Source organism: Lagopus muta, chromosome Z (assembly GCF_023343835.1).
Source record: "Lagopus muta isolate bLagMut1 chromosome Z, bLagMut1 primary, whole genome shotgun sequence".
Classification (NCBI taxonomy): Eukaryota; Metazoa; Chordata; class Aves; order Galliformes; family Phasianidae; genus Lagopus; species Lagopus muta.
Window position 1 is genome coordinate 72,294,793 of NC_064472.1, and position 144,179 is coordinate 72,438,971.

General features: G+C 38.8%; 1 protein-coding gene across 2 annotated transcripts; it reads left to right on the plus strand.

Moving 5' to 3' along the window:
• The first annotated feature begins 418 nt into the window (after positions 1-418).
• DTWD2 (DTW domain containing 2) lies at positions 419-64,556 on the plus strand. 2 transcript variants are annotated; one of them, XM_048931832.1, is made up of 6 exons: positions 419-600; positions 16,122-16,212; positions 20,694-20,788; positions 38,964-39,153; positions 59,800-59,928; positions 63,319-64,556. In XM_048931832.1, the coding sequence occupies exons 1-6, from the start codon at positions 461-463 to the stop codon at positions 63,487-63,489; spliced, it is 816 nt and encodes a 271-aa protein (XP_048787789.1). In that variant the 5' UTR covers positions 419-460; the 3' UTR covers positions 63,490-64,556. The 2 variants fall into 2 exon arrangements, with proteins under 2 accessions (XP_048787789.1, XP_048787790.1); XM_048931833.1 differs by lacking the exon at positions 419-600 and adding an exon at positions 14,524-14,632.
• The last annotated feature ends 79,623 nt before the right edge of the window (positions 64,557-144,179 follow it).

The window sequence follows — 144,179 nt, forward strand, 5'->3', positions numbered from 1 at the left end:
GACCCTGGGCAAACTCATCAGCACTTGTCCTCCTGCCCACTACAACGGTGTTACTTTCCAACAATCAGCCTAAATAAATTCTCTGCCCATGCACCTCGTGACGAAGTTGTCTTAAAGGTAAATGGATAATGATCCCACCTCCAGCGTGACTGTCACTGGTAGCAAGGACCTGTTTTCCATCCCAGTTCTAGAAGCCCTGCTTCCAGTCACGCTGCAGGTGTAGGCAGGGAGCGACCAAACAACACCCGGAGCCTGCCATGGCCGGACCGCCGCCGCACCGGGAAAAACCGAGCAGCAGCAGCGCCCCCTGCCGGCCGCGTCGCGCCGCATCCCGATGGAGGACCGTGAGGCGGGGCGTCGTCGTCCCCGCGCCCTGATTGGCTGAGAGACGCTCGCGTTTCTCTCTGCTCGGCGGCGCCGCCTGGCGGGAAAAGGTGGCACCACTTCCCACCGCGCGGGCATGGAGCGGGAGAGCGGCGGCGGCGCCGGCCCGTGCGAGGGGGAGGAGGGCGAGGAGCGCGAGGAGCGCGAGGGCTGCGCGGGGCTGTGGGAGCTGCCGGTGGAGCGCAGCGAGAGGCGGCCGGAATGCAGCCGCTGCAGGTGAGCGGGGAGGCTGGCCGCTGCTCCAGGGTTGGAGCGGAGAGCTGCACGGGGCGTTGCGTTGCGTTGCGTTGCGTTGCGTTGCGTTGCGTTGCGTTGCGTTGCGTTGCGTTGCGTTGCGTTGCCACGCCCGCCCCGCCGGCTGAGCCCCGGGCGTGTGCCGCTGTGCGCCCTGCTTCCGCCTGAGCCGGCCTGGAGCTGCTGCTTACATGGAACCGTGAAATAAGTCAACTCACCGTCCTTGGGACACTGAGCCACGAGGAGTAGCGCTGTGCGGTGCCGCTGCTGTGCGTTTTGTCTTCGTGTTTCGTAATTTCGCTGCGATAGCAGGCAGCGCTGTGCAGTTGGTGTCCTTTTGCAGCGCGGTTTTCGTTCTGGATAAAATGAATGAACTCCAGTCTTTGTGGAGTTGGGTATTTGCAGATTGTTAATGTGGGTGGAGAACTTCTGAGGAATGTTGTCAGGAAAAGCTTTGAGACGAGTGATTGAGAGTCCTTCGTGATCTCTGGTCTTGGACTGTGGGCAAGCAAAAATCTTTGCTGCAAACACTGCCAGATGTATGCAGGACTAATTCACTGCATGTTATCCTAATTTTACCCAAAGGTGCTTTGATTAATGATTAATAACAGAATCACAGAATGGCCTGGGTTGCAAAGGAGCACAATGCTCATCCAGTTCCAACCCCTGATGTGTGCAGGTCGCCAACCAGCAGCCCAGGCTGCCCAGAGCCACATCCAGCCTGGCCTTGAATGCCTGCAGGGATTGGACATTCCTTAAGCAACACTATGAGCTGTGAAACAGTGTTTGTATGCCGAGTAAAAATGAGAAGAACCTTAATCCAATGGCCCTCTTCACCTATATCTAAAATATTATATGTGCTTCATCGGGGTACTGTTTATGTATGCATTCATTTGTGAAGATTGATAGATGAGTAATGACATTATGGAACAGTCCTCCTTCATACATTAGGAAAAAAATAATGTTCTTATGTAACTATTCCATGTATATTAACAATCCAATTAAGTTATGTACATACTGAGTGAGAAGAAGTAATGTGTTCTGTCTTCCACACAAGTAAATGATGCAGCTGCTTTATAGCACGTTGGGAAGGTAGTTAAGTGTAAACATGAACTTAATGTCTAATTGCTGATATCAGAGAAAGCAAAATAAGCATGTATTAATTCTTTCAGCAATGCCTTGTGCATGGAAATTGCTTCATTGCTTTCATTTCTTTGATGTTCTTCAGATAGGAGCTCCAGGCATTTATTTTCACTGCTCTGAGTTTACTGCAATTTTTCACTCCCTGAAAGCATTGATTTCTTATCACTGTTTGAATAAACTGCTTAGGTAACTAAACTTGTGTATTTTCCCATGGTTCATAACTTGTAGGAAGTGCCTGCAGTGTAAAGTGTTTCTGAAGCCATACCATGCATTTCCTGTTAAATTTGTATTGAAAAAGAAACAAATAAGGAAGTACACGATAGGTGGCAGTCCTGAATAGATTTCATTATTCCAGGCTCTTGAGTGGTATATTGAAGGCATCTGTTGTAAGTAACTATTAAAAACTCCTAAATCAGAGCAGTACACCACAGTTTCCACACCATGCATGGTGCTTATAGATACTGTGCCCTGCTCCCTTCTCTTTGGGTCCTTTGGTTAATGCTGCCTGTGAGGACCAAGGCCTCTGAACATAAGGCTTCACCCCATCCTCCCTGATTGGGAGATCCTGCGATCAGTAATAATACAATAAATATTTTAAATAAAACTATAGTGATTTTATTAAAAGTATTTATCATAGTTATACATTTGCAATTAATAACACTTTTTAAAATTGGGATGAAGGAAAACCCTCTAGAAATAACCTTGTTAAGACATGAAATGGACTTTCTAGATCACAGTCTCAGGGAAAGGTTATATTTTGATGATATTGGGCTTCACATGGCAGTATCTCAAGACTGCAGCATTAGCATCTACAGCAGGTTTGCAGATGGCACCAAGATAGGTGGTGCAGTTGATACAGCAGAAGGAAGGGATGCCATCCAGAGGGACTTTGTTAAATTGAAAAAGTGGGATAGTGTGTAACTAATCAGGTCCAGCATAGCAAAGTGCAAGGTTCTGTCCTTGGGCCAGATACAGATTGGGAGAACTTTGTGAGCAAAACCTAGCAGAGAAGGACGTGGGGGTCCTGGTGGATGAAAGACTGAATGTGAGCCAGCAGTGTGTGCCTGCAGCTCGGAAAGCAAATGGTATCCTGGTAAAGAGGGGTGGCCAGCAGGGACAGGGTTATGGTCAGTCCAAATCTGGGCACACAGTTACCTAAAATGATGAACTGATTCCACCTTTGTAAGCTAGTTTCAGCACAGCTAAGTGTGATGGAGTGGTTACAGAATTACAGCCTTGTTACCTGTACGTTGTATTTCTTAACAAATGAGAAGCATTGGCAAAGTTTTCCCATCTCATTACTGTGAATATAAAATAATTTTTCATTCCTGTAGTTGTTACAGAAATAAACCGTCTCAGACTTGTGTGTAATTTGATACAGAAAAGCAGAAATGTAAGAAAGATAGGGATGTGAATCATAGAATAGAATCATAGAGTGGCATGAATGGAAGTTTCAGTATATTTTTACTCTGAATTTTGTATTTACTGTATCTCTAGAAATTCCTCATGCTACTGTTTCTTTGGCCTGTATTAGCAGTAATGACTGCTGCCAGTGCTGTTGATGAAATAAAAATGTTACTGACTTTAATGCTACTTCTTTCTGCTTGGCTGAGTTTCAGAGGCACTTGTTCATTTGCTGTAATATTCTAAACAGACTAATGAGTAGTGACCTTTTTAGGCCACTTCCTTTGTGCGTGACCAACTCAGTTAACATCCATTTTGATCTGCTGGCATTTAAAAAAAAAACACAAAAAAAACCCAAGTGTCAGGCTGGCCATGTCCTTTTGACTATGGATGACTAAGGGCTAGGAAGAGCACAACCAGAGACAAGACCTGCAGCAGAGAATAATCTTGTTAATTAAAGCAACTCCAGTGCCTTTGATTTCCCGATTTCTCTGTAATTACATCAACTGTGACTTTGCCTTCAGGGTGGTGGTTTATTGAAAGAGAAGTCAAAGATGTTTTAACAGTGATCAAACTTCTTCAATTTAATCATCAGGAATCTAAAACCATAAGTGGTTCCTTTACAAGAATTGTTATTGATTTTAGTAAATATAACACAAAGCAGAAATAACCTTTTATGTATATATATATATAGATATACATATATATATTTTTCCTTTTTATATGGTAATGCCTATGTAAGTAGATGAGAGCTGAAGGCTGTTATCTGTGTACTCGAAGACTTGGTTTAGGCACAGCCAAGTCTGTAATTTTACTTGATTGTTATGGAGGAGAATTTGCCATAGGTGAATTTCACTGGAGATATGAAACATCTCTTGAAATAGAAAAGGTATTTACTTTTGCAGAAAGCAAGCTCTGGCAAATCCCAGAGCTGCTTATAGCATTCGATTGCTGCTGACGTTTGTCCTTTTGGTCCTTTGACTGGTGTCAATTGAGATTCTTCTGTTCCATCGTCTTCTCCCTTCCCTCCCTGGACTAATCAACTTTCATTTCTGCAAAACTGAGCTCTCCTGTCACTTCAGATGCATAGCTTAAACCTTACTTTATTCTTGAGTTTCTTGAACCTTGCTGTATTCTTGAGTTGATAGGCCTACAATCTCTTTTTTCTTTTTTTTTTTTTTAATTTTTATTTTCCTCTCTCTTTCCTAAGAATGAATTATCAGGATAATCTCACTCGTTCCATCTGTAGGGTTTTTTTTTTGGCCTGCCTTTCACTTCTGCACTTCTCCTTCAGTTTAAGGAAGGTGATGTTGCTCTCTTTTCTCCTTTCAGTGACTGTAATTCTGTATTTAATTCCATCATCTGTCCTCTCCTTGCAGTGCACTGGTTTGTCACTTCCTAATTTTTAAAGTGAAATAATGTCTGCATTATATTCAGTTTTCCCTTGCCCATTTTATAGCTTTAGCTTGGATCACACGTTTGCATGACTCTGCTGACATGTTTTTTCTCATATTCTGTGATGTTTTTTTGCTTGGAACAGATCATCCTTCCTGGATGTCAGCCTGGTACTTGGTTGTGTTGTTACTGCAAGTATAACTTACCTTTGGCTTTGACTTCTTTTTCCTCTGTCTTTCTTTATATCATTTGTGAAATATACCAATTATGTCCATAATTTCTGTCACGTTTATTTTTAAGTTATTTTACCCAGTTTCTAAAGCTATTAACTGTCACAACTGTCTGTAACAGGTTTTGATTCACTTGTCTTTTTGTGAGCATCCAGAAATAGATGAAGTCCTGTGTTTTGTGGCTTTTCTGAGTCATCAGTAGTAGACTGATTTATATGATTTATATGATATGATTTACACTCTAAAGTTGAATGTTACTTTTTTTAAAAAAAAAAAAAGCATAGGAGGAAAATTAGATATTTATTTCAGATGGTAGCCTTTCTAGCAGTGCTTTGAATGCATGCTAAAATGGCAGCTACTAAGGTTGGATTCTTTTCCTGACCTAGTAAATTTTTGATCAAAGATATTTCAGAAGAAATCTCAGAACTTCGAAGTTTTATTTAGGTATCTAAAAAAAAAAGTTTTTAAGCCTTCAGTAGGGGGGCACTACTGAAGGAGTGGTAGAAGACTGATGCTATGATGATGCCCACTGTTACAGTGGTTACCAGCTTGACATAACATTTATGGACATTAAAGTTTAAAATACTGTAAAGCTTAACATTGAACTATATTTGTCAATGAATGCTTAGTACGCAAGCTTTTTTTCTTCTTTTTTTTTTTCAGACATGGGAAAACTTATTGCCTTCTTAGTTGCTTTTAAATAAAGTCGGTAAACATGCTGATGTAAAAATTTCATTGAAGAAAGAAATACTAGAATAGAAAAACTGATACGGTTAACATTTATACTGAAAAGTAGTTAGGCTCAGTATAACTGCAGACAGGGAGCTCTGAAACATTTTTTATTTGGTTGACCATCAGAGAAACTTGTTTTTTTGTCTTTGAGTACTTCTTGCTTGGGTGACAGGGAAAACTGTTAGTAACTGCTTTCAGATCTTAGAGATTGGATGGGTAATGAGAGTTAGCCTCAATAGCAGGAGAATAGTAGCAAAAGTGAGACATCTAGCAGCAGAGGCATCTGGTGGAAGCTGCAGTGTTTGATGCTGTAGATATTTGCAAGTAGATATTCTCTGGATAATGGGTATCTGTAGCTTCGCAGACTGAGTTCCAGTGCTTCTTCTAAGAATGGCTGGATTGACATACTAGAGGATGGGATGCCATCTGCAGCCTGGGCAGGCTTGAGAGGTGGACCTCAAGAAGCTGAGCAGGGCCAAGTGCAAGGTCCTGCACCTGGATGGGGGCACAGATACAGGTTGGGTGGAGAATAGCTTGAGCGTAGCTCTGATGAGAAGGATTTGTGAGTGTCAGTTGATGAAAGACTCAGCATGAGCCGGCAATGTGCACTTGTGGACAAGAAGGCCAAGAACCATATCCTGGGTTGCATCAAGAGAAGAGTGACCAGGAGGTTGAGGGAGGTGATTCAGCCCTTCAGCTCTGCTCTTGTGAGATCCCACCTGCAATACTGAGTCCAGCTGTAGGGCCCCAACACACAAAGGACATGGAGCTGGGAACTGGTCAGACAAGGGCCATGAAGATGGTTCCTCCTCTACAAGAACAGACTGAAGGAACTGGGTCTCTTCAGCCTGGAGAAGAGAAGACTCCAAGGAGATCTTGTAGCATCCTGCCAGTACCTGCAGGGGCTTACAGGAAAGCTGAGGAGGGGCTTTTTATAAGGACATGTAGTGACAGGATGAATGGAAATGGTTTTAAATAGGAAGAAGGTAGATTTAGATTAGATATTTAGGAAAAAATTCTTTCCTGTGAAGGTGGTGAGATACTGGAACAAGTTGTCCTGTGAGGCTGTGGATGCCCCTTCCTTGGAAGCAGGGAAGGCTTTAAGGCCAGGCTGGATAGGGCTGTGAGCAACCTGCAGGAAGTGTCCCTGCCTACAGCAGGGAGTTGGAACTAGGTGATCTTAAAGGTCACTTCCAACCCAAACCATTCTATCGTTATGTCCATAACTCCTAGGAAATTGTAAATCAGGAATGGCACTTTATGAACAAGAGTGCTCAAAATGGGTAGGTTGGTATTTCTTGTGACATTGCTTGTGTGGTGCAGCAGTGGTGGTCCTCTTCAGTTTTGTAATGTGTGAAATTTTGTTTTCTTGGTACTTAAGTACACTTAGGTATTTTGAGAATAGTCCCATGAAGTTTTTCCTCAGTGTTTAATAGAACTTGATTTAGAAGCTTGATGAATGGGAGTTTTCGTTAGGTGGAGGTTTTAGCCTGTAAAATCATTACAGTTGGCTGGTGTTTTGCTATTTCTAATGTAAATGCATGTTAATTGTATTCAGTAATAGGGAATTTCTTCATTAAAATGCCAAAGAGATGAGCAATGTAATCCAGATGTGCCGTTTCTTTTGGGACTTGCATATAACTTCTTTTGAACTTTGAGTCTGAGTGTATGAAGTTGATTTGAAAACATTAATATGTGAAGAATAAGCAGCCAACGCAGCATGGGTAGATATCTATGTAGGCCAGTCTGAAAGTAATGCCTTGTGTTTATATCCATGGAAACTGCAACAGCAACAAAGAGTGCAGTAATATTGTTTGACAGAGCAGCTACAAAACAATATTTTTCAGCGCAATTAGAGTCACCACCGTTAGCTGGGGATTCTTGTTGGCAAAATTTCACAGAAGATTGATGGGAAAGTTCAACCTCTACTGCCACACCACCACCTCCCCTGTTAGGTTAGTTATTCTTGCCTGAAGATTGTGCATCACTTGGTCTGGGTATATTTATTTGCATCTAAGTATAAATAAATATAGATATTATTATTGTAACTATCATTCTTTTTCCCTACGCCTTTTCTTTATCTTAGTAAATAGTTTTTATCTCAACCTAAGTAATACTTTGTCTTTTCTCTAATTATCTCCCATCTCAGCTGTGTGTTGTTTAGCTACCTGCTGGGTTAAACCACAATAAGGAACCGCTCTGCAACAAAGAGCAGGACGCCTAGATGGTCAGCAGCTTGACTGAGAGCCAGCAGTGTTTCAACAGGATGTAGACATGAACTTCATCATGAAATTAACTCACAGTGATGGTGGTGTAGTGCTGGAGCGGTCTGTTTGGTATAATATAGCCATAAAGCTTCAGTCCGTGGAAGTGCTTGGTTCAGCTTGCTTAGGGCGTTAGGAATTACTCCTGCTTTGGGTGGGAAGCCAGAGCAGATGACGTTCAGAAGGTCCCTGCAGTCTGAGTTACTTGGAGTCTGTTTATAGCTTTGCACAGTTGTGCTCTGTGTGAGCTCACACCTGCGGCCTCTCAGAACGGGCATTGCTAATTTTCTCAGCATAAAATCGTACTGTTACAGTGCAAATTGTTCCTGTCAGTGTTTCCATGAAGTACCTGGCTGGTGTCTTCTTGTTAGCTTTTCTGAGCACACTCGCTAAACCAACTATGTTAATTATACAAGCTGTGTTTCCAAATTGTGGAAGAAAGGTTAGTTTTTGTGTTGGACTTCTAGCTGTTTTAATCAGAATGGAATATTATTGGATATGCTTTGATTCTATAATCAAGTACTTCAAAGCAAATGTTTAATTGGCTGTGTACCTTAAAAGCAGCATCTCAAGTATCCCTGAAAGCTTAAGAGTAACTTAATGATGTCTAATAGAAATAAAATGCCAAGTATTCAGCAAAAAAACCCAACATCGTATTGATGAAATCTAATAACTGTTCACTTTTTAGTAACAGGTGTATTATCTTAAAATACATTATTTGTTGCATGACACCGGGAAACTGGCTTTTTAAAATAACGTTTATGAAGGAGATTGTGGATTCAAAACTGAAGTGAAAGTTCACCAGAGCTGCCTGCTATTTACAAAAGGGACACTAGAGTGTAGCATTGCATTTGTAGTGCTCCTGCAGCTCTGAGCCGTCGGTAGGCGCTGAGCAGGACGTTCATCTGCCCCACACTGCCTTTTTCATGTCATATTAGGACACTGAGTTGTTCTCAAGCTCTCTGACAACAAAGCTCATTTTTTCTACCATCTATAACTGAAGTGAATAGTTATGCCGAAATTGAAGATTTTGTTTAGTATTTAACCATCTCCTAGAACTGGTTATAAAGCTGTTAACCGTATGTTTTTTTTCAAGCTCATGTTCACTTACAGGTGGATTGCAGAGAATGGTGGGTTTTCTTTCTAATATGAATATTTACTATTTAAAGACGTAGTTTTGCTTGTTAGAAGGCATCCACTTTTCTTTTTGTGCTATCTGTAGGTCGGCACAGGCTTTCTGTTATGTGTTCATTTGTTTTACTTAAATAGATTATAATTTGATTTCATTGCTTTTCTAGTTATTTGTGAGAGGAAAAATGCTTACATTCATAGTTCTGTGTGAGTAGAAGAATCAGGTGATGAGATACGGCATTGTGGAGTGGGCTGGGAAATATAAATACTTAGCTCTTCTTTTAATTGATGTCCAAATGATGTGTGTGTTCTGAGTCTGCTTTCACTTTAGGTCAGTGGCAGAATTCACCCCTGAGGTTACTTGGTGTGAGAGTGACCATGTAACTCTGCTTTTACGTCTGCTTTGTTTCAAGCCAGGATTCAGGCATAGTTTGCTGTCTACAAACAGAGTAAATAAATGCCAAAAGGGTCTGTCCTTACTGTCTGTCCCTAAAATATTGTATTAAATAAGGTGGTGTTACATAGGTGGACCTGAATTTCAAATATGGAAATAGCTGTCACATATGTGGTTAAATTACTGTAAAAGTCAGTTGTATTAATCACATGGTCTGATGCTTTTGGAACAAGAGAATGTTGTAGAACTACCCTAGGAAAACTGACTGTGGAAGAAAGCTGAAAATCTTCATGAAAGACTTGGAAAAACCAGAAACATTTGCTAGAAGTGTTTACTCTTGCATAGATTCCTGCAAGGTTTCACATAATGAGAAGTTGCAATAATCTCTTTTTAGTCAAAAAAGCAACCACAACATAACAATAGGTGAAGCTTTTCAGTAATTTAGCTTCACATAGCATAGCAGGTTTAAAGAGCTTCAGCTTTGCAGTGCTGGAGGCAGCTGAAATCTTGCATAGAATTACAGAATTCTTTGTGTTGGGACTCTAAAGGTCATCCAGTCCAACTCCTCTGCACTGAGCAGGGACACCCACAGCTCAGTCATGGTGCTCAGAGGCTGGTCCAGCCTAATCATGAGTGTCTCCAGGGATGGAGCATCTGCCACCTCTCTGGGCAATCTGTTCCACTGGTTCACTGCCCTTATAAAAAAACTATTTTCTTATATCCTTTCTTCTCAGGTTGCACTGAAAGTAGTGCATCCTATTTATTTCCATGGAAACTACAACAGATGCAAAGAGTACAATAACAGTGTTTGATGGAGCAAATTGTCAGCTACAAAATGCTATTTTTCCACACAGTCACCACCGTTAGTTTTGCATTTTCTCCTGTTAGGAACAAGAGCCTCTCTTGTAAACATCTGCACCAGCAGAGGTGACCCACTGGTGCCGTCACCACTGCTGAAACACTCCACCAACTGCCTTACTGTGCTCACGTCCACTGTTTGTTCTCTATAAATGCTCAGCAAGCGTTAATGAATGGCAGTGGGTGCCTTTTTTTGCACACTGAGGAATTCGCACACCTTTGCTTCATAGGCACATCCATGTCAGATGCAACCTTGTCAGACTGCCCCTGTGCTGCCATCTGTTGCATGGCAAAAAATGGGATATTGTCAGTGAGGCTCAACCTCTATTGCCATACCACTAATGTTATGTTGGCCTCTGATGTGTTGGGTCAACGTAATAAAATAGAAGACATTACTTTCAGATAAGCCCTTGTATATAGTCAGAAATCAATATACCTTGGGTTGATCCAACCAAAGACCCGCATTAGAATCAGTGCCACCAAAAAAAAGAAAGTGCCTGCATCTGAAAACTCTGGATGGTGCGTTAAACTATTTCCAAAATGGGAACGCAAAAAGCTTATTAAAAAAAGAAGAAAAAAAGATTTTCAAGTGGAGGTTCTTAAAATTGTCATCTCAAACCTTCCTTTAATTTCTCTGCTCTGATTTTTTAATTGAAGATGCACAGACTCTGAACTTTGTACATGCAGGATTTTGCAGTCTCCAGCTGTGTGGTATTAACCACTCTTCCTAGAGATGTGTATGTGAAAAAGGAGGGAAGCACTGAGCATTTATTTCACTGAAACTGAAGCTGTTGTCTTTTCTACTTAGCTGCAACGGCATTATATACTAGGCAGTTCTGCTTTAACCTGGCCATCCGTTACCTTAATTTCTTCACTAGAACTGAACATAAAAAAACGATCTGAAAGACATGTACTGCAGCAGGTCAAGAAGCCACTAAGCTATAAAACAGTACAGAGAAGTAAAGCTGGTTGTAACACAAAGTACCTGCTGTTTGATTTCCTTGCCTAAGGACACCAAGCTGAAAAATCTGGCTTGAGTGGCACTGCTACTGCCAGACTCGACTGGCATATGATCTGACTTCTTTTTACTTTTATAATATGCACAGGGTAAAATCTCTGTCCATGAAGCTCTTTGATAAGTGTTTTTATTGATCAGACTTTTTCATGTACCAGCGTGGCATTGCATTTGTACAGTGTTATCACAGGGAAGAAACCCTGGCATTTAAAAACTGTACTTCTTCCTACTTTTTTAGTGAAGAGTTGACCCTGATATTGCAGTAGGGCCCCTGGCAGTAGAAAGCAACACCAGGGCTAGATGCCATTTACCTGCACTCGACTGAGCTATGGGAACAAACATATTTATGTCCCTCTTCTCTTGGACCAGATGTGCTTGTCTCTGCTTTTGGGAGTTTAACTTTCCCATTTTCAGCCTCCAAAAATGGAATGTGAACTCTCCTACCCACGTTTGGTATCTTTTTGTTTCTAGCTGTTGTTCACAGAGCTCACTAGAGGCGTCTCTGCTTCTCCCATCCTGTAAATGCTTTTGCTTTCATTAGTTCACATAATCACCTAGGAATGTGAGATACGATCACTGTCCTCAGTCTTTGTTGCATTATGCTTCTCAAACACTGTAAGCTGTAGAAACCTGCTGCCCTCTCACCTGTGTCTCAGTTACCACCCTTTTCACTTGGGTGAAGCCCAGTGTGTGGCAGAAGCATGGTTGCTTGGCCCCTCAGCAATTGAGTGGAAATCAAAAGTTAGCCAGTTGGAAGATATGCTTTCTGTTTCTCTTGTATCTTCCTCTTGTTTCTGTTCACAGTGTATTTCATAGCCTCACTCCAATCAGCAGCGTTTATGTCTGTGTTGTAATTTTGGTGGAGCCAGTGGATGGGAAAGCAGCCTAAAAGAGGTGCCAGATGGCAGATGTTTTGGTTTCAGTCTGTGCAAACTCCCACCGTCCTGGCTGGGAAAGGAGAGGAGGACTGGCAGACCTGTAGCTGTTGTGAATTTGTCCTTGCATTCTTGGCACAGATGAAGATTAGTCCCAAGAGAACCACTGCACTCACTGCTGGAAGCATGAGGATACATCCATGGATGCACACTCTGTGCTGCTTGTCTGTGTGTGATGTATGCTAAGACAGCTCTCTCCCTCATGTTTTTCTATTGCAGTAAATTCTTCCTTAGTATTTCTTCTTATGAATTCAGGAATGATGTTCCACAGGCAGAACGTTGAAAAATAAAAACAAAGTACTGTAATCCTCCAGATAAGAAACCTCACAGCCACTCCACTCACAGCAACCATCTTAGTGGTAATTGAAGGGTTTCTTTCTGCTTACCTTCCTTGAAGTACCAAATTGTGTTAAAACTGAATTGTGGAAAGCCTAAATCAAAGGTATTTTTCAGTACTGCCTTCACAAATTGTCAACTACAGATACAAGTCAACAGCATGCACAATTACCTTGACTTTTAACATGTGACCACTTAATCAATCAAGTGTAATGAACAATATTACAGCTGAAGACAAGCTATATTTGCTACTCCTCAGGTAAGCCTTGAAGAAGACTTTGAAGACCGTGTTGAAAGCCACTGAAACATGGAGATGAGGCACACATTTGATGACGCTGATTTGTGGGCAGTGGTGGTTAATGATTGCACTAGATGTTCTTAGAAGTCTTTCCCAACCATAATGATGCTATGATTCTGTGATATTCACTTCTAGACTACCACTGCCCAGAAACTGGTCATCACAATGCACAGCCCGTTGTCTTGTTCCAGTTTTTGCTGGGAAAACAGACCACATTATTTTGAAGCAGAACATCATAATTTAGATGTAAAGAATGAAAGGAAAGCAGTGAGAGCACAGCGCATGATTTTTTGTTGTATATGAAGACAGAGAATAATTTTTGAGTCCTGCCAGTATGTCTGGTTGCTTTGTCATGAGTTTTTAAACGAGAAATGCTGAAAAACAGGTAGAAAGATGTTGGACAGCTTTGAGCTATAGTGAAATTGCTTACAGGTGAATATTACCATAAAAATTGTTCTCCTTCGAATTACTCTTCCTACCCCTGGGCTTTTCCATAATATTCTCAATACTGCTGTTTTGCCTGGAGTCCGGTGCAGATTGCTTTCATTTCCAGAAATGGATGAAAACTTATAGTTGTCATTAACTGAGTCTCCTGGTGCTCTGCCCCTGCTCTTCTGTAACATCAGTACCATACACTGCACACGACAGAGCACATGCTTTCAACAGAAAAAAAAGCACAAAAAGCCTTTTCAGCCTGGGTGGCCTTTCTGAGAGTGAAGGCAGCTTTTTTGGTAGTGGGACGGGACTTCTCCTGTTCAGAACTGTTTCCTAAATGATTACTGGTATAAACTCATAACATACATCTCGTGTAGGGATAAAGTGCGTGTTGTATTTTTTATTTTTTTTGTCTCAGCATGATAACCATTACATGCCAAGGTGAGAGTACAGAAATAAGTCTTTGTGCTCCTAGGATGGGGTTGTAAAAGTACCCAACCCATTCAACATAATTGGGCGCCTAATTGAGTACTTAAAAGTAATGTATATACACATGTATGCCATTAAGTTATATTGGAAAGTATTCTGTTTGTAATTGTGTGTGCTCTGCTCCCTACAAATCAAAGTATAGTTGGTTCTGTGATGATTTAGATCCTTTTTTACAACATTAATAATGCTAAAAAACAACCCATGAAGAACATGAGCCAGCCACGGAAAATACAAAGAACATACACCAGAAAAAGGGAAACTTGGAGACTTGAAAACAAGTAAATTATATCTGTCCAACTTTGTAATAGTAAATGCCCTGAGGTCAGAAACCATCAGAAACTGTTTCTGCCTGCTAATAAAAGCTAGGGAACAATGCAGCTCTTTGTATCAGAGTTGCCAGTTGACTATTTTGGTACCTTTATGTAGTAGATTTTCACATCCTAATCTCTCCTCAAAAGAAAATACAGTCGTGGGGAGAATTCTTTTGCTAATGAAACCAGGCATGGGGTGGTTTCGTTTCAGTAATGAGGAGAAGCTAAGGGATCTCACTTTGTGGGAAACGAGTGAATATGTTGATCAAAAGAGGATGAGCTTTTATTTAGCGCCCTGGGTGCAGGCATCAAAAAGCCCGTGGGAGTGTCTGCTGCCTCCAGGTTGTTAAGAAACTGTTTGCAGATGTGTTTGTTTAAATTATCTACATGAGAAGATTAAAATTTGGAAGAAAGGCGCTGTCACAGTATTGGAGATGCTCTGATCTCGTCAGATCTGGAAGCTGGGTTGGTTTCTTGTGGCTCAGAGTGAAGGCCATTGCTAGACCTGAATGCTGAAGTTGGTGAGCTCTTCATTTTTGTTTCAAAGCCTTTAGTAATTAACTGATACCCCAGAATGTTCCACATATATGGAGGCGTGTCAAGAGGAAAATGCCAGCTCTAGAAATGGGAAGGAAAGAAAGAAGGCAAGTTTTTGGAGCATTATATTGGTAGAGCATATGGGAATAATTCCATTTTGTCTTTTTTTTTTTTTTGGTTCATGAGCTTTTTAATATAAATATTTTAAAATAATTTCTTTGATCAGTAGCAATTTCTTCCCCTCCTCCGTCATGCTCAGTTCAGATTTTGGCTATTGTTAGGTAACTTTTAACTGGTTCCCCTTGGCAAGGGAAAGTAATCTTTCTATGGCAGTAGTTAGGGCTAGAAAGAGGCAGGGATCTTAAATTAACGCAGCCTGCAAGCTGTTAAAGGCCAATTTATCCACTGTTATTGCCTTTTTTACTGCGTTGCCATTTACAGGTAAGAGCTAATGTTTTATTTTAAGATGGTCTGAGTAAAGAACAGTTATGCTGGCTTAGATCACTTAGCTTGCTTAGTGGAGTGCTCTTGTGGGCAAGCATTGCGGTGTTGGTGGGGCTGGCCACGAGCTTGGCCTGGACCTGAGGATTAACTTCAACACAGCACATCTGCTGCAGTGGCTTCTTACGTTGTCTCGTGTGTGATCAACACAAAAACTGCTAACGACAAAAATCAGGAGGAGGCTGCAGGTCGAGGTGTGCTTGGAGTTGCTTGGATTCAGCTGAAAATCCCAACTTCATTTTCTTCATCTTGGAGGGTTTGTTTTGCAGGCAAAGTGAATTGTGAGTAATGGTAATCAGATCAGCTCTAAGGAAGTCCGTTGTTTTTCCAGTAATTGCTCTGTGTATGCTGTAACAACTTCAGTGATTCTGTGCAGCTTTAAGCTTAATTCTTCGCTTCTGTTTATTCCTGACTATTCAACATATTAGTTTAATGCCAAATATATGTAGGCTAATTTATTTGAATACGATTCTCCCATTAAAAATTCTAACGATGCATGCAATGCACCAAAAAACATCAAATAGTTGTGCTAGTTTTTCACACTTCAATTAGACTTCAACTTGAAATGCATGGTGCTGTTTGTTTTCATACTTCTTGTCTGCTGTGCGTTTCAGAACGAATGAAATGATAAAAACTTGATATACAGCGTATTTGGGGTTTGTTGTGAGTATACCTTAAAATATTATGAATATTATACTATGAATAGTCCTTCAACTGTATTAATTATATACTCTGTTACAGCATTCTGTCTAACTTGAAACAGTAACTTGGTGTAAAATGCAGTAACAAGTTCATATAATTGGGGTATGGTTGCTCCTCCTGAAGGTGATGAAAGGGTTATGAAAGTGCTTTAATGCTAACCATACCACAGAAGATGTCTGAACAACGTTTTCAAAATTCAGTTTGAATGAAAACCTTCTTTTCTTTCTGTTTTAAAAGCAGCAGAGATCTCAGAATTTTTTATCATGTTTCAACGTACTGTTTCATGAGGGGGGAGTCCTTAGTGGCCCTTTTGGGGCAGGGTAAGGGTTGGTGCAATATATTTATGCCACTGCTGATTAATTTTATTGTTTTCCCCTCTGTTCTGTCGTGTAGCCGCCCTCAGAAGGTGTGTTTGTGTCCATTCCTGCCGATACATCCACTGAAAATCTCCACCTGCTTGTATATAATTCAGCATCCTGCAGAGGTGAGTAAAGATGCAAGAGTTCAGCTACCATCTTAGTGCAGCAAATGGTCTACAAGAGGAAGCAATCATGTTTTTAACACAGTAATTTTTCCTTTAAAATCAGAGAGCTGAGGTACCAGTTCATCCCAATTACGGTGACTTCTGAAAACATGCTTGACTTCTGTGGTCTTCATATACACAAGACATCTTTCTTCATTTGGATAATCCCATTAAATTTGGAGGTCTGCTTGGTGTGGCACAAACTGTTTCAGGAGGGAATCTTGATACAACACAGAATTATTCTCTTACAAATATGAATTAAGCAATGCATCTTGGTAGTGACTCGAAGTATTTAGATAATGGAAATCTATAGTTTAGTTTCAAAATAGTCTGTTTCTGTGATTTTTTTGTTTTTGTTTTTGTTTTGTTTTGTTTTGTTTTGTTTCACTTACTGAAGTGAAGTACGTGAAAGAGCTACTGAAGGAACAGCTTTCTTTGCAGTTTCCTGGTAAAGGTACTTTTGCTTTTCAGAGACTCTGAGTAGCTTTAAAGTGTGTCCTGGACTGGACTTTATATACAGTGCATCCTTTTATGATTTTGCCCATTTCATGCCTTCAGGGGTTTAATGGGCTCTTGATTTTTGATTTAGCTATTAGAGGCGTTTATACTGATGTTTTATTTTCTGCTAATAATGCAGTATTGTGCTGGATCACAAGTTTTGGAAAAAAAGAAGTAGCAAAATGTACCAGAGAGCCATGAACTGATATTTGATTTGTGTTGAACGTATTGTGCTGAAAAGTACTAGAACAAGTTTACACGGTCTTTCTAGATCCCCTGATCATCCTTCTGACATGCGATCTGCATTTTTCTTTAGTTAGGTTTAATTAGCAGCTTTCTGTTACAATAGAGTGCAACTGTTGCACAGGTATACGTTCATGGAAACAAGTGGTTAGAGCAGTGCTATCCAAATAATGAAGACATCAGAGCAGAAAAGATTAACTATCTGGCTGTAGAAGGGAACTTGGCTTGTAGGAGGCAAATCCAAACAAACGCTGAAAAAGCTAAGAAAATGGCTTGTGATGACTTTAGTTGATCACGAGTGATTCTTTTGATATGAGAATGGCAGAGGCATACTTGCTGAAGGGTAGGTTCCCTGTGCTGTAGCTGCTTCTAATCAAAACTCAGTCAGACTTCGAGGCAGATAAACCTTTTGAATGTAGTAACAGCATCTGATCCTTCAGGCTGCCATGCCATTATAGAAGTACGTTTCAGAAGTATCATTAAACTAACCAAACAGAGAATGTATTTCTCCTGCTGTGCATCAGTGATGACTTTCATCCTCCACCTGTTTTGTTATTTATTGGGTTTTGCAGTTTCCAGTGCAGTAAGTAGACCACCAACTGTGGAGTGATTATTGCATTGTGACTTATATCTGGGTAAGAGGGTAAAGCATGAAAGTGAGAGGATTCCTGCTCCTCCACTGTCCTTCAATCCAGAAGGCATGCTGTTGGATACATTCACACAAATGTTAGGTGCTGTGAAAGAGAGTAGTCTCCTAATGCGTGGCAGCAAGGATTCCCTAAGATCCCAGGTTATGAATCTTACCATCCAGCATTCATCTTTGCATAATAGATCCATAGATTAATTCAAATTTGATTTGTGAAGATAATTCAGCGTTGCATGTCTAGGTGCACATGTTTTTGGAATAGTGTTAGTGCACTACTGTTAATAATGAGAGTAATTTAAAAATAGATACAAACCAGGGATCCTAACCCTCTCAGCAGGAATAGTGGAGCAGTGAAGAGCATATTTGCCTAGTATGATTTCTGCTATTTTCTTCTTTCCACATACATGTGAATATAATAAATACAAATAGGTAAACTGCTTTTCTCATCTTTTTTCTCTCCCATGCCTTCATTTGCAGTCCTGATGGTCAGTGGCATGGTCAGGTGTGTACAAACTGCTGTGCAGCTTTTTCTTACCTCTGCCTTATTGTCCATGGAGTGATCCGCAGTGGAGCAGAGGCCACTGTATACTTTTTGGAGATTGGGTGGTGGTTATAACAGGGCCCTTAGACTACTGCTTAGGTTGTTCTGTTTCTCTGCCTTCTTTCTTTCCAGAATTGTAAGAATTTTCATTTTTCTGCACCTGTGAGAAAATGTGTATTTAGTGAGCTTGTATATGGATCTAATAACATTCTTTATTGAATGGTAAGAATAAAATACAATTTGCTAATTGTTTTACAAGTTCAGGAGAAAATGAAGTAAGGTGTATTTACTGCTTGAAATAAATGTTTTTATTAGTTAAAAATTTCATGGTAGAACGACCCTGCAGTGTTACCAAAAAATTTCATGAATTCCCTTAAAAGGAAAAAAAGCAATCTAAAAGCAACTTCTTCAAACCTACTTGTATAGATATACTTCAGTTGTTAAATAATGATTAGGCAAAGAATTATGCATTAAATTTATGATGCTGAGAAGAACAAAGGAGACTATAACTATTCTCTTTCAAAGCAGAAAATAGAAAATAGCTGATATGCTAACAGGCTGTATATGAAATAGCTAAATACAGGCATTTTTGTGATGTGAATTCTAAACAAATGGAACGTATTTTAGAGGTAGTTTTGTTTAGCTGTTCTTAAGCTCCTTTTCTCTAACAATTCTTTCCAGTTTTGACTTCTGTATTATATCTTCTTGTAAACATAGATTGGTTTTTAGATTGGAAATCTGCAACTTTTTCCCTGTTGGCAAGAGAGTGCATTTATTTGGTGAAAGGTAATTCTGAAACAATTCAACATTGAAGAGAATGATTGAATGGCTTTCCCATGACTGATAAGCTTTTAAAATTTTTGCTTTTTAGAGATAAAGAATTAATTTTCTTCCAGTTCTTTCTTGCTGCTCTTAACGTTTGTATGGATCAGGGTGTTTGTGATCTTGTGCTGCCAATGGTGACTTATTCAGCTTTGTCAAGATAGTAATCGATGGTAGTTTGAAGGATATTTCTCCCTCACTTTTCTTGCACTTCATTCACCAGATACTTTGATCTTCATCTGTCCCTAGGACACATCATACTGCTGCAACAGTGCAAAGTGGTGGTGCTTATAGTAAGACAGCTTACTCCTGTAACTCTGTGGTGGTTTATTTATACTTCACAGAATCAGTAGGTATGGAGCAGAAGAAGCAAAATTAGTGAAGGTTTTAGGCAACAGTGATGTAAAGATTCACAGAACTAATTTGAGAGCATTTTGATGATGTAAGGGCTATAGGTGGTTGCACGTTGGTACTTGTGGAGAGTAAGAGCCACAGAAATCATGAGCTGAACTAGTCAGGGCTATTACTTGTTTGCACATACTGAACTGTTGACATATGACTCATATATATAAAAATGGATCAACTCCCCAGCTTTTTATTAATTAATTGCATGGCTTAGGGACTGAACTTTGGATTTTCAGTGTCTGAATTGTAAGACATTGAAATTGAGAATACATTAAGTGTTTTGGGTTTTTGTAATCCTAATGTAGTCTCTAGTGTCTAGACTTCTGCTAGGTTCAGCTAATGTACGTCTTTGTTTCTCTTGTTACAAAAAATAAACTGAAACTTATTTTCATCTTTCAGTTTTCAGTGTTGCTTCCATTAAATTCAAGATAAACCTTTGTTCCCTCTTCGTTGTCAGGAAACACAAATTGACACATTCTCTCTACTCTTAACATTTACTGAAGATGTCCTAAAAATTCTAGCTCAATCTGCAATGCTTCTTGTCTAGATAACAATGAGTTACATTGTGTATGAAAACAAATTTCTCTGTTTAGTATGTAGATGGTTTGGTCCACCTGTCAGTTCTTCCCTCTTCCCTCCGTCTTGTGAAGCAGGCATTCCTTAGTCCAGCACAGCTCTCTTGCATGCTATTTGAGATCTGAAGAGCCTCTGCTCCCCTCCCAGCCATGGCAATCTTCTCCTTATCTGCAACAAAGATGTAAGCAGATGCCTGCTCTGCACAGCCCGAATGGCAGGAGGTAGAGCATTCACAGCAGCTTCAGTGTTGTGCTACTTATGCTATTGTGAGCTGGTAACAGAGTGGAGATATTTATGTTTTACACCATTTTGACTCACCTTTTGCTCATCTTTTTTTGCGTTTGTCTGTGAAAATGAAGCCCTCCCCTTGTTTTCCAGTGCAGAGAAATTAATGCTCCAACCTGTTACTTTGATGTTAATGCTGTTTTTGCCTACATTTTGTTATTATTCCACGTATGGTTGGTTTTTTTTTTTTTGTACTGATAACCTAGCCCAAACTCTTGCTAATGGTCATAGTTTAGGACAAAATTAAATTCCTTGCTCTTGGTAAAAGCAATATGTATGAAACTGATTTTGTGTGTGTGTGTGTGTGTTAATTTATTGTTGGTAGTTCTCTGTGTGTAGTCAAAGATCTTAAAAGTAGATGGCAATATTAACAGTTCACAGAAGCCCTCCTTGATTTTACTCAAAAGTGACTTTTCTTTTTTGCAGGAAAGTCGGGTTTTAAGGACAGTGCCTTTGCTAACAGCTTGTCTCCCTCCAGACAAATGTAAAATTTTGGTTGGTCGGCGTTTTAGTGAAGACAGGTGAGCAGGACTGCTTATGCATTTTTCTGGGTTGCTTTAAATTATGAAGGTATTTCTTCCAGTATCTTTATTAATAGCAAGCAGTGTTCTTAATTTTTGTTTCTAGTCTATACATTCACTTTTGGTGACTTTGATTCCCAGTAAAATAAGCCAGTAAAATTTGGTGTGATGGCCTGAAACATTTAATATATCTTCCTCTACTTTGTAGCTTTTACTGTATCAGTATTTGTCAAGATTCTGTAGTGCAACACTTTCTCTCTCATAATGGGCTACTTTCCTTCCTTTTTCAGTTTTCTCTTTATGTGTACCATGTCACCAGTATTTCAAGTAGTAAGATGGCTCCTTCTTTCCTTGCTCTTTCAGTAAACTACAGTGCACTGAGTTTGTCAGCTCACTTCCTTCAGCTATGGTGCTCCTGGTTCAAGCCTTCACTCTGCTACTCTTAGAAAGCTTTTTGCAATTAATTTCTGACCTGTTACTTGTGTTTCTTTCCATATTTGTTTTGTTTGACAAACCACTTGATGTCATTCAAATACAAGTAACATTTTGTACTAATGTGTGTGACACTGTACTTAAGAAGGCAGCCCAGAGGTGAAAAAGCTTCTTAGAGAATGTATTTTCTTCAAATGCTTTTCCTTTTCTCTTATAATTAATTGCATGAAATCATAGCTCTCAGATCTTTTTTTTTTTTTCTTTTTTCTTTTTAGTACTCTGAGATTTTGGACAATATTGGTCTCCTAGGTAATGTCTTTCATCTTCATTAGATGGAGCTAAATCTTAGAAACCAGTTCTTGGAACAAATGCTAATGACATTTTACTGCGTACATTTTAATAAATGCAAACAAAAATCATGAATACTGATGAAGGAAATTAATTCTAAAATTGAGTTTAATCTTTGGAGAAAACTTCTTGTAGAGTTCACTGAACAAAAACATCAGAAGGTGATTCAGAATGCTGCTTCCATGCCTTTGTGCTGCCCGTATAGTAAGTAAAGTACGTTAGAAATATATTACTTTTCTATTAGTCTTCTATGATAATAACAATAATAATTATCTAAGAAGTTCCAGGCCACAGGGAGATTGTTCTCTCTTCCCATTAAACCTGAAAATGAAGCAGCTTCTCATACTGTTGTGTGCAGAGTGGAACACCATCAGTGCAGTCTTGTTTCTAGTGAATATACTTAGAATTTTTTTTTAGAAGTGATGATTACAGTTTTAAAGCTTCTTCAGGCTTGAATATTGAGATTTCCCTGACATAAAGGATCCTATTTAGGTCAGAATCACTTGTGAACATCTCAAGCACCAGATAGTTTAAATAGATTCAGAATTATATTGTTCCTATGAGAAGGATGCTTTCTGCCACAAGACATTATAAAGATGGTGATTGAAATAAGTTTTCTTGAGATTAATTTGCATTTCGCAGATTTAATCTACAGTACTTCAAGGCTGTAAACCATTAGGAAGAATCTGCAGCATGCCTGCTTTGTGAGTGTGAGACTGCAGAAATTTTGAATGCTCATTCATTGAGTTCTTAGAATCACAGAATTGATTATGTCGGATTAAAGATACCCAGTCCAGCTCCCCAGCAATGAGCAGCCACAGCTCCATCAGGTGCTCAGAACCCAGTCCAACCTGACCGTCTCCAAGGACGGGGCATCCACTTCTTCCTTAAATCCAATCTAAATCTCCTCTCTTGTAGTTTGAAACCATTTCCCCTAGTTCTATCGTGGCAGATGCTGCTAAAGAATCAGTCTTGTTCTTTCTTATAACCTTCCCTTTAGATACTGAAAGGCCACTATAACATCTCCCTGGAGCCTTCTCTTCTCCCTGTTGAACAGCCCCAGTTCTCAGCCTGTCCTCATAGAATTTTATTCTCTTCATCCTGGGAAGCATATTCCATTTTTACAACATGCCATTTCTACAGTTCTTTTGTTTTTCTTAGCTCTCTATTCAACTTTTCATTGTTTTATTCTATATTCCTTACTTTTAAGCAGCACTAGTTGCTGGAATATCTGGCAAAAATGTTGTATCAATGTAGTTTTGTACTTGTTAGCATCCTGTCAGGCTTCCCTGCTGTGGTGTGTTCTAGGAGTAGGCATCTGCAGATATAGGTAGAAACTTCTCAGTGTTTACAGTGAATGAGGAGGGCTGTACTGATTCCTTTGCTAACAGGACTCTTAAAAAGTCAAAATATGAGCTGCACTGCTGCTGTCTATGGCATATTAAGCTAAACAGTTTTTTTTCTTTCTTTTTTTTTTCCCTTTACATAACACCCATGCTTTGTAAGTAACTTGTTAGTTGCTATATAAGCTCCTTAATCACCCTTGCCCGACATGGATGTACACTTTGTTATTTTGAGCGAGGAAAAAAAATCATCAATGTATGCCTACTGATTAAAGCCTTCCATTTGCTTCTTCTGAAGTTCTGCTTTGACGCTTACATTGTCTGCAGCTTCCACCAGAAATGTGTAGGTTGGAAGGGAATAGAAACAATTAAGTCTGAGTGCACTGGTCTTGCATGTAAACAGAGCCTACAGATAGAGGAATAATAAGAAGTACACGCTGATGTAGAAGTAGTCTTCCTCTCTTTCAAAAGGTCAAGCATATTCCATGGAAACTGAAGTTTTCGCTATGACATGGCCAAGTAACATTCAGTGAAACACAAAAAGTTGATAGGGTTAGTCAGACCTGCCAAAACAGCATGGAGAACTCTGCTTAATTTCTACATTGCCAGTAATTTCAGTTATGATTATTCATTTCTGTTACAAGACTTCAGATTCATATTATTATTGCTGCAAAACACATGCATATGTGAATCAGTTATAATGTGGACAAAATGCATTTTACTAATACATTTGACAAGGGACTGTTCTAACTCCCTGTACCTTAGGTTTTCAAATCTCATTGAATCTGTGAATTGAAAGCGTGGAAATTAATTTATATTAATATCTCAATGTCTTATTCTGTGTTTATAAAATAAATGGATTTTTAACAGTTTGTAGTAATTGTAATGTAACTTAATCACTCGTATTGGGAATGTTAGGAAGATGTTGATATGACTTTTTAACTGTTGTATCCATTTTACTTTGCATATTTCCTGCTTAGAAGGACTGCTTATCTCATAGTTGTAAGCTGCTCTTTGCTTCCCATCTTTTTTTCACAGAACAGTGTATTTTCTTACTGACTTGACACGTGTCATTCGTGTAGTTCTTCTTTTGTCTCGTTGGTATTCAAATTTACACCACATATCCATAACCATAGAATCACAGAAAACCACAGTATGGCTTAGGTTGGAAGAGACCTCAAAGCTCATCTAGTTCCAATCCCACTGCTGTTGGTATGGTTGTCAGCCACTAGATCAGACTGCCCAAGGGCCCCATCCAGCCTGGCCTTGAACACCTGTAGGTCCAACAGCTGTTCTGAGTGACCTGTTTCAGTGCCTCACCACCCTTTGAATAAAGAATTTCTGCATAACGTCTAACCTAAATCTCCTCTCTTTTAGTTTAAAGCCATTGTCCCTTGTCCTGACATGATTGGACTACGTAAAAAATTGATCTTCCTCCTGCTCCCTTCATCTACAGGAAGGGTGCAATGAGGCCTTTTTTTTTCCAAGCTAAAGAAGCCCAGCTTCCTCAATCTTTCTTGATTGCAGAGCTGCTCCATCCCTCTGATCATCTGCATGGCCCTCCTCAGGGCCCACTCCAACATCTCCATGTCTTCATTACGTCTTGTGTCCCACTCCCAACAGTTTATGTGTTTCTGTGCTGAGGGCATTATAGTTATGTAACTACACTGTGGTTTCCAACTGTGGTGTATTTCCCATGCTGCATTCTTTGGTGTAGAGGCACTTCAGTTGGGCTATTGGCCACGTTACCTCCTTGGAGGAGCCCTCCCACGTGCAAACTTCCATGCAAACTGTGCAACCTTCTCCTCTGCCTTTCTTGGCAGGTTCATGTTAGAAATAAAAGATGTTTGTAGTTTTTTATTTGTGTTTCAATTCTGTAAGTTTTCTAGCAGCACAAATCCAGCACAAATCCCATTCTACTATCATTGCATCTGATTCTCTTACAAAACTCCTACTATTTTCACTAGCTACTACCTATCCAAATCCTTCATATTTGACCCTACCATTTATAGACAATTACTTACTTGGTGGTATCTCAAATTCTTCAGTACTTCATAGGTTCAATTTCTGGTTTATAGTGCTTCATCAAAGACTATTTTTATTGTGTTTATATATCTGTTTTAATATTTCTCCTTACTGAAGTTATATATAATCTTTCAAACTTAATATTCTTTCAGATTTCTGCATGCTTCAAAATTCCTCTGAGTACTGCTAAGCAGTTTCTTCCTTTCTGCTATTACTCAGTCCTCAGATGGTTTCCAGTTTATCAGTGTTCAAGATGGCGATGATCAGTTTGATCAGTCTCAAAGTTAGTTTTCAGTTCTCCATTTGTACAACTGACTTCTTAGACCATGATAGAATTTATTTTCTTTGCTCATCTTATTTTCTCCGTCTTCAGTTCCGCTAGTTCCAGTTCACAATTGGAATTTTCATTTAAATCAGCCCTGTGCATTTTGCAACCAACATTGTCACCACTCTTGTTTTATTTCTCAAAACAGGCTGATGTTTCTCCATTTATTTTACAGTTTTTTTCCTCAGTAATGATATACTGTAATAGTGTGGCTTTTATTCATGATTTTTTTTGGCTTTCCTCTGTTCTACAGAAGTTACTTGTTTTGCCCCTCCCTTTTTTTCTAGCTACGATCTTTCATGTAGTAGCACTGTAGCATCTGATTTTTTTTTTTTTTTTGCACTAGAATTATCTTCTCTTTTACCCTTTCTTCACATATTTATTTTCATTTTAGTATATCTTCTTTGTTTTTAATATTTTTGCACTATTTACTTTCCATTCCTGTGTTACCACATTGGCTTCAAAATTCTGTTCTCTGCTTTGGTTTTCTGTGTTGATTTCACAGGTGATTGTCTCTTTTCTCTGCATCTGATTTTCTCTGATTATCTATAGTCGTGTCTTACCCAAATATGGAAACCTTGCAAATCTCTTTTGAAATAGAGAGGTCATAATTTTCTGACATGTTCTGGTGACTGCTAAGCTTGAGATTAAAATTCTTGTCTTGACTTTCATGTGTTGCAACTATTATAGCATGCTTTTCTTTGACCTTGGCAAGTATAAGTATTTTCCCATGAAGGCCTATTGAAAATCCTACAGACCAACTGTTTTCTTAGCTTATTGAACTACTTTGTCTTGATTGTTTGACAAGTCAGGATGCTATCTCCTGTTGTCAGACTGAAAACAAGCTTGTTGCTTTTACAGCTTTTCTTTGTCCGATGTCCTGTCATCTCATTCACTCTTGAGATTTGTCCTTGCACCTCTTTTTACCCAAAGACGTCAGTTTCCTTTTGATTATCTTTCAGATTTTGCCATAAATCTATTTAGACTTGTTTTAATTTTCCTGGAAACAATTGCAGAGGTAATTATCTTGGGCTTCATCCGTCTTAAAAAATCTATTTGCCATAAATTTTATGATGTGCATATAAAATCGTATCAAGCTCCTGATAAAGTATTTGATGTTTCTGATCTCTATTATTATCATAGGTTTCTTACTTCTTTCTTTAATCCATTTTGCATCAGGTTTATTAATCCTTCAATAGGGGATTAGCTCACTTCAGTTTTGTTTTTACAGTTTCTCTGAGGTCTAGTCTCAAAAGGTAAGAGTTTTCATTGCTTGACTACTGCAAATTATTCCTTAAGAGTTTATATCTGCAGCTTGTGAATGCAGTTGTACTGTGTATGCATTTGCTATGCTAATTTACAAGGCAGATTTTTTCCATATATCTTGTTTGAGGTTTTCTAAGCATGTTAGCGTGTGATTGCATATGCAACAATGGGCATGAATCAGATCTGATCATGGTCATAGTATCATGGAACACTAAATGTCTATCCTTCTCTTTCTCCCTCCATTTCACTAGCTGAAATGTTTTTGTACATTATATCTCCTTAAGAGGTGTTCAAAAGATGCTGCTTGGAAATTTTTTTGCTGGATTTTTAACAGCCTATAAGGAAGGGCATAGGCTGTTTGTCCAATGTCCCAACGGTCTGACTTGGGAATGACAAGCAGTAACTTTAAGTGGACGTAAACATCTTTAGGTGAAGCCCATTTCTTCTATTTGCTCTGAGAGGACTCTGGAAAAGAAAGATGATCAGACTCCAAGTGGATTGGTAAGGTTGCATGATAGCAATGATTAAGGAGGTAAAATAGATCTGTGCTGATGCACTTGAAGGAAAGACCAAATCCTAAAGTCTCCTTTCTGAAATATGTTCAGTAATAAGTTAGCTTTACAAGATGTAAATTTCATGCCCTGCCCATACAGAGAAAACGTATATGTAAACTGCCATGTTACTAGTGCTTTTGGATTTTATTTAATACTTTGTCACACTTTGGGAGGAGTGATTTTGACCTGTTCTTTTTGTTTGTTTACTCAAGTGCTAGTCTTCTTCTCTCCCTGCAAATAGTCATTTTTCTGTAGTTTGCAAATTCTGTGTACTGTGATAAAATTATATACTGCAATGAATGATCAATAACAGGAAAGCCAATTCAGATCTCTGCCTCCACCACCTTGTTGTTTATGAGATGGAGCAATTGCATGGTTATTTACAATGCTCTCAGAAATCAAGCTGCAGGTATGTTCTGTACTGTGTAGGGGCTTGCTCTGCTGCAGTGCAGTAATTGGGGTAGAAATGAATTGGGCCTCTTACACAGTATTGAAGTGATAAGACACAACTTATTTCTGTCAATTTTATAAAGCTGCTTCTGTTAATTACATGCTGTAGATATGGTACTTTTTCATGCTTGTTGACAAATAGTAATGCTCTTGCAGAATCAAACAGAAGCTAATGAAGGCTTACCACTTATCAAATAATTTAAAGCAATTTGTAAGGCATTCAAGTAGACTTTCTTATTAGGCTTTTTTCATGTGCTTCAGTGCATCTGTTTACTAAACTAGATTTTCAGCTTCTTTTCTTTATCTGAATCGTCAGGTAGGCACAGCTACAGACTTCAATTTATTGCCTGTTTACTTCTGAAACTGTACTTGACCATATCAAATTTCGGATTCCTCAGTCTAGTTTGGGTAACATTTTTTCTAGCTATTTTGCCTTGAATGCTGCAAGCCCTCAGCTTGGCGGTGTGTACACAGCTGTTCCACTCTGCTGCTCCTTCCCCTTCGCCCTCTTGCCCTGCTCTACCACAAGCCCTCCATGGGCTGCAGCACATGAACACAATGACCAGTGCCCATGTCTCTCCAGCTTTATGATATGATAATGACGTAATGGTCCTTGTTAACCTTCACAGAATCATAGAATCATAGAATCATAGAATCACCAAGGTTGGAAAAGACCTAAGAGATCATCCAGTCCAACCGTTCACCTATTCCCAATAGCTCCCACTAAACCATGTCCCTCAACACAACATCCAGCCTTTCCTTGAACACCCCCAGGCTCGGTGATTCCACCACCTCCCTGGGCAGTCCATTCCAGACAGAATGATTCCTCTGGGCCTATCCCAAAAAAACTTTGTGAATTTGGGATGACATTTGAACTGAACTTTTTTTTTTTCATAAGGAATAAAATCAGAATTTATCTAGCACTAGTAGTATTTCATTGGTTTCATTTGGAAAATCATTTGTCACGAACTCTTCATATGAATAATAAAGTAAACTGCGTTAACCCAGGTTACAAATGAGAAAGAGGTGCATTACTTCCCTCATGCAAAACTTGGAATCTTTTTTTGTGGGTGCCATTTGTTTAAAGGGATGTGGCATTCCTAAGTGTATTAATTGTGGCTGCCATTTAAAATATGTGCTTTTCTTCCTGGGCTTCAGTTCCAAATTTGATTGGATATTTTTGCTGTATTGAGAAGCTGTGCTGTGAATAGTGTGTACAGTTTTCTGCTTTGTTTTCTGGTCGTACTTTGGGCTAGAGTTAAGGTATGATATGACCCTTTCCTATTGTTCCAGAACTGTAGGTTGAGAATTGTTCTCTGGTGCCTTCTGTTTCAGTTTCACCCTGCTTCTCACCAAAACAAGTGCTTTGAAGAAGTACTGGCTTTTAAAGCATATATGCTTAACATGCTAAAATATAGCTAACAAGCAATGCAGGTATTACAGAAAAATACTTAACAAACATTTTACCTTTTAGCCTTTTGGAAGGGGGTTGGGTGAGAAACCTTGTTACGGAAATTAGAGTATTTAGAAATGCTCACGGGTGGCTGGATTGTGTTATACCAAAGGCATCTTGAAACTGTAAAACACTTGGAAAAGTCTGCTAGCATTACTGCAGTTTGTTTGGCTGCCTTTCTGACCTATTCCCACATACTGCTTGAGAGAGGATTAGACTTTGGTCTGTGTGTGTTATGCAGAAGGGAATGATTTGGTTTATGGTTACAGCATCTAGTAATATCAGGTACTGCTCTGTGAGATACAAGGTAGATTCCTCCGTGGTTAATTGATAATACTCTTTTTTTTTTTTTTTTTTTTGGTAGGAAAACCATATATTAGCTCACTTTTAAACTTGAAGCTACATAAATCATAGAATGTTTTGGTAAGTTTTAGGTTGTGTTGTGAACCATAGAGAGAAAGAGGATACTGCATGCAGGCTAAAAGAAAGAAGGTCTCCATCAGTAGAATACAGAAACCTGTTTTTTTGTGTGTGTGTTGGGGTGGTTTGTGTGGTTTTGCTATGAAATGATTTCATTTACAAAATTGCTCTGTATTTGAGCAGTAGTGAGGTTCACGACTGAAAAGCTTGCCAAGATGATGGCTCTGATTTCCATTCCTTGACAGGACAATACCTTTGGGTGCCATTCCATTCATTGTCAAAAATAATCCACCAGTGTTACCACACAGGACAGGAGAGGTGACAATTAGATAGAATGTTCTCATAGGGTACGTGTTGTGGGTACTGTTAGGTTTGAGGGATTGAGTCCAAATTATTCAGCTCTCTCTTGATGCATAGAGCTTTACGTCAGTTAAAGCTATGCTTTGTACAAAAACTCATCAGTCTTTTTAGTCTGGTGAAGGGAGGAAGGAAATAATTTCTTCTGATTAGGTTCCTATCCTCTGTGTTGGTATGATTTTCTTTTCAGTGTTTAAATGGATATTCTTCAAGTAGCTGAATAAGTATCAAGAATATTTATAAGTAATAAATAAGATTTTTATGTGGATGTGTCGATTTTCTGTTCTTATGGTGTTTGTAGTGTAAATTAGTAGTAAATACCATGATGGTGCATTTTAATTAAAAATGAAAGCAAAACTCATGTTTTAGTAATTATCTTCATATCTTCCATACTGTTTCTGCATAACAGGACAAGAATTGAAAACATTTCAGAAATAAGGGAAATGGTAAATAAAAAAAGTATCTTTTTAAGGTGGTAGAGGTATATAACACTAGTTAGAAAATCACTTTGCTGATTTGATTAACAAGATGAACATATCCAGATTACAATAGCAACTAAATACCACTTACCCTTAAAAAAAAAAAAAAAAAAAAAAAAAAAGTGGTGTATCTTTTATGGAAACGTCAGATTTTTATTTTTCTCTTGTTCTTCAGTATTGATCCTGAGGAACAGTTTCTTAGTGTACAGGCTATGGAGGCTTGCCTTCATTTTTATTCATTTAACTACCTTATGTGCATTACGTTGATCAGTATTCCTTCAGACTTCTAAGTGCAGGAGTATGGAAATGACTAAAGTCCCTTGTTTGTGACCAAATTATGAGAAAAAACAGGGGTTTCTATTATCTTAATGGTTTTCAACTGACATTACATTAGCATGTATTCTATAATATGACTACTAATGCAACTAATGGCTGTGTTGGATTTTTGTTTGTTTCATTTGTAATGCTTGCTGTTGGCATTGGCAATGTTTAATAAATCCCCTTGAACTGCAACTACTTACAGACATTAGAATTTAAAAAAAAATGCATATAGAAGTATAATAAAAATGTTTATGATAGTAAGACTAGATTGCAATGAGATAAAAGTGTTTAATTTACACATCTCAAGACCATGCATCCCAGAAATAGTGAAACATGACTTATCTTAAGTATGGCCATAAGAACATAAAATCTCCTATGACAGTTGGGTACACTTCAGATACAGATCAGAGATGTGAATGTTTTTGCTCAGCAGAGATTTTTGTCAGAGTAAATGGGTTTACTTGGGCCTGCAGTGCCTGTTGCATACTAAAACTAAGGCTGAATGGTGATTTCCATGGGAAGCATGTACTGCAAGTATTTCTCTTACAATTTTAAGACCGTAGTTTTACCTTAAAGCCTTTTTTTTTTCCTAGTATCACAACATCTTCTTGAACTTTACATTAGCAGATTAACACGGAAAGACAAAGAAAACTTAAGACAATTTGATATATTTTTAGAAAGTGATGATCTTGAGATTGGTTTAATTTTTAATTATTATAAAAATATGTTGACTGGAATGAATTGGAACGCCGTAACTTTAAATAATAAAAAAGTTACTTTACTCATGAATTTCAGTGTGTTCAAAACTCCACAAACTGCTGATGAAATCTCAAAAGCTAGTGATACAGAAATACAAAAAGCACGGTGCCAGCAGTGAATGTATGGAGTATCATCATGCATACACACAAGGTGCTTTTCCAGCATGGTTTCATTGCTTAAAACCACTAAGTTTAAGAACAAATTAAAGGAAAGACCAACTTTGGCACTGGATATTTATTACATTCAGCTGTAAATTTGGAGAAGTAGGGCTGGGAAGATGCTGAGGATGCTGCTGTTACACACTTGTGGAAGTGAAATATAGGTATATAGGTATGTTATCAGTACAGTTGAATACTGGAGCATCTGCAGAAATCTCTGGGTCTGTTTTCTTTCAGCATGTGAACTTAGCTTCATTACAATTAGAAAGCCTTTGAGATATTTTTTTCTCTTGAATTTGGGCCTTTATTTCTGCAGTGACACTTTTTCTGTCCTCTGTAGACATGGAGAAAAGATTATTTTCTTCCTCTTGTGCTTTTGGGGAGTATTAACTAGGTAATACTTTAGCCTCTTCTCTAAAGTTTACAACCTCTGCTTATGTAGTTTATCTGTGAAGGCGTTGATCCTTCTTGCTCTTCTTGTTCACAGACCTTTACCAGCTTTTGCCATGTGATTTTTTGCACAGAAAGGACACATTGTTTTACCTGCAGTGGAGTACTTTGTGATATGGCCTATATTCCTGAGGCAGAGCTGATTTATTTACTGATGCCTACTGCACTACCCACAAGATTCCATTGAAAAGGACAACTATGGAATTCATTTTTTGAAGTTTACTCATTGCTGATTTTATTCACTGTTTTTTTCTTTCTGATTTGCAGACCAATGTGCTTTTTTTTCCCTCTGCTTTTAATTAACTTTTTTGCTTTTTTACCTAAATTTGATGTTACCTGTTTAGACGTATGCTATATTTTGTAACCATTCTTATCTGGTGTTCTCTGTCTCTTAATTCATGTTTGTGCTTCATATAGATTTGACCTTTGTGAAGTGTAGGAGTGTTCTTATTGTGTTTCTTTTTCGTCCTTTGCTACTTGAATAGTAACTCTTGAGCATCTTTATTTCATCCTGCCTTCAGGCTTCATGTTAGTCTCTTTCACCGGCTCTGTGAATATCTTTGCTTCTATTTGATTTTGTTTTGTTTTCATTTTGTTGCTCTTTTTTTTTGAAAAACGTGTTGGAGAGTGTCTAGTAGATTTAGCAATGTAGAAGTGATTGGGAAAGAAATTCCAAGTTGTCTGAAGGTTTTCATGATGCTTTGTATGCCCTCACTTTATTCTTCTAATTTAAGAAACGAGTTCTCATTTTCATTCAGTTAGGAGTTACTACCTTCTTTTACAGACTCTTTAAAAATGCTAGGGAGGAGCAACAGTTCAAGAATTTTCTTTCATATGTAGCAACATTTCTTTTCTTTTTCCCCCTGATTGATAGGGTTTTAAATTCTTTAAAAAATCAGCCTCTGATCTGTAGGAAAAGAAATACTTCTTGTTTAGAAATTAAGCTTTCTAGCCTTTTCTTCAGATTCGGTAGCTTCAAAGAGACTGCCATCAGCCTGTTAGCTCTTCTGATTGAAGTGGAAGATAAAATTTAAGTCCCCATTAATTCTCTGAAGTTAGTTATGCCTCACATTAAGAAAGGTTTCATCAAAATTGCTACTGAAATATCAGTTTGTGGTAGCAGTGGTAGTGAGAAGACGGTTGGACTAGATGACCTTACAGGTTGTTTCCAACCTGTGATTCTATGATTCTATGATCTAGGATGAAAGGTTTTGTATATGTTTTAGCTTTGTCTGCCACGCTAGCCAGCAGCTCCATTGCACTCTGCCCTTTTTTCCTCTGCCAGTCTAACCTCCTGGGCTAATTGTGGAGCACTCCACCATGCCCAACCTTATCGTTGTCTCTGAGATGTCTGCTGGTAGTAGGCTATCATCACGTTCAAGTCTTGGCAATGTTGATGTCCTGAACAAGGCTGGGAAGTGATAATTGCAGGAGTAAATTTTTGAATTGCTCTGGAAATAATAAGCTACCAGGCTTCTTAAAGAAGGCTTCACCGTCAAGCATGTGGTCCCTTTACCTTCCTTGTAACTGCACAAACATTCCCATTCTTCATCTACACTGCCAAAGGTACGTGACTTCATGGCAGACATGAAAGTCATTGTAAGAGCTCTTAAGTTCTGTATATCAAAAGATATCAACAAAAGCAAGAAGACCCAGTTTCTGGCTGTAAGCAGCTGCTGTGTGATATTCTTCCTTCAAAAACTCAGCTATTTCATTAAGAGCTTGGGCTAGTTTACCTGGGGTCTCTGCTCATGGTTTTCCTGACTTTCTCCATGCTCCCATCTGTGTTTCCTTTGGGTTTCATTCCCCCACGTTTGCAATTCTGGTTGAACTACAAAATTGTGTTCATGAATTTAAATAAAATAATTTAGAATTAAATGCAAAAAAACAAAATTCAACCAATGAAACAAAAACAAGCAAAAACAAAACAAAAAGCCTACCCCAAAGTAAAGAGTACAACAGAAAAAGTAGCTATGGACCTGGCTTTAGTGAGTCTTACCCAACTCCTCCTAGCTTTTGCCAGTTTCAAACACTTGGAATCAGGCACATGTCTCCCTAAGAATTTGCAGAAGTATATTACCATTTGTAGCTTAGCACTGACCTACTTCTTTTGTGGCTCTGAGGAGACTTTCAAAGCTGGCAGATATCCTTTAACATCTCTAGAGATCCTTCAGTATTTTCAGAATCATCATGAATATAAACATCAACATTTAATGAAGTTATTTCTTATGTTTTTAATAAGCCATAGCATTTGTCTCACAATGGAATAAATGAATAGTATTCAAAATGAAATCAGTATGAAATCAGTATTTTAAAGTAGGACTGTGTGCAGGTTTTTTTTTTCCAGAAATAAGGCTGAAGATTACATCTAATTCCTAGGCTTTTTCTTCACGTCTTTGTAAATTTAAGCATGCAAGACAAAACTTGTGTAGAAAAAAAAAGTTGTGCCTTGACTGTGGATAAGGTTTTCAAAAGAGCTCATTAAGCAAAAGCTCTATTTCAGCGTTGCAGTGAAATTGCTAATTTTTTGCAATTATTTCCTGTAAGCTTCCTTTGAAAACATTTGACACTAGTAGAGAAAATCCTTTCCTACCACAACATATAGCAGCACTTCATAAATACTGTGTAATTAAATAGAGTGTATTACAGTGTTTACCAAAGCAAACTCATTAGAAGCAAATTATTGTTCGGGTGCTGTGGAAAGAGATATTCTTGATATGTGTGAGAGCTGCTCTGAAAGTAATGCCTCTTCTTTTATTATGCTGGGGAAATGTCAAAGGCAGATCTTGGTGGTACAGCAGTAGAGGTTGAACCTTCCCACTTGTATTCCGTTACATTTTGTTGCTGTGTGACAAATGGCAGCAGGTACTGTTTGTGTGAACTATAACCTGGAAAAGGTTGCATGTATTTCTGAGAAACTGTTAACATGAAAGCTAAATAGCTCTAAATAGTTCTCTGTATGTGCTGATTGTCATTCAAGGACAAAATCAGTTGATAGTTAAAGTCAGTGATAGCTCTTTGAAGATACCAGTGCATCAAAAAGCTGCTTTTTTCCTGTGAATTGCATTGCAAAGACTCAGACTTCAGATGTAATGTTTGCATTTCCTCTTGTGTAGTTTTCTTAAAGGGGCTTTTCACTGGGTGTTCCTTTTTCCTTCTAGGAATCATAGAGTCATAGAATCCTTAAGAGTTGGAAGTGACCTTTAAACGTTATCTAATCTGACCCCCCTGCAGCGAACAAGGACACCTACAGCTAGATCAAGTTGCCCAAAGCCCAGTCCAGCCTGACCTTGAATATCTCCAGGGACTGGGTATCCACCACACCTCTAGGCAGCCTGTTCTGGTGCCTCACCACCCTCACTGTAGAATAATTTTTCCTTATATCCAACCTAAATCACCCCTTTTGAAGTTTGAAACCATTTCCCCTTGTCCTGTCACCACAGGCCCTGCTAAAGAGTCTGTCCCATTCTTTCTTACAGCTCCCCTTTAGATACTGACAGGCTGCTCCTGGGTCTCCTCACAGCCTTCTCTTCTTCATGCTACACAGCCCCAGCTCTCTTACTCTGTCCTCGTAGGAGAGGTGTTCTATCCCTCATTTTTGTGGCCCTCCTCTGGATGCTCTCCAACAGATCCATGTCTCTCCTGTACTGAGGACTCCACATCTGGACACAGTGCTCCAGGTGAGATCTCACCAGAGCAGAGCAGAGGAGCACAATCGCCTCCCTTATCCTGCTGTCCACACTTCTTTAGATGCAGCCCAAAATATGGTTGCCTTTCATGGCTCTGAGGGCTTTCTCATGTCCAGCTTCCCATCCACCAGTATGCTCAAGTCCGTTTCAGCAGAGCTGCGCTTAGTTCTTTCATCACCTGGGCTGTATTCGTAATGGAGGTGCAAGACCTTGCAATTGGCTTTGTTGAACCTCGTGAGGTTCTCCTGGGCCCACTGCTCAGCCTCTCTAGGTCTGTCTGGATGGCATCCTGTCCCTTGGGCATGTTGACTGCACCCCACAGTTTGGGGTGTCATCTACAAACTTGCTGAGGGTGCACACAACCCCACTGTGGATGACAGCAATGAAGATACTGAATAGTATCAGTCACAGCACTGATCCCTGGGGACATTACCCATCACTGATCTCCATCCAGACATTGAGCCATTGACCACCACTCTCTGGATTCAATTCTGCAGCAGGTTCTTTGTCCTTTGAACAGTCTACTATCAAATCCAAATCTTTGCAATTAGGACAGATGGATGTTGTTGGGTGCTATATCAGAGGCCTTGCTGAAGTCCAGGTAGATGACATCAGTGGCACTTCCCTTATCCATTGATGCAGTTACACTATCATAGAAGGATGGTTAAATTGGATTTACCCTTGGTGAAGCCACACTGGTTCTCCTGTAACAACTCACTGTCTTCCATGTGCCTTAGCATTGCTTCCAGGCAAATCTGTGAATTCCATGATGTTTCCTGGCATAGAAGTGAGACTGACAGGTCAGTAGTTCCCAGCGTCATTCTTTCACTTAAAAGTAAGTGTGATGGTACCTTTTTTCCAGTCACCAGGGACTTCACCTGATTGCCGTAACTTTTCAAATATTGAAGGTGTCTTGGTGACAGCATCAGGCAGTTCCATCAGGACTCTGGGGTGCATCTCATCAGTAGCTGTAGACTTGTGGATGTTCAGGTTCCTCGGGTTGTTGCAAACCTGATCATCTTGGATTTCTATGTGTTTTAGCATCCTGAAATGCTTTACTTACTCGGCGTTCATTTCTTTACTGCATTTTCATACTTTTAATGATGTAAGTTTCTTACAACATTTCTTATATTAGTACTAAACTATATGTCCACATGGCTTTTAAACAGTTTGTTGGGGAAAATAAGAAATTCTTCAAGTAAAGTCAAAGTATGTAACAAGTGTGCCCTATGTGAAAGAAGAAGTTGTTAAGTTTAACCATGCACTGAGTTAAATTTTGTGCATTTGTACACAGTGTCTTCTTTTTAGCACTTGCTTAAAAGGAAAACCTGACTTCCAATGCTGCGGAATGATTATGGTTTTGCATTAGTATTAAGAGAAAATTTGCATTTTCTCCTGCCTTCAAGGCTAAACACCCATTTCAAAGACTTTTTTATTTTAACTACCTACGAGTTTTTAATTATTGGAAAGCTCTCCCAACCCTCAATTAAAGTACTTAGCACTTCTGAGGGTTTGGGCTCTCAGAACAAACATCTGAAATTAGTGCACAATTTTGTAGATTTAAGCCTGGAGTACAGTGTAGCCTGTAGTGAGATACCCCTTGGCTCTGATTTTGTGTAGCATGAGTTTTCCTTAAACTAAAGTGATAATGGAAGTTAGGTTAAAAAAAAAAATGATGGGCAGGTAAATTTCCGTGTCGTTCTGTTTGGCACAGACTTATCTTACATATTTCCTGCTTCCATTTACACTTCTTATACTGTTTGCTTTGTAAGTAAATATTGCTACTCTTTTTATAGTAAATATTCTCTTCAGTAATTAACTATGTATTGTTAAATCAACCTCGATTGTTTGCTTGGGAACTGAGAATGGTCAAATATTGGTATAATGGCTCTGAACACATTGGTACCCTGAATTCATTTCCTCTTTCATTTCTGGTCTTAAGCTCAGGATCTCAATGTGCTAGACAGTGCAATTGCATTGAAACCTCATACTGATAAAAACCTGTTTTCACGTATGTCCCCAGAGATTGATAATAGGTTGCACAGGTTCTGAAGTGCACCGGCTATATAGCAACTCAAAAATCATTATTAAGCATTGCTAGCATTTTCTCAGATTGTCCTTTATCATCTAATCTTTCTTGCTAGCTGTTTTTTAAGATGTCCGATGTGATACTTTAATAATAATGCTTCTCATAGATTTTATAAACTAACTTATAGTAGTGGCTTGCCAAAACTTCAGGAATTTCTGTGTATATTAACACTTAATAGAGAATAGCTTGGGATTCCTGATTCTATTGCTATGTTTACAGGAAGGAAAAAGACAGTGTATATATTTTGGGACGGTAGCAAAAGAAATAGTAATAAATAAAATTGAAATGGTGAAATTCTCAAAAATTTCCTGTAGGCATAAATCAGGATTGCTGTTATTCCATATATATACAAGATTGAAAATGAGGAAACTGCAATAATTCTGTATTTAGCTCTTGAACAAATTTTGCACGAATACATATATTAAATTCTAGTAAACAGTTCATAACATCTTGGGTTCAAATATACTATGGAGGAAATTCTCAGACTTGAAGTATTGGAAAATGTTCCTGACAAATTATTTCATTAATGTTTTCTGTGATTTTTTTTTTTTTTTTTTTTTTTGGTGGCTTTTTTTTCCTTCCTCCTAAAGAGCTGAAGGGAGGGGTCAATACTTAGAATGGTTTGGGTTGGGAGGGACCTTTAAGATCACCTAGTTCCAATCCCCGCTGTAGGCAGGGACACCTCCCTGTAGACCAGGTTGCTGACAGCTCCATCCAGGGAGGGAACATCCACAGCTCCTCTGGGCAACCTGTTCCAGTATCTTACCATCCTCACAGTAAAGAATTTCTTCCTAATATCTAGTCTAAATCAACTTTCTTGCAGTTTAAAGCAACTTCCCCTCATCCTGTCACTACATGCCCTTATAAGAAGTCCCTCCCCAGCTTTCCTCTAGGCCCCCTTCAGGTACTGGAAGGCTGCTAGAGGGTCTCCTTGGAGCCTTCACTTCTCCAGGCTGAAGAGCCCCAGCTCCTCACAGGGACTCCAGCCCTCTGATCATCTCCATGGCCCTCGTCTGGGCCTGCTCCAAACAGCTTTGTGTCCTCGTGCTGCATGCTCCAGAACTGGGCACAGTACTCCAGCACTTTTTCTTGAAGTGCTGGAAAGAGAGATTAGTAACTAAGTGCAGGACCTTTTGTAAAAACTCAAATGAACTTTGGAGGAGACTAATTGGATTAAGTGATATAGAATACATGGAAGTACATATCTGCCATGGACACTTGTAGTAATTATTGTGTTCTTCTGTGTGTGCGTTGAAGGTATCCTGAGCTAGCTGCTGTATGCAGAAATCCCAGTACTCTCATTTTGTATCCTGGAGCTGAAGCTACCAATTTGGAAGAAGTCACTGTGATGTCTTCTAGCCCACCAGTTATGATCATCATTGATGGAACTTGGAGCCAGGCTAAAGATATATTTTACAAAAATTCTCTCTTCCGATTTCCCAGGCAGGTAAGTTATAATATGTAAATTAAAGATATGTGTATAAGAGATGTTTACTTTCTGACCAGGTTGAAAGGAGGATTTTAGTTAAGGAAATTAATGGAAATCTTTTTTTCCTTTTCAATTGGTTCCCACTGATAAGGAGAACTTAACGGTGGAAAAAAAGTGTGAGCTTATGAGAAAGTTGACTTGACGTTGGTGGGGTTTTTTCCTTTTGTCATTTGAATTTTTTTTCATTTAACACAATTTTGGTGTATCATTTTTTTAAATAAAATTGAAAATGAGTTTGAGTTGAAGATGAAGATGAAAATTTTTGCTCTTACCAAAAGCGTTGGACCACCTGCAGTGAAACATTCTTTTCCTGGCTGAGCATTTTGCATTGTACTAACAAAGAAGGTGGAAGTTGAATGTTATAATCTCATGAAAATCCACAGCTGTATTCATGAACTTGCTTTCCACTGTGTTAGAAACAGTTGATGTCATATGCTGTGTTTATGCAATTATTGCAGCTCTCCCTGCACATATGAAAATACCATTGATATTAATACAGTATCATTAATGGACATGTGATCCTTTTGCTGCACTCATAAAAGGTATTGAACTTCTTCTCAAATAATTTTTTTAGGAGATACCTTAGTGTGGCTTTAGCACAGCAGTCTTAAATGTACCTTTTGAAAGTAGAACTTATATCTTGTCTAACTGAGTCACTGACATCGAGGATTGAATTTCTCCCATTATTAGACTGAACTCATTTGTATTCATGTTACGTAAACACAGTAGGTGGCACTTCTTCATGCATAACAATGATTTCTCTGGGTTGAGCACCTGAATTCAGAAATAGATTTTAGAATTCTAGAAATGGATTTCCTATAAAAAGCTCCCATTATGCTTATTTGTCGTTTCTGTATGTTGTGCGTCATTCATAATAAAGAACTTCCAAATCTGGAAGCTTGAAAATTTTAGTGGTTTGATGGATTGTAAGTTTTTGAAAGGAAACATGACTTTTTTTTTTTTTTTTTTTTTTTTGAATGAGTTTTCTTGTCAATGGAGCATGTTGAAACTGGTCAAACTTTGTTTCTGCTGTGACTAGAACTTGTCTGTAATACCATAGGTTTGAATTTGTTTGAAATTAAATTGATGCCTGAATGGTGCCATTGCTTTAGGGTTCCTGTTGTGTCGGTTCTTACAAGATACTTGATTTTGTTCCTTATCAGCTGCCTTACTGATACTGAAATAGTGAGATAGTGTACCCTGGAGAGTTTAAGGGCCTCTGGCCCTCTAATGAAAAGATGCACAGCAGCTTGAGCTATCAAAAGCAATGCACACAGCCCTTTTGTAAGACTTGTGTCAGTCTTTGTTCTAGTTCATAACTTGTGTGCAGTTCCTTGTTCATTGTACTTTTTTGAAACTTCTGTGTAGTACAGGGTTTTCATCTGAATTCTTGTGTGAGCGTTCTGAAGTATTTGTTTATCAGATAGCTCAGTTTGGCTATCTGAAGGCAGGTGCAGGTGTGGTTTGTCTGCAGATCAAAACAGAAGGCATTATTTTGTCCTTATCTCTTGGTTTCTTGTAGATGGCATAGTGCCTGTGAGATGCTTCCTCCTGTGAATTATTATAACAGTGCCTCTTAGAGGAATGCTTTTCGGTACATACTCAAATACCGCACGCTGGGTTAGATTATGTTCTTCTTTTTTATGTACTTCCACAAGAATAGGATTATTTGCTCACCTGTACTGTTTTCCTCTTCTTTTTCTTTCAGAAATGTTATTAAAAGTATATTGTGAAAAAGGGTTACCACTGACATTTTTACTAACAGAAAACATATAATTGTTGGATCACCTTTTCATCAGTGAAAATCTGACTAAGTCTTCTGGGGCAAGGGAGAGGCAATATGAAAAATTATAAATATCCAAGCCCCTGTTGACTATAATGTTTGAATAGTTTAAATGGAATACTATTTTTCAGCATGCTGCTAATTAAAAAAGAGAAACCTACTAATGTAACTACTTAAGCTATAAATAATTTGCTTTAGGTGATGAAATCTGTTTGTTATCAAATAAGGGAATTGCTTTTAAGCTCTTAGCAATCAAACTATATTAGTGTAAGTGAAATGGAAGAGTAGATTCTTGGTTTTAGTCCAATTATTTTGGCTTTCAGAAGAAGATGGAATTTGCAGCTAGGAACTTATGGGACTCATTTTAATGTATTTCAATTTAACTGCAGCTCTATGAATAGATTTTATGGAATTTATTTCACTGCAATTCATTTCAAATTCTGCAGATCATTTGTCTTACACTGGCATACCTGATCACTGATACGTGACTTGCCTTTAAGTTCAACAGTGTTTTCATGCATAATCCCTGTAGCTGGAAGCTACCAAATTTGCCAAAGGAGTCAGACATCAATGGTCATAATTCTGTAAAGTGGCTGTTTAACAATATGAAGGGTATTCCTGAAAATACACTTTTCACAGCCTATTTATGTCACTAATTATTCCTGTGCTTTTGCTTTTTATTTTTTTATTTTTTTCAGATGGGAGAAGTGACCTAGATAGGCTTGAGCAGTGGGGCGAAGGGAACATCCTGAGGTTCAGCAAAGCCATGTGCAAAATCTTGCATCTGGGTTGCAGCAGCCCCCACGATCTATACAGTCTGGTGGAGGGATAGATAGAGCACAGCCCTACCAAAAAGGACTTTGGGGTCCAGGTGGTTGGCAAACTGAACATGAGCCAGCAATGTGCCCTCAGCCCAGAAGACCAGCTTAATTCTGAGCTGCATCAAAAGCAGGGCAAAGGAGGTGATCCTGCCCCTCTGCTCTGCTGTGGTGAGGCCTCACCTGGAGCACTGCATCCGGATGTGGAGTCCTCAGTGCAGCAGAGATGTGCACCTATTCACATGCATCCAGAGGAGGGCCACAAAAATGATTCAAGGGATAGAGTGCTTTCCTTATGAGAAAGCTGAGTTGAGATTGTTCAGCTTGGAGAGGAGACAACCAGAGAAAGTCAGCAGTCTTTCAGTATCTGAAAGAACAGGACAGACTCTTCAGCAGGGTGTGTTGTGACAGGACAAGGGGAAATCCCCTAAAACAGGGGGGATTTAGACTGAATGTAGGTAAAGAGCTTTTTTTACAGCAAGGGTAGTGAAGTAGTGGGAACAGGTCATACAGAGGGTCGGTATGTGCTGTGACCCTGGAAACATTCAAGGCCAGGCTGAACCAGGCTCTGAGAATCTTGATCTAGCTGTAGGTTTCCCTTTTCATTGCAGTGGAGTTTAATTAGATGGCCTTCAGTGGTCCCTTCCAACCCAACAGAGAATATGCTTCTATGATTCTGTGAAATAGAGTAATATCTTGAAAAATAAGATCTGATGGTTACAGTTGAACTATAATTCAAGCCCAGTACTCCACAATAAATCTTTCCTATTAATTTGAAGTGTGATTAATGTCCCTTACTTGTTGGTATAGCTTGGATGTTTAAGGTGGCCTACCTTTTTGCTTCTATTCTCTTATGCCCTTGTTGCTGGCAGAATTTCCACCCATTGGCTGCATGTGACAGACACAGTCTCTGCAGAAGCTGGGACAAGTAGAAGTGTATCACACATTTTCTGAAATGTTTTACTCACCCAGTCATTTTAAAACTGACTTGAGTTTTTCTGTTCTGTTGTTCAACTTTCTTTGAAGGTCTAAGGTTCGTGCCATTTTTTCCTGTAAAGTTGAATCATTGTTTTAACTTTTTCTTTTCTGCTGGCAGTTGTATTTTCTTCTGGTAGAAGTTGGAAGAGACCACTGGAGTTCGTCTAGTCTAACTCCTCTGTTAAAGCAGGTTTTCTAAAATATATCCTTGCTGCATCTCTACATACCCTGAAAATTCCTATATTTCTCTCAACTGTCCAGGCTAAATGTTCTTCTCACATTTGAGTTTTTCCAAGTATTCCCTGATCCTTCATGCAGGACTCCTGCCACCCTTGCCTGATTTCTTTCTCTTAGGGATGCACCCATCTTGAGTTTGGAGAAAATGGTGTTTGAATGTTAACCAACTCTATTGGGCACCATTATCTCCCATGCTCTAACTCGTGAGATACCTCCAAGTATGTCCTTGTAGAGGTCAAAGTTGGCTCTCTTGAAGTCCAGGATTGCAATCCTGCTTACAGTCTTGCTTCAGAATGGCCAGGGTTGGGAGGGACCGCAAGGATCATGAATCTCCAACTCCTTTTCCACATGCCACGCCACCAACCTCCACATTTAATACCAGCCCAGGCTGCCCAGGGCCCCATCCAACCTGGCCTTGAACACCTCCAGGGATGGACGGGGCATCCACAGCCTCTCTGAGCAGCTGTTCCAGCGCCTCACCCCTCTGTCTGTAAAGAACTTCCTCCTGACATCCAACCTAAATCTTCCCTTCCTCAACTTCCACATGAGATACTGACCTCCATTATCTCGTGGTCAGTGCATCCACGGTGGTTGCCCTCAACCTTCACATCCCTATGTGTTCCTTCTTAGTTAAGAACAAGTTTAAGAAGCACTCCTCTTTCCTCGTTGGCTCTACCACCACGCTCATCATAAACTTATCTTCCATAGACTACAGGAACTTGCTGGACTTCATCTGCCTTGTGGTGTTGCTTTGACAGCAAATATCAAGGTGGTTGAAGTCCCCCATGAGTACCAGTGCTTGGGATCACAAAACTACTGCCAGCTGTCTTTTGAAGGCTTTATCAGATTCCTTCTCCTGATCGGGCAGCCTGTAGTAAGCACTCACAGTGGTGTAACCCATGCTGGCATGCCCTTTAATTCTCACCCATAAGCTCTCCATTCATTCATATACTGTGAAAGTACATTGCTGCTGTAGAACCAATTTCTTGTTCGGTGTTGCCCTCAAATTTCTTTTTGTCCAATCAAATGTTAATATGTAAGGTAAACTTACGTTCTAAATGACCCACTGAAAAAAAATGCCAGAATGTGAAAGAAATTGCTGGTATTTCTTTACTCATAAAAGCTAATATTTTGCCAATTATTGTATCTGTATTACTTGAGTTGATTTGCAGTGAATTTAAGCTCATTTTATTTTTTCCTTCTTAGTACTTATTTCTCACTGCTTCATTGTTCCAAATTACTGTTATAAAAACAAACAAACAAACAAAAAAACCAGTGCCAGTGAAGCAGAATTTGATTGCAACAGCTAACACTTCGGTGTAGCTGAGAAAATTAGGACGTTGTATTTCCACTATGGAAAAGTATTGGAAATAAAGTGTTTCTCAAACACTTAAATGGCTTCATGCTGCGGTACAGGGAAGTTTGTCCCCTGTGCTAAGATTCCAACTTTATTGAATGAATATAAAGAGCATGGTAAGACATGCACAAACCAGCAGAATTCGTTGAGCACTAAAAAATCAGAAGGGTTATAGCCAAACCACTTTTTCTTAATAGTTAAAAAGCAAAAGGTATTTAAGCACAAAATTGAAATCTGCAGCAGAGCAAAAAAGCTGATAGATGCATAATGTAAATGCAGTGGCACGAAAAGAATCTGTATTATGTATAAAACTGAAGTATTTGGCTTGAACTGGCAATCGTAGCACTTGGTAAATATGGTATCTGTGTAAATTCTGCTCTTACTTAACCTTTATCTTATCCTACTGGGATACCAAAGCAACTTCTGCTTTAGTTTAAATTCTCTTGAAAATGAAGAGCACGAAGACTCTTGAAGTATTAAGAATTAACGTATGGATTAAGGTAGTTTTGGAACTGATGGTTAGTTTGGTTGTTATGAAATACCAGAACAAAGACCAATATTTAGTCTTATTTTTTAATTATAGGCCAGTTGATACTTGCAGTTATTTAGATTGCTTTCAGCTGTCTGTAGCTTTTAGTGATAGTGTTAGTTAGAAACTCAAGTGCATATGCAGCTTCCTGCAGAAGAAAAGTTGTGCACTGTTGAAGTGTCACCTAATTGACTTTCACCACTTTTATCAAATCTTAAAGGTTATAGTTAGCAATTTGATTGTTTTTTCTTCTTTGCTTGTGCAGTTCTGGAAGTACAGTATTAAGTCCAAGTTTGGGCTGTAATGGCAGAGATGCAGGGTTATGGATTTGTAGCTGGTGACTCCTGTTCTGAGTGTGTGGTTTGTCCTGCTTTCAGACTGAGATAGTTTGCTGTACATTCAGTTAAATAAATATTTATGCTGGAATTAGGGGGGAAAGAAAGAGTCACTCATGGGCAAATGCACGTTATAATTTTTGTCTAAATATTCTGTGAATGATTCTCTGCTGAATAATTTTTGTTTCATGTTTTGCAAGTCTGGGTTTGTAATGCAGTTTTGCAAGATCACAGTGGTCAGAATATCATTGGATCTGGACATTTGGAAGTTTGTTATTGTAGAAGGAGAGTGAGGTAGATCTAAAGGAGATGCTAAAGTGGTTTGATTCCTATTTAGGTTACCTGTAAATGAAATACAAACCGTTAGAACAAAAGGCTTTTTCTGATAGTGAGATGGTTACAACACACCATTCTGCACCAAAGTTCTTGGTGCAGAATCATTCTTTTTGTCTGATTTTTTTTTTTTTTTTTTAATGAAAAATAATGAGCTTGGAAAAACTTTGTAACAGGAACTTACGAGACATATGGCCTAAGGTGACTTCTGTAGTTTATGTATGATTGTAATGGTTGTGCCTTCTATGCCATCAGTTGGCACCCTTTCGAGAAGCACATTAGCCCAGGATGTTCCGCACAGTCACCACTGAGAAGGAGTCCAGAAGCATTAGGGTATGCACTGCAGGCTTTCTTGCAACAGCTGCTGTGGTTTGCAAAGCTGATACAGAAAAAGTATTGCATTAACTTGGGCCAGTGGTTGCAATTAGTTCAGAGGGATGAATGAGCTGGTTTGCACAGCCAGCATGTTTGGCTCAGTTAGACTGCTGGTTTATTGTATGAAGCAGTCACAGAACACAGTGGGTGAAGCTGCTTCTGTTAATGAGGAGATAAGCAGAGCATAGTGGGAGCAGATGGCTAAAAAGAGTATTTGACCTTCTCCTACTGAATCACCAAAAAAAGCTGCAAAAAAACCTGTTCACCTACACGAACAGATTATTTCTGTCACTTACTATCTTGTTTTTCTATTTTTTAAACAGACAGTGAAGAACTCAGTGGGATAATTACATTTATGCTGTATACTCGTAGAAAGAAAGAGTAATTTATTAAAAATTCTGAACTATAAAAATGCTGCGTAGTTGATTTTAAGACCTGGTATGAAAGAGGAATTTATATCCTGCTTGTTGTGGCTTAAGCAGTAAGCAGCTAAAAACTGCACAGCTTTTCAGTCACTCTTCCCCCTCACTATGGAATAGAAGAAAAATATTGGAGAAAGTAGAATTGCATGTTGAGATAAAACTATTTACTAAGACAGAAAAGGAAGGAAGGAAGGAATAACAGTAATGACATTTTATATATATGTGTGTATATATATGTGTGTATATATATGTGTGTATATGTGTGTATATATGTAAAACAAGTGTTAGTTTTGTATGCGTGTATGTATATATATGTATATAATACAAGTGATGCATGTTCTTCAATTCAGTGCCAAAAAAAAACAATGAAAAATTAAGTTTAGTTGCAGAACTTCTGGCTTTCATGCTCACTATCTCACTCAGCCACACAGCATGGAAAAAAAAAGGCAAACTTGTAGAAAAGTTTCAAGAAAAGCGAGCAAGTGATTGAAGTATGGGGTGGGTGATGCTAATAAGGAGTGGCAGAGTAAGCTCCATGACTTTTTAGCTATAAAGACAACTGGCTGAGTTTTGTAAATGCATGAGTGACACAAAAGGGGTAAATATGCACCAACTGGTGATCATCTCTGCTAATACATGAACTAAAAGCCGTCAAAAGCAACAGAACTCAGAAATTCTGATGAAGAAATGATAGTTCTTTACATGTTTTACAAAGATAGGGAATTCTTTGCTGTTATTTTGGATAGGTTGCAAGATCAGAATGCAACTGGACAAAATAATGGCAGAAAAAGCCATCAGGAGGTGTTAAATTGTTGAATGCCAAGAAATCACTCAAGCCTGTGAAATCTGTGAGTTCTTGGAAGCTAAGAAAACATTAATTTCAATTTATTTTACTGTCATTTAGTACATTTCTAATTTCTGACTCAAGTATCAAAAAGAAATAGTCAAACAAAGACGTAGGGGAGTCTCTCCACAATTTTATTCTGCACACCATTACAACTAAGCACTTAGTGTGGGGTTGGTCAGAGCCAGGGTTAGCTACTAACTTCGTGGTTGGTTCAGAGATGTTGTGTGCTTGACTGATAGACTTAGCAGTAGGTTTACTGCAGGTCCAGCAGGAACAGCTACGTGTGGCACGACTCTTTTAGCATCATCACAACTTCAATAGACATGTTGTAAATTCTACCCTGCCAACGGGTAACAGGAATGGATTTGTGTACATGCATTCAGTGAAGTGCATTCCACCTCTTGCTCCTGTGCAACACCAAGCCTGAAAGGATTTACAATAGTTTTGACATCTCTGTACTTTACAATCTCTGCCCAGTGTTGCTGTGCACCAGGATAGAGTTTAATACATTTCAACAGCATCCACCTATGTGTCTACAAAACACACATCTGTAATATTATAGCTGGTTGAATATCTACAACCACAGTTTCCATATTTTGGCACTCCAGGGGGATGACTCATTTGTGGGAGCAGTAGGATTGCTCCACATGGAGGCTACACTTGTAGCTTCCTTTAAAGCAAAATGAAGCATTTGAAAAAGAATTCTGACATCCACTGGCCAACCAAGCCTGACAGAACTCAAGAAGCTGTTGGCCAATGCTCTCAGACTTTGGGTTTGAATTTTGGGCAGTTCTTTGTGAAGCCAGGAGTTGAACTCAATGATCTGTGTGGGTCCCTGACAGCTCAGGGAGTTTTGTGGTTCTGTGATACCCCTCTGTCAGCTGGTGGCTCTTTCTCCTATGGAGGACAGCACTTACAGTATTGAAGGCCCAAAGTCCCCAGGACTCTGCTTTCTGATGTTGTCATCGTCATCTTTCTTGCTCTGGTTTCCCAGAATCTGCATTGTCATTACAGAGGCAACAGAACCTCCCTTCTGTAATTTCACAGGTTGCCACACAGGTTCAGCACCAGTGGCTGCTGATTCCCTTTTGCACTGAGCGCTCACTGGAACTCCAGCAATGTTTGTTGGCTGTACTTCTCAGATTTACTAAGTTGTCCTGGTCTGCTTGTAGTGATGGTCATGGTCACTGTGCCATGGCCTCAAAGCAGGACCCCTGGAGCTGTCTGTAAAAAGCTGTGCCCAGCACAAGGTACCTTCTCACACCAAGCTCTCCCCTGCTGCCTCTGATGCACACGTTCAAGGTCTTCGTCTCTGATCCATGACCTTAACTTGTGGGGACTCCCACAAGCTCAGAAATGCATGAGAAGCATCATATTACCTTTCCCCATGAGTGAAATGGGGCAGTGCCTTCCTAAGTTTATGTCACTGTATGAGGCAACCAGGATCTGAGGAGACAAGTGCAATAGGTGGCAAGCTATATATTGGATGATGTTTTCCCTTTAAGATAGGTTATTTCACATCATCAGTGCTGTGTACACGAAGCAGTCAGCAGGTTTCTCTCAAGGAAGACCAAGTCTCTAGCTCTATGGCTGGAAAGAAGATGACTTTAGGGATGCACTGTGGTTGGAGATGCTGTTTTGCTTAAGTGCTTTCAACTAATTTAAACAACAGCAACAAAAAAAAAAACAAAAAAAACCAAGGTTTTTATGATGTCTTTCAGCATGTTATGGTCTGTTAGTTCAAGCACCCTAGCTGAATTCTTCCAAAGTAATTAAACATTCTCATCAAATCAATTTCCCTGATTTTTCCAGCTGAATTAAGTGTTCATTGTTATGCATTGTTGAACTATAAAATGAAATAGAAAGAAGTGACCTAAAACTGACCTACCAATAGATAGATTTTATTTTATTTTTTATTTCCAGATGCAAATATTTATACAAAACCCTAGAAATTCCGTGGTAGAAGGTGCTTTATAACTATGTAGCCTTAAAACTATTAAAATTTTCAAGAAGCTGCATTTTTTCTCAGGCAAATGATTGTTTTAAATGAAGACTTTCAGAGCAGTTTGTTCTGTTTGGCCTTTTTGTATAGTGCTTACTCCATGCATAAGATGGGCACATTTCACAAAATATCCTTCAGTTTCTAAATAATATAATCTGTTTGTTATTTATACATCCACAGTACTTCAAAAAATCTTGAAAAAACTTCATTGTTTGCAATAGAAAGGAAAGTATTACCCGAGATGCTCCTTATGACAGAAAGTTATGATCTCTGACCTCAGAAATTGGTGAATTAGAGGCACTGATGCCACTTCACAATTCATACATTGCCTTTTAAAATGGTCCAGGGGGGTTTGAATCATCCAAGTGATATGCTGCCTGAAACTGCAGTCAGTGACACAGAAATTTCACAAAAGAGGGAAACTCCTTATTGTGGTGTATTGTACTACTTAGTGTAGTGATAGGACATTGGGGAATGGTTTTAAACTGAGACAGGGGAGGTTTAGGTTGGATATTAGGAGGAAGTTTTTCAGCCAGAGGTGGTGATGCACTGGCACAGGTTGCCCAAGGAGGCTGTGGATGCCCCATCCCTGCAGGCATTCAAGGCCAGGCTGGATGTGGCTCTGGGCAGCCTGGGCTGCTGGTTGGCGACCTGCACACAGCAGAGGGTTGGAACTGGATGAGCACTGTGCTCCTGTGCAACACAGGCCATTCTGTGATTTTTATTCTCAGCTTTGGAGAAACATGGCTGCTTTCTTACGGTTTGGAAAACTGTGATAAAGTATTTATGTAGCATTCGAGCATTTCTGTTTCTTCCCCGTTAATCACTGATGATTTTTTAATATGCTTTGTTCAGTTGTGAACACAAACTGTTGCCTTAATTTTACAGAGTTTTGTCTTCCACAGTGTCTCTCACATCAAGATCAGCTGTAAGAATTTATAGGCAATTTACCTTGTTTCTTCACTCTGTCCAGAATGAACTGCACTTGCTAGGTGGACTTCATAGTTTCTGTGCAGCCTCTGCTGGCTGAGTATAGGTTCAAAAACACTTTGGAGAGCCTTCCCATCCTTCTTGTGTAAGTCAGTGGAAGGTTGCTCAGATTGTTGTCAGAACCTTCTTGAGTGCTGCACCAGCACTCAGAGCAGGAGGCACTGTGCTGACAGATGGAGGTGCAAGGTGAGAAACCTTTCATCTAGCAAGCTGGCACAAAACACGCTTTTGAAAAAGTGAGGAAGGAAGAAAAGAAGGAAGTAAAGGAAGGAAGGGAGGGAGATAGGAAGAAAAGAAGAAAGAAAGGAAGGAAGGAAGAAAACCAGTTCTTTTGGGCATTCGTCTGCAGCAGTTCATTCAGCAGCAGCTGCTGCTGGAATTGCTTGCTTGGAGAAGCTGATGGGAATGCAAGGAGATATTAAATGCTAGACGTACAATAAAAAAAAAATGCCATCTGGTTTAATGTGAAGTGTGTAGTAGATAGGAAAAAATGTCAGCTAGTATAGGGCATAGAATTTTAGTTGATATCAGGGGCTTTGGCCAGCTCTTCTGCTTGCAGCATTGTTGTAATCAGTGCAAAATTGGCAGCATACATAGTTGAGAACAAACTGAACTTCATTCTCTTATTTTTCCAGTAATAATGAGTATAGCCTTGAAAGAGTCGGCTGATGAGCTGTAATGGCTAAAGGTGTGAACTTTTTTTGATAGGAAGTGTTTTTTTTTTAATCAAATGGTGATAGAGTCATAGAGGTCATTAAAAGGAGGAGAGCTGAAGATCATGTTTCCAATCCCATTGCTTTTTTTTTTTTTTTTTTTTTTGAGAGCACAGGGGAGTGTTTAATCCAAATGCAAGATTTTGCACATGGGTTGAGGCAACATCCATTGCCAATACAAAATGGGGGGTAAAAGGACTGAGAGCATTGAGATGTCGTACTTTATAATGACTTTTAATGATTTCAGTGATAGAAATCTGTTACATATTCTGATGTGTTTTAAATTTGGTGTGTTTTAGTTAGTATCTCATCATGACTTAAACGTTAAATGAATGTCTTGGCCTCTAAGGAGAAAGTATTCTATGCAAGGATGGACTGAAACTGCTTTCTGAGAAGACTGAGGTCGGTGAGCAAGCATGGAGAATTACCTCGACTCAAGACTTTATGCAGGTGGAGATACGAGCAATCAACAGCAGCCTGTCCGTCTGACATTTAGGTTAATTTGAATTACATTTGTCCGCTTTGACATTTTTCTGTTCATAAGTATGTGTTTATTGCCTCAGTATGGTGACATTTCCTTTATGACTGAAAGGTCTCAGTGATTTGCCAGACGTCAGTCGTGTATGCCACTGTCACTCTTGAGTTGTGGGTGGAAGCTTTGCTTTGAATTTATTTCTCTGCCATTTCCTTCTTAGCTGTTGTTAAACTCTTTGCTTGTATTTCACATGTACAAAGAAGAGTATTCTGCTGTTGGAAAACTCAGAAGCAGTTGCAGGCTTTGCTCCATTGTGCACATGCTGAAATTCTCATGGGACATGAACGCTTTGCAAAAAAGAAACTAGAAGTGATTTTTGTTTTGAGTGAGCTTTCTTTCAAAAACAAGGGAAAAAAAAAAGCAATGTGGTTTTCTTCTCTTAGTCTTTCTTTACACACTCCCTTGTGCACCATTGAAGTTCTCAAGGCTTCCTGTGCTTACTCTCCTGCTTCCATGGAAGGACTATTTAAATTTAATAGGAAAAAAAGAAACCAGAAAAAGGAGAATTAGTAGGTTCCAAAGAACAATGCCATTGCATTAATGCTACTTTATGACACTAAGGTATTTAATTTCTCTTTTCAATTTTCTGATGTTTACAGGTAATTAAAGTTAAGTGGCTGTGACAATTTATTTAATTAAATTTTCTTTCTTCATTTCGTGACCCCATTCTCTACATCGGTACTCTGCTCACTGGCTAAATTTACTTGCAGCACTTTTCTGCTGTATTAATTATTAAAAGAATAGCGCTGCATAAAACATAGATCTGTTGCCTGACATTAGTTTTTGAAATGTAAGCAGAGCAAGAGGGATATTGCCAAAAATAATTTCTGTATCTTTCCTTGCTCTGAGTACAAAATCGCAATGAATGGAAACTAACTAAAAATGCAGAGGTATTTTATGAAGTGCCCAGTAAAAGTCACATTAAAATGTGATTATTTGAACATAATAATTGCATCATTTCTTAGGTTTAGCTAAAAACAGCAGTTTCAAAAGATGAGACCAAAACCAGATGATACTTCAGTTATTTGGAGGCAGTACAGTCTAAATGCTACGAGAACAGTCTATCTTTTATTTTATCTGAGCTGTGAGGACTTTCCTTTCTTTACAGTTTCACTGTTAGCTCGGAATTCTGTGTTAGCCATTTGTTTCAGCCTCAGCTTATCTTACAGAAATTTGGGATACCATTAAATTAGAACTTCACCTTGTGTGCGCTTGGTCTTCATTTCAGTTACCCATGTTACCGAAGGCTGCAGGATGTAGGTTATTCCAAAAGTAATGCTTCCTATTTATTTCTGTGGAAACTACAACAGATACGAAGAGCACAGTAATGCTGTTTGATAGGGCAGATCGTCAGCTACAAAAAGCTGCTTTTCAGTATAATCACAGTAGTTAGCTGTGCATTTATGGCAGAGATGGGCAAGAGCCTGAATACCATGCTCATAAAAATCTGCATGGCTGTCTTTCACATCTCTATTGCCAGTGCTGAAACACACCACCCTCCACCTGTCTGTGCTCACATCCACTGTTTGATCCCCATAAATGTTAAGCAAGCAACAAAGAATGCCAGTGAGTGCCATTTTTTCCACATGGAGGAATTCACCTTTGCTCCATAAGCACTTCCATGTCAGATGCCATTCTGTCAGCCTGCCCCTCTGCTGCCATCTGTCACAGAACAACAACATGAAATGGGATATTGGTGGGAGGATTCAACCTCTACTGCCATTCCACCAACATCTGCCTCTGAGGTCATGGGCTGACGTAATATAATAGGAGGCATTACTTTTGGAGCAGCTCTTGTATTTTAGAATAATAATACCTTCTTCATACAAGAAATACAGGGAAAAGAATAAAGGGATCCCTGTTTTCTTTTTCCCCCATATAAGATGAAAATAATTACTTCTTACTTTTTTTCTCCTTGCTGTTCTCATTGGTTTTTAAACAACATGTCACACACGCACACTGCTGCATACAAAGGAGGAAGGAAGTACTGCTCATCTTCAGTAGCACTTGCTGTTATGCTGTTCTCTTCAGATCCTCGACCATCCCTTCCCTCTTTTTTTTATCGATTGAGAACTTGGTGACCAGAAAAGGAAGGTGACCTGCCTAAATTGACACTGTGATTTGATGAGCTCAAGGTATTTCCTGACATCTAGCCCAAGATTTTCTTTCAGAAAAGCCCATCTTTTCTTTCAGAGAAGCGGGGTACATGCATGCAGATTTTGGTGATGCTTCCAAAACTACTGAAGTTTGCAGGTGTCTCTGTTACTGTAATGAAGAGTCAGTTTTATTTGATATTTCTGATACATGACAAGTGCTAAGCTGTGATTTGCTCTTAGGTTTTCTGAGAAGATGCTCAAAATTTTATTTGAAAACTGCAGTGACAGTTTTCCTGGTAAAGAACACTTCATGAATGATTCCATAGGCGAGAAGAACCAGTTGTAAATAGTTTTATAAAACAGATGAAGACACTGAAAACTATTCTGTATGTTTTTGTAGCTCTTTTGCTTTGTACTGCGTGAAGAGAATTGTTTTTCATAAGGAACTGGTAGTTGCTGGACTTGCTCAAAACACTCTGCAGATGTACTAAATATCTTGAATTAGCTTTTTCGTCTTTGAGAAAGTTGTGTTTTAAAATACCTTAACTTCATATGGAATAACATGTAAAGATGGTAAATACAGTTATGAATTTAAATTTTAATAATTTCAGATAAATTTGAAACATTCTGTATCTACTTTGACGTCTCTTTTTTTAACTTTTGAAGGCATTTAACACAAAAACCTTTAAACTATCTAATAAATAGAAGATTCCTGTTTATGTACAGAGTAATAGAGTCTTAAAAAAAAAAACCAACAAGTTACAAACTGGGAATTGTGCCATATGGGAAATTAGGCTTCTACAGATAATTTAATGTTTCTGTAAGGCTTTCTTTTTGTTCATTTGTTTACAATACTTTATTCCTGCTCTGGTTTTATTTAGCACCATTTTTAAATGTGAATTTTGTGATGTTGTCTTTCAAGATCATAAGAACTTTGAATTTATTCTGATTCCTCCTTAAAGTCAGTGTTTCTTGGTAGGTTCATTGCTTCCACGTCCGGGTTTCAGATGTTGACTTGCTATTGATTAAACGTAGGTGAGGTGCTGTAGGAGCATGTCAGTTTTGAGGGTTTTTTTTGGAAAATTTTTTTTTTTTTTGCTTCAAAATTTTCTGTAGTGATGACATGATATCTGCTTGTGAAAGGCGCGTTCCTCTTGCAGTTGAACTTCCTTTCTTCATGTCAACTTTGTCTAAAAGTGAAAGCAAGACTAGAGGAATATTCTGTACAAACTTAATTTTCCCCATGAAAACATAGGGAACAAAGAAGCTTCTTTCTAGGGTTATATGCAGATGATGATGAGTATTAGGTAATTCAATGAGTAGCTCTACTGACTTGTTTTGGACCAGCTATCTTCACTGTGCAGTGCTTGCTGGAAATAGCAGTTCGTTTCTTAATCTGCTTGGGTTACAGGAGCAAAATAAGGGCATTTTGGAAAGTGCATGGAAGTACAATGTATTTTCATCTTTTAGCCATATACTTAATGACCTTGGGAAGAAAGTCAGGGTGCTGCTCTTATACAGGTAGTTTTTATAGGGGTATAAGAGGCTTTCTGTGTTGGACGTGTGGAAGACTGAATTGGGATCGTGGTTCAGGAAGAGAGGAAGAAAGTAGTTTGGGTACACAGAATGTTTTGTAGCCACATTGTGCTGTACTACAGAAGCTGTTCTGCTTCTCTAGCAAAGGGGAATGTTAGGTTTATCACATTTCTAGTCACAGTAGCAGGGAGATATCCCTGGCCTTGTACAAGTCATACATTGCCAAGAGGAAGGTTTGTGGGGTACACAAACAGAGTGATTTCAGGTGGTCATTGTGAAATATCCACAAAAACGTGGAAAATACATTGTTATCGAAATGGGACAAACTGCTTTCTTAAGGCTTACCTGAAAGTCGCAATAAGATTTGTGGTTTGCTGCAACAAATGGTACATGGAGCACACGCAGCAATGTCACAGATACACCTAAGTATTCAATTAGAAAACATGCAGAGTGGGCAGAGGTTTCTTTGTGACATCCATTTACTTTTTCAGGCTATCCATTTGTGACAGTTTCATGGCAGTTGTTCCCTGCAGTGCTCGAAAACAGTGCTCTTAAGATGTCACTTTAAATTAAAGCCAAGATTTTGAATGAAATAACTTATTCATATTTCTGATCTAAATTTCAGTGGCACGCTGAGGCTAACTTCACTCAGGTTATTTTCTCTGTCACGAAGGGAACTTTATTTAACTGCTTGAGTTTTCTGTGCTTTAATATATAGAACACAGTTTATATTGGCTTACAGGTAAGAAGTGCTTGCCAGCTGGTTGCTGAGTGAGGGATCTTTCCCATGCCCATTTCTTTTTCCTGTTGGGGTTTATTTGTGGAGTAGCACACAGACAGTGCTGTTCCTTAAAAGCGATTTTCCTTAGTTTCTGGAATGAAGACCAAAACAACAGTTTCTTTTTCAGACTTTCTGTTATTTTATGCTCTTTGAGTTCCTTTAAAAAAAAAAAAAAAAAAAAGGGCTTATGGTATTTTTTTCTGGAAGATAATTGGAGTAACCGCATGTGTGAAATGTGAAGTTGCAACCACTGCATAAGTTAAAAAGTACGACTGATGGCCCTTTCTTTGATCCTTCTGCTAGAGCAGAGCAAATCAATTCTGAAACATAAGCCTAAATTTCAGAATTTCTGTCAACACAAGTAAAGGAAGAGGGGGCTTTAAAACAAGTGCTGGGATTTTCATTGAAGCCACAGAAGGATATTTTGTTCCTCTTTGTATCTTGGTGCAGCTATGGTCTAATTGCAGAAATAGCAGAGGAAACTAAGAACTGTTGAAAGAGTGCTCTCATAGACGGATGTACTAACCCTATTGCTTTTCTTTGTTCCTTGGGATGCATTGTTTTCCAAATATAGTGCATAATGCTGGATTCTCTTTAGAGAATAAAGCTAGTAAAAATACTGATGGAGAAACTGGCATTGAAAAGGTGAAAAGGAAACTGACATTGAGGTGGGGACTGAGGGTAACACGCAAACTTTCTGCAAGACTTCCAGTCCTACTATCTAAAATAAGAGCAGAGTTCCCTTGCCTGCCTTAACTGACTGAATTTTGTAAAATTTCCATCAGTAAGTATTTCACCATATCAAAGCCAGTCTTTGCTTTCCTCAGTTCTCAACAGCTCAGCTGGATCATCCACTAGGGTGTTGTGTCCAGCGCATCTCCAGAGAGGGCCCTGAAGAAAAACCCAGCACCCGAGAAACTGTGAAGGGCCACTGTTTCTATTGTGGTTCTAATACTCTGCAAATGCTCGGAGACACTAGAGAGCCAACACTGAATCCTGCATTCCACTAGTTAGTGTAATAAGGTGTGAGAACTGCTGGCATGCAGGTTTCTGGAAACTCTGAGTCTTGATTTACAAACAGAAAACTTTGCTGTATGTGTTGTATAGATATCCTAATTTCACTGTTCTGTCTGAATTGCAGTGAGTTGTTCCATTCAGCTTAATACCTCTTTCTAATTTGAATTGCTTGAGATATCTCCATCTTCTGTCTTATGCTATTCATTCTGATAAGCAGTGTTAAATGGATTGCTGTTTTTTCAACCTGACATCGCTGTATTTTGTCAATAACTGAAAACATTCCAAAACATGCATATGTTTGCAAATTATTTTGAGTATGTTATTTCTTTATCACTATACCTTCATTTTGCAGTGAAATGATTATAAAATACTATGATTATCTTTCTGAAGTGTACTTTAATATATTGCTTATCTACACCCATTCTGAGATTTTGAATTGTAGCACTGGGATAGGCAGTCTGATTTCATTTGCACTGCTTCCTTAAGTGAGAATTAAATCTGTTCAGCTGGATTTGAGATACACACGTAACAGAGAAATAACCTGTCTAGGTACTGGAGAACTTCCTGAAGGGACCTTGGAGACCATTAATTCAGCTCCTCAAAAGGCAAGGAAAGGGTTAGGCCTGCTGGCAGAACAGGGTAGTGTCATCCGCCTCCCAGCCACGTCTGAGGATGGAAACTACTTGATTTCCATCCTCTCATTATCCCCAAGAAAGAAGAAGGAATTTGGTTCCTCTTGCTCTTAGAAATACAAATTTGCCCTTCTGTACAACGTCAGCTGTTTGAATTCTGTACTTTACAGACTTTTGGACTTCAGAGTGTAAGGCAGAGCAAAGGCAGCGTTTCTTCCCTAAAAGTTCTTTTGCAGTCATGAATAATTTTCCTCTCTCTGGAATACTTAACGACTTAAAAGTTACTCTGCACGACCCGTAAGCAATGTAACATAGAAACTAGCAGATAGAAATTTTTCCAGACAGCTCCTACAAAGGAAAGAATGAAAGAAGCCTTAAGGCACTGTTGTCTGCGTCTGAGTAGGGGGAAGGCAGTGCACCTTTGGGTGGGTGATGAAGTCTCTGTGGAGATACTCAGTGGAGACAGTGATTGCCTGATGGTAAGAAAATGGGGTTAGGTATCTGCCCTGCTCAGGCTAGTCCTGGAGCAGCAGGGTTTGTGTTGCAGTTGTGTTGGACAGCTTTGGTTTGTTTTGATAATATTGTAAGCAGCTCTGAGGGACTAAAAGCTCCTGTTAGAATGGATCTGTGTATAATTGCAATTAACTAGATTTCTGGACATCCTTACATGATCGCAGAAAGGGAAGGTAAGCATAAAGTGAGCCTTAAGGAATGACAGATGAAAATGTGAATATATTCATTTCGTTTTTCCTTACTTCTCATTATATGCATCACAATCCAAAGTCTGCATTTTCTATCCTTAATCTGTTTCTCTTCTTTCACTTTTTACCGCTGTAACAAATTGCAGGAAGTAGTTGATAAGAGCAAGTTCATACCTGTGAAAGTGACCTCTCCAAACTAAACAATCCATACTGAAAACTTTAAAAACATTCTGACGCGTGCATAATTTTGCCCTTCAATTTTGTCCCATCCAGAAAGAAGAAAAGCATTAAAAAAAAAAATGACAAGGCAGTTTCCTTTGACAAAAGAGTCAGGACCTTCTGTCTCAAAATTACATTTTTCTCTTTTCCTTATTTTTGCTTGAGTATGTTAAGCTTTTATAGGTGGTTTACTTTGCCTTTTTAGAATGGCTTTGCCTTTTCAGATGGCTCTTGTTTTTGGGATTTTTTTTTTTTTTTTTTAGCTTCCATTAAATTGAGGACAGGAAAGTGTTAGAATTTGATCTAATTTGTTCAAGGTTCCCCTCTAGCTTGGAGGTTTCCTTTTATAAATTAGAGATCTTGAACTTTTAAAATGGGGTAATTACATGTGATAGGGATGGAGGAAAATGATTCACTGCAAATAGAGAGAAGAGGGAAAAGTCTGAATAAAGCAAGTAATAGTGAAACCTCTAGTTTTTCCACTGCTAGTGGAAAATGGGAGCAATATCGTGTTAGCCAGGGAAAAAAGTAATCCATTTTCCATAGAAGATGGAAAAAATAAATAGTACTTTATTAGAGATTCAGATAGGGAAAATGAATTGATTTGAACTTTAATAGTAACTCATTAGGGTTTGTTACACCATACTGTATCTTACTTTAAAAGAAACTCAAAAATTTATGGCCGTTTAGAAATGCAATAAAAGCTTTTGTAGCTAATGAAATAGGCAATTGGTTGAATTAACTTTCTTCTTCTGATGTACCTCTAAATTGTGAGGTAGTATAAAGTGGTTATTGCTTGATGCAGAGCCAATAGATCAATTTCAAACATGATACAAATAAGCAAATTGCTCTAATCAGAGATGTATTGTATGAATAAATGTATAACTTAAGTCTTTTAGAAAATGGCAGTTTTTAACCAGGGGAAATAGTATCAGTGATTACACAGTTATTTTATAGTATGATGTGTGTCCATTGGGTACTGTATAGAATCCTTTTTGTGTTAGAGTGTGCAATGAACAAACGTGTGAATAATTTTGTTTTGTTATAGAATTTGCATGGCAAGTGAAATCGGTAACTAAAATTAATCTGTTTCCTGGGTTTTTTGCTTATGAAAAGTGCAGAAGAAAAACTACTTAAGCATGCTGTACAACCTTCGTTTCATTCAGTCTGTCTCTGACATACACTTGTGTTTTCTTTACATGTTTGTACAATAATGAACGTGCAGTTCTTGTCTCAGATGGTGACTTGTAGGCTGTATACTTAACAGATTATAAGGTCATTGGCTACTGGGAGGCAGAACTGCATGAAGCTAAGAAATATATTTGATATACTGACCAGTTCATTTTAGTAGAGTTTGCTGTTTTTCAGGTGCAGTTAAAAACCAACATTTCAAGTCAGTACGTAATTCGTACACAGCCAACAAACAGCTGTCTCTCTACACTTGAATGTGCTGCTGTTGCTCTCACTATCATGGAAAAAAATAAGAATATACAAGAGGTATGTAACTAATTTCAAATACACAAGTTTTTCTGTTGTGAATAGTGGAATGGTAGCAAAATTACTTAGCTATTAATGCAGCATTTGACAGTGAAAATCGTAAGAGATTGCATTTGACAGTTTTGTCAAGCTGAGAAAGCAAACTAAAAAGGGACTACCAGTAGAAGCTAGTTTTCTGCAGCTATTTGTTTAGTATTTTGAGTTTTTTATGACTCCTGTAACTCTGAAAAGTTTATTTACTTTTCCTGTGCTGTGTTCAACATCGCTGTCAGATTGCTGGTGGAATTAGATTTACTGGTTTTGATTGCTTTGACAGTTTTGTTTTCAGAACTGTAAATGGCAGTACAATATTTTTTGTCTTGTCCCATGATGGAATTAGATTGGCTCTTTGGCCACTAAGGATTGGCTTTTCCTGGAGAGAGCTCGCAGATAAAAATCTTGCCTTAATGATGTTAAAGATACCAGTAGTTGTCTGATCATCGCCTGTAAAAAAAAAAAAGTATTTAGTGCTGAAATATTCATCGTGGATGAGTGCAGAATTTGCTGTACAGACCAGTTTTGCCTGCAGTCATGCTCCATTTTGTATTTGGAGAAGATTGCTCATTGATAACAACTTCCCATTGTTACATTCCCAACTCAGTTTCTCAGTTCCTTTTTTCTTTTTTTTTTTTCCCCCCTTCTTTTTTCTTTTCTAGCTTTACCTACTGCTTTCCTGAGACAACTTTGCAACTTTTGCAGGTCTTCACTGTGCTGTCTTAGGGATAATCTTTATCAAACTTTCATTTTGTGCTGCGCGGTTTTCAGTTTTGTTTTTCTCTTGATTTGAGTTCTGTTTTTCTTGTACTTGCTAGTCAATCTTCCTTCTTCCCTCTTTTGCTTTGACTTTTTAATTACACAGAATCACAGAATTGTAGGGGTCGGAAGGGACCTCCAGAGATCATCGAGTCCAACCCCCTGCCAAAGCAGGTTCCCTACAGCAGGTCGCACAGGTCGGCATCCAGGCAGGTCTTGAACATCTCCAGAGAAGGAGACTCCACCACCTCCCTGGCAGCCTGTTCCAGTGCTCCGTCACCTCACTGTAAAGAAGTTCTTGCGCATGTTTGTGCCGAACTTCCTATGCTGCAGTTTCCAGCCGTTTCCCCTTGTCCTGTCTCCACTCACCACTGAAAACAGTCCGGCCTCGCCATTCTGCCTCCCATACTTCAGATATCCTGGATCAGGTCTCCTCTCAGTCTCCTTTTCTCAAGGCTGAACAGACCCAGTTCACTCAGCCTTTCCTCATAGGAGAGATGCTCCAGGCCCCTCACCATCTTCGTGGCCCTCCGCTGGACTCTTTCCAAGAGATCCCTGTCTTTTTTGTACTGGGGAGCCCAGAACTGGACGCAGTGCTCCAGATGAGGCCTCACCAGGGCAGAGTAGAGGGGGAGGATCACCTCCCTCGACCTGCTGGCCACGCTCTTTTTAATGCACACCATTTTTTTATCTTTTTAATACACTCTCTTGTAGCTTTTACATATTTTTAACTCAGCATCTCTGTTTCGTCCAGTTCGTTCTTCCCTTGTATCTCATTTTCCTCTCTCATTACATGCTGTCGTCTTATGCTACTTCCTTGCAGTTTGAAATGTCTTGGAAAGAATTACTCAGATTCTCTTAATCCATGCATTTGTTAAGAAATTGTTTGATAAAGCACCAAGTATATGTTATACTGTCCACAACGTAGAATAAAAACATGTAGAAATTAAAGACTTAGTCCAAAACTGTGCTGTAGTGTGGTGTATGTTGTATGTGCACATGGTGCATGGATGCACTGTGATAGTTACCTCCTCCTGTGTTTTTGACATTTCTTATTGCAAAACTTCAAAACAGATGATCATAGATTGTTTACCAAGAATGTGTACTCTAATTTACATAATGTAGTGTTGGATTGATTTCTTTTTTTTATAACAGATTTTTGGAGGCTATTTCTTAACAATATTGCATTTAGATGTATTTTATGTGCAGTGTTAGCTTACTGTATGTTCTGTTGTAATATGTTGAATATACATACTATACTCCTATGTTACTGAAGATATGTTTACTCTGTAGTATGATTAGCATTTTGTGGCAGCAGAAAATGTTAGTAAACTTGGGAATGATTAGATAACCTATAATCACATTGGTCTTTAATTTTCTTGAAGGCAAAAAGGCACGTTGGTTATTTAATTCATTGGTATTGAGGTAGGCAACGTTTGGAATTTTAGGCCTGGATCTAGAAGGTTTTGTGCCTTTGACTTTATTCTGCTTCTTTTGAACAGTAGATAAACTTAAGTAAAGTCAGTACAGGCTATTTATCTTAAATCATGCATCCAGTAAGACATTTTATGTATGTTTGCATGTGTATGTGTACCTGTAAAAGTTTACATCATTTGAGATCAAATACGAATTTGTTCAATTTTCACATCTGATTTCTGATTTTAGTTCATGGAAAATAAGTTTTCCTTTGCAAAAGCTGGCTTGTAGACTACAGATGTTACAGCTAGCTTGGAGAGAAATGCTTTTGTAAGACTATCCTACTGACCTCCTGCACTTCTGCAGGCATGGAATGCAACCCACTGGCTTGTGTCTTTGTGCTCGCAACACTTAAGTGTCATTTGAGAAATTTGGGTTTAACAGTGCTTAAGTTAAAGTTTATCCTAGGTCAAAGGAAGCTTATTGGACATTAGCCTTTTCCTTGCAAGTTTTGATCACACTAGTCTATGATGAAAGAGATAATGTTCTTTTTTGGGTGACATTTTAGTAAGCCTTTTGAAGCAGACCTAATAGTAGTTGTGAACCAGACCCAGACAACCAGAAAATGAAGAACGCTCAGTTAGTAACCATTTGAGTCGTTGGCTTTAAGTTGCTTCATTAATACTGCATAGTATTCCTATACAGAAGGAGAGATGCAGTGTAGTCCCCAGTACAGAAGTCTAGTAACCTTCATCATGAGTCCTCTTCGTAAAACCCTGCCTCAAGTTATTTTCATGCAATCACAAGCAGTTTCTTTACTGCTACTTTTTTTTTTGTTATTATTATTACAATTTGGCTGAGTCACTGCAGTGACTGTAGTCAGTTGCTAAGGTCAAGTTAAAACTTGAAGAATGTGGCTGGAACTGAAGGTGAGTCTCTTTGTAAAAAAGGAGTAAAGAACTGTAGCAGACAGGTGGATGTGTGGCTTTTTTTCCCCTTATTCGTGTGGCTTTTTTTCCCCTTATTCACAAATGTTCTCTCTGTACAACAACAATTGTAGTTTATCTTTTTTTTAAGTAGTTCTTGAATAAATGATGTTTCCAAGATAGCCTACTAGAAGATTGAAAAGACTGTTTTTTTTTTTCATCTCTTCCTTCTCCCTCTCTTCCATTTTTTCTGCAGACTATACTACGACCCCTTCAAGCTTTGTGCTCTTTCCAGCTTCAGCATGGAGCCCAGATCCATCACAGCAAGGAGCATCTTCTCAAAAATGGCTTATATGACAAGCCAATGCCAAAGAATAAGCGCAAACTAAGAAGAATGGAACTTTTGTTAAATAATGTAAAAATATAGGAAAACTGTACCTACCATACAGTGGGATGTATTTGCAGCTAGCCAATGAATGTGGATCTGAATTTAATCCAAGGAGTTGTGCATACTGTAACAAAGCAACTTGGAGGCCCTTCGTAGTTAAAAAGTGTTTACCTCCAGTAAAATGAACAGTAATGGGCGAGCTCTTTTATTCTTTTGTTCAGATGATTGAAGATTACCCTAATTTCCTTTAGAAAAAAAGAAAAAAGATGAAAATTTGGAGCTTGGTTTAGATTTATGTTATCTCTTGGATGAATAGTACCTGTTAGATTTCTTTTGGAGAAGTTTGATCACAAAACAGAATGTCAATGTAACAGACTGGGAAGACTTCAGAATTTAGAAGTATATGGAATTTTGATTATTTTAATTTCAGAATCTAATTTTTGAAGGTTTTCAAACATTAATTCCTTATGTTATTTAGGTCACTATGCATAAGTCGTGTTTTTTGGATAGTTCTTTTCAATGATGAGATTTATATTTGGTCCCTTTTGAAAATGAATGTGTATTTTACAAGGCCTTCAGATTTAGTTTGCCTCTTAAACTTAGTTGTTTAAGTTAAATCCACAGATTTTTATGTGAACCTGAACACTTCTGGTCAAACAACAACAACAAAGTAAAGAAAACAATAAAGTCAATGTAGAGAAATCATTTTTTGGATTATAACTCAGGTGCTAAAACTAAAGTTTCTCTTCTGCAGAAGGGGACATTTTATGCTTCAGACCAGCAGTATACATCACATCCATACCCTTACAAACTCGCCCTTACTACTAGGACAGTAAAGGAGTTAAACAAGTCCCGTGTGGACAGCCCACTCAGAAGTATGGTGCAATGACAAATGGTTATTTCTGGGTACAACTTACTAACATGTTTGCAAATCCAGTAAGTTTCTGTGTGCTCTTTGACTAGTTCTTCTCTTTTACCAGTGATGTCTGTGTACTTTCTTCTAACAAGACTTGCTAGAAGCAGAGGAATTGAGTATTTTTACAAGCTTTGTGAATTAATGGTTTATGATCTGGAGGGGAAAAAAAAAAAAAAAAAAATTAAATAAAGGTTTTAAAATTCCATTCTTCATAAATGCCTCCATCATGAAACAGGTGAAATTGCTTACTCTTTGTCTTTACTGTCTATTCCGCTCAAGGTAACAACATGGAGATAACTGTATACTAATTAGTTTTTGACAAAGGAAAGATAATTTGCTGCTAATTTTTCAAAAGCAAGTGAAAAAAAACTATGAAAGTGGGAGATGTAAACACAGCTCACCAATTGAACTGAAAACACTTCTACAATTAACAAGAGAGGTCAAAACCAGGTCAGAGATAAGCTAAGAAGTTCTGGTTAACCCTAAGCTAACCTTTTGTGTAGCCATGGGTTAACAATTTAATTTGTCTGGCTGTGCTAGCAAAATCTGTATAACCTTGCCCCCTCCTGTTCTATGTAAGTGCTCTATTTGCTTCTAATATCAGTAAACCTGAATTAGTTTTGACACAGCTGAAGCAAAACAGTCTCAAGTGATGAATGATCTTGTGGATGAACTCTTAGGGCAGAGGAAGGGTGTGTTTATTCCTGCAGAGAGGCGTAGTGCAGAAATCTCTGTGCTAGTGTGGAATCAGAACTTGTACAACTTGCATGTGTGACACTGCCTCTAGTTCTGGGCTGACATAGCTGGGAATCCCTTTCCCCCATGCTTTTTGGGTCTGAGCATTTATAAAGGAAACAAGATTAGCAGTTAGGATTTATTCTTACTGCCATAGTAATGTATAGATATTTATTGTATATGTTGGTTTTGTGCCCCTTGTTTTAAACTCTGTTAGAACAACAGTGTATCTTTTGACCTACCTTGCACAGTCTGTTTTTGTACAGAGAAGTCTAAGTGTATCTTTCAACAGAATGAGAGCTGAGAATATATGGCGAACAGAAAGACACTTGTTCTACACACTGGGCTTCACAAACATCTGCAAAATGCCTTAGAATTGTAAGATCAGAGAAATAGTTGTCTTAATTGAATTATAATCCTGCATTATGCATACAGTCTCAGAATTCAGATTTTTCATGTTTTTCAGCAAAGAATAAATTCTGCACAGCTTACTTCTCCGTTTTGCTGTTTCCTTGTTTTCCACTGATTTTGCTCCTGTAAGAAGGATCTGTGGATCTAATGCTGGATTCATGGAAGCCTTTAATTGCTAGTTTCCCCTGTTGCAGTGCACTAGATCAATCACTGTGCAACAGTTGCTGAAGAAATGAAAAACGATTCACTGCAAACCTCCAGGCATTTTATTTAAGTTTTCTGTATGCCTTGTCACAGCTGTAATGTAGTGATCATTTAGATGCAACACGAGTATTAATAAGAAGCTCAATTTCAGATTTGCTTGAATCTGTTGAACACAAAGTGCCATATTTTGCTTGCCTCTTTCTTTTTGGTGGAACTTGTCTGGCCTTAAAAACATATGCAACAGAAAAAAATAATGGTAGTAGGTATTTAAGAAGTTTCTTTTCAGGTGTTTTGAATTCGGAGTACCCTCTAAGCACATTACTTCAAAGAAATGTGTACTCTGTAGTCCAGACTCCTTGATGAAAGTTGTGCTTGATGAAGCAGCACACTTTGCAAGCAATTTCATTAGAATAAGTTTAATTTGCAGGGTTTTTTTGTTTGTTTGTTTGTTTGTTTTCTGTAATGGTCAGTCTGTTTCATTTTTCCACTTACTGAAAGATTAATGAATCAAAACCAGCAGTCTAACAATTATGAAAAAAGGAATGCATTTACTTCTCATGTTTGTTTCTTTGTTCTTGTCCTCTTTGTGCTTCTGAATGCTACCAAAATGAAATTTGCCTTCTGCTTGCCTCTTGTGTTCTGCTTAGGGCAATCTGTGCTGTGGATAGCAGCCTTTTGAGCACATGTAAAAAATCTGCAGAGGTGGGTATTACTAAATCTGTGTGTTTTCATTGTCGGTAAGTAGTCTGTGATTAAAAAAATACATAAAGCTAAAAATCTTTCAAATCAAGAACATAAGAAAATCTTTATAAAGTTTTCAAACAAACAGTTAAGAGGTGTGCAGGACAAGCATAAATGGTTCTGGAAGATGGTGTTACAGGATGATGAAGAAATTATTTATTGTTTAATTTTTCTTCAAATAAGTTTCTTCAAAACTATTCGACTGACTCCAAAACTGAGAAAAACTATTTTTAGGCCTGGATTTCCTCCTCAGCTGCAGTTTTAGATAAAAGACTGTTCATGATGCATTGTTTTTCACAACCTTCCTGCTTGTTTTGAAATGTAATTAAATGCTGAACTTTTAGAAAAGGGTAGCAGTTCATGCTTTTCTCTTGAGGTTTGTGTTTATTATGCCTATATACTCAAACGTACATAAATTATGTATTTGTTTCTGCTTCAAAGCTATAAAAGATCTAATTTGCTGTGGTCATGTGCTACTGTTTCTCTACAGAGTTGAATTTGTTTGCATATTCTAGTATCACAAGGATGTAAACCAAATCTTAGGTTGTGCCTCTTTAGAATCTTTCATTCAGTTGATGAATAGATGTGGCTTTTTCTGGGCCATTTCAAGAAAAGTGTTCCTTTGTTTTCCATTAAAGTCTGCATCAAGACTGATTTCTGCAGCAGTGTCTTTCAAGCTTTTCAGTTTCAGAGCTCTCCTGTCTTTCTGCAGAAGTTGTTGCTCCTGTTTGCTATCCACCATCATGCACATCTTCCCATGCTCGGTTGTAGAATCACAGCATGGCCTGGTTTGCACAGGAGCACAGTGCTCATCCAGTCCCAAACCCCTGCTGTGTGCAGGTTGCCAACCAGCAGCCCAGGCTGCCCAGAGCCACATCCAGCCTGGCCTTGAATGCCTGCAGGGATGGGGCATCCACAGCCTCCTTGGGCAACCTGTTCCAATGAGCATCATCCCCTAAATGCTTCTTTTCCAGCTCAATGTCCTGCTAGCAATAATAATCCAAATATCCTGTGTCTCACCCATGCCCTTTCCTTCTCAAATTATTCTGTTCAAGTGCAAAAAAAAGCAAGCTGTGTTCTCATCTCCCTGCTGTAAAACATGTGCGTTAGGAAGTTCCATGTACCTGCAGCTAATGAGTTTGTTCCTTGTGTCCCCTGTGACAGTCCATCCCAACTCCTAGCAGTTCATGTCCTGAGTGCTGCTGCTTTTGTAGTTGGGGACAGATGGCAGGGAATTAAAAAGGGCAGAAAGAAGGGAAAGCACTGTGCTTTAAGAAGTTAGTTAAGGGGCTAAGATTAAAGTTGCTTGTAATTTACAGGATAGCTGATACAGAGCTTGGTACGCAACACTCTGGCTTGGTGTCCCAACAGTTTGGCTCATTTGCAGAGTATATCCCAGGCTGCCTCTTTTGTTTTACTGTTCTAAGATGCACAGAAGCGTTCTTTAGACCTATTTGGCGTCTATCTCTTCTGTCTGAGAAGGTTTTTTTTATTGCTAACCAGCAGAAAAATTACTGTACCTATATGTCTGCAGTGCTTGCAGCACAATTACAGCTGAGGGTGTTGCATGCATACCACTTGGTCTGGGTCTGTGCTTGCCTGCATGTTGCACATCGTCTGTCACGGCTGTAAGAGGCAGCAGACTCTCAGCTGGAAGTAGCTTTGAAAAGCTCTCTCTGCCCATATAAGCAATAATTAAAAACCTCAATGGTTGCAACAGACCATATGCCATGCTGTGGCCTGCTGTGTCTGTAAGGACAGGTAACATGCTTAAGCTAGTACATCTGAGCTGAAACTAGTTTACCTGCTGTATGAATGCTGCAACCAAGTTGTCTGAGCTTGTATTTAAGACTAACCCTCAGTAAAGATGTGTGTCAGAGAGCTTATAAAAATGTTTTAAAGCACATTAAGTCAAGTCTTTTCCCTTGTGTGCTAGTGCAACAGAGCAACTTAAAATATTTGGGAAATTAATAATACATTAATCATTTTATTTGCATAAGTAAATGCATGTATGTGAATACACATAATGTGTTTTCAATATGAATGCATAAGTAGTTGTAAATAACTACCAGCTTTTAAATCACTTTTGAAAGAAAGAATAACTTTCTATTACAGAAAGGTCAGTGTTTCTGTCTCCTTGTCTTCTCTTTGCTGTTGATGTTTGCATGAGTATTTGAAAATACAGCAGATGGTTAGAGGAGACTAATGGAATTTTTTTTTTCTTCTTAAATGGATGTGTAGAGAAATTGGTTATGTACTCATTATAATTAAGCATTTGCAGAGCTGAAATCTGGGTCTGAACCTTTCCCATAACTATTAACAGTAGGCATTGAGCAAAAGTGATGTTGTACAAAATTAATTTATCAATTATGGCACTTCATTATGCTTCAAATAAACCTTTGAGGTACTTGAATTTTATACAAAATCAAATACCCTGTTCTTTTTCAGTGCTGGAATTCAGTGGGATGTTTTAAGTCTCTGCTAGATGTACCAGATATGGAAACATTGGGAAAAATACTACATTTAGATGGAACAGTACCCTATTAGAATTTTACCTGGAAAACTTATAAGAATTTTCTTTTTCACTAGAAATACTTATGGAGTAGACTCCCCCCCCCCCACTGGAGTACAATAAAATTATGCAGAGCTTCCATATTATTACTTGTTCTGCTTCATTCTGGATTGTAATACTGAGAAAGCCCTTCTCATAACAGCCTCCCCTTAGGAAGTTGTAGAGTGCAGTAACGTCTCCCCTGAGCCTTCTCTTCTCCAGGATGAACAAACCCAGCTCATGCAGCCTCTCTCCATGGGGGAGGTGCTCCAGCCCTCTAATCCAGGACCTCCTGGATTGCTAACAGTTTACTGTGTTGCTGATCACCAGATGTCTTTTGTTGTTCTGGTCCCTAATTTTAGCTCACAAGCTCTCAAGCTGGTGGTGGCTTTTCTCAGAGGCAGCTATTCACAATCTGTCTGTTTCTTAAACATAGAGGGTAACTCCGCGTCCCTCCTCCCTATTCTATCTCTACTGAAATTCTTATGGCTCTCAGTCATATACTCCATCTGTGTGACTTGTCCCACCATTCTTCTGTGATAGCAGTTAGGTCCTATTTACCTATTGCACCCTGGCTTCCATCTCCTCCTGCTTATTTCCCATGCTGTGTGCCTTAGTGTTGAGGCACTTCAGCTGGGCTGTCAATTGTCTTACCTTCTTGAAGGATCCCCCCAAAGTTCCTTTGGGACAAATCAGAGGTTTTCCCCTGCTGCTTTCTACAGTGACATTGTTCCCTGGTTCTTCTCTGTTGCTCACATGCACATCCTCTTCCCATGACAGCTGTCGTTTAAAGGTCTGTTAATCAGCTCAACCAGCTTGCTTCCCAGAACAAGGTCTTCCTGGTCAGTGGCATCCCATCATACATCAAGACTCCCAATCTTTCCAAGGTATGTCCATAGCCATAGTATCCAAAGCTCTGAGCACCGCACCATTCAAACAATCATTCGATCTCTTCTCCTCCTACACAAGTCCCAGTCACTAACCAGCTATGTTTTCTTCAATGGAAGGTAGTAGTAGTCAGATATTAGCCAAAAATATTCAGCACATTTTTAGCCCTTTCTTTGTTCAGAGTAATTTTCGCTTTGAGCATGCATTTTTTAGTAGACAAAGTGTGTGTTTCAGTTGAATTTGAAACGATTGTCAGCTTGTTGTTCTGTTTTGCTTTATTCATCTGCCTCGCTCCAACAGATAATTGCTCTTTCCTCCAGGATTCATATTGATAGCCTCGCTGTGATCAGCTAGAGTTCTACATTCTTCAGCAGGGCAAAATGAACTTACACCTCTTCCTGCAGAACTGACGCATTCCCTCCTCTTTCTTTAGACAGCAGTCATGGTTTCTTTTCGACCCCATTATCACTGTAGTCACAGATGATATTTTGCAGAGCTGTTCTGTCACTGTTGGGGCATCATGTGTTGCTGATAGGAGGTACAAGAACAGAGTTTGAATGTAAATGTCTGTTGCAGTTATTGTTCACTAGAGGTTTACTTGAGATGAAAAAAATTAAAAATCTATATTTGTCAAAAGATAAAGTATTAAAGCAAGCTTTTAAGGGCCAGATTTTGTATCTTGCCTAGGAACAAATAACGGGAGCTCTGCATTTGTGTGCCCTTCAGAAGATGCAGGGAAGGTCTCATCCCTTGTGCTGCACAGAATGAAGAACAGTTCCAGTTGTACATCTCTGGAGGCATGTGACACTTCAGAGGGGAAGGGAAAGGGGCACGACTATTGTACACGTCAGAGTGGTTATAACACTCTGTCTGTATTACCACTGTATGATCAAAAGTGTGGATGGCTGCAGCCTTCTTTGGGATGCCTTCCTTTAGGGTTTTAAGGGTTGTGCACCAAAAGGAAGTTAAGTGTTTTTAAAAAGGAATCCAGAGAAGCATGCCCTCACTGATAACACTGTTCACCATAAACATAAGCTGGTCTGACTTACTGATGTATTCACACCATGTGTGTGAGAAAATGATACCTAATTTAAAGGGATTCTGAAGTCTGGAGAGAGGGAGTTGTGCATTTCAGGTTTTGTTTGTTTGCTTTTTAAGGTAGCTGCAATTGAATTTAGGAACAGAAAAATAATTGTTGGAGGAAGGTTTGGACATAGAATCAGGTGTATTGCAGAGTCTGAGAGCATAATCCCCAGGATTTGTATCTTCTCTGGCTTTCTGGCACTTTCAAGTCAGAAGAAATACATTGTGAATGCTTTAAACTTTCAGAAAGCTGGGGTCAGTCTTTGCCTTAATATTCTGCTTCAATTCTAAAACAAGGTCCTTTCCTGCACTTGGCAGTGGTTTGAACTTTGCCTTTGCAGAGGTTTGGGTGAAATTCTAATGTAGACTGAATTAACTGTAAGTTTTACAGATGTCTTTGATTTCTTTGCTTACAGAGGATGGAGAACACTCTTCTGGCTCCAGATCAGTGTCTGTTCAATGGCAATGGCATCTTCAATTTTATGGGTTTGTCTATAGTTACTATCATATTAATTCCTTTATTTTGAGAAAATCCCTATTGACTACAAGTAGGTATTTGGTGGGTATTTACCTATTTACAAAAAAAAAAATTCTGTTTGTATCAATCAATTGGTATTTACTCACTAATTTTTAGGAACTTTGCATTCTGCAGAACAGATTTCACACTTTTTAACTCACGATGCTGTCTCTGATATGTGGCAGGTAATAAGCATCCATGAATGAGTGCTTCACACAACATTTTTTTTGTTTTGCGGTGGGGTAAGGGGTGTGGAACGTAATCCTTTTGGTTAACATTGGAACTTAATAAAGGGGAAAAAATAAAATATGACAAGATTGTTCTGCTGACTGATTTTTCCAGCCAAGCTGATGATTTCTACTGGGAAATGCCTCATGAATTATTCAGATAAGACAGAAGCAAGTGCCTCACTGTCCAATGACTCAATGAAGAAATCATGTTGGAGCCAAAGCATCCTATGTAAAATGTATGATCCTCTTAATGCTGATGTTTAAGTATTAATAAGTTCTTTCGTATAAGGTAGCCAGAGCTGCAGGAGGACTCAATCTGAAACAGCATCTCTTCTGAAGCTGTCACAAGTGGTTTCTTCTAAAATACAGCTATTTGGATGGTCACTGTTGCCTGAAGTTTCACCAGGCTTCAGTGCTCAGGCAAGTTGAACTGGCTTTCAAAAGAGCACATGGTGTCAGAATTTTACATGTTGGTCTGAAAAAACTTCAGGGAAAGAGCAGGTACTCCATTTCATGCTGCTTTGCCTCCTGAAGAGTTAAACTGTGTGAATATGTGTGCGTGTGTATTGAATACTGTGAACGGGAACAGAAGAAAACTTTGATAGAAATCCACTAACTTGGTAGCTCTTATAAGAAATGCACAGCAAATACCAAATGTTGAATTTTAATTTAATGAGTATCAAATATATTTGTTGCCCAAAAAAACCCCAGTTTTGTTTGTCTTACTTTTCTGTTTCATTATTGCTATCTAGTAAGGCTAGAGTTGGTCCTCTGAAGTGACTGTGCCTGACTACTCCTTTAGCTTTTGCCATACTCTCATTGTGCCTTTTTACACTGGAATATGGACTTCACTGCAGTGTGTAAATTTGTTTCAACATCCCAGAGCTGAAAATACGTTCCAATGTGCAATGGTATTCAAAAGCTCAATATAACACCTGGAGAGCTTGTGCAGAGACGAGACCTAGAATCTTTTGATGTAGCTGCAAGGAGAAAGGGAAAGTGACTTACATCTACATTATACAGCAGCTCTGAAATAGCTTTCTGCCAACTACTGTGCAACATGAAAGAAATGTGGCACAACTCTGGAAAGTGACTACAGTCCAGTGGAGAAAAAACACCTCAGCAATCAAATATCTAATTAGTAATGCTGAGGAAATTTTACATTTACTGACACATTTTATGAATTCTTTTTTAAGTCTTAAAGTTTTTAACCTAAAAAATCTTCAACTATACATCTAAGGTAACTCTTTGGAATAATGATTTACACTATTTTGCCATTCTCCAAGCTGCTTCTGATCTAGCAGATAATTTCTACTTTGCAACTTTAACAGCAGCAGAACCGCATGTAACATTTGCATGCTGCCTTTGTCTTTACCAATTCAATACAGTACAATATAGCAGATCTTAATTAAACCTACTCAGTTTGACAAAAAATATTTTAATGATTCTGTGTAATCATTGAAAACCATAGAGTCGTAGAATGGTTTGGGTTGGGAAGGACCTTTAAGATCTCTTAGTTCCAGCCCCCTGCTACAGGCAGGGACACCTCCCTCTAGACCAAGTTGCTCACAGCCCCATCCAGCCTGGCCTTGAATGCTTCCAGGGAGGGGGCATCCACAACCTTTCAGGGAAATTTGTTCCAGTGTCTCACCACTCTCACAGGAAAGAATTTCCCCTCATCCTGTCACTACATGCCCTTATAAAAAGTCCCTCCTCAGCTTTCCTGTAAGCCCCTGCAGGTACTGGCAGGATGCTAAAAGATCTCCCTGGAGTCTTTTGCATGCTAAAGAGCCCCAGTTCCTTCAGCCTGCTCTTGTAGGGGAGTTGTTCCAGCCCTCTGATCATCTTCATGGCCCTCCTCTGGACCTCCTCCAACAGCTCCATGTCCTTCTTGTGATGGGCCCCACAACTTTGTGCTGCCTACAAAGATGTTAAATAACACTGGTCCCAGTACTGATCTCTGAGGAATGCCACTTGTCACTGGTCTTCACTTGCACATTGAGCTGTTGACTGCAACTCTCTGAGTGTGACTATCCAGCCAATTCCTTATCCAGCCAGAGATCCATCCATCAAATCCATTTTTCGCCATTTTGGTGACTAGGATTTCACACGGGGCAGCATCAAGTACTTTGCACCAGTCCAGGTAGATGATGTCAGTTGTTTCTCCTTTATCCACTGATACTGTAACTCTGTCATAAAAGGCCACCAAATTTGTTAGGCATGATTTGTCCTTGGTGAAGTCATGAGTTTGGCAATGCCAAAGATTTTACATTTAATGGCACTTTTAGAGAACACTGACACAGGGAACTGTTACAGCATGTTTATATGTCATTGCTCCTTGGATCAAAAGTGGTTCTAATAAAGTGACACATTATTTATTGTTATGTTATGCATAGGTCATCAGTTCTTAAGGCTGCGTGGAATAATATGGCATGATTTCAGGAAAGTAGATGTAATCCCACTGAAATGTCATTACAGCTTTAGCAGGAATTCAGACTCAAAGTATCTTTTGATTTCTTTTAAAGGAATCAATGTGTATATGGTAGAGCGTGATTTTTGTATAGTGAGACAAAATGATTTCAGGTAACATTGCAGACCGATTCTGTTCCTTAATAGGTGAGGAGTGTTAACTGGCCATGCATGTCTTTCGTTCAACCTGTAAAATGGTCAACTTAAAACATCATAATGATGGCAGCATCTGATGATCACGTTTTGCAAGTCAGTGGGCTATGTGGTTAGCTGTGAATATTCACAGCAGTGTGGATCACACAGGCTTTGAGCTTGTCCCTGTGAATGTTCTTGGGGAAGAGAAAGAAAAAAACCAGAAAGCTAATTTCAGCATAAAGGCATGCAGATTTCACCAGTGCCTTTTTCTGTTCTCTTAGGAGAATTTGATCTGTCTGTGAAACAGAGAAATCAGGTTTGCAGTCTCACTAGGGGTTTCTCATTCAGGCTACAGTTTATTCATAGGAGAACTTTAATTCTCATAAATTGCAAATGTAGTTCTCGTTTTAAAAAAGCATGAGATACTGCAGATACCTCTTCAGGAATGCTTATGTTTCTTCATCCTTTCAGATTTTTCTCCTGCCATTTCCTTGATTTTCAACATCTCCTTTATGCTAGGAATTATATCATAACCTGCTTGGCTTCTTTCTTGACGTGCCCCATTCCCAAATTAGGGCATACGCTGACCCATCTCTTAGAAAGACTGTTTAAATATCTACGCTTTGGCTTTTGTCTGACAAGTTGCTAAAAACCAGATTACCCAGTTCTCCAACAAATAAATTACCAGATTCTTTCTCTTGGATGTCTACTTTTCAATTGGACAGACTTAAGGATTACTTCTGAGCGTCTCTGAGTTCAACTGCATATAAATTCTTTCGTTTGCCTTTCTGTGCTAACTACTGTCTGTTAACACTGCCTTTAAACCTTCTAACGATATATTCCTTTTTTTTTGTATCTCAGTGTGAGATTACAACAGTTCATAGGGCTGCGTATTAAACTAAAACTGAAACATACAATTGTGTGCTGCCTTTGCTTCTGTTTTCTATAAGCTTTTTTTTTTTTTAATTAATTAATTTATTGTTTTTAAATTTGCTTGTCAGATGGTCTCTAATTTTCCCATTGTGGTCCTCTTTGGCCTTCATGTGTGAGGTGATTTTATCAAATCTATGAAGCACTTACTGTGTAATATATTGTTGGAGTTCAAGATTTGTTAATCAAATGATAGGAGATGTGCATGGTTGTCTTTCTAAGGCATGTGGGTGACCTTTTGCCTTCTCACTCGAACCTTGACCATCAGTCATCCGTATGTGGGTATACTTTAGCCAGTGGTTTTGGTGTGCCCTGGGCAAGAGCAACCCTTCCTGTTGCCCCTGGAGACATAGATGGTGTGCTTTGCACTGTTGTGGAGATGAAACTGGTATGCACAGTGCGCAGTGTATCTAGTCATAGAGGTACAGCTATTAACAGACTATCTGAGAAGCAGTTTTTGTGTCTTTACAGTGAAGATGCTGAGAGCCTTGGTCCTTTGTATGCTTGCTCCACAAGCAGCAAGTATCCAGCATAGGACGAACTGCCCGGTCCTGCCAACGTGTGCAATGTGTGCAAGAGGAACCAGGTACAGCAAGGCATGGTTCTGTCAGAAAATTGTTTCTCCTCTTCTATTTACTTTCCCCTTAAGTCTTTCTCATGCCTCTTTAAACATGATGCAAAGACTTTGACGTCCAAGAAATGTGTGTTCAGATATTCTCTTGAAAGTAATTTCACTTGACAAGTGTTATTATATTTGAAGTGACTAGACTATCACAAAACCCGCATTATTTCTCCCTTGGGAAAGAGATTAAGTACAGCTAATGTTTAGTAATGAAAAGAGCTGGAGTTTTTTTTTAACCTTTTCAAATTTTGCCTTAGTATTTGTTAACATATCTTTCTAGTGAGAAACTGATGTCATCATCCATTAAAAACAAACTTTCTGTTGTCATTTCTATGGGAAATCTCATGGACTCCCAAAAATCTGTTCATACTAGATATTTGTTTTAAAAAGTGGATGATGGAGAAGGCACTTGTGATTTTTACTAATTTTTTCTTGAAGTTTTTGCATTAAGAGCTTTTCCATGGAACGGAAACCACAGAATTACAGACCGGTGATGTGAAATGTTTCTGTAAAAGGTGACTACACAAGACAGTAGTGTCAAAAACATTCTCTTACCAGGGCCTATTGTGAGCTTCCTTAGAACTGTGTAAGAGTTGAATAGAAGCTAAAAAAAATTGTAAAAGATTTCTAAGACGTGTCAGTGTTAAGCTGAAACTGACAGGATGTATACAGTGTAGTAGATATGGCCAACAGGAGTCTCAAACTCCACTTACCTGTCACTGGTTTGCATCTACTAACAAAATGTTTGTATTTGTGACAGATCATGTGAGTAACTAAAATAATTCCACTTTCCTTGGCTTTTTACTGTGGATCTAGATTGTCTTCTCTGGCAACATGAAATATTGTTTTAATATTTTTTGGAAACGGTAGATTCTCACCTCCAAACTTCAGTGTGGGCAGAGGAGTGTTGTTGGACTTGAATTCTGTGGTGTGCAATTGAAGCGTTTTCAAGAATGCTGAAAGTAAAATTCATTTTTTTCAACTAAGGGGTCCTTTGGTAAAAGAAGAGCGTAATAGCAAATAAATGGATCTGCCTCTTAGGGAATGAATCTTCTTCAGTGATAGAATGCATTGTTTAGTTCAGAAATAGCAGCATAACACCAGGGAACACGGAGATGGTTGAGAAGAAATATCAGTTCGAGGGAAATATGCTAGTGAGGCATTTTTAACTATGCAGCTGGGAGAAAAGGAAAATAGCTAGGAAATTTCCCAGCCTAAAGATAGGGACGGTTAGAAAATGTGGCTCGAGGTTTAGTGGAGCAAAGAAAGTATTAATGTAGCCATTGGAAACTCAATGGATTTGGTAGGTGCTTTTTCAACTTGTATATTCTATACATATGTAAGTATAAATTTACATACAAAAACAGTGTGATTAGGGAGAGAAGAGTATGTGTACACTTTGTCACCAAATAGTGCATAAATGTGGACTATAATTTTGTTTTTGTTTCAAAGAATGTGCTTTTCAAGCCATTTTTCTGTAGTTTCTGATTTCAGAAGGAGTCTCTTAGCTTTAACTATACTTTCTGGTGCATTATTATGACCTCAATTAATAATGTGTTGCGAAGCAAAATTAATTAATGGTAACTCTAGGCTTAGGATTGACTTATCCTAATAAGAAATTATACACTGTTGTTTTGAATTCATATTCAATTTTTATTCTTCCTCATTATATCAGACTTTCCATACTGCAGATCATATAGCAGTGGAGTTTTACAGCTGCTTTCCAATTTCCAACATCAGTGAGTATCAATTCAAGGAGTGACATAGAAACTAGGTAAACTCAGTGGGTCTTCCATATCCAACTGCTTTTTAAATCAGATATGTGGTTGTAAAACAATTTGTGTTGAGATTTTGTTAAGCTTGCAATGAGATTTGGGTGTCCTCAGTTTCTTTGAAAATTGAAGTACCAAATAGTACTTGAGGCCACTGTCCAATGCTTAGTTACAAGTAAAACTCAGCAATAGTATTGTAGCTCAAGTATGTATACAAATTCCTTGATGTGGTATAAAGCAGCAGCTCTCTTAGGCTACTACAGCAGTTGTAGCTACTTATCACTAGGGAGCAAGCTTTGTGGCCATTTGTAACCCATTGTAAATTAAGCTTAAAATCTGTGGGAAAGTATGGGGAGAAAAACCCAACGCTTGAAAATTGTTATGTAGCTTTCTATATACATTATTATGTATTTCTAAATACATAATTATGTAGCTTTCTAATAACCCACAAGTCTCACAGAGGGGAAGGGGAAAAAACAGATCGCTAATGCTTAGGATTGGGTGATTTATTCTGAGCAGTGAATCAAGAATATTAACACAACTTGTTACTTCAAGAAAATGAACTTCATGATTTTCATCACCTCTCTGCTAAAAGAATATCTTACACCTGAGAAAAGTTCTTTTCCCCTTTCATTTGTAATTCAATCCTCACTCTTCACACAAGAGTTATTTTGCTATAGCAACTCTAGTAGCACCCAGTAGAGTTCACATATAGCTTGTAAACAATTTTTTTTTTTTTTTTTTAATTTTGTGAACACCTTCAAAGCAAAGACTTTGTCATGGTTGGATGGTCCAGTACATAGCAGAAGCAGCCGTTAGACACAAAGACAGACTAATTAGATGTCTGCCTTTCACTACATGATTTTAAGGCTTAAATTCTAGCACACCTAAAGTTCATGCAATTCCAGGCATCAATCAATTAGACAAAGGAAAAACAGGTCAGTTTTATTACACTCTGTGACTTAGGCAGTTGATTACACTGAGAAAACACAGAACTTGGTGCTTTAGGAAAGGGTTTGCATTTGTAATTGACTAACTGCTGCCTCTTGCTCTATTGACCTTCACTAATTCGTAGTATTGTCTGTCATTCCTTATCAGCAAGTGAGTGGGAAGGTTCATATGTACACATCAACATCATTAAGGTCAGGGGGGACTACATCTGTCTTTGTAGTCTGTTCATTTTAATTGTATGTACAGTCATGCTGCAGGCTTTCTACAGTTTTGTTCCGCACATCTATCTGAAAATCTGCAGCCTTTGTCACACTGTCACTGTTTCAGTAATAATGCACTGGTTAATGAAAATGGCTGTGGATGGTTTAAAAACATTTCTTCTGATATAGTCCCCATGCTGCTACAGAGTCCTGCATCCCGCAGAGCAGAAGGGACAGCTTGGCTGCGGACACTGATCTGTTGCAGCATTTTGGGCACGCTGCTATGCTGCTAGGGTGATGATTAATGAGAACACCCTGCTTCTCTAATTAGCGTGGGCCTGCCTTCCCCTGGCATATCAGCTGGGAGGGTGAAACTGAGAGAGTATTGCCCAAAACTTTCGCTTTTAAAAGCTGCATAAATACCTGAAGTTGCATTTCTCAATGTCTACATCAAATGGAAAAGTGTGTCAGTGTTTACAAGGACTGTTAATAAGATTCTATCTTATTAACAAATTTATTTGGTTATTCGGTTATTTGGGTTATTGGCTGCTGTTCCCACTGCAACATTTACATGACTGTAGTTTTTTGAACACATGGACTGTAGTTTTTGACAAAAAGATTTTGACAGAAATGCTGAAAGGTCAGTGTTGTGCGCAAATTTCTCCATCGCTGTTTCTCCTTCAGAATGACTTTACATTTAAATAAATAAATAAATAAATTACTCTTTTCCTTCTCTAAACACTTTCAGTGTTAGTTTTGTTCATGATATTTTCCATAGTTTAGTATATTTTACCATAATTTTTCTTTTTGTAAGAAGCATAGTAAGGGCTCTTACTTTAATTTTGTCATGTTGTTCAACGTAGCAGGCTTTGTGTTTCAGCACATCATTGATGTTTCTTATATTCATATATTTGCACCTACATAATTCATTTTCCCCTTGCTTTACCTTGGCTAAACTGACACACATGATTATAGTCTTCTAAAAGTTTGTTTTGTTTTGTTTTGTTTTCCCAAAATTCTTTCTCTAGCCTGCTTTTTCTATTAGCCTGAAGGTTACTTTGAAGTCTAGCTGCTGTATTTTGCTTACAAACAACCTCTCTTTTTTTGGATTTGGTGCTCAGGGGCATAATTTAGAGGAGGGTTATTAGAGTTAGGGTAGTATGGTTAGGTTGTGGTTGGACTTGGTGATCTTTAAGGTCTTTTCCAACCTGAGCAATTCTATGATTCTGTGATCGGTATTTTGATTTATTATGCATACATAGGTTTTAGTTTGACATTTTTTCATTTTGATTTGTTTCTTTTCCAAAGCTGCTCTGCTTTCCAAACAGTAAATATATGCACTTATAGCCTCAACTGACATGGTATCAATCAGGAATAAAATTGACACATTTGCTTCCTACTAAAGACCATTGAAGAGAATGCCAAATAAATTAGTTTCTCATGCTCTCATTTGAGCAGAAAGCACGAAAGTAAAGGGAGTAGATATGTCAGGAGCTGATTTCAAAGTAATCTGAATATAGAAAGATGGTGGGTGCATTAATGAGCAATCAGCAGTTTCACTTCCACAGAAGCCGATTAAAGTGTTTTCAATGGCAGTGACCTACCTGATCCTCCCTCTGGCTTTGCCTACTTCAAAATGATCTTCAGAAGCCTGTATGGAATGCTGAGAAGTGCTGAAACTCATTCTGTGCGTTGTGATGGCTAATTGAAAGGAACAGCTTGATGAATTTTCTAGTCCAGTAAGTCTGGCTTGTGCAAAGAAACCACATTTCTGAAACATGGCAAGCTGAGACCAAAAAGTTATTGCCTCCAGCAGTAGGTTTGATCTGGCTCTGACTGATGCTGTGTAGCTGTGAATTCCACAAGGTGACGCAACATCAGTTCTGAACTATATTACTTACAGAACTGTGTGATGAAGCAGAAAAATAACCCGTATATGTATTTAACCCTGCAGCTGTGGTACTGTGCACTTGAGCTCAAGTTCGCGTTTATTCCTCGCAATGCTCTCCTGAGGTGAACAGAAATGTTTATGTATTTGAGAGCCTAATGATGATATCTGTTCTTTGCTGTGACCGGGCATCATTACTGCGTATCAGGGGAATGCAGATGAAAGAAAAGAAACTAATTGATGCCCATGGGTAATTGCAGTAAAGCACTGTCCTCCTCCATCAAACTTGTACAGTGCCACAGTGCTAAAGGAAAGCAAACATCCCACAGTTCTTTGCAAGCTGAGAAAAAGTGGACAAGACCAAAGACAGAATATAGATTTGCTGTATATTTAGTGGAAAGAAGGAGAATCCTCAAAAAATTTGGGTCCTAACAGGCTTGCATAGATATTCCACGTAGATGCTTGCTTGTTTCCTAAAACAGCAGTTGACATCTGTCTTCCTGCCTCAGTAACATTGCCGTAGCAATGTGCAGATGAAGAGTGAAAGGAAATGAAGGTAAGGGCAACCCCAGAATAAAAAAGCATTCTGTTTCAGCAAGTCTTTTATGCCCAGGCAGAATGGAAAGCTTTTCTTCCTTAAATAATGCTTCATAGTGACAAGTGAATGACTGAAGCGCAGAATGAAGCAGAGAGTGAGGGGTAATTGTGTTAATTCAATTTGACCTATATTTCTGAGGTTTGGTCAAAGACTGGCTAGACAATTTTAGGGAAGTTGCTTGGTGGTTTTGTTTTTAAAAAAATTAATTACAGCTTGTAAGAAAATTATCACAAATCTCTGAACATTGACTATCGTTGATTTGGATTTAAATAAATAATACGCTATTTATGTAGTAAGTTTTATCATGAATATTCTCAGGCTGCCTTGGAAATTAGTAGATTGTAAATAAACCCGTGCAGTGGATGACAGGTGCCGTGTAAGTCTAAATCTCATCTTAGAAAATTGCTTTGAATTTACTAGTGAGCAGAGTTGTTGTCTTTACTAGGTGAAAAGGAAAAGGTGGCAGTGGCTGGGGGAATAGCTCGGGTGGAATTCAAGGCAGGTGGCCTGGAGGTTGTGGCATAGAGACTGGAGGAGGGAGATGCTGTGTGAAATCAGAAGGGGAGGAAGTATCTAGATCCCATTAAAGAGAAAGGGCAAAATACGTACATTCCAAGCTTAATTTTCTGATTTTGCTGAATGGAGTATGCTCATTTCTCCATATTTTCTTGCTATGATTCCAATTATTTTAGGAATTCCAGGAGTACTGCATCCAGATGTGGAGTCCTCAGTACAGGAAAGGCATGGACCTGTTGGAGTGCATTCAGAGGAGAGCCACAGAACTGATCCCAGGGATGGAACACCTCTCCTGTGTGCAGCATGGAGAAGATAAGGCTTTGATGTGACCTGAGAGTGGCCTGTCAGTGTCTAAAGGGGAGCTGTAAGAAGAAGACAAACTCTTTAGCAGGGTCTGTGGTGACAGAACGTGGGACGTGGTTTCAAGCATAAAAAGGGGAGATTTTGGTTGGATACAATGAAAAATTCTTATATAGTGATGGTGGTGAAGCACTGGCACGGGTTGCAGAGAGATGTGGTGGATGCCCTGTCCATGGAGACTTTCAAGGCGAGGCTGGATTGGGATCTGAACACCCTGATCTAGCTGTGAATATCCCTATTCACTGCAGGGGAGTTGGACTTGGTGACCTTTAAAGCTCTCATCCAACTGTAAGGATTCTAGGATTCTTTATGGTGAAGGTGACAGAGCACTTCAGCAGGCTGCCCAGAGAGGCTGTGGGGTCTCCTTCTACACAGATATTCAAGACCCGTCTGGATGCCTAGCTGGGTGATCAACTGTAGGGAACCTGCTTTAAAGGAGGGTTGGACATGATGATTTCTTGAGGGCCCTTTCAGCCCCCGTGGTTCTGCAGGTCAGTGATGTGCAGACGATCACAGATGCAGAGTGCTGGAGTTTATGCCGTACACTGAAACAGAAAAAAAATATATTGTAAATGCACAGGGAGATTATGAATGTAGAAAGCAAATTTCAAGTATACAAACAATATTTGTTGTAAAGTTTTTTATAAATATATTTGTGTGTGTGTTGCCTTGCTTGACTAAAATAAATGTGATATGTTACAATGGGATAGCAGGGTTTTTTAATAAACCTAGGGATTGTGTCTGCTGCTCTGCACCTCTGGCTTCTTGTTCATGAACAGAGGTTTTGATTAGGGCATCCAGCCACGGCCTCCACATTTCCTGGCAGTGTGATACTTGTTTCACTGCATCAAAGCACCCCAAGCTTTTGAAGAGTCCTAGCACAGAGATAATGCCAATAGGGACTGTTAAACACTACTGGGAGTAAGTAAAGCTGTAATGAGAGAAGGCAGATGTTACTGGTGGCTGCAGTCACAGGAGTGACTAAGCACGACCCCTGGTTTAGGTCAAATGCTTACCTACAACCCCTGGTCTTATTCACATATGTCACATAGGGGTTAGCTGTTGAGGAGTATGTAGATACCCTGCCACGTTCTCACACTCTCAGCTGACTTTCAGCACAGCCATGCCCTGACGTAGATCAGTGTCTTACAGTCTAAGACATCCAGAATTACTATTTTCTCTTTTAGCCTACATTTTCCTTGTAGTCCCATTTGGGAACTGCAGCATATATGTAGCTGCAGCAACCTTAAAAACTCCTATTCACAGAGGACCAGAAATCTCTTTTCTATCTACCAAGATGCTGTCCTCCATCTGAGCATCACGCAGGATTTAATCAGCAACCCTGTGCTTCAATGCACTGTCCCCACAGAGACATTCACTTCAGTCTTAAACGTGCTTCACTCTTATTAATGACTGTATTTCGTGTCTGACGTCATGATAGTAAACAAATGCCAAATTCATGCAAAATCTCCTTCACTCTCTCTCTTTTTTCTTCCTCACCACCAACCTTCATTTGGCCATTTTTTGTTTGACAACCGGTCCTACCTCGTCATGTTGGTCAAACCTCTGATGCGCAGCCACTGATTCTAAAGGAGTTCTCATTTCACCGTCCTGCTCATTCCAGACAAGGTTAGATTTGATAGGACTTGGCAGGTCTGGGCAAAGCACAGATCCCTCCAGGTCAGTACTGCCACGCTGTTGGGTAAACGGGGCTGCAGCACCTACTCCATCCTCCTCTGTATCAGTCACATCTGTCTTGCATCTGAGGTACAGGCTTTTCTTGTCTCTTGTGCAAAGAGTTAGGACTGTGTTGTCTGCTAGTGGTGAAATATGCAGATAGTGAAGTGTTTGTTTGGATTAGGATAAGAGTACAGTTAAACCGCGTTTGTCTATAAATAAAAGATTCGGGAAAGCGGATGGGAAACTGTGGTGCAGTGCAGTAGTGCTGAGTATCCAGGAGGTGGCACCCGAAGTATTCAATTACAGGGAGAGCCGAGCCTGCAAGCAATGCAGTTGGTGCTTTCGTGCAAGGAAAAAGATTGTACTCCGTTAACACTTTGCTGAAAAGTCATAATGGATGAGTGCTTTTCTCCTACCACCTCAGGCATCCGTACCAGCCTTTAAGTTAATTCTGAGAAATATTGTGCCTTGGTACAATTAATCTAAGCTTGGAAAAATTTATGTGTTTGCCTTTTCAGGTCTGTACCTTTTCTTTGTGATTGATTTGAAATTCACTAGACAAATTCTGGGCTTTGTGGGAGCATGTTTGTGATTTCTTTGCTACACTCTGTTTTGTGTTGTTTTCAAAGGGTAATAGCAAAATTTGTTGGCTTAGAGTGTCAAAAGGTGAAGAGAATGTCTTTATCATCCTGGCAATTATTTTAATCTTACCATTTGGTTTTAAGTGGTGTCAGCACAGCTTCCACTTGACTATCAATCTTGACTATTACACATAAATAAATAGATCTGAAGTGCTGATTAAGCCAGCAGGATAACATGTATAAGGAGAACATCAGGTGCCACCAGAAGACCCTGATTCTGTCATCCCTTACTGAGCAGAAGCTTTATAGTACAATGCACTGTCAACTGCTTCGTTAATGTTATGGAGAACATGGCTGTTTCAGCCATTTGTACTAAATGGCTAGAAAATGACAAGCTACAGCCTGCATGACTTTTTTTTTTTTATAAGAAGAAATTATATAGACAGCCTGAATCATAAGTATCTAAAATACTGTCACACTTACTAAGCCGGAGCAGCTAGCTGGGGATTCATAGCCTTTCATTAAATGTTTAGAGCAGCCAACCCTTCAGTTGTACAAATTCCAAAATGGCAGATGTTGATTGTTCTCCCTCAGGCAGCAAGTGAAAATCCCTATTAAACTGAAACCGTCAAAGGATTACAGATCCTGCTGCCTGAAGAAGAATCTGTACTTCATCCTTAGTCTGAAAGGCAGCACATAGAGAAAAAGGCTTCTGTTCTGGAAGATCCTGAGCGCATGAACCTTCAACAGCTGTCCCTGAACAGAGGCCTAAGGATGTGTTTCAATACCTCCTAGAGAGGAGTAAGGTTGCTTCTAGGAATATCTGTGCAATGAAGACTTGTGCTGCCTGTCTGCATGGGATTATAATTCCACTGCAGTGGGTGCAACAACAGTGGCATAGAACTGGGGAGCTTGACCTTTGGAATTTGCAGTTTTTTTAAGAAAAACCTGTACAAATCAACAGAGAATAATTCACAGTGCAGAATAGATGGCTTGACAGACAAACTTCTATTAAATTTTCAAAGCACTGTTTAATTTATTTAGAAAGATAGGTATTTACCATTTCAGTCGGTCATTAAAGACATCATGGTTTCCATTTGTGTTTCAAGTCCTGGATCTCCGTTGCACCTGCACCTGTGGTGTACTTCAACAGGGTAGAAGGGCTGTAAGGGAGATTCCACAGATTAGTTCAAGAGAGACAGCTCAGATGTAAATCATACATGCTGACAGTGCTAGACTCCAGACAAATAGTTCGATCAGCTTTGGAAGAGCACTGGCAGACAGATACAGGAAAAGAACAAGCCTACACCTATGCACTGCATGAACTCAAAACTTGCACTTCAAGTGTGGGTTTGCTGAGAAACTGGGAAACTCTGGTCTCTATCCTTGTTAGCAACACCAAGAGTGGACGCATTGGGCACCATGTAATAAATCTACAAAATTGCATAGACCTCCAGCCCTGGGATAGGTCTTATTTCAGACCTAAAAGTGCTCTATTTCCCAGGAAATGCAAGAGCACAGAAAAACAAGGTTGAAAAATATCTGTTCCCTCACTGAACGTTTCTTCAGCCCAGTGACCTGGTTTCTCTGGCACTCTTAGAAATTCCCATTTGCTTCTCAGAATAATTTTGGCAGCTATTAGTAGCAGAATGAATGCTTTTAAAAGAAAACTGTTGAAGATGGATGGCACCGCTATAAAATTGACGCAAATTCATTAAACTTGCTTTCAGTAAACCTTTGAGGATGCCTCCTCCTCCCCACTCTACCCATCCCGTGTTTTCATCCACTCTCCTAGATAATGGCAAAATGAAAATCAAAAATCCTCCTAACCCCCCACCAGTCTCTGGTGTGGTTGTCCTGATGTCAGGGAGGGATGTTCAGTGTTGCATTGGTAAGCTATACTTCATGGCAGTGGATTTCCTTCTCATCACATCCTTTGGATTTGCTGAGAAACCGGGGCTGGTCTTCACGTATTCCGTGGTCTGTCCTTTTCTGGTGTTCAGGTGGAATTTGTGTGTGCAACACAGACTTTTCTGGGGGTGAAATGTAGCCATAAACCACTGGGCTGGTTCTTCAAGAGAGACACAAGAGGTGTATCAGGCCGTGCTCCTCTTGCAGCCAGATTCTCAGGTTTCATGCCACTTGCATTTCAAAGTTCTCAGTGGCTGCAAGTATTCCTGCTAAAGTCCCTCGTCCTCCTAAAGCTGCTCTTTTTGGGGGCCTTCTTTTGGCTCAGCTGCTGGTTGTCATTTCAAGGGATATGTGCCACTGCATGGAAAAGCAGCAGCCAAAAAGATTAATAAAGAAACCCAGTTTCCTGGGTTGCTTGCTATTGAAGTTTAGTTTTCTTTATTGATGAGCCAGGGCTCATTTTATCTTTAAAAATTTCCTACCAAACATTATCCATTTCCCTGCGAGTTCTGCCAAAGCAAATATTCCCATTATTTTATCTTGTGAGGTAAGCTGGCATGCTTTGTTTCTGGATTCACATCTATCATAAAAAGTCCGTATCCAAGGTGAGTTTCCAACACTTAAGCCTTGCTGCAGGAGGCAAAAAAAAAGAAAAAAAAGGAAAAAAGTGTTTTGAGAGTATTTCTGGATTTAACCTCTACACCAAAACAGATATATCTTTGCTTTTATTTTGTACTAGCTATCTGGAAGCAGGAGGAAGAGACAGAATTACAGTTATGCTTGCATTGGTACATACATTAGGATGGGATTGCAGTGAAATACTAAATGGATGAATTAAAATGTATCAAAACAAAAGCCATGTCCTTTGTGAAATCTCATACGCTGAAAAGATTGGGAGTCACTGGGAATTAAAATTTAAGAGCTTATTTCACGAATACCTTATGCATACCTTGAATTTGGAAGAGATGGGTAATTACCTTGCTGAAATGGACCTGAATTACAGTTGCAAGCATTACTACTTTCTTCTCTGTAGTTGTAAAAGCCCCAGGTTAACTGTGAAAATGTACCAACTGGTATGTTTTAGCAGAAAACTTCACAAAAGAAGGTACTGAAATTATTAGCTAGACTAATAATTAGATTAGCTCTGTTCCAGCAAGCAATTTAGACTTTCTGCAAAGAAGGACTGTAAATGTGTGAGAGTAAGTGCGTAAATTTTTTCCCACATGACTTACTGCTTGTGCCCTTTTGTAGTATCCCTTTAGCAACTACTGCACGACATGACCTTTTCAGCATATTTATCAGTTTCAGCCTTGTGGATGACACAGAGCCTGAAATATAGTTGCTGGGAGGATGAACAATTCCAGGAGACTGATCCAAAATAATTTTTTTGCAGGGCTGATTTGAAGCTCTTGCATCCTGGTAGATGCAACTGAAGCTCTGATGCCCAAACATAATGCAGGACTCAAATTCCACGTCAAGAAATAGGGAAAGGAATAATAAATTAGACCAAATAGAAAATAGACTGCATCTGATAAGGCATGAGTGTACATTTCAATAAAAGATGCAAAATGATAGACTCCAAGTTTATACTTCGCTAATAGAAGGATAAATATGTATGAGTTTTGTACTTAGAGCAAAAGTGGTGCAGTAATAATGAAGAAAATGATCTGGCTTCTGAATAACAATGTGAATTTGCTGTGTTAGATACAAAAAATAGATAAAGTGCAATACATTGTTCTTCAATGAAATAGCAATTGATCTCGTGAAAAACCCTTTCTTGCCTTCTTTTTTTTTCCTCCGCAGGCATAATCGTAATGTGGCACCTCTTATCTTATCTTTCAAAAGCAGAACTGATATCTGAGCGGTGTCTGTACCTGAGGGATATGCTGACTTATTAAATTGATTCCTTGGTTCTCAACTGTGGCATTTCTTGCATGTGCTTCTGAAGCTTCAGATGATGGTTGTGGCCAGAGTGTGTCATAAGTCCATTCTTTTCATTTTAAAGGTGTACTATCAAGACACAGACGAAATAATGTAGTGACTCACTTGGAAGATCATGCATCGCTTGCCATTTGCAAAGCAACCACAAAGTCTTTCTTCCAGCATTAATCCATTTAGTGAAAAATTAGTGGTATGTCTTCTGTTCATACGTTACATTTCTGACACTTTTTGTCAGATTTTAAGCTCTCTTCCCAAATTTTCCTATCTTTCAATGGCAGGTAATAACCAGGAAACATAAAGTGGTATCCTATAAACACAGATGGGGCCGAGATAGGAATATGCCACAGTCCACTGTAGTACTGGAAGTAGGAAAACCTTGATGCCTAAATCACCTGAACACAACCTCTAATTTCTAATGGGACAAGACTTCACATTCGATGGGAACACCTTTCTGAGAGTAGCTGTTAGAGTGGTCAGATGGAGATTTTCAGCCAGCTTTCTCATCAAACAGAGAAAGAGAAGGGAAAACATGCTTAAGTGGCTGTAACATGTTCAGCTGAAAACAAATGGCCTGATTGTGGAAAGAGTTCCAGATGAAAGAACCCATTGTCCTCCATACCACAAAGTTTTAAAGAAAAATGCACACCTTGGACTTATGTACGGTGTCAGTGACTTAAGTGTTGCTATTTGAGCCTATTTTTAAAAGTTATTTCTCAGATATATTAGAGTTGGTTTAGCGATCTAATATTTTTCCTACTCATCTTCTGTTTTATGGCTACCCTGCAGGACGTCTTGTTTCCACTGTGACTCACTTACTGACATCAACATCTGTTTTAGAACCTGGAGCCTTTCCAGAATGGGAATTAATTTGGTAGTGGGTGCTATGTCACAAGGATGCGAAATCTAAGATGTAAACAGTGGAGAAATTCTTATTGTGTGCCTTCCTACGACTATATTTTTGCATTTTGTACATGTAAGTAATACTCCCTTTTGCTGCTTGCTTTGTGTGTCTGTCTCAGAGTTCTGTTAAACCTCCTGCTGAATGTCAAGATAATACCTCAGTTAAGGCCTGTCTCTGCTTCCTGCTGGGACTTGCTACTTAGGGAGATAAGACACTTTAAGATACAGGATAGGGCACATTTTGATTACAGAATCCAGTGAATATTTCAGTTTTTCCTTATCTCTATTGTTTGCTTGTTTCTGTCTCAGATGGCTCTGTGGATGACTCCGTGCACACAGAAGGGAATTCCCAGTTTCAGTGTTGTGCTCTCTGTATAAATGTATTTTAAAGTGGGGAAGCTTACGTATTGGTTTTGGTTTATATACTCTGGCAGTCCTTTGAAAGGGAGCAGGCTTCCAAAGGGTTTGTGTATTGCTGTCCAGTGCAGTCTTACAATGAGGAGACCAAGTAAGAAGAAATCGCGAAGGTCTGACGAATTTCTGGCTTTGTGAGTGAGGCCCATTGAGAGGGAGCTGTGTGTCAGTGAAAATGGTCACTAAATGACCAACTACAATGTAGTATATACTGAAAGAATGATCTCTTCTAAATTTCTATGAACAATTCCTCTCCTTGTCCAGAATGGCTCCCTGAGGTCCCTTTGAAAACTCTGGCCAGAAGTAACACTTTTGAACAGCAGACATCCAATTCAGAGCACTTTGCAGCTCATAAGCAGAGCTACTTTCATTAGAGGCAAATCATTTCCATGGAGCCCTTCTGTAGCTTGTGACATTCTTTAGAAGATGGCAATGCTGAGATGCTTGGTAGCCTGTGGCTGCCTCCTTTTTAGAATAGAATAATCTGTTCTACAGCAACCATTTACATTTTCAGCATTACTTGAAGAAGCAGTGATGAGCATCCATCTGGAGGCCAGGAGGCTACATTCAGTTGTGACCTGCAGACCACCAAATTTCTGAGAACCTGTGCTTTATTTATCTTCCGACACAATTATTTCTTGCCCTCTTTGAAAATGAATAGCCTGAATGTAGGAAGAGTTCCAGCTGAAAGATCCCATTCTAATCCATGCCACGAAGTTTTAAAGAAAAATGTGCCCCTTAGACTCCTGTAGATGTGATAAAGCTGAGATATATTAAAGGAAACAATCAAATTAGTTGATCATAACCTAGTTTATCTGGTATTTATATTCGCATTGGCAGTAAAAACAATTTACGAGATTTCTTGTCTTTTTCTATTTTTTCTTTTCCTGGTCCACTTGATATTAACAAATATTTTTATTGCCTTTGTTGCTAAATATGAATGAAAAAAAAAAGTATCAGGTGTCTTTGAGATGGCAATGTTTCTCAGATTCTGGTGGGCAAGGAAGATTACATACCATTTTTTAATTAGAAGCGTCAAGGATTCACAACATAAAGACTTCACTGAATTTAAGCAGGTATTTTAATAGCAGAAGAAAAGAAATAGCTTGTTCTGTTGACTTTGCACTCTGGAGCTCTAATCCATCTTCAGGAATGAGGCCATACAGCTCAATTTAATTCAGCAGTTGAGTAACTTTCTAGATGTAAACGTGTTTTTCAGCATCGGTTCCAGTGATCTACCATGAATTCCAGTCCCAACAGTTTCCAGATTCCTGAGCACTCCCATTGTGCAATAGGAGTACTGTTACCTGAATAACAAATCCCTCGCTGCTTGGTGAAGAACAGATACACTGGGCAGATCAGTGTAATTCAGAAACACTAAATGAGCACGCTCTGCATTTGTTAAGTCACAGATACTGTGGGAGTGAATTCCCAGAATGGAAGGAGAAAGTTGCCTTCCCTTGTGAGCAAAGGAAATGAATTCAAACAGATAAGCAGGAGCACATCCAAAGTCAGTGGGACCAAATTTGGGGCACAGATTTCTGAATTTCATATCTCCCTGCTGTTTTTCAGTAATTGCACTGTGGTAACTCTGGACATGTCACTGATGACCTCTGAGAGAGCGCTGTTCATGTTCCTTAATGCTGTGGTATGTGCTACTTAAGAAGAATTCTACATATGAGCTGCAGCAGAGCATGGAAATCAGAGCTTAGCAGAAGCCAGGGTAGCAGAAGCCTCTCATGCAAAGACTGAGAAGAATCTGGGCAGAATGATTTACCAGCTCTGTTCAATGAATAGTGCTCCTTTTTGGAGGTGGTGTCACCTGAAATTAGCTTGTTTTTGGAGTGGTACTACTTAAAAGTTGTCTATCAAGGGATTCTACCTGGAAAATTTTGTTTGTTGCATTTCCTGACATCCACCAAGGAGAATCACTACGAATGGAGCTCAGTACACTAAACTCAATTTGCCCATATTTCCTGACACTTACTGAAGTTCTTCAGCACGCTGTGTAGAATTTACATTGCAAATAGTGCTTCTACCCATATCTTCTCAGGTTTTCCTTTTACCCCATTTTTATTCCTCATTGTTTTTATTCCTTATTGTCTTAATTTGTACAGAAACCTGGATAGAAAAAAAGATCTGTGCCTCAGAGTCCCCTAGGAAGCAATTTCTGATCTTTTCAGCTTGAATGTGAGGAAGAGCAACAGCAGTACATGAAACACTTTATAGGTAGGTCTTGACAGAAAGTGCTATCGTTCAGAAAATGAGTATACTTGCTGTCAGAATGTGCTGCTGTCTCTGCCCCAAATTCTACTTTGTGTTCTCCTTTGCAGAGCAGAGCAGAGCAGAAAAATAACAAAACATTTTCCTTTTCCTTTTCCTTCTCTTTTTCCTTCTCCTTTCCCTTTCCTTTTCTCTTTCCCTTTTCCCTTCCCCCTCTTCTTTTTTTTTCTCCTATTTCTATTTTCTTCTTCTTTTTAATTTCTTCTTCTTATTATTATTATTATTTTTTAATATATTAAAAAAATTTTTTTTAGAGAGCAGCCTGTACAGTCTCTGTAGAACATCAGTGAGGGAGTGTTATCTGGCCTGAGCCTGCTAGATCTCTTGGCAGTGCTGCATTATCACTGCCAGGTGAGAAATAGGCTGTCTGCAATCACACTCGACTTGTTTGCTGGCCTAATTGTTTTTTTTTTTTCTTGTTTTTTTTTTTTTTCCACAGAGTCATCAATTTTCCAGGTGAAGCTTGAATTAGAATCGAATTTTATTAATTTTTTAGCAGAGCTGAATCATATTGCCCAAAGTTATGATGGGTTAACGCCTAAGGAGGAAGCTGAGGTGGGAGCAGAGTGCCAGAGTGCCTGGGGATACTCTTGCTGCTACCAACTTGGGTAAAATCTTAGCAGTAGGTGCCACTAGATACATACTGACTATGTTGGTGTCCACTGCAGCCAGTTTGTCACAGCTGACCACTTTACCCATGCAAGAGAACTGGCATTATTCTTAATATCCCAAATAGCAAGGCACTGCTAAATCATTTATTTTCAAATGAATGAAAAAATTGAAGTAAGGAAAGATATCATTCTATAGGACTGAGCATGCAGACGTCTGTGCCTTCTCCCTTGAACTATTTGATAAAGCTCAGAGCACTGATGAGGGAAATTCTGTGAAGTTTCTGCTCAGGTAAAAAAAAGTCCATGCTCTTGAGCAAATGTTTTGGCTTTGTAGTCCTCTGTGCACTGCAGAAATCATAAGCAAGTTGAAATCTATTTCACAAGAGAACAAACCTAAATACAATAGGCAGTGAAAAGGAAAGCTATTTCTATACAAAAGCAGATATATAGAGATAATTTTGAGGTAGAAGTTCTTTCACATTTTCTCCACACATGCATGAATAAGATAAATTGCATCTAAATTTTTTCTCCTGATTTTTTGGATCAGATAAGACCATGTTATATTCACTGAGGATAAATTTTCTTTCAGTACCAAAAAAAAAAAAAAATTAAAAAAAATCATTAGAATTATCATAGAACTATAGAATGGCTTGGGTTGGAAAGGACCTCAAGGACCATCAGTCTCCAAACCCCTTGCCACAGGCAGGGCCACCAACCTCCCCATTTAATACCAGACCAGGCTGCCGAGGGCCCCATCCAACCTTGGCCATTCTGTGTTTCTGTAATTCTGTGATGGCATCCACAGCCCGTCTGGGCAGCCTGTTCCAGCACCTCACCACCATCTGAGTAAAGAACTTACTTTCATTCCTGATTTCGGTTGCACTGCTGCTCTAGAGCATTCCTCTCCTGATTCAGGCAAGCTTTCTGGATAGCAGATGTTCTCTTGTACTATTTTAATCAGTCCTTGGTTGCTTCTTTTAGCAAGCTGTCTTTCATTGAGGGATTGCCAGCTGCACTGGCGTCCCTTAATGCTGACATCCATATTTGGAGTCCATACTTGCTAAACGTAGAAGAAGAGAAAGTAATTTTTCAATAGCTAACAATAGCTGATGAATAATTGCTCTGTGTAGAGTAATACAAGAAGAACAGAGCAAGGATTTTGCTTGCACTGGAGAAAAAAAACAACACAGTTGGATTTAGAATATTTTTATGAGCAGTGGATACAATTTTGCTAAGGAAAGACTTTATAGGAATCATGTTGTTGAGAGGTTTGTGTGAATACAAGCAGAGCTGAAGAGACTCTTGTAGTGCACTGAGACTAATGTTTGAGTGAAAACAGAGTCCGGCTTCTTAACAAAGATGGTTATAATATTTGCCATCTTTGTGTCTGTAGAAAGTGTCTGTGAACTCTATTTCCAAATATTTGGCCTGAAATTCAGTTTGCATTCATTAATCTGTCCATACACTCATTCACCACTTGCTTTTTTTAACTGAAGTTTTGCTTTTTGATGTAGTAACTGCAAGTTTTCTGCAAGTGAATGTAAAAGTAAACAATGTGACAATTATTAAGCATTTTTGCTAAAGCATGATTAGGGAAAAGTAACTGACCTAGTTTTACAGGTAGGGGTAATGAGGTAGGGGGGCAGGACATATTTTGCCTGAATGATGCAACAACCCTTGCAAAGTTATCCCCAATCTAGGATATTAGGAATACTCTATTCTTTAGTCATTCTTTCAATAAAACATTTAATGACTGTGAAACAAGTACAATTGTTCTTTTACAATATCAAGTTAGAAATTATTCTAGCACCATGTATGCTATACTCAAATATACCTCATCTCTTTCACAGAATGAAATAATCATAGAATGGCTTAGGATGGATGTGACCTCAGATATCCTCCAGTTCCAACACTTCTTCTATAGGCAGTGCTGCCACTCACCAGATCAGGCTGCCCTGGCCCTCATCCAACTTAGCCCTGAATGTTCACAGATGCAACATCCACAGCTTCTCTGTGCAACTTGTTTCAATGCCTCACCATTCTCTGAGAAAAGAATTTCTGCCTAATATCTAACATAAATTTCCTCTCTTTTAGTTTGAAGCTATCTCCCCTTATGCTCTCACTATCAGACCATGAGAAAATCTTATCTCCTTCATGTTTATAAGCTTGATTTAAGTACTGAAGGCTCACAATGAGGTTTCCCCGGAGCTCTCTCTTCTCTAAGCTAATGGAGCCCAGCTTCCTCAACGTTTCTTCAAAGAGAGGTACTCCAGCCCTTTGATCAACTTTGTGTCCCTCATCTGGACCCACACCAACAGCTCCATTTCCTTTTAGTACTCTGGGTCCCACTCATCACCAGCATTCATTTGGACATAGAGCCACTGACTACAGACCTCTGACTGAGATCATTCAACTGATTTTTATCCACCAAGTAGTCCAGCCTTCAAATACATGCCTCTCCAACCTAGAGATAAGGATGTGGTATGGGAAGTACCTCCGACTTCTCCATGCTTTTTGTGGTCATTTTTTTCCATTTCATTTATCAACAGGGATACAGTCCTTGACCCATCTCTTCTGATCAGCACAGCTGTAGAATCCCTCTTGTTATTTTTGACACGCCTTACAAAGATCAGATCCATCTGCACCTTTGTTTTCCTTAACCCATCTCTGCATGTCCAGGTGGCATCTCCATATTCTACGCAGGCCTCACAGCCCTGCTTCCAATGCCTGAACCTTTTCTTCTTATCCCTCAGGTGTGTTCAGTAATGTTCCAGGAGGCAATCCTCGGTGAACTCCCAGATCCTCTTGGGATTGTAGCTTGTTATATTGTGTTTTTTTTTTGTTTTGTTTTTTTTTGTTTTGTTTTTTGTTTTTTTGTTTTTTTTTTCCCCTAAAGATATCTGAATGGTTGAAATCTCCCTTTATCTCCTTTAGCTTAGACTCCTTCTCATCTCAGTGAATTTGTCAAGGTAATTGGCCCACAGGTTCCCTGGAAAAAAATGTCTTTCCCTTTCCTCTGTAAAGGCTTTAGCGAAAAACAGAAGGTAAAAGTCATTCACATGGTCTTCTTAGTCTTACAGAATGCAGTAGGTATTAGTGAGAGCACTGGAGAAATGATCTGTAGACTTTTCTTACAAATCCTGTGAGTTTCAAACAGGAACCTGAGGCAAAATCAGAGTGAAGCTTCTCTTGGAAAGTAATACATGCCTGGGACAATGCTGCCCTGCTTCTGAGCGACGCAGCACTCAGGCACAGGATGGGTGGGAAAGATCCTCTTAATCTGTGATGTGATGTGTGGGTGTACCGAGTTTAAAATGAAGTACAATGGTTTTAAGTGGTTTCAGGAGAGAAATTTGTGATTGTGTCTACTGAAAGGCTTTTAGAAGTTTATTTCAGCATGGAACTACAGTTTGTACTGAGTTTCAAGATGTTATTCTGTAGCATTTTCATTCTATTTTCTGTATCTTTTAATATTTATTTTTATGTGTTGTGTCAAGCTATTGAAAGGCCATTCCTTTACCGTCTTTTGATTTTTTTATTTTTTATTTTTTTTTTATTTTTTTTTTTATATTTGGCTTATTTGAACTTCAAATAGTGTGGCCTTTCTGAGGGAGAAGAAGGAAAAGGAGAGTATTTATTCTCTTTGATCTCAGGCCAGCACTTCCTTTTGAAACAGCATTGTTGTGTATAAACAAAGGAGGACTTCAACTTCAGCCTGCAGAGATGGGTGAGAACAGAGGAGTAATGTGTTGTGAAACAAAGATTGCTGAGGAGTAATTATTGGCAGCATGATCATTAAGCTGAAACAGACATTTTGTTTTCATGTGTGGGGTAAAAATCCTCTTCCTATCTGGCTAGCATAGACCAGGTTCATCAAATAAAACACTGGTGGTGTTTAATTCCCATCAAAGGAAAAGTTCCAACCATACATATTCTGTTTTGGCAGGACAAATTTTAACTTTTTGGGCAGATAAAAACTTTCATTTCTCCCAAGAGAAAGTATTTGTATCTACAGCAAGAATAGAATATGCTTTTTCTTTTCCTCTGAACCAAGCAGAAACAATTCTGGTGCTGATCAGTTTGCACACAGGAAAACAAGAGGCTGCAGTGGCATTTAATGATGGCCCATGCTTTTGGGAGTGGTAAGATAAAGGACATTGCCCAATGTGAGAGTTCATCACTAGATGTAATTCACATTTATTTGTCTTTTCAAGGGTTTACAAAGTATTCTCTTCACTCCCCCACCCCTCTAAGGTTATTCCTGGGACTGAACAAGTATGCAACAATTGAAAGTGACTGCCTGCTCACAGTGCTGTACTTACGAGATCAATTTGTATTCTTCCTGGGCAGCACAATACCTTGATCTGAACAATGTTAGATATGTGTAACAGTAATGATGTGATAATTTTGGGCCACCGCAGATGTTAGTAATCTAAAGAGCAGGTATCAGAAAGGAAATCAAAATGGCAATTTGCTCTGCATACTAGTTTTGGATTTATTCTAAGAAAAATAATAGCAATGTTAAACATATCAGGGTAAGTAGTTATTTTGGATTCCACTTTCATATCCCCTCAAACTGAGAGTGATTTGCATTAATGTCAACAATGTCATAACGTGCATTGAGCCTTTTTTTTTTTAATCAAGATTTGTTACTTCACGATAAAGAGATAAATGAAGACAGATATTTCATTCTGATGAGAACCAGAAGAGTGCTTTCAAGCTGCTAACAAAATTCCCCACAGACTTCATAATATTTTGTGAATGGGAAAGAAACCTCAAATTTCTGGTAATCAGCAACTGTGTACTTGGGAGGCAAGGCACCTGGCACTCCCAGTTCTGCCATTTCTGCTATCCTATATTGCTGTCCAGGTAACAGACATGACGTTCAAAAATGCAAAGCAGGCATCTTAGAGCAAAACTAAATCAGGACAACAACAACAACAAGTAAAATGGGACATTGCAGAAAACAAAAATCATGAGTGATTAAGAGAAATAAATAATTTTTTAATATATATAGTCTTTTATCTAATGATGAAGTCAGGATGGTTTTTTCACTTGTTATTAAAAACAACTTTTTTCTGAGTCAGAAGAATCAGCACAGAGTAACCATCTGGTGCAACATTCAGATTAATAGCGTAGCTTTTTATTTGAGAGAACATAAAATCCTTCTTGAGGTAGTTTAAAGAGCTTTTTTCTTTAGGTGCTTGTTCTCTGAAGGATCTTTTATGTACATGAAGATGATTATGAGCCAATAGACTGAGATTCCTCTTTCTTCCACTACTGCACCCATAAGAAAAGATGTCCCAGCAATGAGAGGAATGATATTGAAATGATATGTTCACACTATGCTACAGTGAAGCTCATCTGTGCTCCAGTTTTGGGCCCCTCACTGCAAGAAAGACATTGAGGCCCTGGAATGTGTTCAAAGGAGGGCAACAAAGCTGGTGAGGGGTCTGGAACACAGGCCATATGAGGAGAGGCTGAAGGAGCTGGGAATGTTCAGCCTGGAGAAGAGGAGGCTCAGGGGAGACCTTATTGCTCTCTATAACTTCCTGAAGGGAGGTTGTAGTGAGCTGGGGGTCGGCCTCTGCTCTCGTGTCATCAGTGATAGGACCAGAGGGAATGGTTTCAAGCTACGGCAGGGGAGATTCAGGCTGGACATGAGGAAGTATTACTGTTCAGAAAGGGTGGTCAGGCACTGGAATGGACTGCCTAGGGAGGTGGTGGAGTCACCGAGCCTGGGGGTGTTCAAGGAAAGGCTGGATGTTGTGTTGAGGGACATGGTTTAGTAGGAGCTATTGGGAATAGGTGAACGGTGGGACTGAGTGATCTTTTAGGTCTTTTCCAACCTTGGTGATTCTATGATCCATAGGCAGCTGTAGCATTCTAGTGCTTGTGACTAAATATTACTGTATTTACCTGCATGTTTCTCAAGCTCTTGAATCTGAAAGCAGTGTTTCTGTCTAGTGGTAAGCATGTAGCTTCATGTAGCTTCATATCTAAAGTGCTGCCTTAGCAAAGAGCTAACCTTTTATTTTTTCACTTTTTTTTTTTTTTCCCCCCAAAACTGTCAAGTTAGATTCATTAAAAATGACGGAGTGGGGAAGTTTTAATGAGTAACTATACTTTGTATTATCTGTGCACAAAGCAGATGTAATGATGCATTATAAATGTTGAGAGAGTTCAATCAGAGTAGAAAAATATCATGAAATGGTTGTTTAAACACTGCAGAGCTAATGTTACAGTAATTACTTCCCATTGAGCAAGACATGGCGTACATTATCTAGGCTGTGTTTGATTAGTGGTAATGCACATAACATCTTGCCTTTTCCTAGTTTTACTTCAATATCATTTAAAATAATTTTAAATTCAAACTCTAGTTAGAAAAATAGGAGTATGACTTCAAATCCAGTTTGCCTTTCTTCTGCTTTCTAACTCAATCTGAGTAAAATTCTTCCTTTGCTTAATTAAATGTGTGCAAGGAGACTGAACACTTACACATAGAAAACACAGGTCTTGCTTCTTGTCTCCACGAATGTTAGAAAAGTAAATACATAAAATGTTGAATTTATTTCTATTAATTTGAAGCCACTAATGCATATTTCAGCATTCTAAGAACCTTCCTCACGATGAACAACTAATTTTTTCATTGTTATAGACTCTATATTAACAGTGATTCTAAATAATATATTGCCTACTACCTCTAAGTGATAGAGCTCTGATATTTTATTTAGGTAAAGTTTATCCCTGGTTGTAGAGTCAGTAAGAGAATACCATAGTAAAAAGCAACAGAAGAAAGAAGTATCCTGACTGTGACTTGTATGTGGTCTTGAAAACAGTAACAAATTTTGAGTGGTTTGATTTAGGATTTAAAGTCAGGCTATTTCTAATAAACATATTCACAGGCTACTTGGCAAAACAGTTTTCAGTATTTTTTGGGTAAGTTTCTGGCAGGTGACATTATGTGATTTACTGTTCCTGAGATGCAAGAAAGTATCTGAGGTGTGTCTTGCATATATAATCCTCAGGAGCACTTTCCATTTATTAAAACCCCTGGGTATATTTTGTAAAACCTAAATTATGTTCTAAGAAATTATGAACGCATCATTTCAGAAGAAAATGGCTTTCTGACCTTAGGCCTAGGTACCATTTGGTACAATTTCCACGTTGGCATAAACCTTAAAGTGAAAAGCAGTTCATGGCTACTTTGAGAAAACACCAGGTGAAACTCATTTGGATCAAGAAGAATAAGAACGAGTGGAAACTGCTCCAAGAAACATTGGCTCGTGTTAGTGAGGCATATGGAAGGGCAAATCCTAAGCACATGGTTTCATCATCTCTGTGATGAAGGCTTTGCCTTCAGATCAAGAGTACACAAATTTTGTTGTTATTTTGGTTAATAAGGAAGATTAGGTTATGGCTTCTCTAGGAAAATCCTGCAGAGTCACAAAAGATGCCAAGGCATAGCTTCCTTCCAAATAGTCAGCTTTGTGAAAAGGACATTAAATCAATACCCTCACTGCTAAACTGAGCTGACAGTGCATCTAGGTGGTATTCACATACATAGAAAATAATAATAAAACAATCTGTATGCATTCACCTAGCTAGTGTGTTTGCTTTTCTGTGACAGGGCCTCGTTCTCTGTGTAGTGCTCGTTTTTAAACCTGGATATTGCATATGATTCCTGTAATTTTTATGAAAGTAAATACTGTGTCACTGTGATGCATCCTACTTCGCACAGAGACTGCACTTTGGAAACATATCTGTAATTGCAGTCATGACATGAAGATACTTACAGTCTGATTTATCTTTGTCAAGGGGGTAACAGTGCTCAGCACTGAAATCCAGGGTATGTGCGACTAAATAGAGCAATTTGTCAAATATTTTATTGACACAAATTGAAATGAAACTAGTTCTCATACTCTAGAGGTCACTTTGCAAGAGGAAGAATTCATTACATAAGTATACACAGAAGAAAACTATTTCACATTTGAACTTGATTTGTGAGAGACGGATGTACACACATTAAACGACAAATTCATAGATCATGCTTGTAAAGTAAGTTGTAAGAACCTGCAGGCTCAAGTATTCCCTGGTTAATAGCCCACCAGTTCCTCTGAAAAGGGCAGCTGTTGTTGTACTGAGATCTATTAAGTATTTCAGGATATTTTTTTGGCATAAGAAAACACATGAATTACCTGCTTCAAGATCATATGATGTGAGCATCTCATCTTTTTCAATATGTACATGGTTGAACACATTCTGGACTATCGGAGGCACACATGCACCATTCCATCCTAGTAGAAATCATTTTCAAATTTCAGGTATTTTATTTTAGCTACTGCCTATGGTCAAAAAAATATTAGAAAAGTACTCATCTCTTAAGTGTTTGCTTCTAACTCTGTAGCTTCAAACATCCGGCAAAATTTTTCAGAGTTAAATCTTGACTCTTGACTCAATGGAAGAGGAAGCCTGCTGTGGAGGAACAAAGTCCTCTCATCTGCTTAAATAGCTGAATGTGAAGAATAGAGAAAAGACAAAGGGAAAGAAGAAGCAATGATGGAGTTATGAGGAGTGAAATGCAGGTTTACAACTGCAGTGAAATTTATTTGACAAGTAGCAATGTCTTACTGCTGAGCAGCATACCCATTGGTCACATGCTAAAGTCATCAAAGGGAATGTCATCAAACAGTAATGACAACAGCCTCGTCCCAGTGATGAAGATTCTCCAGAAGGGCATGATATTAATCTTTTGCAGAGCTCCTGCAGTACATATCCTGGCCTGCTGGGGGGTTGGAACTAGGTGATCGTAATGGCTCCTTCCAACTCAAACCACTCTATGACTCTGTGAGGCAAACAGTAATATAAACAGATCAGAAAGAAGAATGTAACAAAAATGGAACAAACACAAAAATTCACCCTGAAAAGTAGATTTATTTGCTGTGTTCTCTATATGGAAAAAAGGTTCTGTTCAGGCACCTAGCAACAAGGTAGGTATTTTTCGTGTTTTCTGGGTGCTTTTAGAGTAGTTGACAAGTTTTAAAATACTGGGAGCATGTATCCTACTATACATTTATTTTCTAAGCATCAGAGCCATTAACCTTTTTTTTTTTTTTCTTTCTTCTTTTTCAGATTGTACTTTGAGAAATATTAGTCAAATATATCCAGAGAACTGGGAATGTGCTTTAGATTATGATTCATTGGTTTCAGTAGGAGCATTTTCAAGAAAATCAGCTAAGCTGTCTGATTTAACATTTTGTTCTGAATGAACAATGTTCTGCTCCTCTTTGGCAGCAAACAAACTAGCCCTGTAAGTGTACTGTCTGTCCAGATGTAATGTTCCCTAGACATCATCTTCTCCTGGAAAACAGACAGCCAGCCTCTTTCCTTTTCTTTCTTATGAGTATACACCATAATTTTAGTGCCCTATTAAATAGAGGCTATTGGCTTGGAGTATTTCTGTATGTTTTGCATCCACATAGTGTGTTACTCACTATCTTGTAATTTTTCTCAAAATGAATCTCAGCAACTGAGGAAAATAAAAAAGCAGGCAAGGAAAACTTTTCAGTACTAATGTGTTTGATGATTTTTCATTGCAAATACTTAAAATTCAAACCAGAATGTTATTGCTTTACCATTCGCATTTTTCTTCCGGGCAAAATTTTAAGTTATGCATACATGATTACTCCAGATTAAGGAAACAATCAGAAACTTTCAGAAACTATCTTCAGATTGGTGAAATTTTAACCATCGGACAACAGAACATTGGAGAAAGCGTTAAATATTGAGGGCTACTTTGCTTGCTCAGGCAAATGCATTTGAAGATTTAGGATTCCAGTGTGCATTTTATTGGGAAGTGTTTTGTAGCTGAAGACTTCCTGGAGCAGTCTAGTTGGAAGGGAGATTGCTAGGGAGGAATTTCTGATGCAGACTGGAAGTCGAACCTGAGTGTGAAACAAAGAGTTCTTCAAGTAATTGAAAAAAAAATTCCACTGATTTTGAATCAATTTGACTAATAGTAATTAATGGAAAAATATGAATAGCAAAAATAATAGGAAATAGATATAAACAGCAAACAAGATGAATTTGTAAATCCAGATGATAAGAAAAAATTTATGGCATCTACATATAAAATGAGATTGGAACTATTTATCAGTACTGAAATATTATAAGCCAGTCTAGTTCACTGGCTAAATTCTACTTAAGACATTTGGAGTGCTTTAGGAACACAGTTAGGGGAATATGACATTGTAAAAGAATAACACCCATTGCTTCCAAGTAACCAAGAAGTAGTAAAAATAAAATGTAGAGATCTAAGAACTATGTGGAATGTATAATCTAAATTCTGTAATATAGGAGATAATGACTCTTCAAATACTGTTTTGAATACATAAAAGTGGAAGCTTTTGATACTGTGGAATTTAAATTTGAAAAAAATCTGTAAGGAGTTATAAAGTGCATGAAATTTCTAAAAACTAATGCTGATAACTTTCTTACTGTAGTGGTGCTACATAAATACATGTGTCTTTTTTAGTACTTAAAGTTGATGGATTGAGGTAAAATTCTGGAGTGGACTGGAATTGGTTGGTGGCTTATAAATTGTTAATTATGGTCTGTTTACTTTCAAGATAAGGAAAGCGGAAAACAATTCCCATATATTTATTTTAAGTTAGGAAATCCTTATTTAGCAAATATAAGGATGACTATAATTAAAACTCTGACAGAAAAATATGAGTAAGAATTTGAGTCTTGCAGTTTATAGAGAAGTGAAAAACCTGCAGTGCTGCAGCAAAGAAAGAGGGCAATATTTACCAAGACTTCCTGATCCAAAAGAGGAATGAAGACTTAAATTAAAACAATAACAATACTTGGAAGAAGGAGAAAGAGGAAAATATGAATTAATATACGTCTTTGAAATTATGGATGCATAGAGCACGCAAGAGAATCTAGAATTATTGTGCTAAGCAAGAAAGAAGAGGCGAAAGATTTAAAATTTGACTCCTATGGGAGATAAAGAATGGCAAAGCCCATTTATAGATGAAAGTGATAGAATGATAATGCAAGGAAGAGAAAAGTATGCATAACCATATCTATTCTGTACTTGAGAATAAATTGGATGGTGTGTCAGTATCACCTGAGGATGACATAGCACCTTCTCATTCACCAAGGAGAATAATAATTAACAATGTTTAAAGGTAAAGAGTACAAAGAAGGCTTGGACAATTTATACACAGCCTTACACCACTGGTAAGATGTGTTCCTTGCTAATATTAATATTTAGTAAACAAAGAAGAACATAATAGAAAGCAATTTGAAGTAGATGAGCAGAGGTTGGGTAACTCATCAAACTGAGTTCAATTTTAGGCACTGTAGTACAAAAGCCGAATACAAGAGTTGATGAAAGAAAATAGTAATATAGCAAGTTCTATGTAATGGAAACAAGAATAGAAACAAGTAATAAAAGTGGGCACTAAATATCTCATAGAAATAACAGAAGTCATATATGTTTTGATAAGTTGTTGATTAGAAAGACTGTGAAGAGTAAATGGGGTACTCATACAGAGTAAACAGGGTTAAGTGACCTCACTTTGTATTATTTTATTTTTGTGTAGATTACTGTGTTACAAAGGAAAAAACAATGATAACTTAAGGAATAGCTTTAAATAAAAACAAAATCAAACATTCTGAACCCACTGTAGATAAAAACCTGTGTCACAATTGACAAAAAGTCAGGCAAGATTCTCAAAAATATCTGTAGGCACTTTCTGGAGTGAATAAGCAAGGGTACTGAATAAAGGGAAGGGTACATTTAGTAAATTTGGCTTTAAATGACACTTTGGCATGCCTCCTGTAGTTTATGTTTTGAAAAAAGAACTGAAGAAAAAAGAGGAGTGGACACTTGTTCACTAGGATGCTGTGAAGTTTGGGTAAAATGAAATGGACCAAAAGAAAGAACCAATATCTAGAAACTGAAATTAGATAAATTCAGGTAGGAAGCAAGGGGAAATTTTCTCTTCTTTGAGAGCTGGTGATGAGTCATTGGCTTAAACTGTTTGGGGAAGTGGTGTTTTTCACAGTACTTTCTGTCCACCATGTTGACTTTAGCTTGGAACGGAAGAATTATTTAGAAATTATATTTTAGTCAGACCCAGCCTACATTATAATACCCTTCCCTGCTAGACTTCATGCAAGCTCAGCAAGATTCATTTTAATGTTCCAACATTTGTAATGGTTGAGCAGTAATTTGAAATGTTCTTTCTTGTCTTATCTGCATCAGTGTATGAAACAGAAGGAATACCTTACGCTATTAACTCATCTGTCCTTACTAGCATTCAGAATTTTTGTCTGGCACACAAGGCACAGGTCAGCACTGGGGACCTGCAATAAGAGGCATGTGTTTACCTCTAATTGTTACTGTACTTCCTTCTACTTGATTGTCCTTTAATGTTTTGCTAAATGCGTTTTGATTCATTTCTTCTCTTGCTACTCTGCTCTCAAAAGCAAAAGATTTTGAACACAAAAGGAAGTTCTGTAGCAGTGAATATCTCATCCTTTAGCCAGATTTAACTTAGTCTACAATGTCTAAATAGTGACAATGCTGTACACTGGTTTCAGCAAAAGCAGGTCTTTAAAAATTAGTTTTTCCTTCCCTATTAAGCAAGGATTAGAGGAAATTGCTTTCCTGCTTTGTCTAAAATGGCCAAGTGCTTAACAGGAATGTGTTGCTCATGTGTTGCTCATCTGCTTTTATTGTATTTGGTATCTTGAAAACAGTTGTAACTTTCCTGAATTATCTCATTTATTCCTCTGATTCCTCTGATGGTTACAGTTTACTCGGTGCCACGAAGTGCATACAAGAAAATGAAATGCTTTTGCTGATATTTTTTTGCAATCTTCTTTTCTTCCCAAATACATTTTCAAAATTGCTTCAAGGATGAAGGCTTTTTTATTTATTTATTTATTTATTTTTTTTGTGAGCTACAGGAGGTTTTTGCTGACCAAATTTTAGAGTACTTACTTCATCAGACAAACTGTAAACATTCTGGTGTTGATCTTTTTTTCTCACCTATCTAGCAAATTAGGACTTGTTTGACTAATTTAGCAGGTTCACTGAGTGACAACGGTGTCAAGGGGTACTATAATGCTTACTCTTGTTTTCTTATATGTCAGCACTTACTTGGTATTTACTCTTCAGTGCCAACAACGTTTGCATTTATGTAATTAAAACATGAGAAAATGAAACACAGCAATGAGATCTGCATAGCTGGAAAGCAGATGACCTGGATAATGTGAGCAGGACTTCTAGCAAGAAAATATATACAGATATTTCTTGCTATATTATTTTTAAGAATATTACCAATTGTGTTTATTACTTTATTAAATATTGTAGGTCTTAGAATCATAGTCATAGAATGGCTTGGGTTGGAAGGGACCTCGAGGACCATCAGTCTCCAACCCCCCCAGTGCTGGTAGGGCTACCAACTTCCGCATTTAATGCTAGACCAGGTTCCTCAGGGCCCCGTCCAACCTGGCCTTGAACACCTCCAGGGATGGACGGGGCATCACAGCCTCTCTGGGCAGCTGCTCCAGCACCTCACCTCTCTCGTAGTCACAAAATCACAGAATTGCAAGGTTGGAAACGACCTGCAAGATCATCTGGTCCAACCCCCCTCCCATTCCTATCAGTACCACAAGCACTAACCCACATCTCGTAGATCCTCATCCAGGCACCTCTTGAACACTGCCAGGGATGGCGACTCCACCACCTCCCTGGGCAGCCATTCCAGTGCCTGACCACCCTCTGAGAGAAAAAGTTTCTCCTGATGTCCAACCTAAACTTCCTGTGGTACAACTTCTGGCCATTTCCTCGGGTCCTACTATTTGCCTGGGAGAAGAGGCCAGACCCTTTTACACCACAGCCTCCCTTCATGCCGTTGTAGAGTGCAGTGAGGTCTGCCCTGAGCCTCCTCTTCTCCAGACTAAACAATCCCAGCTCCCTCAGCCGCTCCTCATAAGACTTGTGCTCCAGACCCCTCACCAGTTTCATTGCCCTTCTCTGGACACGTTCCAGGGCCTCAATGTCTTTCTTGCAGTGAGGGGCCCAAAACTGAACACAGCACTTGAGGTGTGGCCTCACCAGTGCTGAGTAGAGGGGGATGATCACCTCCCTGCTCCTGCTGGCCACACCATTTCTAATGCAGGCCAGGATGCTGTTGGCCCTCTTGGCCACCTGGGCACACTGTCGGCTCATGTTCAGCCGAGCACCAACCAACACCCCCAGGTCCCTTTCCTCTTCACAGTCATCCAACCACTCATCCCCAAGCCTGTAACGCTGCCTGGGGTTGTTGTGGCCAAAGTGGAGAACCCGACACTTGGCCTTGTTGAACCTCATCCCATTCACCTCGGCCCAGCAATCCAGCTTATCTAGATCCCTCTGCAGGGCCTCCCTGCCCTCAGGCAGATCAACACCACCTCCCAACTTGGTGTCATCTGCAAACTTAGGGTACACTCAATCCCTTCATCTAAGTCATCAACGAAGATATTAAACAGGATGGGGCCCAGCACCGACCCCTGGGGGACACCACTTGAAAGTAAAGAACTTCTCCCTGACATCCTGTCTAAACCTTCTCGCCTTGAGCTTAAAGTCTTGAAGAAGGTTTGGAATTACCTTGGTGACTGGTAGAAGCACTGGATTCATTGTGAGTGAAATAGAGAGAATGTCTTCTTGTTTCTAAATTCAGTCATAGTTGTACGATCACTGATGCACCAGGAACAAGAAAAACAGAAATAGTTTTAAAAGAGCTCTGAATGGAGCAGCACTCAGAGCAGATTATTTACTCTGTGGAAAGTGATTTGTGTCGTATGCTTTGAAATTTAGTGTTTTTCTGGCCATCACATTCACAAATTGACCCCATTTGAAAATCTAGCTTTTTATCTTGGACACAGTTACTCTACAAGAGCTGAATGGTTGCCACTGATCTCACTTCTGTTTGTTTGGGTTTTTTTTGCACCAATGTGCAATATATTAATTACCTCAAAATCATGACAGTGCTTTAGTTAACAAGTGCCTAATTGCCTTGTAATGCAGCTTGGAACTTGTTTGAAATCAGACAAAAGAAGGGAAATCTACTTGCACATATAAATGAGAATCTTGATAAAATAAACTTACGGAAGGTGGAACCTAAAATATGATGTAGATTTACAGAAATGCAGACCCTTGGTATGTAAATTGTAGACATGTTCTATCTGTTGTATCTAGGAAATAATAACTTTGTACAGCTCTGTTTCCACTATCTGCTTTCAACCTGTAGAACGAATGATTTGTTATTGTTCCCACAGGATTGTTCACACTGGAAGCATACTTACTTACTTACATACATACTTACTACAGAAGTAAGCTTTAGGCGTATGTAAAATGAAGTGCTTACCTCCGAGGAATGCAAAAGAAGAGAACCCCCATCCATACTACATGTGAAAATGAAAACTACTGGTCCAAACAGAAGGTTTGTGTTCCAGTTTCCCATAGAAACATTGAGCATTCCTATTTCAGTGCCACTGAAGTTTCAACAAACTAAATAAAATGGCAGTGTGCGCAGTATAAGTGTCAGTAGTAGAAAACTCCGTACGAACATTGCACTTCTATGAAATGCATCTAAGCCAAGGAGTGACTGCAACTGTAGTGATAACTTAGGGTATTGCAGAATGGTGGCTTGCCACCACGGCTGGCTGCTTGCTAACAGTTTGGATGCTTCCTCAGTCACATATCATGCTTTCTTGCTGTAACATAAAACAGAATAACATATTAAGGCCATTTCTTACCTTCTAATTCACAATGTTCAGATAGAAAACTCTAGGTTAAAAATGGGAAAATCGAAGTCTTGGAAAAGCTGATATCACATTTTTGTGCCTTCTTTTTTATGGGTGATGAGAAGTTGTACTAAGGAACTGTGAAGAGATTCCTCACATAGTTGCTCCCAGTTCAAAACAAATACTCTAAGAATTTGGACAAAAAGTGTTTTAAGACTGATGTCTTCTTATTTCCAACTTATGGGAATGTACATGAAATGGTCAGGATAGTGGAAATTCCTAGTTGTGAAGGCTCCAGGGTGGGGAGGTGATCTGCCTGCACTGTTGAGCACAGTGGTACCATGATGGAACCAAGAGTCCACCTGTAACAGAAGGGTGGGAGGAGTAATGGAAAACATTAGCTATTGCTATATGAGATGTATGCCTTTCGAAGTGGCAGAACTGGTGTTCTTGTCAGCTGTGTGCTTTTGATATTTTAGTAAATACCAGGGTTAGAATTGAGCTGCCAGGGTGTGCCCAGCGGAGACTGGCATGTGACATTAAGAAGACACGGTTAGGTGAACACCTCAGGCCAAATCAGAAGTTGAAAACCTGGTAAATTATGGACTTCAGATTGGACTTTAATTAAGGAAAGTCTCTGGTTACAGGGCCTGTTTCATACAGGAATGTATGCCCTTTGCTGCAGAGGCTGGATAGATGATACAGAGAGTGAGATAAGCTTGAAGAGTAAGAAAGAGACCCTTACTGGAATCACTGCAGCAGAAATTTGGCTACCTCAGCCTTTGACATTGGGATCTAGATTAGATTTTTCACAGATGACTGGCAGAGACCCTGGGCTGTGCTTTCAAAATGAAACTTCACGGAACACCAACTGCTTTCTGAAGTTAGGCTTCAGTTGTTTTGTGTTGAGCATGAATATCAAAGTGAATATTCTGAACTTGTTATTTCAATAAATGGAGAATTGCTCTATTAGTCACCTCACCGCACTGAGCTGTATTAAAGATGTGATGGTTGCTATCAGCAAAGTGTTTGGCAACTTAAAAAATCTTTACAGTAAATGCAGATGTGTGTTTAATCTGTGTTTAACTGCATATCTATAAACATTATGTAGTGAGTCTTTGACTGTTCTTTGAGTAGTCAGAAGGTCCATACAGAATCCTGTAAAAGTAATCCTCTCTTTCAGATTACTTTTTTAATAAACAAATAGATCAAGACTTTTCTGTAAAAGCTTTTGCTCTAAATAGACTATCAAATCAGCTATTCCCAAGGACTGCTGGCTCTTCTCATTACTTTGTTTAAATCAATTCTTTTATAAGTAGGACTTTTTTTTTTTTTTTTTTTTTTTTTTTTTTTTTTTTTAAGATGGTTATAATGTGAACTAGTTCAGATAAGAATATACAGTGCAGCTTAATTAATGTGCAAACCTCACAGAGATAATCACAGCTTCTGCCTGGTATATTATTAAGATTATGGGCTGAAAAATATTACTTCCTGAAGATTCTCAGGATAAAAATAAATCCATGAGACTTATGTCTTTTGTTTTTTCATTTTTATTTCCATTCATTTTTACTGATCAAACACAAACTGTAGGGACCCCAAGTGTGTGCATGCACAGGAAAAAATGAAGTACCTTTTTAATAAGCCTCTGAAGCCTCAAGAGAGACTGAATTGCTTTCAGTCAGCAAAAATTACTTAAAAAAAAAAAAGAACAGAGAAACCTGTATTTGATAGCTGCTGAAAAAAAGAATAATCCAGATATAGATACTATGGCACAACACGCCATGCAGTTTCAAGCTGCTACACATTAGTCACATATAGCATATGTATAGCACGTGTAGCGGTGTTGCACATCAGTCACAAGGAGCCCACTGTGAAAGCTTCTCTTCTGTGCATTTTTTATGAGAGCCCTACAGTTGATGGGAAATAAGCACATTTTTGTGTGAGGGAGACTGAACAAACTGTCTTTAGCATAATCTAAATTGTTGTTGACTGATAATTCTTGGTTGGATCCTAAAATGGAGATTTCCCATCCATGCTTGATAAGACTCTTCATCTCAGGCTGATGGCTGATGGCTCCCAAAAGACTGCTCCAGATCTAATCGGTGCTAAAAAATGAGAAGGGTGGAGCTGACTGTAGCAAGTGCCTGCTTCATAGAGATCCCATCCAGGCATTGGCTACCAGCGCTGGGGTCTGCAGACAGCAGTTGGAGTCAAGTCAGAGACAGACAGTGGCAGGCTCAGCATCTTGCTCTAGTTGTAAAGCTAGCCCAGTGTGCAATGCAGACTTGTATGAAGAGCATAGCAAGGCAAGGAGCTGCCAGCACTACAAACAGCACCTGTGCAGCCTTATGTCATGCTGCTTCATGGCCAGCCCCTCCCACAGTACCTGTTTATAATGCTCTTTCCCATAGACAGTTTTTTTTAATTTCTCTGTGGGCAAGGTAGTGGTAGAATTGGAAGTCAAGATCCCTGTGTGAGCAATTTCCCTGACCACATAATGCCGAGCAAATAAAAGCCATTTCATTCTGGTAGTGTGATTAAAGGCATGCTGCTCTTTTCTGGTCAACCTCCAGAGGCTGATATATGAAACACTTTAGATTAAAGGTTTCTCCAGCCTTATCTGTCTGCTACTCTGGGTTGCCTTCGGTCAGAGTTTGTAAGTGAAGCAGGACTGAGAAGTTGTTCATATTTCCCAAGTGTAAAGATCTGAAATTTTTTATCCAGCTCTTTTTTCTGATATCAAGTCAAACTCCTATGCAAACAACAGGTGGTTTTTCCTCTATTGCCAAAACTCATTTTATCTCAGTATTCTAGAGAAATGTTCAGACAATCTCCATAGTTTGTGGTTGAATGGGATGTTCATACTACTCCACTCCTAAGAGATAAAAAATGCATAGCAATGGGATTTGCCTTTCTTTTCCATACAGCTGTGGGAACAAATGCTCATTAAGAAAAAGCCCAGAAAAGTTGCCTTTATGCCAGCTGAAGTTGTTGATGACACAGCCTGCCCAAGAAACTGTCCCAGGACGAAAAGCGATTATGAATTTCATATTGGCCTTTGCATATGGGTTTACTGTGCATCAAATCTACCAGGGTTTCATATCCAGAAAAAGGCCTCCAGCAGTGAGCAGACCAACAGGCCACCAAACCTCCTTACAAATAAAATATTACCTCAAGAAACCAAAGCTAAATGCTATACATGTATTTTATAGTATACAGTCTCATAGTGGCATTAATGGAAAAACAAGTGGGAAATCAGGTTAGGAAATGCCAAAGTGATTATTGCCGGGGGGGGGGGAAGAAATTCAACTATCTTCGATTTATAAAAGCACATTTATAAGTCACCCTTTGAACCCTACACATGGTTGTATATATTTTCCTTCAGCATGTATGAAACAAGTAATCTTTTTTTCATAAACTCTGCTCAGAAAAATAACTGATTAATTTGGAATTGACACTGAAGCTTAGAGTTAGTATAGGAAATGTCTTACTTTCAGCATTTCAGCGTGGATGAAATTGTTTTCTTCAGAATGTCTGATATGATGCTATATTTTGGTTCTAGGAGAAAAACAACGTTGATAACATGCCAATGTTTATAGTTGCTGCTAAGCAGTGTTGTAGAGAGCCAAGGCCATTCACAGTGAAGCTTTTTATTTTGCTGTACCATGTAGCCTTGGCTTATGTTATAATAAAATTGCCAGCTGAGAAACTGGTATTTTAAATGTATTCGGCATAGCAGTCATCTTTGGGCTATGGAAACCACATAATTGATAATATTAGTAATTACACAACTTGCTTTGTCTCCTTGGGGACCCCAGCTATGGAAGATCCAGGGGAGGACACTTTCCAGCAGCTCTTCAGCTTCCCTTTCACTTTCACTTGCAATAGCCCTTGAGAATTTTGAATATCCATGGGATGTTCATACAAGCATGCTGCGAATGCCATGTGTTGTAAAGTTGTGTCAGGTTATGTTTAGTTTTAAACAATTATTTAAGAATATCACCCTGAGATCTGCCCCAAGATGGGAGCATTTGATTGTCAGGGAGTGCGGAATAATATGGGCAGGTGCCTGAAGCAGTGGGCACCCCCAGTGATTTGAAACCTCACTTTTGAACAAATACAGAATCCTGAAAAACTAGTAGAATATTTGGAAAAGGCCTGCTGTTGCCCTGGCAATCCTAAGAGGCACACATCATTGCAGCATGCTGACCTATGCCTACTGAGCTCTGTTCAACACTATTCAATGTCCTCAAGAGAAAGAGAATAATTCTGAATCTGATGACAATACCTCCAACTCCTGTGGTAGACTCTCTGGTATCTCCAATTTCTGCAATAGGGACTACCACAGTCTCACAGTGGCATTAATCAAAAAACAAGTGAGAAATTAGGAATGCTCTGCAGTCACACCCACTAATACAATGAGCCCTACAGTTGCTCCAACTCCTCCAACAGTTCCTGTGGTTGACCCATCTCCTGAAGTGAGCCCTTCCATCCCTCCAACTCTGTAGTGAGCCCAGTTCCTACAACATGCCCTGCAGCTGTTCCAACTTCTGCAGCAGATCCTGTGGATCCTCCAACTCCATGATGGACCCTGCAGCTGCTACAACACCTGCTGTCAGTTCTGCTATTGCTCTGAACTTTTTTTGACAGACTCTGCAGTTACTCTAAACCTTCTGGTGGGCCCTGCAGGTGCCATGACCCTCATAACCAGTCTTATGGCCACTTCAATCCCTGTTGAAAGCCCCATAGTTCAACTAGAGAACCAACCACTGCTATCAGTTGTCCTATAAGTAAGACGAAAAAATGTAATGGAATTCAGAACATTTAGCAAAGAGATAAACCTATGAGTTCAGAGAAGAAGATAAAGACTAAACGGGACCATCACAAATGCAGGAAGAATAAGAGACAGAAACCACCCAACTCCTAATGGTGAGTGAGCTGAGAGATTTGTGAAAAGATAATATCTGTGGGCCAGGTAAGCACATGGCCACCTGGTTGTTCTGATGCTGGGATGGTGGACTTCCTAAAATGGACTTAGTGGGCAGTGAAGCCAGGCAGCTGGGATCTTTTTCTAGGGAAAGTGCCAATTACAAAGCAACTGGAAAAGTCTTTCACCCTATGATGGCAACTCTCGTCAGCTATGAGGGAAAGGAAGGCCTAGTATTTAAACCAGGCAAATTGTCCGCCATGGAGAAAGGTATCCAGAACTTGAGGGAACTAGCTGTGGTAGAGATGAAGTATGGCATTCATTTTTCAGAATTTTGAAAGACCACTGTAAAACTTGAAGTGTTTAGTAGTGAAAAACAAAAATGATAATGCTGTGGTAATTATATCTCTTGCCCATTAAAATTTCAGGGTTTTTTTTTTCTTTTCTTCCTCACCTCCCCAACCCCCTCCCAGAGCTGAGTCTTTACTCCTTTATCTGTCAGGCAGCTGCTAGGTAGGTTATATTTGATCCTGAATCATTGGGCATGTCTTCACCTTTGTACAAGCAGGCGTAATGACAGCGTTTTCAAGGACAATTCATGTAGGTGCTATAGATCTCAAAATCAATGGAGTGCTGCAAAATATAATGGAAACCATAAATGTCATCATAGAGGAGGTATTAATGTCAAATAATGGTCAGGAGACATGACTGTCTGAAATCATATCAAGCTGAGATACCTTGTATGGTGAGAAGGCAGTGGTATTTCATTTATTTTTCATGAGCAGTCTTAGTGTATTATGGTGCCCTGGGCAAGGGATATCATCCAAATCATACACATATTCCTTTGTATTCATCTAAAATGGCTGAAGTTATGAAATAGTGCACACTGGATCTGATTAAATAAAACATGGATGTGTGGAAGATAATGGAATCTTGTCTGTTGTAAAGACTAGATTGTAGAAAGAAAGTGTAGGCTATCTGTTCTGATTTTCCTCTTTTTCCTTCCCCTTGCCATAAAACTTGGATGTGGAAAGTTGAAATGTTTTGCAGTTTCTTATACTGTGTGACATCATTAGCCACAAGCACTTCCAAGAGCTTGGTGTAGAAATCAGTAGTAGTCCAATCATAGGAGTTTTTTCTTGCATCTTCTAAACCCCTTGAAAAAAAAGTGCTGATGTGTTAGCCTGTTCCTCCCTCTCTGAATGTAGGTAGGTAACTTCATAATTTCCACAGATACAAACAGATCAGCTGGGTCCCATTTGCTGAAGATGCCTCATCTGTAGCTTGTGTATGGCTCATGCCAGCCCAGCATTAGGAAAGAAAATTGCCTGGTGTGGCAATATGTTGCCAGGAAGGCATGCTCCAGAGTAGTCGTGGGGGCTGGACTGGCATCTCAAGATGCTGTCTTCTTAGGAAGAAACACAGAAAGCAAGGAAATAAGATAATTTGTAGAGGAGAGTAAATCTCCCTTATCAGAACCTGTTTTAGAAAGATGGGATGCTTGATTGCAGCATGGTTTTCAGTCAAGAAAAGACTGAGGGAAATGTCATCAATGCTTCACAAACGTATAAATAGTAGGAGTCAAGTGGTACCCAGCTACAGAACAAGGGGTAATGGGCACAAAATAGAAGTTCCATAGGAACAAGGGGAAAAACTGAACTTTCAGGGTGACAGAGCACTGGAACATGTGCTCAGATAGGTTGTGGAGTCTCCTTCTCTGGAGATATTCAAAAGCCTCCTGGATGCTTTCTTGTGTAACATATTGTAGGAATCTTGCGTTAGCAGGTTCTTGGACTTGAAACCCCTATGATCCAGTGACTTCAGCTGAGTATTTAAAAAAAAATAATTAGAGATTTTTTGTTATAATGTAGGCTTTGTATCAGCAGCATCAGAAGCAAAACTGGATTAACATAAATCCTTCAAGGGGTAAAACACATTTGCAGATTAACCCTGACCTGTGCTGAAAAACTCAGACTCCCAAGCAGTCTCTTCTGTATTGATTTACCTAAATAGCACTGCCTGACTACACAGAATGAAATGCTTTCTCTGCGGGTCAATTAACAGGTATCTGGATAGGATTCAGATTTTGTTAAGCACAGAAAATCCCATTACTTGTTGCAGGTGGTTGCTGCGTCTTTGCAAACAATATGAATATTGCATTTGGAAAGTATGAAAATCCATCAGCTATATATCTTGAATTTGAAGTGGATGACTTTATTGACTGCTGCTGTCTTTGAGATGGAAAAAAAGGGGGAATCTGTTCTAGCCTTTTGATTTAATAGGAGAGAGATCTATGTAAGGATAATTGATGGCTGGAAAGTGACTTGCCAAATGTTCCACATGATTGTATTACACTAGATAACAGGTTAAACAGCAAAGAGGGTTTTCTGAGTTTGAAGATGGTAACTATCATTTTATTGCAAATGAGAAAAATCAAAGTAAAACATTAGACCAAAGTAAAACATTATCTTATAAATTACCAGGCTAGTTGTGTGGCCACCCTGAACCATTGTCTAGTTCACACTAAATCTCATGGTATTTCAGGTCCTCTGAATAGGTATTCTGAGTCCATTCTGAAGCTGTCCCATATCCATCCAACCCTGAATTTCAGTGCTACCTCAGAAGAAATTGAAATGCTGTCAAATGGATCACTCCCATGTGTAAGATCTATCTGACATCCAATGGAATTTTAATGAGGAAGGTCATTTGATTTTATTTTACTTTTAGTCAGGAAGCTTCTTATAAATTGAGGATAAAATTCTGCCTCCAAAATGAAACAAGTCTGAGATGAAATGAAGCTGAATGTGTACAAGTCTATGGGCCCAGATGACATGCCTCCTGGGGTTCTAAAAGAGCTTGCTGAGGTAGTTGCCAAGCCTATTTGAAAAGTCATAGCTGTCAGGCAAAGTCCTGGGTGACTGAAAAAATGGAAACATTATTCCCATATGCAAGAAAGATACAAAGGAAGAGCTGGGGGGCTACAGGCTGGCAAGCCTTATGTTTGAGCCTGGGGAGATCGTGGAGCAGATCTTCCTGGAAGATATGTTAATGCACATGTGAGATGAGCGGACAACCAGCAGGACGTCACCAAGGGCAGGTTTCTCCTGACCAGTAAAGTGGCTTTCTATAACGGTGTGATGACACTGGGGGAGAAATGAAGGGCAACTGGCATCATCTGCCTGGACTTGTGCAAGGCCTTTGATATGGTCCCACACCACATCCTTATCTCTAAATTGGAGAGATGTGTATTTGAAGGACTATTAGGTGGATAAAGAGCTGTTTGGATAGTCACAGTCAAAGGGCTGTGGTCAATGACTTTATGTGCATGTGGAAGCTGGTGACAAATAGTATCCCCCAGGGGTTCAACTTGGGACTGCCTGGTGCTCTGCAACACCTTTATCAGTGGTGACAATGATGGGATCAAGTGCACCCTCAGTAAATTTGCAGAAGACACTAAGCTGAGTGGTATAATTGATAAGACAGTAGGAAGGGATGCCATCCAGATGGACACGAGCAGGCTAGAGGAGAGGGCCCATGGGGAACTAATGAGCTTCAGCAGAAACAAGAGCAAGGAGTTGCACTTGGGTCAGAGCAAACCCAGATATGTGTATAGACTGGAAGGAGAACTCCTAGAGAGCAGCCCTGCTGAGAAGAACTTGAGGAATCCTGGTGGAAGAAAAATTTCATATGAGCCAGCAGTATGCATTTGTAAACTGGAAGGCCAATGCTACCCTAGGCTGCATCAAGAGGGGAGACAAGAAAGGAGAGGGGGGTGATTGTCCCCCTCTGCTCTGCTGTCATGGGGCCCCATCAGTAGTAATGTGCCTAGGCTTGGGACTCCCAGCACAGGGAAGATGTGGAGCTTTAGGAGGAGGTCCAGAGGGTGGCCACTAAGATGCTCAGGATGCTGGAGAATCTCTCCTATAAAGACAGGCTGAGTGAACTTGTTTTGTTCAGCCTGAAGAAAATAAGGCTCCAGGCAGACCTCATTTGCAGCCTTTCAGTACTTGAAAGCAGCTTATAAGCAGGAGGTAAAACAGCTTTTTACATGAGCAGATAGTAGTAAAACAAAGGGGAATGGTTTTAAAGTAAAACGTGGGAGATTTAGATTAGATGTCAGGGGAAAATTTTTAACTGAGAGTGTGGTGAGGTGATGGAACAGGTTGCCCAGAGAAACTGTGGATGACCCACCATGAAAGTAGGTATTCAGGGACTGTCATGGATGGGCCCTGACAGATCTACTGCCTGATTTAGTGGCTGGCAACCCTGCCTGCGACAGTGGGTAGAACTAGGTGATCTTTATGGTCCCTTCCAACTCAAGCCATTCTGTGATAAAGAAATTAGTATTTATAGCTGTTTAACCCCAAAGGGATTTGACTAAATCCTAATATTGACAAGTGATAGAAGGCTAAATCTAATCAAAGGCACATATAACTCACAGTCCTGCAACTAGTTTGCAACACTGGCCAGCATTGCATGATTATGAAGAGAGCACAAAGTGTCACAGTACCGAATGGGGCCTGAAAGCTAGAAAAATGTACATGGGAGATATTTACTAACCCAAACAAATGCAGTTCTCTATTTGATCTTTGTTATGTGCACATGTGCCTTTTTGTTCTGCTGTACATCAAGTTCAGAATTGGCGTTCTTAGCAGGACTATTTTACCTCTGTCAGCAGGAGAGGTAACTTTTTTGTTTGAGGTAACAAACAAACGTGCAAACGTGGTATTTATATTTATATTTTATGCCAGAGTGCAAGTTTTGATGGTAAAAAGGAAATGACATCAAAGTACTTAGTTCAATCTGAAAGTAATGTTTCCTATTTGTTTTCATGGAAAATACAACAGATACAAAGAGTATAATAAAACTATCTGAGAGAGCAATTTCTTAGCTAAAAACATTACTTTTCAACATAGTTGCCACCATTATTCTTTGCACCACTCATCACCTCAATGTGCTCCTACCTGCTGTTTGGTCTCTGTAAACAATCAGGAATCTATTCCCAGAAAGGAGAGTAGAGGTTGAAATTGGAAATGCTAAGTAGTCTATCATATTGTTTCCACTGAAAACAATGTACTTGTAATAGTAATTTTACAGCAGATAATACTCAACAGCGAGTGTCAGAAATACAGCAGCAATCTAGAAATTTTTGAACTGAAATTTCTGTTTCTGAAGATGATTTAACAGAAGAGATAACAAAAGTATTCACCTGCTGCTGTAAGTTTATCTATTCATACTGTACCCTTCTTTATTTCCAACAGAGATAAAAGGGTATGATTCCCCACAGATGCATTCCTCTCTTTTTAATTCTAAGTGCACTTGTCCCCTTAAGCCTCTGAGTACACTTTATCTGGCTGGTGGTTGGATGCTGAAAATGTATGCTGTGCCCAGAAGGATTCTTTGTGGAATATTTAATGAGGAAGACATGAACTGGATGAAAGTGTTAGGCTCTGAGATTGAGGGGGAAGCAGCCTAAAGCTTGCAGTGCTGTTTGCATTCCATCTATATTTTTCTTTATCTTTCCACTAAGATTTGTTTACAGATAGGAAAAGGGCCACTTGACCCCATGACCTCTAAAGAAACTGAATTTTGAGAAACTTTAGCAGAAGAAGCTGAACTTCTTGAGAATGTGTGCGTGTTTTGCTCATACCGTTGGGCAATTTTTAGCAGTTCTTTGATGTTAAGAAAGAAGGATCTGCCAATTTCGGGGATGATAGGATAGAATATAAGGGGAGGTTTAAAGAAAATGAAGCTATATTTATGAGACAGACTAAGTATTGTGTTGTTGTATTGGTGTATTATGAGAAAAATCAAATAAGTTTAAAGGTATACATAAGTAGGTTTGCAAGTTAGTTTTCTTTTAAGTTCTGTGGGAGAAAAATTTGAGTCAAGCAATCAAATTTTCATTATGGGAATTGAATGGCAGTCATTAGTGACACGTGGTAGCAACGCCTTGCACTCCTATCTCCCACCACCCCCTTCATCTACCTATAATTATATTATATAAGTATATTTATATATATATATAAGTATATCTACCTATAATTATATATAAGTATATTTCTACTGAATTAAAATTATGTGCTAGACTGGAATTACAACAGTATGAAGAATTTGATTTAGTTCTGGGTAGATTTTTCTTTCCCTAAAATGATTTTCAAAAAAGTGTTTAAGCGCATGGTATTTACTTGGATAATTCCCCAAACAACAATGCAACTCATTCACTTGGACTGCAGGTATGCTGCTGCCATATTCTTTGATTTAACCAAATATTATGTTACTCTGACTCCCTGAAATATCATCTCTTGAAAGTGGTGCTCTTGGGTATAGCATTCCACACTGGGAATGCTGATCTATTAGATACTGTGATCTATCTCATTCTCAGGAGTCTAAGACCCAAAATATAATAACACTGTACTTAAGATAACGAAACCATGAATATTATGTGAGCACTTCATTTGGTAGAGATATACACGTGTTCTTTAGTGCCTGCTTGGAACTCAGGGTAAACACTGTGGCGTAACTCTCAGACTTTCTAAATCTGTCTGTTATTAACTTGGCATAATGCTGGAAGTTTGAAAGTATATTTTTCTTGCTGGTACTTTCCAGATTGGTAATGTTTTTAGAAAGGCATGTGCAAGATATTTTGTCTTTCAAGGAGGAAATTTCAGTGGAGAATTTGAGCACGTTTACTCTAGGTAATTGCGTTAATGTATTTCATCTCTAAAGATCTAGGTATTTCTGGTAGCCAGGGTTGAGCGTTCAACAGTACAGATCACTTTTCACTCATACCATCAGCAACATTCAGACTTTTAAACTGTATTTTAAAATGAAAATGGAGCTTACAATTTATGCTATTATTGTGGTTTACCCTGGCAGGTGGCTGAGCATCACAAAGTTGTTTGCTGACTCCCCTCCCACTGAGACAGATGAGAGAATAATAAAAAGAAAAACTAAGTAGAATGGATGGGTTGAGGCATACCTATTTACTGGGATAGAGAAAAGGAAAAGTATAGTAATTGTGGCATATATACATACAAATATATATTTTTTTATGTATATATATTTGTATGTATATATGCCACAAATAAATAAATACATAAATAAATAAATACATAAATAAATATAAATAACATATAAATACATATAAATAAATATATATACATACATATAAATAAATATATATACATACATACAAATATATATATAAATATATATAACAACTGATGACTAGTAATTACCACTTTCTGACTAATGCTCAGCTCTTCCTCTGTTCAGTGGAAGAGAGCAAGATGAACTTCCATCCCCTTCAAAACTCCTTCCACTTGTTATTATATGTCATGAAATGCTCTTTTGGTCAGTTTAAGTAAGCTGTCCTAGTTCTGTTCCCTCACAGCTCCTTGGGCCCTTCTCCAAGAGTGGCCTTGGCTCTGTAGAACACTGCTTAGCAGCAACAATAAACATCGTGTGTCATCAACGTTCTCCTCCTAGAACCAAAGCATAGCATCATGCCAGACACTCAGAAGAAAATTCCATCCCAGCCAAAGCTGAAACAGCTGCATAAGAGACCGTACAAATCCCTAGTCATCTCTTTTCTCTAATGGAGTATGAAATAAAGGGCAGTGTAACTGAGCTGTCACAATGTCTTTGAATTGTAAGATTTTAATTGTATTACATGGAGGGTGGAACACCTTTTTTCCCCAAAGAATAATGTATCTTTTAGGATCATCATGTTCTTCCAGTTCCATGACATTTTCTTTAATTAAATGCCCATTGCCATTTAACTGCTCTTAAAGTTGCCAACCAAATTAATGCACTACTCTGAACTGGTACCTTGGGATATGTACTGGCTAAATCCCTCACATGTCACGCAATTTTTGTTTTCTCGTTCAAACACAGGTTTTACAAAACCTTTGTAGTACAATCTGTCTGGTAATTCTGTCTTACACTCTCGTGGTTTTATTTTGCTGAGATGGAAAAGCATTAACTGCTATAAATATGAGCAGAATATGCAGTCTGTGTGGGAAGCTAGGGAACTTAAAGCAAATATTTGCTCTTACTGCTGAGAAACAGCACAGTGATGGTTTTAAATTTTGTTTTGTTCGTATGTTTTAGGCAACAATTATGTTATTAATGAGTAAGACTTCTTTTGTCAAATGCTCAATTAACTGAGATGATGAACTCCTATCCCATTTTTTCTTACGTAGTTATTGAATTAAGAGTAATCGTGGGGGAGGCAAGGAGGAAATACTTGTTTTAGAATGCTCTTTTCACCCTGATTTTTTTTTTTTTTTTTTTTTTTTTCTCCTGCAATAATAATAATAATAAAAATGTTAAGGCAATATCTCAAACCTTCTAAAATTGGTCTGAAAGGCTGGGATCCAAAAATAGTTTTGCGCTGCATTTTCTTGAACTTGCTCAAACATTCTATGGGAGTATGATCTTAGGATTTATTGGGGCTGAATTGTTATTTTTTTTTTTTCCTCAAAATACTGCACAACATCAAACATAACATGGCAAAATTACAGCTGGATGGCTTGAATGAAAGAGTTAATGCCTGAAAATTATGGAAACCATCAAACACTGTAAAATGCAATTCTACTGGATCTCAAAACTCAGCCAGAAGACATTGTATTTGTCCTTAAAAAGTGCAACATGATAATTTTATGTCTGTAGATTTTACAGTAGCAAAGTGTCATCATCAGTCACCTGCTGCAAATTTGGTTATCTGCTCCAGTGAAAACAGCTGTTAAAAATTTAGAAAAGTTAGCCCATTGCTATAGACTATATCATTGCTATAGGCTGTATTCGAAAGACCATCAAAGTCCATGTTTTTCACTTTACAAGGCAAAAGATAAACAGTTTTTAAGAAAAATGATATTTTTCTGAAAACTTTAACTCTGAGATTTGCTTTTTGTTGTTGCAATAGAATAGAAAGTCATGTCCAGTTTTCTGCCACATCTATTGAAAAGATTTCCTCTTGGCAAAGGTGTCGGATGAGGAGTCAACATTCTTTTTCTGCTCAGCAGAATCGTATTTCTACTTAATGTTCTAGGATTTTAATCAACAAAGAAGGGAAGAACCTTTAGATCTGCTCCACTGTTATTAAACATAATAAGATGTAGAAGACAGAACTGTGAAGACGCTATGGTTTTAAAATAAAAAGTGGCGAAACAACTGTGTGAAATAACATCTTCAACCTTCTGCTCTGGCAGAAATGGATGTGGCACATGTTGCTAAGATAGAGATGAGAGTACCTTCAGCATGCTTGGTGTTTCCCTGCTTCCCAGAGGTGCTACAAAATTTCTTCTTATGTCCTGTGTTGTGTCCTGATGTCTGGGGGAAGATACGGCAGAGCTCTTGAGGTGATTTTTCCCCTGCCAAGAAAACTCTCTGAGGGACCCTTCCAGAGTAATAAGGAGACACAGAATCACAGAATGGCCCAGGTTGGAAGAGACCTCAAGGGTCATGAATCTCCAACCCCCCTGCCACATGCAGGGCTACATTTTGGAACTCACCTCCAAATCTCTTTCCAAATCTCAGGGGAAAGACCAAGCACTGTGTAGTGGTTGCAATCAGCAGCAGATGTTTGTTCAAAACTCTGTCTTGAAACAGTTAGGGCTTTTAAGTGGAGATGCACTGTGAAAGTTGACCACAAAGTGTTTTATGGAATATTTCCAGTGATTGCACAAGATTTGGCCATGAATTATTATTTTTTTTTTTCTGTCACTACTCTAGCTGAATTGTCAAGAAGCTGCTGAGATAGTTCTCTATTTTTTGTGAGCAAGGGAAGACAGATGGGATTCAAATAAAGGCTTATACATTACCAAAACTTTCTTTGCTCTCTGTTCAAAAATATGCCTGCCCTGTTTGGACTTTGCACTGACATTTGGGCATGTTCAGCTCAGCTTACTTCAAAGGAATGAAGGATTAAAGTGAAACTTAGTGAAGGACATTGTAGATGAGACTTTTACAGAGGATCATTATTGCTCTGCCAGGTGACTGGAGTTCTCCTCTCAAGCTGCAATTGTGAGGGGTTTGTGGCCTTAATGGAAAATTAATCATGTGGAGAGTCCTGGTCTGCAGATCTTGCCTTCTGACCTCAACATGTATATGCTAATTTTTAAGCTTAGATTCATATGCCATCTACACTGAATTGACTGTGTGGAGAAAAGAGTTTTCTGCTGTAATAAATGTATGATTAACCTACTTTTCTCTTGTATGAATTTCAGGATGCACACACATGGACCAGCTGTGGTCTCCATGCTGAAGATAATTGCGAAAAATAAACAAAACCAACACTGAAAAATAATCTCCTATGATTTTCTTTTCCCCTTGGTCTCTTGGCAAGAGTGATATACTATTTTAATATAGAGAAGGATTTGGCATGTTGATTCTGGACACTTCAGCAATTTTCTTCAGGGATATTGCCAAACTTTTATCAGCTTTTATTTATATTTACAATTTTTGTTACTTAAACAAACGTTGATGCCAATACTTCCATTTATTTTGTATCATTGGATAAACATGTAAGTTTCTGCAAGTATTAATTTCATACAGTTTCCTCACTTTGCCACCTGTAGTGACCTTACAGTGTTTTTTTTTTTTTTCTTTTTCTGTTGTAAAAAAAACTGTTAATACTTTTTGCATCTAGAAAATAAACAATCACTGAGTGCTGCTACTGCAGTCTAGTTAAGCACAGCTTGAAAAACTGGTATTTTAGATGTCAAAGAGGTGACAGCTGGAAAAACTGCAGTGTCTAGGAGGGACTAGCTTTGGTGCAAACCTCACGTTGACCTCAGAGGAACTGCAAAGTGTAGATAAGAACTGCAAGGTTATTTTCAACATGCTTTCTCTGCTCTGTAGTGTTAACCTGGTAGCATAGCAATAATGCACTAGATGAAGACGGGACTTTCATCCTATCAGTCCGTCTGTAGGGAAGCATCATGACAAGTGGAGAACTTGCAATCTTAATTATGATAAACAAGCTATTCAATTCTAGAAAGTAAAATCACTAAAAGTGACAGTGATTAGAGATCGCGTCACTCAGTCTTATTGTTTAGCTTTGCTAATACTCCAGTTTTCAATTTCCTTTCAACTAGACAGAGTATACACACAGAAAGATATCTTGATACTTAGCAAAATGCCTGGTTGGGCTTAGCTGACCTTTCCTATAAATCAGAGAGAAGTTGCCAACTGGGTATTTTGTCATATGCAGGCAGCAAGAAAATGAGTTAAAAAGTCCCCTGAAGCAAAATATTACCACGCATTTCAACACCCTTCCCTCTGTCTTCTACCACTTGCACTATGATAATGCAAAGAGCTATTACTAAAAGATGTATCAGCTTCAGGATCTCTTCATTCCTTCACAGAAAGCACTGCAGTTATGTGTGAGATCTTATTAATGACTATTTATTTTCAAAGTATGCTTCTCCTTGTCTGGCATGAAGGGGGAAGTGTAAAACGATACAGAGTACTAAATATTGTTATTTCATTCTTTTATCTAATTTCTACTCCAGCAAAAATGCATGAAAATCGCTGTAACAGTTCATATAGATGAAACACAGGCAGGTAAGTCTATCTGATTCAAAACATTTCTTTGCAAGTTGAACTGATTTACAGCTGTTTAACAGTTGACCTGCTCAGCTGCTCTATAAAATAATGATGTTCCTTTCATGTGTCAAAAGAAAATCCTCTGGCTTTACCAGAATTGTTCCTGTTCCAAACACACATAAGTGACAACAGGGCCAGTATTCAGTTACTGAACTTTTTGTATAAGATTAACCACATGCAGGCTCAAGGCAAGGAACTACCACTGTCACACTGTTACACAGGAAATCTCTACATTTAACTGACTGATGAATTTAATCTTTCTGCTGCACTGCATTAAATTTCTGTGGAAACATGCCTATAAAAAGCTGTTTATGAGAAAACAGCACCCACATACAGAAGCTTTTCGTTTGTTGATTTGGTTGATTGACTTTCCCTGCAGGCTCAGGGAAAGTCAACTCACTAATGGAGTGGTTGGAGTGGTTGGATATATACAAAACATAAAATAAAATTTGATGTTGAGAGAATATATTTTCCACTAACTTCATTCTTTTAGGAAACAGCAGCTTTCATTCTAATCACGGTGGGGTTACTCATGTTCTGCACAGTGTATGTTCAGAGTCAGGCAACAGTTTCATTCTGGGCTACACTTCAAAGAAATGATAAAACATGCATTCTTCTCCTTTGTTTTGTCGCTGATATTGAGCACAGAAATGACTCCTTTTTGAGCATTATGGGTGAATGTCTAATGTTTTTCAGTGAGCTGGTGACTGAAAACCAGCATGAAGTATCTTTATCTTGGTAACAGTCACATTATATTTACAACCACTTGTTGTAGTTATGTCTGTCTTTCCTTGGAAATTTTGAAGTATCATGAACATACGTCTGTTTCAGATTCCCCATGTGCTTTATTGTGCTTTCTGTGCAGAGGCATATTCCAGCCATGGTCCTTCTAGCAACAGCCAATCTCCTGCTACCTGAATATTGCCTGTTTTCCTCCAACTTCTTACGATCTTCCTCAACTGCCTTGGGAGACTCATACTTCCTGAGGCCCTTAGTGTATCTATGCTTGTTATGACAAGATGTACAGCAGGATGCTACATGCTTCTCCAGAATCTGAGTGTATTTACATCCTCTGCTGTGGCTGACTGTGAACACAGGGATTTGGTCTGAGTCATATTGTTGGCTGAAGTACTGGGATTGGGTTATTTACGGTAGTTTATGACATGTTTTGTGAGTGTCTGACCAAGTGTTATTTATGTGAGCTGAACTAATAAACTGCCTTGTGCCTTTAACTTTTCTGAATTGATCCTGAGAACTGGCTCCATTCTCAACTCTAGCCATTAACATTAGTGAATCTAATTGAACAATTTGACCTTTCTCTGGTCTTTGACGCAGACTGCTATGAAAGGAGGGGGAACACAGAAGTAGGTGAATGGTGAAAGTAAGTCAGTGTCTGAAGATCTTTTAGCCAACTGAATAGTAAGAGAGTTCTCTGCTTTGTAAGTGTCTTGTGAGATAAGTACAAGTCTCTACAGGGTTTTCTCTTAGCAAAGTGTAACTTGCTGCCTTTTGTTGGCTGAGCAGTGGACTAGGTGTGTTTACATATCAAGGACGTACAGTCAGAACACTACAGTCAATCATTTCAAAATTGATTTGTAGTCCCTAGCCCAAAATTTTAAGGAACTTCCAATTTATTTTGGACAAAACAATTAAGAGCAATGAACAATCATGGTATTTTTGCAAATCGCAAGCAATCTCAAATTTACCCATCTAGATTAACAGCTAAGAAGACCTCTGCAAGTCTGTGTCACCCCTATAGTCACACTAGTAATCATAATGACAGCTCTGTAAGAAGCTATTATGCTCTTGCTTCACAGTTTTTATTGTTCTGGAAACAACTCAAGAGTAATTGGATTAGCATTAGCAGTTCCAGTGAAGAGCATCAAGCAGAGTAATATTACAGTATCAAATAATATGGAAGGATGATTTCCTGGCAGTGTATGTAAGTGGGGTGATCCAGATTACAATAGAAAAACATACAGGGAGTTGGGTAAAATGGCTCAGGTGTCTTAATACAAGACCCATAAAATTAATAATAAACATCCCTAAAGGCGTACTGAAGTTCAAAGGCCTCTAAATATCATAGTTTGTAAGTTACTGGTAGAAAGCGTTGTGCATATAATCTCAAAGTATCAGTACTGCAGAGGAGAGAGTTAAATGGCTTGATCTCTGGTGGCTTGATACTCAGTGCTGTACTCCAGCCTTTGGAACATAAGCTTTCTGACTTTTTAAAGTAGTTAATTATATCTTACTTCTGAAGATAATCTTCAAAATATGAATCAAGTCTGAACTGAAAGCTGCTCGAGACTGTGACCAGTCGGACTGATACCGTGTTTCCTGTTTCACTTGTCTTGTTTCTGTAAGTGGGATTGTGAAGTGTCATAGAAAAAGGAGTCTTTACAGAACTTTGTAAAAACAGAAAGATCAACAAGTGAGTTTTACTGTTGAATACATTAGTGGCGTTTTCTTTGATTCATAGCACTATCAAACTCGGACTAAGATTATAAACCTCAACAGATATTCTTTAGCATACACAATTTCAGTGTATTGCTAAAATCTATTTTACATATTTAGCCCCTAATAGAAATTCAGCAGTGTTCAGAAATTTTTCTCAATTAGTATCATGTAAGAATATTTCTCCAGATTTGCTGCATAATAAAGAAAAAAATAATAATAATAACAAAGCTGTAAGATATGGAAATGGTACATTAATGAACCATAAATACATGCTTGAGATACATTGTGTACATAAGGCTGAAAGCCAAGAAAGTTTGATTACCTGAAATGGCTGCTAGTGATCCATTAGGATCTAACTATATATATATCTGTAAAAGCCTGGCCAGCAGGTTGAGGGAGGTGATCGTCCCCCTCTGCTCTGCCCTGCTGAGGCCTCATCTAGAGCACTGCGTCCAGTTCTGGGCTCCCCAGTATGAAAAAGGCAGGGATCTCTTGGAAAGAGTCCAGCAGAGGGACACAAAGATGGTGAGGGGCCTGGAGCATCTCTCCTATGAGGAAAGGCTGAGTGAACTGGGTCTGTTCAGCCTTGAGAAAAGGAGACTGAGAGGGGACCTGATCCAGGTCTATAAATATCTGAGGTGTGGGGGGCGGAATGGCGAGGCCGGACTCTTTTCAGTGGGGAGTGGAGACAGGACAAGGGGAAACGGCCGGAAACTGCAGCACAGGAAGTTCCGCACAAATGTGCAAAGGAACTTCTGTACAGTGAGGTGACGGAGCACTGGAACAGGCTGCCCAGGGAGGTGGTGGAGTCTCCTTCTCTGGAGATGTTCAAGACCTGCCTGGATGCCTACCTGTGCGACCTGCTGTAGGGAACCTGCTTTGGCAGGGGGTTGGACTCGATGATCTCTGGAGGTCCCTTCCAACCCCTACAATTCTGTGATTCTCTGTGATTCTGTGATTTAACTTCTGTATGAGCAAGAAAAATATGATGACCTTAATCTTTGGGAAAACGAAAACATTGTGTGTCAGTAATAACTGTAAATCTGTTAACTAAGAAAGAATAAAGAAGTAATGCCTCTGGAAATGTTTTTAAAAGTTTGCTGAGTGTACTCATTCCTCATGGTCCTATCCATGTTTTCATTTTTCCACAGGAATTGCCTGAAGATGCAATTAAGTGCACAAAACTACCCCGTTCTCAGACTCAGGAGGAATGGAAATTGTCATCTAAATTTAATGCCCTAGTAATATCCACCCACATTAATTTAGAGTGGTTTGGCGTTCTGAAGATGGTCATACCACTGCCATGGGTTAGATTTTTCATGGGTCAGTACTTCACATGAATAGATACTTTACTGCTTTGGTTCAATTTGCTGAACCACTGATATATTTAGTGCTGATCATAAAAATCACTCTTCCTGTGGTAGTTGATTCCAATTCATTTAGATTTAAAAGAATGTAATCTAAAAATTCAGAACCCCAAACTTCTTTATCAGCATTCTTTTGTAATTGAGTCCGTCCATAACAAGAAGAATGCAATGAGATCTTTCCAGACAGAAATCAGCTTCCAATGTCTCTGAAAGTGATACTGTAAAAGATGATAACACATTATGGTGAAATCAGAACATAAATGTAAGTAATGTCTACAAGAATAGGCAAAGTATCAATTAAGGGCTTCCTTTATCTTATATTTTTTCGGTTGTTGTGTAAGGAAAACAAGCTGGTTATCAGTGCACTGCTTTTTAACAGAAAAAGCATACTACCAGAAAAACCCTACAGAAATTTAGCAGAGGAACTGAGAAAATGAGAGAAATCTGCTGTTGATGGATGAAACAATGGAGTTAGAAGATGATTAATACTGTTGAAAAAAGAAGTCGAGCAATCAATCTCTGAAACTTGAACTGAATTTCAACCTTGAATTTATTTTTCATGTCTATGTTTTGTTAATTTCAAGGGTTGAGTGAAGGCCTGGAAAAGAAAGACCCAATCAGGACATGAAAGATGAAAAGCTACTACTAAAAGCTTGAGTGCCAGCAAAAAGAATAGAAAATCTTAAGAGAAAATTTGTTTTTCTTTGCATGATTTTGGGCTGAATAGTTTGGATTACTAGTACCTAGCAAATGGATTAAGAATGGAATGCATGGGTGCCTGAGATATTTAAACTGCAGTTAAGAAGACTAATATATTCATAATTTGAAATTTATGCTCATGATTAAATGAACCAAGTACAATTTCTGCAAGGCAGTTAAGGACCTTCATAACATTACGCTGAAATTTTGCTTAAACACATTATGCTTTCCCATGCCTCCCTTTCCTGTGCTTTTCAGTTCTACATCGTGTCCTATATGCACACTGTTGCAGTGCTTTGTGAGGTCTCTTCCTCCACTGCTGCTGCTGTGCAAGGAAGAAGCAGAAGCAGACAGAAACATGCTGCTGAAGGTGAGGTCTTGATAAATTAACAGCCTTTACCTCTCCAAAGAGAGAGGAAGAAGAATGTTATGGCATGTAGTTATGGCTTGTGCCTGGTCATTTCTAACTTTCACTCAACTTTATATTAGCTTTCTGAAACTGCTTTTTCTGCGCCTGACCCATATATGATTTTTTTTTTTAATGTTACTCAAATTTTCTCTGAGTAATTCTTGAGAAAAATACATCTGAAACACAAATCACATAAGACAGTAACTCATTTTGCATGAGGAAAATCTTCCGTGCTTTATTTGGCTGTTCTCTAGAACTTAAAAGGAAATCAGACAAGACAGAAAAACAAAATATGCGTTTCAGCCAACTAAAACTCAGTGTTTAATGTATTTGAATGACTCCTGAAATAGCTAAACATCATGTGTCTGACAAGATATAGGGGACTGTGTTGTCTCAGCCAGGTGCACTCATCTGATAGCCAGCTAGGTTATTTTTTTTTCCCTGTTTGACGCTATCATTTGGGAAATCCCTTTCTATCTATGACATGATTTAAGTTTTAGTATAGTGCTGTTAAGGATGTAGTACACGCACTTTTCCCGTGTTATGATAACAAAAAGAAAATTGTTGTAATCTTGACCTAAGATGCTTCAGATGCACTGAAAAGGAAGTGAAATGTTTTGAAAGCCATAAGTAAACTGAAATTATGAATCAGTGTTCTAACACTGATGGTGTACTTCTTTATACCATCTACTTTTTTTTTTTTCTTCCAGTGAAATTCACACTTAAATTGATGAGATTTGTGTTTGAAGGAAATCTTTAAAATAACGTAAACAGTGACAGTGAAAAAAGCCAAAATTTTCATCATAAAAGTCAGAAAATATAGGGAGTACAAAGTGAATGGTTTCTATAGCTGAGTGTCAGTATCAGATCACTTAAATATATAGTTATTGTATGTTATAATTAATTGCAGTGTTTTGCAATGGCAGTGACAGAAAGAACCTCACAGCTGAAAGGATCCTGAGGTTTATCACATCACAGTTTCGTGGGTCCCTTATCAAGAGCAGACAGAAAGTGTGACTGCATGCCCAATTTTCACAAAACTTGCAGTTTCTACATTTCTCTGCCTTCTGATTTATTACTGTCAGGAGCTCATTCCCCTGTCAAGTCCTGCTGCACAGTTTTTAGTATTACCTGCAGATTCTCTTTGGCTTCGAGCAACCATTAAGGATTTTAGGAAAATTATCTAAAAAGAAAAGTGTTCACAGTTTTGCCTTGGAGCCGCTTTCTGAAACTTCTGCTGACGATTTCCTGAAATGAAACCTTGCTACAAACACGACGCAGAACAATTCTCGGGGTTGAAATTATACCTTGAAAATATTTGTTTTGGAAGATTTTGTTCAGTTCGTATGCCCGTCTTTTCTCACTTCCTCCTAAATGCAAACCATTTCAATATTCCTTTGTTGGATCCTTTTCCTATTTTTTAAAAATTCTGGACCACAGCCAAGGGCTTTCATAGTAGATGCTGAATTTTGGGTAAGTTCTCACTCAGGACAAGTAAATGTAATTAACTTTCCTTTAGATGCTTGTTGAAATTACATGTAAAACAACTGCTAGTGGTTCACCTTGCAGAGAAAACAAAGAGTAATTAGTCACAACTGAAATTTTAAGTACCAGATTCTGGTTTCAGGCACTTAACATATAAATGTACAAATACATTTAAAACAATGTTACATAAGGAACAGATCCATATTCATGAACATATTGATATCCAAATACAGGGATTTTTTCTAAATAATTTGCAGTTATTATCAGATTTACCTGCCAGGGACTATTCATAATTCGTCTGCTATTTCATGTGGAGTAATATATATGATCATGTGCATTTTCTTTAAGTTTTTTCACTTGCTGTAGTTGTTCACTTGTAGTAAAATGATTTAATACAGATGGGAAATGCCTCTGAATATTTAGTGTGCGTTTGAATCCAATATCTGAGCATTAATTCATTTTTCTCTGTAACCGAAACAGTATGCACAAGGGAATTTCTCAGGCTCTATGGCCTGACTTCATTTTAGGTAATCTCTATATATCCTATTAGCCTTAATTTGCTTTTGATGAATTTCTATAGAAAGGGAAGGCACAGTCTCTTCTCTCGGAGTGAAAGTAAAAGATGAATTTTATCTAAAAAAAATGCACTCATGCTACATATGATAAGATTACACAAAGACATTCATTTTTTCACCACTGAAATACTGAGAATCTCAGTACTCTTACAGCTAAGAATACTCTTCTTAAGAGAATGTCCAGCTTTTTAGCAGCCAGTGATCTTTACTCTGATACGAAATTGTTCTCCCTTTTGATTTGGTCAACATTCTGTTTCCTTCTAGTTTCAAATCTCATTCTTGGCTTGCTTTCTACCTGGAAAGATGAAATTTTTTATTTCCTATTTTTCCTGGAATTCTAAGAGGTCAAGATTAGTAAGATAATTACGTGGCTCAGAGTAACAACACTTTTTCAACAAAATTTATCGACAAAAATATTCTGTAGGCTATGATTTCAGGAGAAACATTTTGGACAAACACTTGACTTGGTTCACTATGCTCTTCCTTATCTGTAGCTCCAAAGAAATGGTCCTTTCTTTCACAGACCTTAGCATCTCCAGTTTTACCACAGAGAAATTTTAAGTTAAAATATTAGTTACATTAAATTAATGTAAGCAAACAAATGGTCAGAAAAATTCTGTCATTCAAGAAACAAAGAAACTTTGCTGTAGTTGACATGGTTCTCCACCTGATGTGGTCTGATTAATGTAGTTACGATGGGGAAAGTGATATACACCCCTCTCAAATCTTTGGTGATCTCCTGTCTCTCTTTATTCTTCCTTGCAATCCAAGTTCTTACCCACTACCCGAACATTCAGTATTTCCTCCATGATTTAGGAATAATTTGTCTTCTCTAGTTAGATAAATTGAACGCTCTGAACAATACTTTGCCTTGCCTGCATATCCACAGAGGACTGCACATCTATGAAGACTATAAATTACTATTTAATATTTTTCATATCAGAAAAATCTGATAAATCTTGATCTGAAAATCTGAATGAAATCCAAAAAAGCAAAGTGAAAAATCAAGATATCATATGATGAATGATCTGTGGCACAACTTACCTAACTCATACAAACCATCCATATTTCATCTTAGATTATCTATGATGTTTGAATTTGGGTCACGAAATGTCACAACAGCACCTTGTTTCAGCCATAATCTTGTATGGTAGAATAAATGACAGTGTTCAGAATGTATGAAAATAGCTCTAGTGATAAAATCATTCTGATACTGAAAAATATAAGAAACCTGTAGCTGACATCTGGAAACGATTAGCTTGGACTGTCAGCAAGAATGAAAGAATAAATATATAATAAGATTAACCAGGAGAATAGTGCTCTTATGTATAAGGGGAGATCTAATACCATAAAAAAACAGGCTATCAAAATGCAGTGGTGCACTTAGTAGTAAATGTATAAACTGAATATAGTGAATATACTTGGAGAGGTAGGAAATGCTTTAGGGCATCAGTGTCATGTCTGGTTGTTTTTCTAGTTTGAAGAGATACTGATAGGAAGCTTTTCCAACAATATGAGAGTCCAGTTCTAAAATGTTCTGAAATCTCTGTCTAACACAGATTTTTCAGGTACTGCTTTTTATTATTATTTCTCTTTTTTTTTGTCTTTTTTTTTTTTTTCCCTAGAAGCAGCACTACATGGATTACTTGGCCTAGCTATGTAACGGTGTATCCGTCTCTGTACTGTTGGCTGCTTGGCATTTACTTTGTAGACAAAGCTGTCTACTGAGCCTACAGAAGACAAAGCTTACATGAAAGACAAGCCAAATTTATTTATTGTATTTTTAAATTATATCTTTTTATTATTTATTTTTTATCTATCTATTTATTTAGTTTATGCTATTCGGGCAGAGATATCTTCCCAGTAATAAGGCCATTTTCATGATATGTGGCAAGATCTCCAGCAACAAGCAAATCTCAGATCTATGTTTCACGTTGAAGTGTCTCAGAAACAAAGTGGGAACTAAAAATACTACTCCTTATTGCTCCCTGATATCTGGAAAACTTCCCCGTATGGTTTTTGTGACACATTACTTTTTAAGTTCGTAGGACTGAATTTAAACAACAGCCTACTTTTGTGAATTACAAGATTCAGATGTGTTATGAAATCTGGAAAGATATAGCTTCTGGCTATTTCTAAGGTGAAGCTTGAGAATGAAGCAAATAAGAAGCTAAATAATAAACTAATTAATGGGGACAGTGTACTTCATCAGGTGTTAAGATAGTTTTGCATGACACTGGTGATATTCCCAGGGAAAGGTAAACAGACTAAGAGATGCAGAAATACAGGACTAATACTATATTGCAGGAGTTACATACAGTGTACTGTTACAACAGATAGACATCCTCAATGGATGTTAAGTAATTAACCATTGCGTGACAGAAATTTATAACCAACAAGGGGAAATACAAGACAGTGGTCACAAAGGAAAGATCAAATGTCCAAACTCAGAAGCAGTGGGAAGGTTTAGAGAAGAGCTCACAACAGGGCCTGGAGTGCAAAAGTCAAGTGTTCAATGCTATTAGCCACAGTGCTAAGTCCTCTGGGGGCCACGCATCCCTCCTCATCCTTGGAAGTAGAAACTTCATCCATTAGACCATCAGATGTTAGAGAAATACAACTGTGCTCTATGGATGAGTATGATGGGTATGAACAACCTTCCATCTCTTCAACTTTCTTAGGCTAACTTTCGGGATTATGTTTTCTGAAAAAGGGTTTACTGGTTGGTAGCTCTGTTTTTGCAAAGCTGCTAGCTGGGGAATGATGACTTCAGGGATATCTATGTCTGTTATGCTTTACATCCTTTATACCAATGGATTTAATCACGTAAATGGGGGGCACATTGGAAGATTCAGCTTTATTTCCAAATTAGCATTCTGCTTTGCCCTCTTGTGCATACTGGAGAACAATATAAGAAGGACCTGTTCTGTGCTTGTTATTCATTAATCAGAATAATGTCCAGGAGATTTTTGATGTATTATCATTAACATGTGTAATTGCTTATTGCTAGTTTTCTTTTAATACAAGAGTAAACACTCTTTAAATTCATTTTTGTCCCTTTAATATTGATGTTAAATGCCAGTAGAGAATCATTTTCCTATGAAGATGTATATGCTTATTATATGGTTTTAGACAGATTAATATATTTTTGCATTTTACAACAAGAATGTTTACTACTGTGGTGACATTAATACATGTAGAGTAACGTTCTCCAAACTAGATGTCACCAACAGATGAAGGCTGATATGGTAATTGCTAGGCTAAGGCAGGATTAAAGGGTATTATTACACTGAAACCATTGATAGCAGAAAGGATGGCCAGGGCCATAATATTATGCTACTAAAAGAGCACTTGGCATAGCACAGACTTAACATTAGGCCCTGTTAATAAGCTGTGCAAAGACCCTTTTTATCTTGGATATGTAAATGGAACAGATTATTTACTGCCTGGTCTTTATGTAAGTTTCTACTAATCTCACTGTTACGTATCTTTCCTTGAATGCTGACTAATAAACACCTTTTTTTTTTGCTGAAGAAAGTATTACATATTCAGAAGGAGTGATCAACTACAATATTGCAGCCTCAAACTTCACGTGCTACACAGCTTAGAGACAGGAGTTGTGAAGTACATTCAGAGAAATTTCTAGGCTTCTAGACTGAACATCACTGATATTAATCAAGATTCAATCATTTTACACCAGAGCATGTTTCCTATTGTGAGCCAGACATCATGTGCAGCAAGAATAGAGCAAGTGAACACTCCCCATCCGAACTCTTTCCTTCATATCTTTTTCTGTGCCAAATCAAAATGTGTTACATGGTCTCATCACAGGAGGTACAGATATTTATTTCGTTCCAATTTATGACTATGCTGTGAAGCATCCTAAGACCCCTTTAATTTTATCATGGGAACACTGCTCAAATACTGCTACAGATACTTAGTTGTTTGCTGACAAATTATCCAAGGTTAGGTGATTTTCACAAGTTTTTCAAGGCAAGCAAAATTTTTCACTGAGATATGCACAATTCTCTGAAAGAATAAAAAGAATCTGGAATGTTGTGATGAATGAGTAATAAAAAGAAATAAAGAAATTACGGTAAAAAAGAAATCTTATCATTTATTTCAAAGAAGACTTGCACAAATGCTGATCATGTTATAGCTTGTTTGGTTCAGCCAATGTAAGATCTAGAAATTCGCCTGTAGTCACTGCACCTGCCTGCTTCTAACTCTCCATCTAGTGTTGTGGAAAGGGACAGAAGGACCTGGATTTGAACTTTTTCTTCCAGGGAAAGAAAAGGAAAGCTGGAGATGCTGGCAGAAAATGTCCATGGGACTGGTACCCATGGGACTGTGCGAGAGTCAAGAGCACCTCATGCCTTTGAACAAAGCAGTGGAACTGGATTTCCTCCCCAGCTTGTCTTTCTCCTCTTCCCCTTGAGTGTTGTGGCTTTGATAATGTGGAAAAGATGCATGAAGACTGGACTGAAGCTTTGGCTGCAAATCAGGCACAGTAGCAGTATGCTGTGGCAGCTAGTCCTGGCTGCTTGATGGTGCTCTGCTCTGCATTGCTGCAAATTTCTTCTGCAAGTAGAAGCTGAAACTGGAGCTGAAATCACTCCTAAAGTATGTATTTATACTAAGAGATTCATAATTGCAGTTCTCTCTAGTGAACTTGCAGTTCATTCTTGTGAAATAAAAGGAAGTAAGGAAGCTAATAGGCCTGAAATGAACTAGCTGCAACATTAAAATGAACTCGAGGAAAAATGTATTCAGCTCCAAGAACTTCTCTAGCTCTTTTCTCCACAGAGCATTAATTGTTCAGTTTTGTCATCGTGTGTAATTTTTACCCAGGAAAACATTTTTCCCCCCATTTTTACTCACTGCATCTACTTTACTGTAGTTTTTGAAAGGCTTGTCCCTCTTATACTGAAAAAGAGTCTCATCCATATTAGGCAGACAAAACAAGGAGAAAATAGACTTGGAGGCTCCAACCAGTCACTCTGCATCCAGATAATGTCTAGGGATCATAAACCTGAGCCCAAACACTCAGAAATTCCCACAGAGATATGGCTTAATTCCTAAGTAATTTAAGTTAATACAATTTCTGTGGTCCTTCTATCCAGTTCTTTAATGCTTTGTGTTTCACGACTCTTCACCTTCAGCATCTTTAAATATAAGCACTATCCTAGATATTTCCTCTCTGTTCTCTCTGTGAAAACACATACAGATAAATCACTTAGCTTCTTTACTGTCTTTTTAGTCTGGTCACTGTGCTATTTTTAATCATTTTGACCTTGTGATCCGAACTACTTTCAAAAAGATAGTGAGATATACTTAGGAGATTCCTCTGTATCAACAGTATTTTTAAATAAAGTTATTATATCACTTTTATTATACATTGGCTTATCTATTTATTTAGTTATTTGTATCTCTGAAGGGAACAGATGTTTAAAAGTCACAATTCTCACTCCTCTCATGAGAATGACTGTCTGTTAAATGTTTGTCTAATCATGAGACGTTAGAGGCAGCCCATACCAGTGGGACAGCAGAAGTGATCTGCAGTCTGGTGATCCTCCAGGAAGTGTAGGTAGGTATGAATTGCCTGGCATCTTTACATAATGAAATGCTACAACATTTCCTCCATGTGTTCTGATAGAGCTGTTTATCTTGATGTGGTTAAGCATCTACCAAAGCCTATAGAAAGAAAAATCCTCACAACTTCATGTGCAGCACTTCTTGAACAGTATCACAGCAGTTTCACTGCTGTATTCTTCATGCCTCCCTGGCTTTCAAACTTCTATTCCCTGGCAGAAGACAACACATATTCTTACAAAGGAGATGTAGTGTTATGAATCTCAGTTTACTGTTCTGATATTATGAATATATATATTCACACTAGTGAACTGAGGTTAACAACACATGCAAGCTCTGGATCCACTTTACAGAAACTCTTCCTGAATAATTTGAGTTTTCTCAAATTATTCAGAAACAGAAAGGGTTGTAAAGCTGGAGTAACAAAATAAAGCCCTGACATCTTTAATTAAGAGTGCAATTTATGAAATAAATCAATGTTTAACAAAGGAAAGTAGGAAGGAAGAAGCAGTTGTAAGTTTTTATAATAACATGTTACTAACCATCTTGAGAAAACTGATTCACACATTCAGCTTGGTCAAAACTTTTACAAACAGGACAGTTGTTAAAGTAATTATCTGGAAAAATTATTGCTATTATAAAACATGGCCAGTGCTTTACAACACCAAAATATTTATATATATATTTTAACCAACACACATTCAGTTTAGAATGGTAGAGTCACGGAATCACCAAGGTTGGGAAAGACCTCCAATATCATCCAGTCCAACCATCCACCTATCACCTGTATTTCCCACTATACCATGTCCCTCAGTACAACACCTAAATGCTTATTGAACAGCTCCAGAAATGTTGACTCCACCACCTCCCTGGGCAGCACCAGACCTCTCTCTCAGAGAAGAATTATTTCCCAATAGCCAACTTGAATCTGTCCTGGAGCAATTTGAGGCAATTCCCTCTCATTCTACATGGAAGAGGCCAACTCCCACCTTACCACAACCTCCCTTCATATAGTTGTAGTGGGTGATAAGTTCTCCCTTCTTTAGTGTTCTATGTTTCAGAAAGGCAAGGCAACTTCAGTATTTTGAGAGGAAGGGGAGAAGATTGAAGTTTTAATTTACATATTTCTGGGAGCAAGGAGAATTTTTCTTAAACACATATTCTGTAACTGTCTTTGAATTCCTTTGTGGAAAATATCCTCTTTGGTTTTGACTAAGGTTAGCCCCAGGTAGCAGAGAGGCACTATGTTGGTACGTAAAGAAATTGTTAGTTGTTACCATGCATTTGGGCAAGAATAAAAATAAACTTGCTCATAGTTAGTAATCTAATTTGTATTTTACAGATGTTGTTTTAGCTGTAGGGAGGGAGGACTGACTATACTTAGATTGTAAGCCAGCAATTGCGGGATATACTTTTTGAAGGAAAAATAATTGGCAACAGTTGTGTATAGCCTCATGAGTCACCACTGCTCAGCTGTTATTTTTAAGTTTTTGTTTGAATCTCCCTTGGAAAAAGTCTTCTGTAGGTATTTACCAGTCAGTGTGGAATAGAGCAAAGCTTACAGCTCACAAATTAAGGGGCTAAGACAGAGATTGTAAGCAATAGGAAACTGTAAGGAAGGACTTTCAGTTCAACAAGGTACCAAAAATGGGACAGGAGGTAATTAATAAGGAGCCTGAAATAAGGGAATGTGTTCAGCAGCTACTGAAAAAGAGAAGATAGTCACTCAAGGAAAAAGAATGCTGGAAAACATCAGTGAGAAAAAGCGAGGGCTATCACAAAAACCTTCACAAATATGAATGAAAAAATAAGCAATAAGCTAATTATTGAATTATACCAATTTTTCATTAAATAACCTTTGAAAAAAGTGTGAATTTTTAGAGCAATTTTAGTCATTTGACAGGAATATGATCCTTGCTATTAACTTGCATAAAAAGATAAGATTTCAGTCAAAGCCTCACACTTTTTGGAGGGTTGATAATACACCTTGTCTGTTCAAACTCCATACTATCGTTAATAAGATGTTTCTTTGTCTGTTAGAAATCCTCAGAACTTTCCTGCATTTCATGAGAGGTCCTAACAGCCTCTGAGGATTTTATTTTCCCCCCTCTTGACAGAGAGGAGTGATTAAATATTTCCATTATTTGAGTGTCGGATCGGTTTTGATCTTCTTTGCACCTCAGTATTTGTATCCTCTGTCCTTACAAGAAAATCTGTCCCAAGTTAGTGCAGTGTTAGATCTTCTAAAGGCCAAATGGTCTTAATATACCCTTCAAAATTCCTATTAAACTGGAAAGCAATCTGTGGTGAACTGGGCCCCGTTTCCCCAGCCTTTAGAACTGTACACTTGTTTTCCAAAATGCTCTATTCACCCCCCAGAAGAATCAAGCAGAATTTCTTCCAGCACTGTATGACATCCTTTTTAAGGATTAAGCTCCCAGAAACAATGTTTTTCTTGGAGAGCATGCAAGAAGTGTCAGTGAGCAGCAGCATTATCCCCTCCATCCTCCCTCCTGCCACCCCTCAAAACAAACAAAACAAACAAATCAGCAACAATTCCAAGATGGGAAGAGGCAATGTCTGTAGCTGGCAGCAGGTTGAGTCTCACCCACTGGCTACTCAGTCACCACCTGGGCCTTGGTATTATTAATCTTGCTTTTATCTGTGAGAGAGGAAAATGCTGTTTCATGGCAGGTGTTAGAATACTGTTTTATACAACAGAATATAAAGAGCTGCAGTGGTCTGCCTGTGTCCTATTTTTAGCACATCAAATATTTATTTGCTGACTTTGTATGAGAAATTGTTCGTCCTCTGGAGTCCTGCTGGAGTCCTGATTAACACGCTATGTTCTGCTCCCTCTGCTATTGTCTTGCTTGTTCAACTAAGCCTTAATTGGCTTGTAAGCTACTCTGAGGCCTCAACCATATTATCTTATATATTGATGCAATATTTAACCCTATAGAACATCAAGCTTTTATTTGACTTATTTTACTCCTTTATATAAAGGAATATATTTACATATATAAACAATACAAATAAATTGGCACGCATCAATGCAGAGATCATTGAAGAGGCAGTGTGGGCTGTAGCGACCATGCCCTGGTTGAGTTTGTGATATTGAGGAATACGGGCCTGTCAATGAGCAAAGTCAGGAAGAGCCTGAACTTCAGGACAGCAAACTTCATCTAATGAATTATTGAATATTATCCCCTTTGAAGATGTGCTTAGCAATACTGGAACTGACCAGAGCCAGCAGCTCTTTAAAGACACATCTCCAAGAGCATTCCGTCCTGCAGCAGGAGATATCAAGCCTGGCATGCCAATCTAGAGGCTGTGGGCCACTTGCAGTGCAGCTGGCATTGTGTTCCACCCTGTGCCTCATGCCGTCATGATGGTATGGCTCTGCACCACAGAGCAGCTCAGCCTGGCCCCACATGTGCAACCACCACTCAGTAGTGAGCAAGCAGCAGTGCACTATAAACTACATCTAGGCTGAAACAAGGCCACTGAGCACAGGGCATTACTTGCTCCATTTATGACAAATAGTTTTATGAATTTGATGCATTGCCTAAACACAGTACTGTGAACAGTAAAAAAGTATGCAGCTGTGCTTTCCATTTTGATAAAGGAATTTTGAGAACAAGTTTCAGCATTGTCTAATATTGTCCTTTATTTTTGTACCTTTGTGACTCCATAAGCAGTCAACATAAACACATAACCTGAGGATTTTCCAAAGGATTGTACAGACTTGCAATCAGATATCCAACTAAAAAAATCTACCGTATGTTCTTACTTGGCATTTATAAGCGCTGTGTTAACAGAGGGAAATATCACAGAATCACAAAATCACAGGGGCTGAGAAGCACATCGAGAGATAATCCAGCCCAGCCCACCTGCTAAAGCAAGCGCCCAACAGCAAGGTTGCACAGGTAAGTGTCCAGATAGGTCTTGAATATCTTCGTAGAAAGAGACTTCACAACTTCTCTGAGCAACCTTATTCCATTGCTCTGTTACTCTTACTGTAAAGTTCTTCTCCATGTTAGTACGGAACTTCTTATGGTCAAATTTTGGGTCTTTACTCTTTGTTCTGTTGCTACACACTGCTGAGAAGAGCTTGGCCTCATCCATCCATTTGCCTCTCATCTCTCTTTTGATACCAACAAACATTTATCAGATGCCCTCACAGTCTCCTTTTCCGCAGGCTGAACAGTGCAGGAAAGGTGAACTCAACCTTTCCTCACAGGAGACACTCCATGCCCTTAATCATCTTTGTGTTCCTCTGCTATTATATCCTCTAGGAGATCCCTGTCTTCTTTGAACTATGGAGCACAGTATTCTAAATGTGGCCTCACTAGGTCAGAGTTGATGAAGAGGATCACCTCACTCGACCTGCTAGTCATGCTTTTTAATGCACTCCCCAGTACGATTGGCCTTTGTGGCCACAAGGGCACACTGCTGGCTCATGGCCAACCTGTTCTCTACCAGAGCCCCCAGATCTTTCTCTGCAGCGCTCATCTCCAGCAGGTCATCCCCTAAACTGTGCTGATGTATGTGGATATTCCTCTCCATATGCTTATTTTTGTAAAACCACATCAGGTTCCTCCCTGATCAGGTCTCCAGTTGGCCTAGGTCTTGCAGAATGGTATCACAGCCTTCTGATGTGTCAGCCACTCCTCCCAGATTTGTATCATTAGCAAACTTGCTAAGGGTGAACTCTATTCTGTCATCCAGTTCATTGATAAAGATGATGAACAGGGCCAGATCCAGCCCATACCTCTGAGGAACACATTAGTTACAGGTTTCCAATCAGACCCTGCACCACTGGCCCTCTGAGCTCTGTCAGTCAACCAGCTGTCAATCCAACTCACAATCCACTCATTTATCCCACACTTTCTAAGTTTCATAACAAGGATGTTTTGGGAGATGGAGTGGGAGATGATCAAATGCCTTACTGAAGTCAAGGTAGAAAACATCTACTGCTCTCCCCACATCTACCTGGCCAGTGATGACATGGTGGAAAGCTACTAGGTTGGTAAGACATTATTTCACCTTAGTCAATCCATGTCAACTGATTATTCCAGATAAACTTCTCTTCCAAATCCTTGGAGATGCCATCCAGAACAAATTGTTCTGTATCTTTCCAGGGTCTGAGGTGAGGTAGACTCACCTGTAGTTTCCCAGATCCTCATTCTTGCCTATTTGAAGACTGAAGTGACATTAGCTGTCCTCCAGTCTTCAGGCACATCTCCTAAGACCTTGCAAAGATGGTAGAGAGCATTTCAGCAATCACCTCTGCCAGTTTTTTCAGCACATGTGGATGCATCCCACCAAGGCTCATGGATCTGTGGGATTTTGTCTACACACTCTGATCAGATTCTTCTTGACCAGTGGGAAGCCTTCCTTTACCCAGACTCTCTTTCTTACCTTTAAGGTCTGGGATTCCTGAGGGCTAGCCTTAGCATTAAAGACTGAAGCAAAGCAGGCATTCTGAATCCCCACCTTCTCAGCATCCTTTGTTACCAAGCCATTTACCTCATTTAATACGGGACCCACATTTTCCCTAGACTTCCTTTTACTACTGACTTACTAAAAAAAACCCCTTTCTTGTTATGTTTTATCTCCCTTACAAGGTTTAATTCCAAGAGGGTCTTAGCCTTTCTCATTGTATCCCTGACAGCCTTCCTATATTCTTCCCAGGTGACCAGGAACTTTTTCCACATTTCATGGGATTTTTTCTTTCCTTTTAGTTTATCCATGAGTTCCTTGCTCATCAACACAGGCCTCTTGCCACCTTTCTATGATTTCTTACTGTTGGGGATGCCTGGATCTTGAGCTTGGAATAAGTGACTAAGTGCCAACCAGCTCTCTTGGGCCCCCTTACCTTCCAGTGCTCTAGCTTATGGGATACCTCCATGTAGTTCTTTGGAGAGGTCAAAGTTTTCTCTCCTGAAGTCCAGAGTAGCACTCCTACTTATTGCTTTGCTTCTTTCACACAGGATCTTGAACACCACCATCTCATGACTGCTGCATCCCAAGCTACCCCCAACATTCACCATCTTCACAAGAGATGATACAATATAATACAATAAGACTGGAATTGAAACTAATGAATCAAATGAAATGTGAGAGAGAGTTTCCATAACCAAAGTCCTTGCTCTAATGCTGGAGATGGCCAGGGAATATAGAGAGCAAAGAGAACAGTCTCAGGTCAGTCAGTTTTATCTTTCCCCTTGAATGGAAAATGGAATTGGAAAAACAAAGTCTTCTGGGAGTTGTGGTTCACTTTTCTGAGACTGAGAGAATGGAAATATGGGCAATCCACAGAACTGCATCATTAACTCTTTAAATCTCAGAATAGGACATGATGTTATGATGTAGAACATCATTAAAATTCATAAAACCATGACAGCTGTGGAGTCTCTTCAGTGGAGATACTAAAGACACATCTGCATACCTACCTGTGTGACCTGTTGTAGGGAGCCTGTATTAGCAGGGGGGTTGGACTCGATCTCTTGAAGTCCTTTCCAATCCCAGAAATCAAGTGAATCAGGTGAATTTACAGGACTTAGATCATGCATATACAGCCATTATCTACAGTCACAAAAATATGCACTTTCCTTGAACTTTTGTTGACAATTCCTCCATGTCTATGATTTTGAAGGCTGTGGTAGGTAATGGATCATATTTTTCATTACATGCATACTCTACAAGTGAAGAAAAGAAGTTGCACCAAAATTTGAAACTACTAGAAATATATTTT

What these genes read in the sequence shown, in the direction of transcription:
- DTWD2 (XM_048931832.1), top strand. Translation starts at nt 461, where the DNA reads ATGGAGCGGGAGAGCGGCGGCGGCGCCGGCCCGTGCGAGGGGGAGGAG. An exon ending in CGGCGTTTTAGTGAAGACAG is followed by an intron (nt 20,789 to 38,963) that starts GTGAGCAGGACT and finishes TGTGCGTTGAAG; the next exon opens with GTATCCTGAGCTAGCTGCTG. An exon ending in TCTTCCGATTTCCCAGGCAG is followed by an intron (nt 39,154 to 59,799) that starts GTAAGTTATAAT and finishes GCTGTTTTTCAG; the next exon opens with GTGCAGTTAAAAACCAACAT.